At 33.5% G+C, this 109522-nt stretch overlaps 4 protein-coding genes and 1 long non-coding RNA gene across 5 annotated transcripts; 3 read left to right on the plus strand and 2 right to left on the minus strand.

Moving 5' to 3' along the window:
• The first annotated feature begins 15061 nt into the window (after positions 1-15061).
• On the plus strand, positions 15062-19956 carry LOC136270595 (uncharacterized). The gene is made up of 3 exons (XR_010708412.1): positions 15062-15234; positions 18897-18963; positions 19477-19956. It is a non-coding gene; the product is annotated as an uncharacterized lncRNA (long non-coding RNA).
• A 16682-nt stretch (positions 19957-36638) lies between these two features.
• Positions 36639-55662, plus strand: LOC105331783 (proline-, glutamic acid- and leucine-rich protein 1). Its single transcript, XM_066068686.1, has 18 exons — positions 36639-36897; positions 39583-39644; positions 40238-40343; positions 40874-41020; positions 41176-41247; positions 41781-41834; positions 42546-42702; positions 42967-43063; positions 43261-43348; positions 43625-43716; positions 43854-43961; positions 44443-44581; positions 44954-45092; positions 47033-47088; positions 53604-53810; positions 54192-54414; positions 54931-55379; positions 55547-55662. Exons 1-18 carry the CDS (start codon positions 36781-36783, stop codon positions 55598-55600), a joined length of 2367 nt encoding a protein of 788 aa, XP_065924758.1. The 5' UTR covers positions 36639-36780; the 3' UTR covers positions 55601-55662.
• Positions 55663-56029: 367 nt separating this feature from the next.
• LOC105331784 (importin subunit alpha-4) lies at positions 56030-70493 on the plus strand. The gene is made up of 14 exons (XM_011434117.4): positions 56030-56304; positions 58208-58252; positions 59028-59191; positions 59858-59953; positions 60107-60192; positions 62705-62791; positions 62872-63086; positions 63667-63798; positions 64125-64253; positions 64808-64912; positions 65349-65420; positions 66404-66566; positions 66956-67047; positions 68113-70493. Exons 1-14 carry the CDS (start codon positions 56239-56241, stop codon positions 68206-68208), a joined length of 1548 nt encoding a protein of 515 aa, XP_011432419.1. The 5' UTR covers positions 56030-56238; the 3' UTR covers positions 68209-70493.
• Positions 70494-75668: 5175 nt separating this feature from the next.
• Positions 75669-79622, minus strand: LOC117690213 (E3 ubiquitin-protein ligase TRIM71-like). Its single transcript, XM_066068185.1, has 2 exons — positions 79468-79622; positions 75669-77711 (listed from the first exon to the last, which is right to left on the minus strand). Exon 2 carries the CDS (start codon positions 77676-77678, stop codon positions 76053-76055), a length of 1626 nt encoding a protein of 541 aa, XP_065924257.1. The 5' UTR covers positions 77679-77711; positions 79468-79622; the 3' UTR covers positions 75669-76052.
• An 11891-nt stretch (positions 79623-91513) lies between these two features.
• On the minus strand, positions 91514-101418 carry LOC117690210 (B-box type zinc finger protein ncl-1-like). Its single transcript, XM_034473713.2, has 2 exons — positions 101308-101418; positions 91514-93361 (listed from the first exon to the last, which is right to left on the minus strand). The coding sequence occupies exon 2, from the start codon at positions 93326-93328 to the stop codon at positions 91685-91687; it is 1644 nt and encodes a 547-aa protein (XP_034329604.2). The 5' UTR covers positions 93329-93361; positions 101308-101418; the 3' UTR covers positions 91514-91684.
• Positions 101419-109522: the final 8104 nt, after the last annotated feature.

Below are 109522 nucleotides of genomic sequence, written 5' to 3' on the forward strand. Positions count from 1 at the left end.
AAACTCCTTGTCTAGTTATATATTTTTAACGTAATTATTAAATGTTAATGTATCTTCTTCGGAATACTGAGTAGGGCTCTTCAAAGAGCATTAACACGTATACAAAGAAAGAGTTTGTATTAAAAATAATTTAATGCGACTGAAAAACATTGAATGCCATCATAACTTGCTATATTGAAGTCGCATTATAACGTAACCTTGTTTATAAATCAAGCCGTCTTCCTAGCTACTATTATGCAACATCAATAGATCGAGGTCAGTTCATGGAGCATCTTCTTATGACTGAGGTCAGTTCATCGAGGTCAACTGCATTACTGAATGAATCTTTCGATCGAAAATTCTTACGCGTGAGACAAAATGTGCATTCTTGAATTAACAGGTCGAACTGTATTTTATGTATGTTTGCATATCTTAAGGTAAATGAATTGAAATAAAACTGAGTAAAATGTTATATAAATACTAAACCAAACTTCAAGTTTTCATAAGAACTACTTATGCAAGCGAAATGTGTGCGCACGTGGAAGCATTTGCCGGATGCCTCATATTGACACAACAGTGATCGGCCGAAGCCGATCACAAAAACACTTATAGGACAAGCATATTAAAATCACTTGCCTTAACAATAAAAGAAAAACCTGCCTAGAAGGTTCATTTGTGAAAGACGAATAGGGTCACCTAAAAATACTTTTATCTAGTAATGACGAGAAAATATCTCGTAATTACGAGAGAATATCTCGTAATTACAAGAGAGATGTTATCTCGTTATAACGAGTTTATTATCTCGTTATTAGGAGATAAGATCTTGTAATAACGAGAAAAGATATCCATAATACGAATTAACTATTTCGTAAGTACGAGAAAATATCTCGTTTTAAAGAGAAAATATCTCGTAACTACGAGAAAAGATATCGCTATTACGAGTTGATTATCTCGTTATTACGAGAAAAGATCTCGTAAAGACAAGAAAAAATATCGTTAACACGAATTAACTATCTCGTATATAATTTATAACGAGAAAAGGTGTCACTATAACAAGAAATATCTCGTAATTACGAGATGCGATATCGTTTTTTACGAGTTAATATCTCATTATTACGAGAAAAGATCTCGTAAGTACGAGTAAAGTTCTCGTAAGAATGAGAAAAAATCTTGTAAATACGAGAAAAGATATTGATGAAATAGTGCGTTTTATTGTTCTTACCTCTCATTGTGTAAAAATGGACAGACATAAGATATTCATTAAATTAGTGAAATTAAAAATTTTATAAGAAAGAGCAAAGCAAATTGATTAATAGATTAGTTAACCAATTACTAAATATGAAAGATATTTTGTTTTAAGACTCCAATATGTTAATATAAAAATGAAAATTCAATATAGGTTGTGCATGAAACTATAAAACACAATTCAGTGTAAATCTCGTGTATCCTTTATTTAAACTATATAGGCATCTTTAATAAGTAGAATTGTGTTTTTATGACTAGGTTTACCTGATATTTACTTTGAAATGGGATTGTAATAAACATTGAAAAGTAAAATTACATGAAGTTTCCAGTTATTCATAATTGAGTCTACAGTGAAAATTTTTTGTCATAACTATTGTTAGAAATTTTTTATGTTGAATGAAAAAAAATTGACTTTTTCTATAAAAATGAGTGATATTTCACTGATTTAGAATGAAATTTGATTACAATCACAAATATGGCCTAATATACACATTAAGGCTTAATTAACATGTTCCGAAAATCTCTCAATTAACACTTCTATTGTAACATTGGGGAACTATCCATTATATATTTTTTTTTATCTTTTTTATTCTGATTGCAATTTGCTTTTATTTTTTTCACAATTGCTCATGCAGTTGGTGATATTGCAATTGAGCTTTGCCGATGAAAAATTACAAAGAGATAAAACACACATAAAATGATGAATAACCGAGGAATGCTAAAACATTGTTTAATAAAAAAGCCAATGCAGGCGTTTTATGACTGTATGCAAAGGGAATTGGCAACTTTACCGAATACAGGCATTCGCTTGCACACTCAAGTGCCAGTGCATGAATTCATCGACTCTCAATAATCAATGCATGCATTGAGTGACTCCATCTAGAACCAATGCAGGCATTAAGTGACTCACCAAGCACGTAGCATGGGTGTGGCCTGCCCCCCCCCCCCCCGTTTTTTTTGCGCAGCAAAGATTTTTCTCTAAATTTTCATACCAAAAATTGAATTAACCTCGACTTGCCACCCCCCCCCCCCAAAAAAAAAAACAAAAAAAAACAAAAAACAAAAAAACACAGACGTTTATGGGACCATTATTAATGAATTGAATGCCTTATATAAAATCAATTGACCAATTGACCAAGTCAATAAAATAGATGTTTTGAACTATTTCTTTACAATACTGAGTAAACAGATTATGATTTGAGGACCTTTTGGAGATATGGCCTATTTAAGCCATTTTGTGGTAATGTCAAGGGCTACATAATATAAATGTAGTAAGGAAAATGATATTGAAAAAAACTCAGAGACAGGCTCACTTTAAGAAAAAAAAGTTATGATTTATAATTGGACAAATTTTGTGACAGAAAGTAGTATTTCTTTTCAAGGATCATTCCCCATCCCTCTCAATTCTCTCTTCAATCCAGGTTTCAATGGCTCTCCTGTAAACAAAATTAAGGTATATTGCAGCATTATTTGTGAACAGTGATACACATTTACTAGAATGAAATTCTGCATATTTTTTATCACTGATATACTAATTACATGCTCATAATTTGCAATTCTATAAACTAATTTATAATATTCGCCATTGACCATACCTTTCCCACTATGACTGACTAGTGCTAGATGGCTAGCTTGTGTACATTTGAAAAGCGTTTTGAATAATTATTCCTTCGATTAACATCGTAGTACTCTATGGTTCCTAGCGGCCAGAGCAACACAGGGATTGGAAGTACATGTAAATACCTAAAATGAATATGTTTAATATTTATCAGACTTTTTCTGATAACCTTAACATTTAAAGCATGATTCATTATTTCAATTTTCTACATTTTTTCCAAACTTTCTGACCAGTGCTTAGTTACTCATAATCAACTTACCCAGCTTTTTATTGTGGTCACCACTGACTGACTGGCATCAGCTCCACATCCACCGACTTTTATTGTCTTTAACAATCCCTCACCCCCCCCCCCCCCCCCCCACATGAGGTGATTTTGATGTTTCCCATGTTTTTCATGTTCCCCAATGTTTCTTAGGTAAAGAGGTCCATAGTGGCAGCAATTCAGACTAAAAGACAAAAATACAGTGTAGTCTGTTTACTCCATAACAGACAAATGTTGTACTGATCATGATTCATCATGGTCATGAAAAATCCCCCTTCATAAAATTAACACTGATATGTGCCAAATTTATATAGATTAAAAAAGATATGTTTAAAAAATAAGAGTATTTGTAAAAACTGACTACTTCGATCCTCATTGAAATCAGCAGTGGCTGGACACAACTACATTGCTTTTATTGCCAGACTTAAAAAAAAGCTGACAGGATCCCCAGGTCTGTGTTTCTTATTTTAACTTTACGAAGACAAATGAACAAAGGTATGAAAACATCATTAGAACAAATAAATATCATTGGTACAAATACCAAAATATGCAATCAAATGTTAACCAATAGCAGTCTTACATATCCTGCGATTGATTTTAATCGACTACGTTATAAGATTGTGATTAATTTTATTATCTATATATATTCCTTGGTCTTTGCCCATAAAAAAATTCATTTGAAAGTTATGCATTCATTGCTTTAAATTCTAAATTAACTTTAACAGAAATTTTTTGCGATTATTGTTATGAAAAAATGAGAATAACAAACTGTCAATCATCTCAAAAATCAATAAAACGAAATATAAATTCAAAGTAGAGCAACACGGATCTCTTAAAAAGATAGAGATGGGATCATGTGCCTAGGAGGATTTAGTATCCTCTGCTGACCGGTCTAATTTCTAATTTAGTATATCCATAGTGTGGCCGTCTATTCATGAAAACTTAGGGTTTTTTTTTTTATTAACTGCAGTGCGAAATCCAATCATTTCACCAAGACAAGTTTAGCTCTTTTAAAAAAGCTTACCGCCTTTAGAACAAACCCTCAACAGCAATTAAATATCAAAGACAGTTAAATTCTTTTTTTTTTATATAAATGTCACCTTCCTCTACAAAGCATAGCGAGTGGATTTATCCGAACATTTTTGTGTCATGTGTCGTTTAAGCCTGCGTGCCTAAAATGAGAACTGTGTACCAAAGCTTGTAAGTTGAGATCGACTATAGGGTGAAAGAGATCTTAGGTAGGGTCGTAGACTCGTATTATTTTGATAAAATCAAAGTTATACCACTGCATTTATCTATCTAAGTTGCAATTAGCTTTACCGATATTAGGCATACCGCATTTCTTTTTTTTAATTTTGGTATAAATATTTGAATAAACAATGCTAAAAAAAAAAACAAATAATTTCAATAGATATTGTAGAATATTACTTTCAACTAGCTAGACCTGAAAACCAAAGGTTGAATTTCATTCATAGCAATTTGTATGGCTTTTTCGTTTTCTCATCACTTTTTAAGATTTGAAATCTACGAAATTTGTTAAGTCGTACGTGAAAAAGATCATCAGAAAATTATCTCCCTTGCGCCGAACAGTCTTTCAACCAATGAAATAAATGTAAATTTTCACATCATGTATTTTCAACCAATCACAAAAGAGAGGAAGTCCACCACCCGGAGACTGTAAATTATTTCAACTCTTTATACCGTCTTCCATTCAAGGAAGACGGTAATAAACACGTCTGTCTCTTTCTATCTCTCTCTCTCTCTCTCTCTCTCTCTCTCTCTCTCTCTCTCTCTCTCTCTCTCTCTCTCTCTCTCTCTCTCTCTCTCTCTCTCTCTCTCTCTCTGATATTTGAGGAATTCTCACAAATGAATCATTAGAGGATTGCACTGAAGAAAGATCATAGTTTAAATATTCAATTCACTTTATAGTGTGTTACTCTATGATCATAGACCCCCTCCCCCAATAAAAAAAAATAAAAAAAAAATCGTTTTTATTTCAATTGTACAAGTGCTTTTTCTCTAATATGTCATTTTTTAATAAAAAAAAGTTTTGTCTTGTCAACAGGTCAACAGTAGTGTAATATTTATTTATCATGATAATCAAATACTTCGTTAAACCATGTTTTGTTACGTTATGTTAACCAATCGGCTTCTTAGTTCATTACTATAAAGTGAGTATTGAGTAAAGTTCTCTTCATAATTTTCAATAAATGTAAGTAAGATATAAGGTAATATTTTTGGATGTATATCGGGATATAAATACGGGTTTGACGTGATCAAATCCCATTAAGGCAACCCTTATGTATATCCCGGTTTACAACCAAAAATGATACCTTATTTGTTAAATAAATAAATAAGACGACCGGAGGAAATCTTGACTGGATTATGTCTGTTATCCCAGATATCTATGACCGGGAGGATTAATGAATCGGGGGAAGTGAATTAATCCTTATTAAATTTTGATTACACGACTTTAACTGAGTGATGTTCTTCCTCAGTAGGAAGGAAATGAAATAGAAAACACAGAATATACAACGCAAGACCGCAAAATTCCTTGACAACTTTTGTTTAATGTCGACTTTGCTTATTTTGTATATTCATAACAAAGAAGGGCAACACTAGTAAGCAATGGCTAACAGTCTGAATTTTTGCCTGACATGTCTGCATCCTGGAATTTAATATCATGTTGACCTTTTTTATACACGTCAAAAATATACGAAAAATATATTTTTTATCTATCTTATGAGAGAGAGAGAGAGAGAGAGAGAGAGAGAGAAAGAGAGAGAGAGAGAGAGAGAGAGAGAGAGAGAGAGAGAGAGAGAGAGAGAGTTTGTACAAACAGAAATATGGTTATTAAATATAAGATAGTGCTAATTGTATTCTTTTCACAAAACAACACTTCGAAGGTGAGAGATTTTGTTTTTGTTGGGTTTTTTTTTGGGGGGGGGGATTTCTTTCTTTCTTTTTTTTTCTTTCCTTTTTTTTTTGGGGGGGGGGGGGTGTTTGTTTGTTTTCTTTATGTGGGGATGGATTCAGTAAAAATGAGCAAATTTCCGATCACTTTTAATATAAATTAATGATTAAAGATAGCATAAAAATGGTACAATTTTGATAATTAATGTTGCGATGTAATAAAATTGAAATCTACACTGTCACAAAATGTGTGAAGGCTATATATGCCTTTGCCGCCGACGTCTATGTAATCCCTTACGTCACAAACAGGATTGGATCAATGTTTGCAGTATAGCAACTTTTCAAAATAGTAAAACATTTATCCGTTTACGTGTTATGTACGTGTAGTAGTGTAAGTACACAGAGATCTGAAGTGCACGTTAAAATCTTTAGAGAGTTACTTACATACGACGTACAGGTATGATTTAAAGGTGATTGTCAGTTGTGGCGGGAGTTTGAGATATTGGGAAAATACAGAAAGATTCAACTAAGGTATGATACAGATGCATGTCTATACATTCTTTTATTTTTTGCTGATAGGATAATAAATATAACAATTAAACTAAAACAATTAAGAAGATGGGGGAATAGAATAGTGCAAATGCCGATTTGGTTTAGTCGTAAAATACAATTTCAAATCTTTTTTTTTAATTAAATGTATTTGACAATCTAACTATACAAGTTTTAAAAGGACAATTTCTAAATATATTCAGTTTTGAATGTTTCAACAAACGATAGAAAAAAAATTCATTAAAGTCTTGGTGATATGGAACCAACAACCTAAACAAGTCAAATTTTCCAAGGTTACTAATGTCTGGTGCTCTAAGCACTGAGTCATTAAAATCACAACAAAGGACATCGTTTAAGTGCTATATACGACTTTGGTCACGAATATACAGACTTGTATTCTTTTTTCTACAACTAATTAATGGGATACAAAATGATATATTTAAAGTATAGTTGGTCATCTTTTTTTTTAATGAAATCTGGTCGATTTCCATCAGACATTATTTAGACTATGAAAATCAAAAGACTGAGAGTACTGAAAGACGGGGTCTTAAAAGTTTGAATTTGTAATTGTCCTGGATTTCCTCGAATATGCTTCCCAAATTTATGAGTTCGAATTAGTTGTTACAATCTATGTTAATTCGGCCTTTTTGCAATTGTCTAATACTTTGTCTAAATTTTACTCAATCCCGGACTTCATAATTGTAGAAAATGGACATAACGGTATATTATATAAAATAAAACCCCAAGGAAAAATTTTAAAAAATTACTACTAACCGGGAATATCAAACAACTATATCAAAGTAGATAATTTAAATCATTAGATTTATTTCATTTTGTGATTCAAGGGAAAATCCACAAGTCGGACGGTATCCGTAATTAAAGTTTTATGAAAACCCTGAAAACTCTAAAACTGCTTAATTAACAAACAAAGTGAACATTTGTATACCGATAACAAACACAAGCATCTGACGTTAGAAATATTTTTTTTACAATAAGATTCCAAGAACTTTAACAATAAAAAGATTTGTCACGGTCGCCATTTTGATTTTTAAGACCGACTTATCTAACACGTTTTTTTTTTCATTTGCGATTCGTGCAAAATTAATAGGTAAAAATAAATCCGCTCGCCACTTACTACTTTTTTGTGTAAACTCGTGCATCACCTACACGAATTACGATACAACCGTTCCTTTCATTAAAAATCATACTCCGAAAATCAGAGACATAAATAACAGACATTGTCAACTCCGCCATTAGCGTGTAAATGTTACGGGACCAACTTTACTTTGAGACCTACAAGTGCAACAGCAATCTTGTATAAGTCATTAAATTTATACCTGATAGTGAACATGAACCTGTAAATATTTTAAGCATATTTTTTTTATGAAATATTTACAAAAACTCTTTATTTACTTTTTAAATTACTTTTTTAAAACTTATTGACTTTTCCCAAAGTAATGGTAATGCATTACTTTACTCATGTAATGGTAATGTAATGTATTACTTCAAGAAAATTAAGTTAAGGTAATGGTAATTTAATGCCCTAATACATAAAGTAATGGTTATGTAATGCATTATTTTACAATGTAATTCATCCCAAGCCTGATTCCAACTAAGCCGGAAAACATGAGCATGAACATTGTTGGTTCTTCAATCGATAAGATTGTATATATTATATGATGTATAAGTCCTCCAAAATGTATAATCTATTATAGATTTTGCTTACAAGTTAATAATTGGTCTGTTAGCAAAACAAACGATATGTAGTGATTTTATTTATTGATGAAAACAAACTGATAATTTTAATTCAGGTTAAAACATTCTAAATAATAATCTCAATTGGCGGATCTACAGGTGGGAGGGGGGGGGGGGGGGGTGTCGGACTTCTGACCCCTCTCGTTCCCTCTACAGGAAAAAACTTTTGCCTTCTCCTTTGGAAAAAAAATTGGATTCGCGCGTGAATTTCTCGACAATAATTACGTTTTTTGCTACGTTTTTACACAACATGGGTGAATTAACCCCAGGTTTAAACGAACTGAGTATAAAGTAAACCGGGGAACCAAAACACTACCCGAAAATACTCACAGGGCGAGCAAATTAAAATCACTTACCTGATATAAAGAAGAACAAACATTCTAGATGTCTCCAGTTTTATTTAGCGGATGAATTTTTTTTTTAATTTAAATAGATCTGTAGATGATCATGAGCAAATATAAGGAACATATCTAAATGCACGTATCTTCAAGGAGATGCTTGGGGATGACCCCCCCCCCCCCCCACCCCCCCCCCCCCCCCCCCCCCACATACACACATGTAAAAACAACAGGAAATGAACAGTGAAATTAAAGTATGAGAAAAATATCATTTTTGTACACTTATTTTAATTACATATTAGAACTTTAAAAAAAAAGAACATAACAGAGTTTAAAAAGGTTTATGTTTTATTTATTATTGAATATTTTTTTTTTGGGGGGGGGGGTCCTGTTTTCTTTTGGCCTAGATTTTTTGGTTGAGTCTGTCACACTTCAAAAAGAATGTCGTATTGTTATTTTATGTTGTTTGTTTTCATTCAGGTTTTTCAAGCATGAGGCCTACCGACCTGGCGTTCCTTTTGTTTGGTGTTACGGTTGTGCTTCTTATTTTTATTCTGGGATATTTTTCATCGTCACAAGAAATATATTTCTCTGATGTTCATCCATATATAAAGAAGATAATAATGAGTGAAACGAAGACCACTTCATCAAAAGGTGAATCATATCCCATCAGTAACAAAACCGTGGTAATCTTGTGGTACAACCTTCCATTCTATTTATTGTCTGAGGCGCATTATTTCCGAGCGAATAAATGTAAAAATGTTGGATCTACCTGTATATTATCAACCGTTAACTCTGATCTGAATAAAAGTAGTGGTGTAATCTTCACACATTCGACTATGCCAAGAACTCCTCCTGTGAAGAATGAATCGCAGGTCTGGATTTTCAATACTCTGGAAAACAGAGCATTCACACATAGGCCAAATCCCGCCTGGGACAATACATTTGAATGGATAATGTCTTATCGTAGAGATGCTGACGTTTCAAGACCCTATGGTAAAATCACAAGACTGGACAAAAGTATAACAAGAAATTATTCTGAGGTATTTCATCAGAAAACAAAATTCGGTGTTTGGATGTCTGGCCACTGCCATGTTCCATCTCGTCGTAAAGAATACATCGAAAAATTGCAGAAGTACATTGAAATTGACACGTTTGGATCGTGTGGAAAAAAGAAGTGTGGGGTTCGAACTCCAGCTATGAATGAGTGTTTGAAGAATTTCTCTAGGGATTACAAGTTTTATTTCTCCTTCGAAAATAATATCTGTAGAGATTACTCCACAGAGAAAGTATTCAACTTATATGAATACAACTTGAGCATCATACCGGTTATAAATGGTCCACCCCAAGCAAGTGAATATTTACCAACGGGAACTTTCATAAACGCTCTAGATTATACGTCTCCGGAAACATTGGCAAAAAAACTTAAAGAAATTGGATCTAGTGAAAAATTATATACTCAATATCTGAAAGAAAAAGATAAATACCGTTCTTCAAATAAACATGAAATATTTCGCGATTCAATGTGTTCTGCTTGCAAAAAGCTTGCTCAACAAGAGGATAAGAAAATACTAACAAAACCAAGAGTGATTGACATGTTTAAAACCGAATGTTAACTGACTGTAAATAAATCGAAAGTTATGGAGGTTAGATGTCAGCAATGATCCATCATATTTGTCTTAAACTTCGACATATAATTTTTGCCAGAAACTACCATTAAGGAAAACAAAAAATCTAGTTATGTGAGCTTTGAAATCTGATCATTAACCCAATAATATCCTTTTACAGAGCTCTCAAGTTTGCTGCGATAATCGAATCTTCGTAAAGAATTTGGTAAACGTATGGAGAGTAAACTCTCACCAGCCCCAGAAACTAACTGTAACAGTTTCTGTATTATTTCCAAACAATTTAGGTAATCATTGATGCCCTGACTTTATCAATAAAACGATTTGAAGCTTGAAATTTATCATGTTTTTGTTTCAGTGTGCACTTGGTTATATCTAGTCTTTCAATACAATTCCAATTAATAATCAATAATCCTCTTTTTAAAAAATTAGCTTTTAATTTTACGAAGACAAGGAAACAAATGGTATAAAATCACCATTATAACAAGTAGTTATTATGGTTACAAACACCCAGAAATGCAATCAACTATTAATCATTAGTATGCCTCCTGTCAGTTTGTCACTATATATTCAATACTTATCTATTTTCGCATAGTATACAAAGGATTTATATAGCGTAGGCATACTATGCCGAAATGGAGCACGGCAAATGTTTTCAACGAAACTCTTTCAAAAGCCGACCTCACGACGCTAAAATCATTCCAGCTTGAAGCCCAACGCGTTACCGCTACGCTATATTAACCGATAATGTGACTGATGATATATATATATATATATATATATATATATATATATATATATATATATATATATATATATATATATATATATATATATACAACGTAGATTTATTCGAGTGACAACAAGCAATTAAAATTATTAATCTTTACCAAACCACTTCATTATTGACGGTAATTTTAAAATTACAGTTTCTGATAAACTTTTGAACAAATTGAGTGGAGACTTTTCAAAGAAATTCTACATGAGAATCACAAAACACAAAAACGCTTTTTTAGATGACGCTTGATAAAGAATGTACAAGAAAAATTAAAAATCCAATGAGATTTCGTCTGCTTAACATTTCCAGTTCTCACGGTAAGGTCAAACGTCTCTCATTTCTTAAAAAGAACATAAATCTTTGTTGACTTTTTATTGTACAACAACTTGTTGATTAAATAAACAATCAAATCAATTGATTAATTAAAAAAACCAAACGCTTGCTTTTCCAGTGAATTTTTTTAGGGACTAGTCAACACTCAAACGTCACAGCTACTAATAGCAAAGCACGCCAGTATATTCAACAGTCGGCATAATGATAACAATAGTGTTGTGTTGTGCATATACTATGCCTGAATAGTAGTCAGAGTTCGCCTCCGGCTCGTGCACTATGTATCAAACCCTGACTACTATTTAGGCATAGTTCATGCACAACACAACACTATTATATAATTATGTGCAGATACCCAATGGGTATGAGCATAATGACACTCGGGAGCTACGCTCCCTCATGTCATTATGACCACGCCCATCGGGTATCTGCACATAACCAACAATATTATATGGGTAACTACTACTTGTTGTTTACGATAAAGAAATCCAAATCAAGCACAACTACCCCATGTATTTTGATCATTTAATATTTATGAATAGTTTGATGAATGCTTGAATTTAAAATACTGCTAGAATAATGTATTGCTTTCACTAATTTGAAAATGCTTTTAAAGAGGATAAATGACTAATAAAGGAATAAAATATAGGATTATAGCATTTTCTTTTTATAACACTGAGGTGATTTGCCTTCTCTTGATATGTTTTCTGGATATCGTGTGGAAATTTGTTTTATCTCATTTATTTTTGTTAAGAAAAATTAAGGAATATACGTTTACAATATCACATTATAGCTATTAATAGCTATTTATAGCTGTAACATGATATGGTATAAAGAAAGTGAAAACATTCCTGATTTTATTGCAATTAATTTGATTTTTAAAATTATTCAAGGGAGAATAGACGTTTTGGTATGTTTAAATCAGTAATTTTTATTCTAACAGTTTTGATTATTACAGTCAAAAAGACGCTAAAATATCTCTTTCTTAAACTACCTGCCATATGTCTAGACAGGCATTTGCTCATCACGTTTTAGTCTCATTATATAAGCATAAAATATGCCTTAAAATCTTCACGTGAGATTTGTGTGAAGGGAGCAGTCACGTGAATGAAAAAATAACAATAACAAACCGTCAACCATCTCAAAACTCCATAAAACGAAATACAAATTCAAAGCAGAGCAACACGGACCTCCAAAAAGATAGAGGAAGGGTCAGGTTATTAGGAGGAGTGAGCATCCTCTGCTGACCGGTAACACCCGCTGTGTGCTCTTTGTCGTAATCGGGAAAAAACCGGGAAGGTTCGTAGACAGTTAGGTGATTATTTATGGTCTAACAATAAGTATGAAAAAACGTCAGTCAGCAAGCGACCCAGTAAAAGATTGTATTTGCTGACAAGGTCGTTGCATCGACCATAAAACTTACGAAAAGATGACTTCAAATGAGACTGTTCATAGTCCAGTTTTATCAACTTGTTTGTCAGTAGCTTGCCTCGCCTTAGGAACTGTTCATACGGAGAGCAAGCCCTTGCATATCGAATTAACTTAGAGACAAAAACACCATATGCAGGTGATGAGGGTATATTGCTACATAAGTAAGGAAAGTTGAATATAGAAATAGTGTAAGTCAACGCGTTTATAATAAAGTTTCGTTGTTAGTATACCATCAATGTCCATTTCCAGTAAAATTTCCAAATACGAAACAGATGACGCAGACTCTGTGGTATCTTTTATTTCAAGTTCACTAGCTGGGATATATCAAGTCGACGTAAAAATAGAAATAACAATTGTTAATTGATAATACGTCGTCGATATACCTGAATGTTGAGTTGAAGGCCACAGCTAGTGATTTATTGTTTTTATGTGCAAGTTTTTGAATAAATTCTGCTTCATAAGAATACAAAAATAGGTCTGCTAACAACGAGGCACAATTGGTATCCATGGGAATTCCAACAGATTGTTTGAAGACTTGATTTCCAAAAACTAAATAGATGTTGTCTATCAGAAACTAAAGCATATTTTTAATGCCAACTTCAGAGTACTTCTGTGTGCAATCAGAATGATTTTGAACAAAATAATGTTTTAGATTTCTAATGAAAAGGTAAGCTTTTTAACAATTTGATGTCATTTCAAATATCAAATGACTGTTTTTATTTATAAGTAATAGCAAAAAATTAAATAATGTGCAAAGAATTCAATATTTATTACTTTTATACGATAACATAAGCGTTAATTGTTCCAAACCATTTTTATATCGTATAAAACTGTGGTAGATCGGGATTTCTTTTATATTTATTATTATTAGCATTCCGATCCCGATGTGATTTATTCTATTAGTTTGGTAACGCCCACTTTATACGATAGCCAATAACGTTAATGACAGTTGTCTCTTTTCCGTATATAAACCCATGTAAGTCTTTATTTGACGAGGTAGACAGCTGGTTTCGCTAGCTACTTTTCTCCAAGCATAGAGGAGGAGGGAGACGGCTGGTTTCGCTAGCTACTTCTCTCCAAGCAGAGAGGGGGAAGGAGACGGCTGGTTTCGCTTGCTACTTTTCTCCAGACAGAGAGAGGGAGGGAGACAGCTGGTTTCGCTAGCTACTTTTCTCCTGAGTCCCCGTCTCGTCTGTCTATTTGAGGTCCCTGTTAAGGTTAGGTTTTAGGGATGGGGGATTTTAAGTACTTGCTATTGACTTGTGTTCTTATTTTGTTATAATAAATTCATAAAGGGTTGGTAATCTTGGTTTTCATTTACTTTGAGTTTGGTTTATTATATCTGGTTTTTCTATATTGAGAGTAAAGTCGTTTTCATACCTTATCTATAATTAAGTAAAGTTTAATTCTTAATGTAGAGGTCAAATTCAGTCTCAAAACAAAAAATAAACACAACGCGAAGTACTGATAAAAACCTATACGGCACTGACCTGCAACAAAACTAAAAAAATTAGAATTCATTCCTTAAATGAAGCATTGAACACGTTTATCATCCCCGAAATCATAACATAATGTAAAAGACGTCGTATAAAAAGAGGGGTCGAGGTTCACATTGAAATAACAAGGTGTATTTAACACAAAATAGCATAAGGAGGACATTGTTGCAACCACTATTAATTTTTTTTTTTAATTTGTGGGTTTTTTTCATGCAAGTAGTCCCAAATGTGTAATTGTGTTGTATTTTTTCATATTTTGTAAAAACATAGTATAAAATCAATTATTTTATGAATTATTCTTTACATATGAAATTTCTTAAAGTTGTCGTGTAATGTATCGTCTAGCTAAGTTTGATATACATGGTCATCATATATATTATTCGTTCTATTCATCACATTTTATGGATGTTTGTACTTTGTTGTAGTTAAAATTGGGACGTACATTCATTCAATTTCTTTACTACTTTTTTTAAAGACTTTTTATGTCGTTTAAAAAGAAGTTATCAATTCAAACATTATCCGACAAATGAGTTAAAGACGCAAACTCTAAACCGTCTAATTATTTGATTTTATTTGAAAGAGAAACAAAACAACAAAATAAGTAATACAACGCTGTCAATTTTGCAGGGAAAAACCGACAAGCAATTAATCAATTTTATTTTAACTGTATAATTTGTGACAATAAAAAAAACCTTGCATGTTACCTTTAGCGCTTTCGCTGATGTCACGATCGGCTGAACGCACCATGGAATGAACAAGTCATCTTACACGAAGAGGTCTGGTGATAGAAAATAAATGTTTTAGTTTCAACATCGCAACCATTTTTCTTGACTGCATAGCACTTATTAAGGGATATCAGATATCATATGAGCTTGTGTTTTATTGTACATCATGGACCTGCTGTTCACGCTGCAGGTATGACTTCTATTTAATTCCTATTCTGCCATGTTCCATTAACTATTTGTCCCAATGAGCTGTTTATACACTTAACGAGGCCGGGTCTAATTTGTTCTGCCCTAGATTTTTGGATGAAATTTTTTACATGAATTTCTACTGATATAATTATTATTTTAAGATTAAAAAATAAGACATTTACCACACCGTTTGTTTAGGGGGTCATCTCAAGGTTTGTTAATCTTTAACATAGGCCCCTATGGGATTTTGCATGAAATGTACATATTTTTTACATTTTTTACATTTTTTTAAAACTTCTGCCCTAGGGATTTCTTTTTCTGTTCTACATATTAAGGTTATTGCTAAAAGACATCAAATTGTCAAATAAAAAAAACCTTTTACCTCCTGGTTTGTTCCAGGGGTCATATCAAAATTGATTTTTGTATGCCCAATTTCCCAGATTCGTCAGATAATGGCTATTTTTTATTTGACAAAGGCGGTAAAGGTGATCTATATAGTATTATTAAAACGTTGAGACATATTTAAGTAATAAAAAGATATATACCATCACATATTAAGGGTCATTAATATAAAATACATGGTTACTGTCTTGAAATATATGAATTAAGCTATATTTACGCGGGTTAAGAACACGTGACAGAGGGCTAGGCTTGCTGAATCCTCTTCACGTTTTCGACCCGAGCCCAAATATACTTATACTTCGAGACATTTATGTTTATTCCACAATATAACATTAATTTTAAGCATCAAACGAGCTATTTTCAACAAACTTCGCTGAATATCTGCAGTTGAAACTATCACGCCATGGCGTCAACCAAGCAAAAAGATGACGTCACAATCCAAATGAAACGCTGCGCGAAAGCGTGCGTATTCGTTCTGTACTCGGCCTCGTTAAACAAAGAGTGCCTTTTGTTTTAAATTGTTAATGATTTAAGTTTTGTTAAAACAGCAGCAGTTGAGTGAAGTTGGGGGTTTAGATTTCAAGTTTTGGAGATTTGAAAATTGCATTTTTTGGTATGTCATTCGACCCCTATAACCCTAGATTTAATTTTGACTAGAAACACAATTTAGACGGGAAAATATCAGTATTATGTGTATTCATCATTACCGTCTTGCATAGTCCTTGACCTACAAGCATTACAATTTTTATACGTTATTTGCACAACCATTAAAAAAACAAAAACATGGATATATATATATATATATATATATATATATATATATATATATATATATATATATATATATATATATATATATATATATATATATATATTAAGTGTTGTTAAAATTGCAAGGCCAAATGGTATAAATTTTTGCATTCATTTTTAGCTCACCTGAACCAAAGGTTCAAGTGAGCTTTTCTGATCACCCGTTGTCCGTCGTCCGTCCGTCCGTCCGTCCGTCCGTCTGTCCGTCCGTCTGTAAACTTTTCACATTTTTGACTTCTTCTCAAAAACCTCTGGGCCAAATTTAACCAAACTTGGTACAAAGCATCCTTATGAAAAGGGGATTCTAAATTGTTAAAATAAAAGGTTCAACCCTTTTTAAAGGGGAGATAATTACGAAACAGTGAAAATAGGGTGCATGTCTTTAAAAATCTTCTTCTCAAGAACCACTGCACCAAAAATGCCAATTTTTACCAAAAAGCATGTATATATAGTTAAGATTCTAAATTGTAAAAATCGTAACCCCCGGACCAAAACTGGGGCCCCAGGCGGGGTTCAAAATTTAACATGGAAATACATTGGAAAAATGTTTTAAAATCTTCTTCTCAAGAACCACTGCACCAGAAATGCCAATATTTACACAAAAGCTTGAATATATAGTGAAGATTCTAAATTGTAAAAATCGTGACCCCTGGACCAAAACTGGGGCCCCAGGCGGGGTTCAAAATTTAACATGGAAATACATAGGAAAAATTCTAAAAATCTTCTTCTCAAGAACCACTTCACCAGAAATGCCAATATTTACAAAAAAGCTTGTATATATAGTGAAGATTCTAAATTGTAAAAATCATGACCCCCGGACCAAAACTGGGGCCCCAGGCGGGGTTCAAAATTTAACATGGAAATACATTGGAAAAATGTTTAAAAATCTTCTTCTCAAGAACCACTGCACCAGAAATGCCAATATTTACACAAAACCTTGTATATATAGTGAAGATTCTAAATTGTAAAAATCATGACCCCAGGACCAAAACTGGGGCCCCAGGCGGGGTTCAAAATTTAACATGGAAATACATTGGAAAAATGTTTTAAAATCTTCTTCTCAAGAACCACTGCACCAGAAATGCCAATATTTACACAAAAGCTTGTATATATAGTGAAGATTCTAAATTGTAAAAATCATGACCCCCGTACTAAATCTGGGGCTCCAAACGGGGTTCAAAGATTAACATAGAATTAAATATGATAAATGTTTTAAAATCTTCTTCTCAAGAACCACTGCACCAGAAATGCCAATATTTATACATAAGCTTGTATGTATAGTGAAGATTCTAAATTGTTAAAATTGTGACCCCCTGGCAAAAACTGGGCCCCCAGGCGGGGTTCAAAGTTTAACATATATAAGAAAAATGTTTAAAAATCTTCTTCTCAAGAAGTACATTGCAACAGTTTGGGATATTACTATGCATACATCCTTGGCAATTGTAGATTCTAAATTGTTAAAATCATGACCCCCGGACTAATACTGGGGCATCAAGAGGGGTTCAAAGTTTAACATAGAAATATATAAGAAACATGTTTTAAAAAAATCTTCTCGAGAACTACAATGTCATTTTTTGTGAGATTACTTTACTTGGATCCTCAAATAATGAAAAATTTAAATTATAGAAGCGATCTAATACTGGGGCTCCAGGAGAAGGGGTTCAATGTTTCACATAAAAAGATAGGAGGGAACATGTTTAAAAATCTAATGGAGGAGAACTACAATGCTTCAATTTGTGAGATTACTATGCAAGCATTCTCAAATTGTAAAGTTTCTAAAATTGTGGAAGCCGTGACCCCCAGACTAATATTGGGGCCCAAGAAGGGGTTCAAAATTAACATAGAAATATATAGGGAACATGTTTAAAAATCTTCTTCTCAAGAACTACATTGCAACAGTTTGTAAGATGCAAGCGTCATTGGCTATTGTAGATTCTAAATTGGTAAAACCGTGACCCCCGAACTAATACTGGGGCCCCAAGACCCCCAGACCAATACTGAGGCCTCAAGTGGGGTTCAAAGTTTAACATAGAAATATATATCGAAAATGTTTAAAAATTTTCTTCTTGAGAACTACAATGCTACAGTTTGTGTGATTACAATGCAAGGGTCCTCAACTAGTGTAGTTGTTAAAGCCAACCATAAACCCCGGACCAATACTGGGGCCCCAGAAAGGGGTTCAAAGTTTAAAATAAAAATAACATATCCTAGGAAATAGAATGTTACAAGGAACTGTTGTTCAGGTGAGCGATGTGGCCCATGGGCCTCTTGTTGAATGTTGTGTTGATATCGCCAGCTGCTGATCGCCACTTAATGGTGATAAATCAATAAATTGTATCATTATGCGTCACAAATGTACAGCAGTCCTAACGATAGGAAATTAACAACTGCATTCATTTCATAAAAATGCATAATATTTAATATGTATGCATGCATGTATTTATTCTTTAGATTGACGTGTGAACCCAAACATTATCAATTTTCTTCAGTCGATTATTTGAGTAACAGACAGGCACAAGTAAGCACTTTATTCAGAGCATTGTGTACATTGTATATATGAACCAAACCGGAATAGATGGTGTGAAGTCAAAATAATAAATTCTTTTTGCTTTTTAAAACAAAAGAGTTCTACATCATGTCAGCCTCCAGTAAATACGATTTCTCTAGCTACAAACGTGAATTATAGCTTTATTATTTAGTTTATTTTCAAAAAAGCATGACTACATCTGACGATATAAACTACTTTATTGAAATTAATAAAATATGAATTTGAGTTTCCTTTCCCTTTAAGTATCACGTCAGGCAGAACAGATTTTGATATGTTTTCGAATGATATATGCGACTCGTTTACCTGTAAAAATCAGCAATGGAGTTAGATCATTTTTAACAGAATTGTTTTATAGTTTATCTATTTATCTTTACAAATTATTTTCATTGTTCCCCTTAAAAATGTTTAGGGTAAATGGTTGGCAAAAAAAAAAAATCAGGAGAATGTCTGATGAAAAAATAAATCTGAATAACCTTGTTTTAGGTTCTTCTTCAATGAATGCTAAAATCAAAGGATTCCTTTTACTCATCATTACAGTTCTACTTGGTGTATTCATTCTGAGTTATGTTCTATCGTCAGACGAAAGACTCTCCAGTTAATATTATTCTGCTACAGAGAGGAGAACAACAAATAGAAAACAGGCCACATCATCCTTTAGTGGAAACTTATCTAGGAATGTTAACAATTTTGCAATCTTATGGTACAATCTTCCTTCCTATTTGAAGAAATTTGTGCAAAATTTCAAAAGACAAAAATGTCAAAATGAAGGAGTAAATTGTATATTATCAACAGATAATTCTGATCTCAACAGAAGTAGTGTTGTGATTTTTACGCATCGAACTCTTCCAAAAACTCCTCCTCTGAAGATTGCATCAGAGGTTTGTGTTTTTAATTCTATAGAAAACAAGCGTTTTACTGTCTGGCCAAATTCTGCCTGGCAAAATGCATTTGAATGGATCATGTCTTATCAGAGAACTGCTGATATCTCCAGACCGTACGGTAAAATTATCAGACTGGACAGAAGTATAGAAAGAAACTATTCTGAGGTTTTTCGTCAGAAGAAAAATTTCGGTGTTTGGATGGCTAGTCATTGTCCTACGCCATCTCGTCGGGAAAAATACATTAAAGAATTGCAGAAATACATTGAAATAGATACGTTTGGAAGATGTGGAACGAGAAAGTGTGGTGTTCATGATCCCAACATGAATGAGTGTCCGAGGAATTTCTCTAGGGATTATAAGTTTTATTTCGTCTTTGAGAACAGTATTTGTACAGATTACTCAACAGAAAAGGTGTTTAACTTGTATGCATATAATCTAAGCATCATACCGGTTATAAATGGTCCATCCGAAACAAGTGAATATTTACCCAAGGGAACCTTCTTAAGCACATTGGATAACACTTCTCCAGAGTCTTGGCAAAAAAGCTCAAGGAAATCGGATCCAGTGAACGTTTATATACTCAATATCTGAAAGAAAAGGATAAATATATTTCGCTAGAGCAAATTGAAATTTTTCGAGAAGCAATGTGTTCTACTTGCGATATTCTTGATCAACTTGGAGGGAAGAAAGTCTCCATCAAACCGAATTTGAAGTCTGTGTATGGAAAAGGATGCTAAGATGCCCGGGAAATGTTTGAAAAAAAAAACCTTGGTCAACTTGGAGGGAAGAAAATATCAAACACAAATCAAATTTTATGTCTGTGTATGGAAAATTTAAGATGCCTTAGGTAGCAAGAAACAGTTTCGGATAAATTACCCGTCAATATTTTTTTTAAATTGAGAGTTCCTGTACTTGAAGGTTTATGAGTGTTGCTAAAATTCATGAAATGATTTTTAATGATTATCATTAGTTATAACAAGAGGCCCATGGGCCACATCGCTCACATGAACAGCAGTTCCTTGTAACATTCTATTTCGTAGCATATGCTTTTTCTATTTAAACATTGAACCCCTCTCTGGGGCCCAGTATTGGTCCGAGGTGTATGGTTGGCTTTAACAACATAAATAGTAAGATAGGAATGAAAATGTGTAGCACTGCGGCGGGACTACACATACCCAGCCTGAAAAACTAAACGTAGAAGAGTTCCACATCGGGAGGAATAACTCTGTGTCTCAGACTGTACAGAACAACATCAAGAAAGATAACTCTTGGTTCCACTACATTAGAGTTTACACAGTTTGAGGATCCTTGCATGGTAATCTCACAAAGTGTAGCATTATAGTTCTCGAGAAAAACTTTTTAAAAACATTTTCAATATATCTTTCTATGTTAAACTTTGAACCCCTCTTGGGGCCCCAGTATTAGTCCAGTGCCAAAGCTTAATTTATTTGGAATCTACATTATTTAAGGATGCTTGCATAGTAATCTCACAAGCTGAAGCATTATAGTTCCCTAGAAAAAGATTTTAAAACATTTTCCCTCTATATTTCTATGCTAAACTTTGAACACCTCTTGGGGCCCCAGTATTAGATCAAGGGTCACGGCTTTTATAATTTTGAATTGAAGCATTGTAGTTCTCGACATTAAACATTTTCCATATATACTTCTACATTTAACTTTTAACCCATCTTGGGTCCTCAGTATTAGTCCAGGGGTCACTATTTTAAAACTATCGAACCTACATTATCCAAGGTTGTATGCATGATAGTAATCTCACAAATTGAAGCATTGTAGTTCTCGAGAAGATTTTTTTTGTTACCTTTATATTTCTATAATAAACTTTGATCCCCTCTTTGGGCCCCAGTAATGGTCTGGGGGTCACGATTTTACCAATTAAGAATCTACATAAGCCAGGGATGCATGCATAGTAATTCCACAAAACTATAACATTGTAGTTCCTGAGAAGAAAATTTTTAAACCTTTCCTTTATATTTTTTAAAATGTTTCAATTTTGAACCCCTCTTGGTGCCCCATTATTTGTCCGGGAGTCACGATTTTTACAAATTAGAATCTACAGTATTTTAGGATGTACATGTATCCATAGTAATATCCAAAACTGTTGCATTATGGTTCTTGAGAAGATTTTAAAACATTTTCCTATACATGTATATGTTAAAATTTAAACCCCTCCTGGGGCCCCACTTTTAGTCCGGGGGTCACGATTTTTACAATTTAGAATCTTCACTATATATACAACCTTTTGTGTAAATATTGGCATTTTTTGGTGTAGTAGTTGAGAAGAAAATTTTTAAACATTTTTTCTATGTAGTTATATGTTAAACTTTGAACACCGCCTGGGTTCCACTTTTGGTCCGAGGGTCACGATTTCTACAAATTAGAATCTTCACTATACATATCAATGGCCGGAACGCCCACAAAGGCCTCGAGCTGACATTTTCTTTAATATAGGTATCATTTATTTAAATTTCTGTACCAATAGTCGTATATCAAATAATATCAGAATAAAAATATTTTGTGTAACTCAATTCGTACATATTATAGTATTTATTGCCAAGCAGACAACATACAAATACACATAAAACATGGATTCATCAACAAGAGTTCACAATAGCCCTCGCCATGCACTTGGTCACATCCGTCCTCGACCAGGGAGCCCGCGAGATAGAGATCCGTGCACGCGCTGTCTGAGTTAGGTCGAATGTACAATCAGTCCATAAATACCACAATATATAACTATATCTTTAAATATGCAATTTTCACATCACCATGTGATTGTATACTCAGTATATTATTTTATAAAATACGTAGTGATGCATTTGTAATACAATGAATCATAACTCATCATGGTCACATAAATCGAAGAAATTTCAAATTAAGTTCAAAAATAAATTATCTTCTTTCTGCTTTGAACTCTCTGAGAACAAATTTCACGGGTTCATCATTTTTATACGACGGTAACACATCAACAGTGTTTTCCTAATTATAATAAAACATACTTTTTTAAATTTAATTCCCGTGAGAAACAAGATTATCTATGGTATGGTTTTTTACAAATAAATCCACACCACGAGCGTTGATTTGCCGTATCTATAATGCTCAACCAAATTAGCTGCAATATTGCAACAAAATCACAAGATAAACTTATCGCTTACATTTATTTAGGAGACTGTGCCCGATAACAAATAAATTTACATATTAATTTTTATTTTTATCGGGCACGGTATCCAAATAAAATGTAACCGATAAACTAAAATAATATTTAGTGAATTTTTAAACCTTATCGTATTCATCCGTCATTTCTTGATTAAACAACCTTATATACTTATGCAATGAGTTGTCAATAATCAGGGAGACACAGTTGGGTTTTTAGGTGCACAATTTAGTTGAATAAATGGAACAAAAGTCATGTAAACATTTGTCCTATGTATTTCTATGTTAAACTTTGAACCCCGCCTGGGGCCCCAGTTTTGGTCCGGGGGGGGGGGGAGGGGGCACGATTTTTACAATTTAGAATTTTCACCATATATACAAGCTATTATGTTAATATTGGCAATTCTGGAGCAGTGCTTCTTGAGAAGATTTTTTAAATATGTTTCCTATGTATTTCTATGTTAAACTTTAAACCCCGCCTAGGGGCCCTAGTTTTTGGTCTGAGGGTCACAATTTTTACAATTTAGAATCTTCACTATATATACAAACTTTTTTGTAAAAATTGGCGTTTCTGGTGCAGTGGTTCTTGAGAAGAAGATTTTTAAAGACACGCACCTTATACTCACTGCGTCGCAATTATCTCCCGTTTGAAAAGGGCTGTACCCTTAATTTTAACAATTTATAATCCCCTTTCCATAAGGGTGCTTGTACTAAATTTGGTTAAATTTGGCCCAGTGGTTCTTGAGAAGAAGTCAAAAATGTGAAAAGTTTACAGACGGACGGACGGACAACGGATGATCAGAAAAGCTCACTTGAACCTTCGGTTCAGGTGAGCTAAAAACCAGTATGTAGAGAAATTTACAGGTTTTGACTAGTAATTTTCTTCAGAAATTGGTGATTGGTCGTATAAAGAGTGAATTAAAGGTATTCGTGCTGAATGGGAACTGAGGAAATTCTAGTTACAGAGTTCCGAAGACACGTATCCCCTGGCTACAATGAATTGTATAAAAAAAACTGTCCCGTGCCACCTTATGAATTTTTGCAAAATTCTTGATCAGCTTAGAAAGAAAAAATTTCTTTAAAAAATCAAATTTTATGCTAGTTTACGTATAGAAAAGGTTGTTAAAAATACGCCGTAAATGTGAATGCAAATATTTTTCTTAAACTTACATATAAGAAAGTGAATAGACATTGAGTCCCTCCCCTCTTAAATTTTGGGGAGCATGTAAAAAAAACTGGAGTGAAATTGAAGTTATTATTTCATGATTTTGAGAAATTTTGGTTCTTTTTTTTCTTTTATTGCTTGTCAAGGTTTTTTGTATGAGTCTGCCTCATCCCCCTTCTACTTTTGATTAAGGCGAAAACTATGTATATTTCTTGTTTATATGTCAATGCCGGAAGGCGGTCCGTTATTTGATATACATTTAGATATTGTAACTGCGTTTCTGCGGGATAGCTTTTAGTAGAATTAATAGCATGCTTATTTTTATGACTTAAAAGTAAATTTGCATGTATAAATATGTTTTATGCCTTTAATAATTATTACATATTTTTTGTTTTACTCGTAAATGCACAGTAGGTATTAGATCGTTGGATTATGCGCGTTTTTACCGAAACTATAATCTATTCGGAAAATTTCGGAGTTTTTCATCCTTTTCAAAACAATGTATCGGGATCGGTATACGGGACGTACTCTGACATGAAAGTTTATATAAATGATATATTTGAATTTCTATGTTCTGCGTCAAATAAAATGCTTTTATGTGTGTATTTATTATATATCAATTTGAAATGTGGTAGAAAAATATCGTGAAACGACACCCATATCAATGCCGGATGATAACGTTGAAAAATTGCGCGAGGTGTCCCGAGTACTTCCGAATGGAGAAAAGATGTAAACATTTCCCATTATAAATCTCCGTAAGAAATTTGTTTTCCTCCCTGTAATCTTTTATAAGTGAAAAGGGATAATTTCTCACTGAAGATATCTTAGATATTTTCCATTTCATCGCTTTCAAGTGTACTTCTTTCACAGGTATGTGTATTTTTATTAAAAATCATCGAAATGTGATGGAAGCAATAACTTGGGACAGACTATAATCATATTTGTCGACATCGTATACGTAGGCTCAGATCGGCTTTTTTATACTTTTGGAAAGAAAAATCCCTGGATTTATGAAGAGTTGGAATTTGATATTTATTCCCCGGGAGACACTACTTGTTCCCCCTATCACATTACTTTCTAGACCAATCAGATGACGCGTTATGTAGAATAATTATATTAAGGTATAATAAAAAATAAAGTGCATCTTAAGTCATTGTGTCACAAACATTGAATTAGACGATGCATAAAATTTTCAGAATTTCCATTGTATATGTCATTAATAAGATAAAATGAAATGTTTTGCATATTAATCATTTATTGAAAGTGAAAAAATATATAGCATATGTATGCACTGATAAAAAAGTGTGTTCAAAATAAATGACCACGGTATCGATAAGAAAAGAAACATTATACATTCATTGCATGATTGTGAGGGAGGGAGATATGAAGATTTATTTTCCCGATGGCAACGCCCGAGGAAAATATGATTTTCTGGGGAATAAATCTTCATATTCATATACATGCATGTATCCCAAACGTTTATGCAATAAATTGTTTATTATACCGAACGACATGATAATTTATAATATATCGGGTTCTAATCGTTTTCTACTATTGTGAAGCAATAACGGGATATAATGACATGAAGTTTTATTGCCCCGTCACGTGACTGTCTAGAACCAATCAGATGACACGTTATACAGAAGTATTATAATGAGGTATAATAATAAGATACATTAGTAAGTCCCTGGTTTCACGTTCTTTGAGTTTTCATCTTTTCACGCAGCAAGAAATTTTTTAGAATTTACATATAAAAAAACGAATTATAATGGAGTTGCCCTCCCCTCCCCACTTTTTTGGAAGTAAGTAAAAAATTGATATGAAAATAAGGAAATGAGGAGTCAGATTGAAGTAACCTGTCCCCCCCCCCCCCCCCCAAAGGATTTTGAAGATTTTTGGAAACTTTAAATTTCCTGGGGTTTTTTTTTTTTTTTTTTTTGCTTGTCAAGATATTTTGGATGGGTCTGGCCCCCCACTTTCAAAAACGATGCTACGTGCCTGTTTCTTGTGGCAATAATCGTGCCGGTCTGTACCAAACTGTACAATTAAAATGAAAACATACCCCCCCCCCCCCCCCCCAAGCTAAAATCTTAACATATGATGGACACAGCATGATACCAGAGTATTTTATGCCTCGGGTAAGTAATTGTTTAAGACTCGGGTCCGTTATGGCTGATAAAACCACAATATTTAATGATTTCACATTTACTCTTTTTGCATTTGGATTTTACAGAACTTTTCAAATTTAGACTCCATTGCGGCATTTTCAACCCCCTTCATTTTGGGGTATATCGAATCACGTGTGTACACAAAAAGCCAAACCCGAAAAATTAAGGGCTAACCCCTATTTTGTTTAACATTTTTTGAAAAATTCGTTTTGTTTATGCAATGCAATAATATTACAATGCTAGAGCTATTACAGTAGAACTGTATACGGTGAAGGATTAGTAATGGTGTCTGCGTGTGTCCTCTGTGTGTGTACAGATTACGGGTACAGTCGATGAATTGGAGGGGGGTGTTAAAAGATTTATTTTTATCAAAAGCATGGATTAACATTACGATTTCTTTACTTTTTTTGCTGGTAAGATCGGTTTTGGCTAGTTTAGCTACTGATTCAAAATGTCCAGAAGTGTCCAACAATATAATAAAGAGGTGGTGTCTTAATTAGGGTACCTGTCGTGTTTTAATGAAAAATATATTTTGTAATACAGATCCGTTTTCTGAGACAATCTTCTTTCTGCTGATACCAAGCAAACAAACAATAAACATGTCATTTGTTACAACCAAGTAGTAATAAGTGATTCGGAACACCCCAAATTACTGTTTTGTGCAAATGTTTCGCGTTATGTATTCTATTTATTGTTATTTTTTTGGGTAAACTGTCGGTTAGGACATTAAGACGCATAAGAAAAAATATCCCTCTAACCAAGGAGGTAACAAGACTATCTGTCAAGGCCTCATTTAAGTTTAAGCTGTAACCCCCACCCACCCCCTTATCTCGTTCATTGTGTCTCAGACACTGATAAAGCCAGCCAAATAACACGGAATCAACTAAATATATTTACACTTTTTATTTGTGTACCCATAATCAGGTATGACTGCGTGCTTGATTACACGGGACATCCTGAAATAGCGCGCATTAGTCCCTTGCTCAAAGGGTGATTTTTTAAATAAAATTATTAAAATTCATTTTGTTGTATTTACACCTAAAATTCGGGTATAAAATGCACATAATAACACCTGCAGTATACGTTTTAAATTTTGAACATTACAATTCATCGGTGTCGTATTAAACGGTACCACTAATTTCCGCATGAATTAAAACATGACCCGAAATGAAGGAAGGTTGTACATGAGGCCTAGCCATTTTTTTTAAAATATATATAACTGTGTCGATCTCTGTTCTTGATTATTTATAATTATGCCACCTGCAATACGTTTTAACAGAGAGAGAGAGAGAGAGAGAGAGAGAGAGAGAGAGAGAGAGAGAGAGAGAGAGAGAGAGAGAGAGAGAGAGAGAAACTTTATGACTGATACAAGTGTATCAGCAGTTAATACTCTCTGCACATTTTTGTGAATGGTTTCCTATATTATGTTACATGTATATACTTTGTATATTTTCCTTTTATTTCAAACGTTATTTTCATAGCATAATGTTTCATTCTATCATTCTCTATTTCTTCTTCCCAGAGATTGTGAACACATGCATATCAAAACTACATTAGTAAAAGTGAAACATCATACAATATATTAGGGGGAAAAAAAGAAAAAAGTAAACTACATAAATTCGCTTGTTTCTCCACCTCGACTGGTGACTTACTTACATACTGGTGGGATCACCTTCGATGTTCACCTCTCTGCGGACCTGTGTGCCATGACTGATGATGATATATTCTTCTTCCTTCTAGGTGGGAAATATTTCACATGTTTGCCAGAAAATGACATACCTGCAGCAGTTAGCATATTTAACTGTTGATACATCCAAAACACTGCTGCACGCTACAATCGGACCCTCAAAGCTCAACCTAACCAAATGTTAGAAGCACAGTAGGACCCCCCGCCCCCTTTTGTGTATATATGTAAATACGGATGCTTTGTCTTATAATTATATGTGTTGCATGTATGTATATCTGTATGTTCTGAAATAATCCTCATATGAGGGAAATAAAGTATGAATGCACTGAGATATTTATTTAAAAAATTAGTAAATTTTACATAATATGCAAAAAAATTTTTATATATAAAAATATATACTCCTTTTTTCTAGTATGATATACCTTTCAAAATAAAGTCAATTGTCAAATAAGCTTCACAGAACAGCTTAGTATTTTATTGACATGATTCAACATGTTTTGACGTCCTACCTGACACCTGGGAGCGTTTTAATTACACAATTTGAACGGTGCTTATTGGGGCTACTTATACTTATTGTTATTTGTTCATTTCATTAAATCCCCGCCCATAAGTGATTAAATAACCAACTATAAACCAATTATAAACGCAATGTTTTTACCTTTGAAATTTTGATTATTATAATATTTTGGCTTATATCAATAGCCACAATTACTAGTATTTTGGCTAATGCTATGTCGTGTATTTGGTTTTATTTCGAAGGTAAATATATTTCTTTATTTTATTTCATTTTATTCTTTTTATTTTTATTTTTTTTGTCAATTTTTAAAGAACTGTTTTTATAATTCTATAGACCTTTGACATTTGCTATTTGATTTCATAAACTTTATATTTTGGTTTATTTGGTAATTATTTCGAAGTTCGATATACACTATAGATCCTTTTTTTTCCCGGTTCCACAGCAAGCGCATTTTAGCGCAAAATATGTTTTTGACTTTAGTGCAGCCAATCGATTGCAGAACTGTTATGCTACTAAAATTACTCATAGGTTAATCGTTATTCGTTCCGACCAATTACTAGTAACCGGTTACACAAAATGTCATGTTCCAAAAAAAAGGTTTACAACTAGATCAATGGATTCCTTTAAATTTCTGTGGAATAAGTTTACTTCCTGCGGTAGACAAATTTATACAAATATAGTTCTTTTTTAAACAGTAGGCTTCAAAAATGTCTGGAAGATAACTCCATTTTAGCTGATGATCTAATAAATCATGTTTGCATTTAAAAGTATAATACAGAATTGAAAGTCGAAATTCGCAACGTTTAAAGATGTTCAAAAAGCGTTTGATTTGGTGGACAGGCAACTGTTACAGTATAAGCTTAGGTTCAACATAACTGATGGTAATATGTATAATGCTATATCTCGCCTTTATATGAACAATGAATCATAAGTTTAGACACGTTGGTTTATTTGTAAAAACGGGGTTCGCCAGGGATGTACTATATCATCCCAACTGTTCTCAGTTTTCATTAACGTGTTATGTAGTAAATTTTGAATTTACTGGGTGGGTGTAAATACAAAATTTACAACATGACAACTTGTAAATTTTGTATTTACACCCACCCAGTAAATTCAAAATTTACAACATGGCAAACGGTTAACTGTGAATATTAAAGAAATAAATATTGGAACTAATTTCTAACCATATTTAGTTTTTAATATTTTAACAACGATAAAAAAATAAATGTCTTAAGTGTTGGTGGTATCGAACCCTCAACCTAAAACTCCTAGTAATGTAAGGTTACCTAATATATGGTGCTCTCTAGCCTCCATTTCAGTCACGACAGATTGTGTTGATTAATTGCAATATCCGACTTTGGCTACGAATCTACGGACTTACATTAATTTTCTAAACCGTTCATTTGTTGAGATACAAAATTATATTTTTAATGTACAGTGGATTATCTCTCCACGTTTTGTTGATTGTAATTAGTTTGTTTTACATTTGAACTTATTAAGATTTATGACAAAAATATGGAACACAGACCCACTATATAAACGAAAAGGCATGGGGGTTTTGATAAGCATATTCTAGTTTAAATCAACATATTCCAATTATTGAACATATATAATGGTTTCAAATTGATGTCATTTTAAATGTAAAATATACATTGTATTGAGTGATATTCTTATATTTTAATTTTACAGTAGTTTATCCATACTAACTTACATATGCATTTTACACTCAAGAACTATTTCATTGTTAACGACCTTTTACAGGAATGATTCTCTATACCGCTGTTTTTATCCTACGAGCTCTGTTTAAAAAGGATTGTTACTTCGTAGATCATTTTTTCTCCGACGAAAACTGACCATAATCTTTTAATCGCTCAACAACAAAACAGTTTTACACCAGGGAGCATCATAAGTAGCTTATTGCTGGAGAAAAACCCCTTACATATAAACGCCGTGATTTAAATTTCAGTCTATAGTCTGTCTCAAATTCTTGTTTACCTCACATTTGGACAATTTTTTTTTTTATAGAATAGACATTTTTAGCTGTGAATAAAGTACATTTGAAATCGATGGAAAGGAAAATATCAAAGAGGTCTTCATTAAAGCATAATGTGTCAAAGAAATTAACAGGAACGACGACAGATTTCTTACGGAGAAATATAATGTGAAATGTTGACATCTTTTCTCCATTCCGGGTACTTTTCATGCCTGATCCCTCTAGACTCCGTCATTTCTAACCGTGTATTGAAACCTGGCACACTAGAGGTATTTATGAATCAAAACGCAAATCAATTAATCAAAACGTAAATCAAATAAATCTTAGGACAGGGTTTAGTTTATATTGTAGAAGGAACCTTTTATTTAGCTGTATCTTATCAATATATTAAAGTTCTTGAAAAATATAATCAAAACAAACGTTGGAAATGTTTTTTTCTAATCATGCGTCGCCCACGTGTGTCTTCCAGCATTCCAGACATATAACTTATTTATGCTGAAATACTATTAACCTAACTGGTCACAGTATTTATCTAACTGGTTACAGTATTTATCTTATTTTTTTCAGTATTTATCTAACTGGTTACAGTATTTATCTTATTTTTTACAGTATTTATCTAACTGGTTACAGTATTTATCTTATTGGTTACAGTATTTATCTTATTGGTTACAGTATTTATCTAATTGATAACAGCATTCATATCAAGTAGGTTACAGTATTTATCTAATTGTTGACAGTATTTATCTAACTGGTTACAGTATTTATCTAACTGGTTACAGTATTTATCTTATTTTTTACAGTATTTATCTAACTGGTTACAGTATTTATCTTATTGGTTACAGTATTTATCGTATTGGTTACAGTATTTATCGAAATGATTACAACATTTATATTTAGTTGGTTAAAGTATTAATGTAGTTGGTTACAGTATTTATCTAGTTGTTGACAGTATTTATCTAACTGGTTACAGTATTTTTCTGACTGGTTACAGTATTTATTTCTAATTGATTACAGTATTCATATCTAATAGGTAACAGTATTTATCTAGTTGGTTACAGTATTTATCTAATTGGTGACAGTATTTATCTAGTTGGTGAAAGTATTTATCTAGTTGGTTACAGTATTTATCTAATTGGTGACAGTATTTATCTAGTTGGTGAAAGTATTTATCTAGTTGGTTATAGTATTTATCTAGTTGGTGACAGTATTTATCTAACTGGTTACAGTATTTATCTAATTGGTGCCAGTATTTGCTTTGCATGTGTAAAACAACAACTTCTGTACTTTACTAAGGTCTTAATATTAATTTGTACAATTGGGTGAGCTTCAAACCTTAAAAAAAAAAGTGACACATGCAAACAAAGCTGAAAACAATATCTGTTAATAATAAAAATAATTTCATTTAGATTCTTTGAAGATGGAACCTATAAAGAAAGTTTTCCTTGTCCTCGGCTTGTCTGTTCTGCTTGGCATATTCATTTTGGGATGTCTCGCAACCCTAGAAGACAGAAGATTTGTTTACATTGCTCCCACAATCAAGAGAAATACAGCGATTAATACACAGGTCACGTTATCCACCGTCAAAAACGGTTCCATGGATACTATAATTTTATGGTATAACATTCCCTCTTATTTAAGGTCGTACGTAAAGTATTCCAAAACGAAAAAATGTGAAAATGACAGATCAAACTGCGTTGTGTCAATGGATAACTCCGATCTCCATAAGAGTAGCGTTGTGATTTTCACCCATTCATCTCTACCAGGTTCTCCTCCCACGAAGTCTAAATCTCAGATTTGGATGTTTAATTCTCTGGAAAACAAAGCTTATACACAGAGGCCCAGTCCCGCATGGAAAAATAAATTCGATTGGATAATGTCTTATCGTAGAGATGCTGATGTTTCAAGACCCTATGGTAAAATCATAAGACTGGACAAGAGTATAGAAAAAAATTATTCTGAGGTTTTTCGTCAGAAAACAAAATTCGGTGTTTGGATGTCTGGTCACTGCCCTGTTCCATCTCGTCGTAAAGAATACATTGAAAAGTTGCAGAAGTACATTGAAATTGACACGTTTGGATCGTGTGGAAAGAAAAAGTGTGGGACTCGAACCGTCTTTAAAAATGATTGTTTAAAGAATCTGGCTCGGGAATATAAGTTTTATTTTTCTTTTGAGAATAACATTTGTAGGGATTATTCAACAGAAAAAGTATTTAGCATATATAAATATGATTTCAATCTAAGCATCATACCGGTTATAAATGGTCCACCCCAAGCAAGTGAATATTTACCCAAGGGAACCTTCTTAAGCACATTGGATTACACCTCTCCAGAATCTTTGGCAAAAAAGCTCAAGGAAATCGGATCCAGTGAAAGTTTATATACTCAATATCTGAAAGAAAAGGATAAATATTCTTCGCCAGATGAACCTGAGATTTTTCGACAAGCGATATGTAATGCTTGCCAAAAACTAGATCAGATGGGAGGGGAAACAGTTTCGCCTAAACCGGATGTGATGGACATCTATAAAACTGAATGTTAAGTTATACCCGGTTTATCCTGTTGTGACATGTTTTGAGTTGTGTTTAAACAAAATACATCTCACTTTTACATACGTGTTGATAATTATGATAAACTACATGTGATCTCGATTGTCTCTTATTTTTGTTCATTAAATACTCTTTTCATTGCTTAATTTGCTGCGGGTCTGTAGCTTCCGGTCTGAAAAAAAAATTGTGTGGAAACCAGATCGACAATATCCGATTTTTTTTTTTAGACCGGAAGCGACAAACCTGCAGCTATTTATTGCTACGGATATAATGTGCCACTTTCACTTGTTTTGTGGACATGCAGTGCCTTTTACCTACTGTGCGGCACTTGTTAAATACTTTCCATCTGTTTTTGGTGTTTTTTAAATTCTCAATGTTTTTAATTATATTTGTGTTTTGCACTTTTTTGCTCAACATTTCAGTAATGTTGAAAACAACAACTGTCGGCATTTATTCAGAATGAGTTTAAGCTAGCATAGTATGTATATGTACATGTTTATAAAGCATTTCCTTGTTGCAGCAACAAATTCATTAACAAACAAAAGACTTATATAATAGACAATGAGTAACAGTACTGATCGATCAATATCGAGCCGCAATAGGAACATTTTTACTCAGTGTGTAGGCACGTTATTTGTTCAGAAAATTTCATTATTTTTAAATTACAACCTATTTTGTCATTTAGATTCATTTTAATAAGACCTTGGACTTTCGGTATGACGTACATATAACTATCTTTTTTGCGTCAAAACAAGTTTTTAAAAAATGGCGTTTATTTCTTGGGAGTGAGATATTCACAGATTGCGTACATGTAGTGTTAGCTCAAAAATCAGACAAATCTTGTTGATTTCAAAGAGCAATGGCCGATTGGCAAGCAATAAAATAGAAACGCCTCTGTCACATTACTGTTTGACACAACTACACAAAGTCCAAGCACCTATGAAATGGTTCTGTTAATATGTAGATGTTTTAAAAAACTTTCCTACAGTGTATGGTAAGTTTCTTCACACATCGTAATTTTCATGCACTTTTTTGCTTTAGTTTCGGTATAATCAGGTACTATTGAAATCAACCCCTCTCCTATCTATGTAAGTGTAGTTGAAATTAATCATTTAAACTTTCTAATTGTTCTTTAATTATCAGAAACAAAATAGATTCCCTTTGACGCTATTATAGTGATTCCATCTGTTGACAAAAACGCGTCTTAACCATAAAATTTCAAATAATGACGTACGTGCATGTATTGCTTGACGGTTTTGATAGCGTTCCACGAAAAGATCGAAATTCTTTTGGGGGTGGGGTCATTATTTACTAGTATACTTTTAGCAATATTCGATCTCGAAGACGCAATGATTAAGAACCAAGTAATGCTGAATGTATTTGGGTATAGAAATTGATAATGATCTCACTTCGCCACTACCTGTTAGTTGCAGTCGCTGTAGGTTTCGATCAATCCATAAAGTGTGTTTTTGGTTTTTGGATGTAAAAAATATATACTAATGCACGAACTGAACTGTTTTCAAACTTTTGAAAGAACTATATATGATAAGAGTTAAATTTGGCCCCCATAATTCGCCATTTTTTAAGTGTTTCGGGTACACTAAAATGTTAACTAATTTTTTAGAAGAGTTGATATAAAATATATTTTTCATCTACTGATTTGATTTATTTGCACTCACTGGCAGTATATGACGTCAGAAGTGACGCCATTTCTATAATTCAATCAAAATCAGCCAAAAATTGACATTTTTCATATCTATTTACGAATGGGAAATACAGAGCGCATGCTTGAACAAGGAAAATTTTTTCGTCACTTATCAGTCTTGGCTAGATACATCTCTGATTAAAATATTTTATTTGTTCAAGAATGCGCTCTATGTTTTCGGAAGGAAAAACTGCTTGAAAATAAGCTGTTTTACGCTAAAAATGCAAAAATGGCGGGAAAAGGTTGTCTTTACAATGTCATATTTCTAAATTGTGGGCACTTGAACCAAAATAATTATTATGTAAACACATCACATACATATCTGTACTAAGCAAACAAAGAATGATAGTAAAATGATGATGTTCATTTTAGGGGGCCATTTTAGGCCCTTATCATATATAGCTCTTTAAACATATTCAGTTTATAAATTTTCATTTACTTTTGTGGGGAGAGGAATCCCTGGCTGTCGATTTAACCCAACATATATATTTTTACCTGTTCAGCGAATTATCGAATATATTGTGGTAGATTCTAAGTGTTTAATTAATACCAGGACCAAATTCAGATAGAACTGTTTAAATAATTTAAATACATGTACGTTTGTTCAATAATTTAGCCATCATAATGATATGCATTTTTATGTTCTATTAATCAGACAGTAAAACTGTTGTAAATTGTTATACATAGCAAGAACCCCGTTGTAAGAACTTAATTGTGTTCGAACCATTTGTGTAGCTAGGTTTACTGCCCGACGTCATGATCAAACCAAATTTCTACAGACAACAAGAGTCGAATCTATAACGACCACTGTATTCACAACCTGGCCTGGATCAAGACGAACAGTTCCTCCGCTACATTGACAACTGTGGTCTATGCACTCCCTGGGGTTTGTGTGTGGACACCAGAGAAAATCTCTTTTAACAGCTGATGCATGCGCAGATATTCAGAGAGGGGGTCCAGACGTCCCTCCCCCTACCCTTTAAAAATTAAAAAAATTTCTCCGACAACCCCCCCCCCCCCCGGGCGAACTCAAATAACCGTCGAACACCCCCCCCCCTTTTCCCTGAAAAAAATTCTGGACCCGCGCATGAAAGCTAGTATAAACATTCCTGTTGTAGCCAGGTTATGCTTATGCAGGTCACATAAATATATCAATCGCAACTTCTCGGGCCTTTCCGGCAGGCTCGGAAAACACCTCGAATGTATTAACATTACCGGATGTTAGAATTTTATACAAAATGGAGGCGCTTCCCATTAAAATAAGTATCGGCTAGACAGCCTTATAAGTCGCTTCTGTGTTATATTTTAGGATATATTATTTACTTTAATGAAGTCTAGCTTACATGTACATCTCAACAGATCGTAAAATGTGTTGTGTCTATATCAAGTTTTATAAAAAGGGGGGTTGTCATGGACGCCTAGGTAATACATTCGAGGTGTTTTTCCGAGCTTGCCGGAAAGGCCCGAGAAGTTGCGATTGATAAATATATATATTTAATTCGTCTCATAACGTTACACTCGCAATTTACAAAATGTATGTAGCAGCCGCGAAAGGGATCCGCATCGCGTCGACTTTGTCCGTTCAAAATTATTCGCAGGGGAAAGACGCATAATTATGCATTTACAAACTTCTTTGAATAAACGGGTCCGTTAAGACATCTGTCATTTTAACGATAAAACATCATATCTAGGACCAATTCACCCCCATCTGTCGGGGAGGGGGTTGATTGTGCACCTCTAAAGACGCAGAAGAAATTTTAATACACTGGAAAAATACAAAATGCTTACCTATAAAAATAAAGTTTTTCTTTCGTATGTATGGCTTTATTTAGTTTCTTTGTAGATAGAACAATCAGTTGCCTTTCTGAATTTACGATATTTTCTAGGGTGAAAAGTTTACTATGGAAGAAAACGTTCAGACACCGCCTAAGCGTCTGATTGATGAAGATCAATAATGGCAGCCACCATGAAAAACATGATTTCCAAACACTTGTTTGACAATAAGTTGTCGCTCGATGATTTGATTGCATATTTGAAGAGAATAGATGATACACAATCTTTGCAAATCACGGTTAGTTTCCTTGTGGATTGTTCAAACGTATCTAGATTGATCGGCCACCGGATTTTGGGCCGTTAGTGTTAACATGGTTAATCGAGATAAAATGTTCTCTCGTTAAAATCACAGATGTCATACGGTAGCCTGGTCACGGTAATATTATTCTTTCTAGTGTTGATCTACAATTTCTTTCATGCCACATTTGGAATTTATTTTTTGCGTTTACGTCCATGTCATTGTCTGGATATTTGTCTCCGCACGGTACCGGGGAGGTTCGTGTAATCAGAGACATAATTAATTATGTCTTTGGTGTAATCTCTTGTAGGAAACATGTAAACGCATGGCTATTTGATAGGAAATTAACCCACGCGTCACATTTCACACGTCATAAGAACATCTCAGTTATACCACAGAAATCGGCAATTTTATCAATTTGTTGTTAAACAAATGAGAAACAGGCCAACTTTACTGAGTAACCAAAAAATATGTTGACACCTGTGGTAATAACCCTGAGGTATCTACTCTTTCATACATAAAATTTTCTCTACCCCCTTAAGGTGGCTCTATACACCCACAGTTTATTCCAATTTTCAATAGAAGACCACAAAACATATAGTTATCAAATATTAAAATGATGAAAGGGATACTATAACTATTTTTAAAGAATTTTTTAATGTTTTTTCGTGTTTTGGTAAAATATTTTTTAAAAAGACAGCTATTAACAAATTGAGAGAAGTTTTTTTGTCATATGATGGATATTTCCTTCGGACACATAAAAAAATTTATAACACTTCTTAACATTCAAAAATGTTATTATTGCAATTTTTTTTAGTATTTCCCCAAAACATAATTTTTCATATTTTCTTACTCTGTTGACAAATCATTTGAAAAAGTTGATTAATGTTATAAGAAAATGTATTTTTATAAATGTAACATAAAAAATTGAATGAAAATCATTGCAAATAAACAAAAAAAATATTTTAAATTTTATTTGGTATGAAAGTTCCTCAGGTAAGGGTTATCGTTCCTAAGTCCCAAGGCCCAAACACCTTGGGGACTTTTCATTTCTGAGTTGAAGAAAATTTCCTAAATATCACGATGGAATGATAAATACATACATACTTCATTATAGGCCTGTATATGTGAATATATTCGCTTTAATGCAAAACTAAGTCAAATAAATAAAGGGGAAAATTGACTAGCCTAATAGGATTTATGTATCCCAACCTTAGAGAAATTCAAAGCAACCCTCCCATCCCCTTAAGGTGTCGATAATAATGTGCATTAAAGTATGTTATAATCGCAATATTTTCACCTGTTTAGAATTTTCTTTCACTGTATTCAAATAAAAAATATGTTTTAGAAAATTTTGGAAAGTTAAAAAAATTATTGTTCTCAACGGGATTCGAACTCATGACCTACAGGTTTGTAGGGTAGCCACGAAACCACTGCGCTATCGTACAACATGTACATGTACGAAATGGGAAAGAAACTATCTAAAAAATTACACTTGATTTTATTGTTTATTTCGATAAATAATACCACACAACGTGACGGTATCACATACCACATTACTTGTAAGTAATGACTTTTCCAATTATCAAATTAATTAAATCTATTCATTTAACAAATTTTTCAAAAGAGCGGTCCCCATACATTTCGCCTCATTTTAAATTAGCCAGTACCGGAATTACCTGCTTCCAGATTTACTTCTATGCGTACTGCGTCATCAAAAAGTGGTGTATAGAGCCACCTTAAATTCTGATAAACTAACTGACATCAGTCACAGGGTCACCATGAATATCTTACAATGTCTTGAAAATCAATGTCTGATGGTGGAACTGGTTAGCGAAGATGGATCCGCCTGCGTACTCAGATCATAAGCCAACGTTAAACTAAACTTCCCAGACTCAGTCTACATTTATGACATCATATTTCAAACGTATAAAAACAAGTCTTGTCTTTGTAAATATCTGATTTGAAAGAAATTGATTGCATAATTTTTCATTTCTTGATAATGGACATACACATAGAACAGCGCTTTTCAAACAAAATGGCGGCCAATATGGCAGGCCAGCGCCAATAAGCTGGAAGAAAATTTTTCAGCCCATAGTACCCCTGATTCAACTTTTATTTTTCACTTGTCTGATTTTCTTATATATATATGTGTTACCATTAAGCCTTGCTCTCGCTGCGTTGGGTATAAATCTATCTATAGTTTCTTTAATTTTTGGAAGAAATGACCATTGGAAAATTAACACATCCAACTGGGAAAAGAAGTACCCTTCTTAAATTGGGAGTGGGGCCCTTGAATAGTTTCAATAATAGACTGTCCAATTAAGACCCCTCATGAAGCAGCTTGGTACAGTATGATACTTGCAATTATGGTATCTTTGAGTGTACTCACATACTGGTACCTGGTAATTTCACGTCAATGTTAATTTTTAAACTAAAAACACTTTGAATCATTCAAGTAAATATTGGTGCATTGTTTGTTGAGTAAAAGTGAATAAATTTATTCACGAAAATCATATATTAATCTCTGATGTATATCCTCATGAATTAGTAAATTTAGGATAATCTATGTACTAAAATTAAGTGCTGAGGATTAGTGGTTATAGGATGAATAGATATCAATTACCATCTATATTCACTGCAGGACTTTCATTTATTCTAATGGTCTTTGTTGTACTGTTTTAGAAATTAAACCTATCGGAATTAACGGGACAAACGCATACATTTCTCCACACGTCCAGTAACAGGTGAGAGTAGTTTTATTGTGATGGTTACCTTGGTACGAGGGTCTAGAATTGGCACTCATAAGTCTGGATATCATTGCATCTAAGTAAAACATGCACAAGGCCACACCAATTTAATTTCTTGCTTGTCAGACTCGCAGGCTCGTATATAAACAAAACTATATGAATAATATTATTTTAAATTTCCTCCATCCAAAATTCTGTTCTATTTCTGCTCTTTTTCTCATATTTAAATCGTTTTAATTCACAAATCAGAAAAAAAGTAGAAAACATAATTGTCTGCTTATTTACTTATTTACTGCACAAAGTTTTGCCAACAAAAATATTAATTTCATTATTTAATTGCTCACCTGCTCGTACCTTTTTCATCAGATGTCCAACGTAAAAGAAACTAAATTGATGTGGCCAAAGTCTAAAACTTTCCTCATTAATGATATATACCGGTAGATATCCAGAATTTTATTTTAAGTTTACTTTTTCAAGTTTGCATACCAGTAATGAAGTGACAGGCTGTCTCAATATTTACAGAGGCTTTGTGTACCAGTAATGAAGTGGCATAAGTACATATATATAACTATATAACTATATAATTACAGACTTCGAGGTTTGTTCATATTGTCAAGCCTCTTAAGAAACTATGATGTGCAGGAGTTATCTCCCCATCTGGACACTTGGATGAAAATCATCATTCAGATTTTACAGGTAATCAATTTTTTTATCATTTATATGAAAAAAGGTTGGTCATTGTATACTATAAAAAATATTAAATTGCATAAAATGACGTATGCAAATATAAAACATTTATTTTAGGCAGTCTGTAGTTTTCCAGACAGAAAATTTTATTATGAAGTGCATTTATGTTCGGCATGTTTTTTCAATTTAGCTGTATAAGTTTATTGCAAGTCTTCAAAAAGAAGATACCATGTCTCAATTTGGATTTTTGTTTACTTAAAATTATGAAATTAATAGCAATGAAATTAACCATTGCTCCAACATTGGCCACAATTCAGCAGAGCCTGAGACATGAACAATTTCCAGTACCTCATTGTCACTTTTATTTAAACTTGTGAAGAAGAAAGAATAGAATGAAAGCTGCTAGAAAAGGTCCATTAACTTCTTTTGGTTGATTTGTGTGTACTTGCCGCCATTGTTTTAGACTCACAGACTTTTAGATTACGGAAGTTGTCCATACTGACACACTGGCATTATGATCCTGATTTTTTGTCACTCAGTCCAGAGACCCTGCTCCTGTCCACAAGCTGACCTGTCATGTCTGTTGTCAACTCATCAAAATGTCCAACGAGATCCAGACGGCCAGGAAAGCCATGCAGAGTTATCTCCCTCAGTTGATCCCTCTTGTCATAGCAGCATCACCAGAGGTATGTTACATGTATTACTATCATAAATTAGTCGGTACCTTTTTGTCATTACAATGAAATCATGTGTTGATACTTTGCCTGATTGTTGTCCGATGTTTTCTTTTCATGGAAAATGACTTTGTTTATGTCTGACTGTTGTCCAATGTTTTGTTTAGTGGAGACGACAATCCCTGGCTGTACTGAACGCCTGTATCACACACTATGGGGGAACCTGTGGACCATTCAAGGTGAGGTATCGCACAGGTAATACACAGGTAATACACAGGTATCACACTAGCTGCAATAATGTAGCGTTCTCCGATTTTTTTATATCATTTTGATGTTTACTCTCCCAAAAAAAAAAAAAAAAAAAAAAAATCGGGAGAGGGCTACATTATTGCAGCTAGTATCACACAGGTAATACACAGGTATCACACATGTTATACACAGGTATCACACAGGTACCACATAGGTTATACAAAGGCCAATGACGAATGACAAGTGTGTGTGGTAATTATTTTGGCATTAGTAGAAATTTGCACAGATATGAACGTTTTTGCTATTTTTAGCTTCATATACGGAAACATATTTGCAAATGTTAAATAACAGTTTTGATTCCGTACTTTATTTTTATTTTACAGGCTATATGTTTGTTTTGGGATAATGGTAGAAAGTCCCAAATATTATTAATGATGTACTAGTTCTCTTTGGTGATTTTACAAGCATTGTCTGATGTGAGATAATCTGAGTTAATCCTGTTGTACTTACTTTGCTTTCACAGAGTAAGATTGAGGAAGTGGTCACCCAAGAGCTGCAGTGTGTCCCAGTAACCAAGGTAACCTTGGCTGTTGATTTATGTGCCAGATCAGCAGTTTATATTAGCAAGTTTCAGTCTGAAAGTAACAAAGTATAATTGTGTAGATGAGTAAAAAGGAACTGTCCCATGTTGAATTGCAAGAAATGTTTGCATAGGAAACAATTAAAAGTACTGTCTCAACTTCTCTAAGACAGCTTTTGATGTCTAATAAACACCTGTTAAAAGGCCCTTTCCTAGGAAATATAAATATGATGTAGAATCTTAATACAAAAAATTATAGAAAATTAATGTAAGAGTAGTATATTCTGTGGTAGGAGGCAGTGCTGTGTGACTATCAACTGTTCTGATAATCATATTTTGTGGTAGGAGGCAGTGCTGTGTTACTATCAACTGTTCTGATAATCATATTTTGTGGTAGGAGGCAGTGCTGTGTGACTATCAACTGTTCTGATAATCATATTTTGTGGTAGGAGGCAGTGCTGTGTGACTATCAACTGTTATGATAATCATATTTGTGGTAGGAGGCAGTGCTGTGTGACTATCAACTGTTATGATAATCATATTTTGTGGTAGGAGGCAGTGCTGTGTGACTATCAATTGTTATGATAATCATATTTTGTGGTAGGAGGCAGCGCTGTGTGACTATCAACTGTTATGATAATCATATTTTGTGGTAGGAGGCAGTGCTGTGTTACTGTCTAAATATGGAGATGATTTTATTTATTGTAGGAGGCGGTGCTGTCATACTGTCTACTGTCGTGCTGTGGTACCAGTGGTAATCAGAAGTGTAAGTACACGGAGGGATGGGGCGCCAGACTCTCCCACCTCCTGTCTGACCTTCACGGCATCATTGACCTCATTACCACTGACGATGTTTCCAACACAGGTAAGACGTTCGTTCTCTGCCTTTCTCCTGAACACCTTTCTCATTTGTGCCCCATTTCAAAATAAGATTTTCAACTTTGAAATTATAAAAAAAAATTTATAGCTCCTTACTTGTTAACTTAATATTTGTAATGTTAAGTTTTTGCATAAACATTTGCTGACCTATGGAAAGCTGCAGTATTGCTGTATTTTAACAAGAAGTTAATTGACCAGCTGTATTAATGTGAGACTCCTTGAGCTGTATTCAGATGTGTTTTTTTTCTAGCTGTCTCGCTGTCAGACCTGGACGCTGAACCCCTACATGCCGACCACTCTGTGACCTACTTTAGGACACTCATGCAGTGTCTGCAGAAGATGCTCAGGTATCAATCTTTTTCGTGATAATATATATTTTTACAAAGAGATATTCTTCAAATATGACTTGGTAGTTTTAGATGTACAGATAAATTACACAAGTATCCCATTGAAGGTTTGTGGCTGATATTACATGTATCATTTAGTCACAGGATAACTCCACAGAACAATTATTTAATATGAGTTTTCTGGTTTTCATTTTCAGGAAGGCATTCAGTGCCCCGATAAAGCTCCCACTGGAAAAGATTCTAGATTTTGTGGACAAAGTTCTGTCTATGGATGTCAGTTCAGTGGTAGGTCAAGGTCAAGGATATTTATCTAGGTCACCAATATGTCATGAAGACTCACGCACATTTTGTATTAATATTAAATATCTGAGTTTGTTTTATTTTGTTATCAGAAAATGCATGTACATTTAAAAATTTAAATTAGTTTGTATGGTAATTATTATAATGTATTGAAATGGTTATTCATGTATTTGAACATTTTGGTGAACATTTTTGCATGCAACCTTTTGATGAGCATTTCAGTAAATTTTTTTGTAATCTATCTTATGATGAACATTTCAGAAGTCCTCAAGTTCCAAAGACTCTCTGTTATTGGGCTACCTCCCCATAATCCATACGGACGCTATAGGCATCATCAATGTCCTGTATGAGGGGTATGACTATTTAGTCCAAATGACCTGTTTTGTACTGTATTTACACCATTGTATCAATTTGGTACATGATCAATTGATTCTTATTATAATGGATGAAATTCCCTTAGCAATGAAAAATTTGTGTTTTTGTTTTTCAGCTGTAGGAAGTTGATGTTGCATTATAACAAGAAGATTGTGCGGGTTCTGAGTAGAGAACTGATGTGGAGTCACTCCAGCTCTTCAGTCACTCAAACCAGGCCTTACAGGTATTTAGCCCTATCTTCGTAATGGCCGAACAGCAGGGTGGATACTTTGGGGAGGCGATGTTGAAGAGATATATACACCCTTATATAACTTGTATTCTTTTAATATATCGTATTCTTACAACATCTAATTTTGAATACTGAATGAATGTAAAGTGGTTAAAAACTAGCATTGATTATTCACTTCCTTACATCATTCCAACTTGATAGTCTATGACTTTCATATTCATTGTGATATTTTGAACATCCTTCAAAAGTTAATTCTGGAAGTGCATATAGCTTCGTTCATTTTTTCCCTCATGATTGTACATGGTGCTATATTTATGAATATATATACAACTTCAAATTTAAGGTGAATATTATTAATATAGAACATTTTTTCCCCTTTAATTGGCAATTTTAAAACCATTAAAAAAACAGAAGGTAAAGGTTAACACAATATTATTAGGTATATGTAACTACCGTGGGATTTTTTGTGACACAGGGAGCTGAGGGTGGCGGTGTACCGGACCCTCAAGTCCATGATGATGACCACAGGGTGCTTCCTAGAAACTCTGAGGGAGGAGGACAGTGTGCTACAAGTACTAATGACCGACTGTCGACCAGGGGAACTCACTCTGAAGGTAAGTACTTATTATAATAATTACCATGTGCTACAAGTACTATTGACCAACTGTCACCGAGAAAAACTAACTCTGAAGGTAACTACTTAATTACCATGTGCTACAAGTACTATTGACTTACAGCCAAACAGGGGAACTCACTCTGAAGGTTACTGCCTAATTACTGTGTGCTACAAGTACTATTGATGACGAGGCTCTTGCAAACCTTGCAAAATTTCTCGCATGCAAATAAAAGTTGGTTTACAGTAATTTAAGAAAGCTAGTCAGTACGGTACTTTGATTATCTTTATTAAAACAGTTTTCCAATAAAAACAACAGATTCCTGTAACTCTGTAAAAACCTACTTGTTTTTATATGAAGGCATTTTTTCAGACTTCTCTCAAACCATCTCACACCATGGGGCCAACACCAGCCAAGAAAATGAAGACCCCAGACAGCAGCAGTGACCTGAGGCGACCCATCGGTCATCCCCCCGGGGGAGACAGCGTGGTCACTCAGGGGGCTCTGCAGGGTAGGTAACTCATCACGTTTGGCAAAGAAGACTTGATCTTTAACAATAGCAGGTTAAACATATAAATAAATGTCCTACTTTATAAACAATACAGCTAAAGTGATATATAGATGTAAAGATTCAAGCTTTATGTATAAGAAGTGAATAATTATAAACACGTTCTATTCTTCTATTCTATTGGCTCCTTTTGGATCGTCATTCCCGACTCAACAAGTTGTGTGAGAACTCGGTTATAGCGAGGTCCTAGGGACCAATGGAATTACTGCGTTATATCCGTAATTCATTATATCCATATAACGAATTCGTAATAATATCTGAAGCGAATTCATTTTACATGTATATGTTTTCTTTCACAAGACAATAATTTTTGGGAGTTGATTTAATCAGTTACTCAGACAAACCGAAAGTGAAACAGTGTTTGGACCTCAGCACAAATCATTGCTGCTGACAAGACTTAGTTCTTGAAAATAATTGATAAATTCAATGTAATGTATGCTAAAGCATTGTTTTTCAAGTAAACTTATTTATAAATACCTTGAAAATAGTCAGATTTTCAATGGTACGAACAATTTTAATATTTTTTATAGTCGTATGTATTTCTACGCCAGAGTTCAATACAGTCTCATTCAACTCGACGCTCGGCTGCCTCCGTAAATCCTTGTCGGAGATTTACGGTGTCAGCCGAGCGTTTGGTTGAACGAGACTAGAGTTCAATATTGCTTGGATCCACACAATTTTGCGAAATATTTCTATTACTATTACATAGTTTGATTGAATTAATTTTATCTTTAGATATTTTTTAACATGATTCATATGGGGGTTTTTGACATTCTTATCGAAAAACTTCATATTATAAAAATGTGCGTAATTCAAATTAGAAACTACTTATACTTGTCATGCAAAATAACATATCATTGATTTTAAAATAAATAAACATCGACAAAATCAACTCCTGTCAGTTCTTCAGTACTTTGATTTATAATTTGGGCTTAAAATAACAAAAACATTACTTTGATACCTTTAATAATCGGATTGCGAATTAAAAAAATTTTATGAAAATAAATTCATTCGACTATTTTTATAAATGGTATTGCAAACTTTTTTAAACTTTAAAGAAATTCGTTATTAAGCTGTTTAATTTCGTTTTTATTCACCTCTACGGGTCTCAAAATCAGTTTGCTATATCTGTAAATTTGTTATATCCGAGTTCATTATAACTGTAAAGTTTTGCAAAGATTTGTTAAGAATTTTACCAGGGACTCAAAAAAACTTTGCTATATACGAGAATTCGCTATATCCGTGTTCGTACTAAACGAGTTTTACTGTAGTCTGCTCAGAATAAGGTGTTACTTTGTACTAAGTATTTAGAACACAAATTTGCAGATGTACATATTACCAGGAAAATTCTGATACCTTTATCTTTTTTGAATTTTGGTCCTTTGTTGGCCTCATTTTGTGTAGCATTATCAAGAAGTGGGGGAGTGTGGAGTATGTGAGCTTGCTTGTTTCTCCTGTAATTCTGTAATATAATGAGCTTGTCATAAAACAACATTACCCCACTATTACTCGTGAAATGCTGTGCAATCTTGTTGTGTATTTGTAGGCTTCTATACACTGTAGCGCTGTATTGGTGGTTTGAAGGATTACCGTAGCTTGAACTAACAGTAAAACTACTGTATATAGGGAAATATTCATCCCTGTTTTATTTTTACCCCTTTCACCCTCGTTTTCAGTGGTCGAATTAAAGACTGGGTGAATTCCAATGTCTCAAATTATCTCTTAAAACATAACCTAATATAAGTGAATTCAAGACGGGGCGAAACTGTTTTCAAGTGTATAAGGGTGAAAATTACACAGGGTGAAAATTACACGGGGCTAAAATAATCCTGTATATAGTCTTTTGTTTGATTTACTGTAGCCCTGTATTTGATTTATTGTAGCCCTGTATTGGTGGATAGTGGCAGGTGGTGTCAAAATGAAAGGGAAAAACTATCAGGTAAGGGCGGACAGATTGTTGTTTACTCTCAAAGAGAGCAGGATAAGTATACATCAGCCAGTAAGTGTACATCAGTCAGTAAGTGTACATCAGCCAGTAAGTGTACATCAGCCAGTAAGTGTACATCAGCCAGTAAGTGTACATCAGCCAGTAAGTGTACATCAGCCAGTAAGTGTACATCAGCAAGTAAGTGTACATCAGCCAGTAAGTGTACATAAGTCGTGTACATCAGCCATTAAGTGTACATCAGCCATTAAGTGTACATCAGCCAGTAAGTGTACATCAGTCAGTAAGTGTACATCAGTCAGTAAGTGTACATCAGTCAGTAAGTGAACATCAGTCAGTAAGTGTACATCAGTCAATAAGTGTACATCAGCCAGTAAGTGTACATCAGCCAGTAAGTGAACATCAGTCAGTAAGTGTACATCAGTCAATAAGTGTACATCAGCCAGTAAGTGTACATCAGCCAGTAAGTACGATGGCCGATAGCGGCCGTCACTTTACACAAATGTTTTGTGTGTAACGTGTACAGTGTTTTCACTGAAACTTACTGACACATTACACCTAAAAGTAAAAGTGTACAAAGTGTACAGTGTCATTGTAGAAGTCAATGTACACTCTACACCAACGTTATGTGGGTAAGTGTCAGGAAAAGTTTCATGTACACTCTACATCTAAAGGTGGTATCAAGTAACAATGTGGAATTGAATCGAAAACAAAGAAGGAAGTTGTGAATTTTTGGTTTGTTTGTAGGTTTTCGTGCATTCCAAGACGTAATTCGGGGGAGGATGATGAAACAATTGTTTTGTTTCCTCTTTCGAAGGACCGTCCTTTGACTGTTAGCGACTTGCTCAAGTACTGCCTGACGTTTAAAAACATTTGCATTCCATTTTGTTTGCTATATTATTAATCACAGAATCACTAATATCAAACAAAAACTTTACAGTTCACTTTATCTTTTAAATAAAATAGAAATGTTAATTGCTAACGTAATGATAAGTGTTGTCATATTATTACATGTTTACAAAGACAATCAGTGAGAATTCTCATCACAATATATCAAAAACGACAAGCCAAACTGTGTAAACTAGATTTTGATGGTTTAATTTTGCAGAATATAAATATATATAATATATAGATATTTTATATAGTAATTTACAATTCATTGCTTATGTTTCCTGCATAATTTTAATACGTTTTGCTTCCCATATAATTTTTAAAATAAAAATGTTAATGTATATGCTTAATAATATCTACCCTATACTTGTCTACTTTATAAAAAAAAATTTGATTTTACATTTATATTAAGAATAATTGTCTTATCATTCCTCATTTAATTGGATAGAAATGCTTATAAATTGGACATATGGTTTGCTTTGTCAATGTATTTTTTGGATTCATCTTCAATGCATTTATAATTTAGTGAAAAAAAGATAATGAATCTCTATAGCCTATAAATACACATATAATATCTTAGAATTAAAATAGACTATAATTCTTTATTTCAATTCATTAACTTACATGTACCATGTGATCTTGTCGGCATTTTAATATTCCCAGGCTGTTGTAAAACGCCCAAAGAGGCACAAAAGAAACCACATGTTTTTATTTTATTGACTTGTTACTTGATACCACCTTTAGATGTAGAGTGTACATTAAACTTTTCCTGACACTTTACACATATAACGTTGGTGTAGAGTGTACATTGAATTTTACATTGACACTGTACACTTTGTACACTTTTACTTTTAGGTGTAATGTGTCAGTAAGTTTCAGTGAAACGTTGTACACGCTACACACAAAACATTTTGGTAGAGTGGCGGCCGCTATCGGCCATCGTAAGTAAGTGTACATCAGCCAGTAAGTGTACATCAGCCAGTAAGTGTACATCAGCCAGTAAGTGTACATCAGCCAGTAAGTGTACATCAGTCAGTAAGTGTACATCAGCCAGTAAGTGTACATCAGTCAATGCCTCAGAGGTCTACCTTAATCTCGGTACCATGATGCATTTTAGAAATAAAGTAAGAGATTGAAATTATGTAATTTCAAAATGCAGAGAATACTTTGAAGGGGTGTAATGTTCCGTTTACTATTTGAGTCAAATGTTTATGAGATACTGTACAATACACATTACATATCAAACAGCCCGTACAATACACATTACATATCAAACAGCCCTCATATGTAGACATGTTAGATGGAGAAGTCTTTATCACAATTCCTCATTCATGCTGTTTTATAGCCATTGTATGTAGGAGCGAGCTGCCTTGGTTTCTGATAGGTCCAGTGTATGATTTTAGGTCTAGTGTATGATTACAGGTCCAGTGTATGATTATAGGTCCTATGTATGTTTATAGGTTCATTTTATGATTCTAGATATAGTGTATGATTTTAGGTCCAGTGTATTATTATAGGGTTGAGTGTTTGAGTATAGGTCTAGTGTATGATTATAGGTCTAGAATAGTGTATGGTTATCAGAGTTGGGGTCAATTACTTTGAAAAGTAATTAATTACTTTCAAATACATTGACAATTTTATCAATTACTTGCAATTACAATTACACTGATTTTTTAAAATGTAATTAATTACTCTCAATTACTTTGATAAATGTAATTAATTACATTTCAAATACTTTATTAGTTTTATTTTTTTAAATCTTGAGAACATATACATATATTAACAGCATTAAGATATACAGAGCTTTATGTATGGTTATGTTTTTAAAGGTTGTATAGTTCAGTTCAGATCAGATTTCTTGAAAAATTCTAGAAATTTTTTTTTTAAATTAAATTCATTAAGTACCATTGAGTTCATTTTTGGTTCTGAATAAATATTTTTTCTAAAGTGAATTAATTTTTATTCACATATTAAAACTATGTTTATTCAGAAAGTACAACTTTTGGCAGTACAGCATACATGTATAAATAATAATTGCCACAAAAATGAGATATGTTGACTCCCTTAAGTCTAAAATCAATGGGGGTTCTTGGGTATTAGAGGAGTTCACACCTCCACAAAATTAGATCTTTACCTATTGCCCTGGGCAGTGTGTTATGCTGTAAAAACATATTAAACATTATTGGACATTTAATTATTGTATAAACAAAAGTCCATGCCAAACATGTATAAAATCTATTTATCATTATAAGACACCTTTTTAGCTCACCGAGACGAAGTCAAGGAGAGCTTATGCTATACCCTCGGCGTCGGCGGTGGCGTCGGCGTCGGCGTCGGCGTCCGGACTTGGTTAAAGTTTTTGTTGCAGGTCCTGTATCTAAGCTATTACTTGTCCTATCTTCACCAAACTTGCATGGGTGATGCATCTGGACCTACTTATGGACTTGAAAGACTTGGATGCTGAATCTGGGTCCTAAATTTCAGATGCTGGAGGAGGTTAATGTTGTTGGACCAGGTTAAAGTTTTTGTTGCAGGTGCCCTTTGATAGCAATATCTTAGTTACTGCTGGTCCGTACATCACCAAACTTGCATGGATGGTGTGCCTTATGATACTGATGCACCAGACAGGCTTGAGTGCTGAATCTGAGCTATAGGTTTCGGATGCTGGAGGAGGTTAAGGTTTTTGGAGCAGGTTAAAGTTTTTGTTGTGGGTGCCCATTGATAGCAATATCTAAGTTACTACTGGTCCTAACTTCACCAAACTTGTATGGATGATGCGTCTTATGATACTGATGCACCTGACAAGCTTGAATGCTGAATCTGAGCAATAGGTTTCGGATGCTGGAAGAGGTTAAGGTTTTTAGAGCTGGTTAAAGTTTTTGTTGCAGGTGCCCTCTGATGATTATATCTTAGTTACTGCTGGTCCTTACTTCACCAAACTTGTATGGATGGTGCGTCTTATGATACTGATGCACCTCACAAGCTTGAATGCTGAATCTGAGCAATAGGTTTTGGATGCTGGAGGAGGTTAAGGTTTTAAGAGCTGGTTAAATAAAGTTTTTGAAACAGGTGCCCTCTGATGATGATATCTTAGTTATTACTTGTCCTTACTTCACCAGACTTCCATGGATGGTGTGTCTTATGATACTGATGCACCTGACAGGCTTGAATGCTGAGTCTGGTTTCGGATGCTGGATAAAGTTAAGTTTTTAGGAACAGGTCACATGTTTAATAGATGATAGTACTATATCAAACTTGCATAGTTGATTTAACTGTAATATGAATGAATCGCAGAGGTAGCTTCAGATGCAGAGCTTGATCTCCATTATCAAGGATGCTAAAAAATAAATCTTAGTTATTACAGGTCCTAACTTCACCAAACTTGAATGGATGGTGTGTCTTATGATACAGATGCACCTGACAGGCATGGATGCTGAATCTGAGCCATAGGTTGCGGATGCTGGAGGAAGTTAAGGTTTTAATTGCTAGTGCCCTCTGATGATGATATCTTAGTTATTACTGGTCCAAACTTCACCAAACTTGCATGGATGATGCGTGTTATGATACCAATGCACCTGATGGGCTTGAATGCTGAATCTGAGCCATAGCTTTCGGATGCTGGATGAGGTTTAGTTTTTTGGAATAGGTCACATGTTTTATAGATGATAGCTTGCATAGTTGATTTAACTTTATTATAAATTAAATGCAGAAGTTGCTTTATATGCAGAGCCTGATCTCCATTATCAAGGATGCTAAAGAAATCTCCTACCTCACTCAAACCAGCTCAATAGATAGATGTGTTTGTTGATAAATGATATAACATGATTCCTATGATATAGTATAGTATGATATGAAACAATATTGTTTGATATGATACAATATGATATCATATGTTATATTATAAAAAGTTATACAATACGATATGATATTGTATCAATTTTTTGGATATTTTATGATATGATATTGTATCATGATACTGTTATGTATAGTATTGTATATTATGATACAATATTGTATAATATTATATTGTATTTTTAATTTATTATTTTATCACATGATACAATTACATAAGATATTGCAAAATATTATATTGTATCCTATGATACAATATTGTATAATATGATATTGGTTTCAGTAATATAGAATTATATCACATGAAATTGTATTATATGATATTGTAATATTATATAATATTGTATCATACAATATTTTATGATATGATATTGGTTTATATGATATATTATCTTATCACATGAAATTGTATTATATGATATTGTAATATATATTATTGTGTCATATGATACAATATGTATAATATAATAATGTATTTTATAATATTTTGCTTTATCACATAATATTGTATCATTTGATAAGATACAATGTTGGAATCAAATTATATTGTATTATATGATATAATATCATATAATGTATCAAATATGTTTCAGTGTCATTTAATACAATATCATACTTTATTATACAATATAATATGTTTCAATGTTATGATGTATTATGTAATATGATATTGTAATATAATACTATATTGTATTATATTTTATGATATTGTATTATGTGATCAAATACAATAAGGTATAACACAATGCAATGTCATATCATACATTACAATATCATATCTCATTATTGTTTATTACGGTATTTTATTGTTTTATATGATATATATTATAAATATGACATGATACAATATTTAATTTTATATCATTGTATTGATTAACATATGAACATATGATTATCATAAAAAATGTTTATCAAATGATATACGATATTTTGTCAAAACAGAATCCATGAATATCCAAGATCATAAAGTATGATTTTCATATAAAATGATAAAGGTTGTCTTATGAAGGTGATGTCTCATAATGGTGATGCTCCGTCTCGGTGAGCTTAGTAATCTATGATTACCTATGTTTATATTTTAAACTTGGAAAAAAAGTAATTGAGATGTAATTGAAAAGTAATTGAAAATACACAATATTTTTGGAATGTATTTAAATACATTCAATTACTTGTAATTGAAGACAGACTTAATTACAAATTACTTTCAATTACTTTGAAAAATGTAATTAATTACACTCAATTACAAATACTTTTTTCAATTACCCCATCCCTGATGGTTATAGGGTCCAGTGTATGATTAATGATCCAGTGTATGATTGTAGGTCCAGTGTATGATTGTAGGTCCAGTATACGAGTATAGGGTCCAGTGTATGAGTATAGGGTCTAGTGAATGAGTATAGGGTCCAGTGTATGAGTATAGGTCCAGGGTATGATTGTAGGTCCAGTGTATGATTGTAGGTCCAGTGTATGATTGTAGGTCCAGTGTATGATTATAGGTCCAGTGTATGATTGTAGGTCCAGTGTATGTGTATAGATCCAGTGTATGATTAATGATCCAGTGTATGAATATAGGTCCAGTGTATGGTTTTAGGTCCAGTGTAAGATAGTTGTCGCACTAGTTCAATGTTCACCATCCCAGACTTTAAAAAATCACAGCCGCTAGTTTCCTTGTAATTATATGATGTAGTTTAAATCAAGATTATTGATCTTTAACACAAAATAATTAAGTGCATAGTTTTAATCTGGGAGATTTGCTTTTATTGCAGAAAGTGTGTGACTTTGTTATCACCATGTTGCTAAGCGTGTACAGGAATCGGTACGACCCTTCGGTTCCATACAATGACTGGAGCTGTCGCCTCCATCTTCTGAGAGTCCTTCAGGCCTGTCTAATGACCCCACACACCGAAGGAACCTCACCCCTGCAGTGCGCTATTACAATATTTAAAATGGCTGAACAGGACAATAATTTGCAAGTAAGTACATGTACATTTGGTAGAGGTTTTTATGATACAAACCACTGAAAAGTTCAATGGCAACTCCAAGAAAACGTTATCAATTTATGAAACAGAAATCAATACCTGTTTGTCATTTTTATCACTGATAGTACTTTGACTATAGATTTTACACTTGGAAAATACCAAACAGTGCATAAATTCATGTATTTTTTATTCAAGACATATGAATAATTTTTAAGATTTCAATTGATAATTATTTAAAATTGGGGGAGAGGATATTGGTTACCAGATCATGCTAACAATTTAGCTGATCAACATTCTGTTTTGCATGAAGCAAAATTATATGTAAGCTGTGTCTATTACAAATTTGATGTTTATTGGTTTTGTTTTATCCTGTAGGTTTCATCATTTTGTATGGAAGCACAGAGACTCTGTGAAATACTGATTCACTCGCGAGCTGTTTGCTTAACGACTCCACGATATGTGACTCAAGAGAGAACTTCCTCTTCTCCAATGTTAACTACAGACTTTTCTAAAATATCCGAGGATGAACCAACGGAGCATCTTCCCAAGAGTCGGGAGCCTGAAGCTGAGACGCAATTACCAAGCAATGATGTTGAAGGTAAGGGTAACTAATGGGAAGGCAAAGCAATGTGTGGCCGATAATTGTAAAATGTTAGGCTGCAGACAGGCATTATTTTTTATTCCAACATATGTAGTAAAGGGGAATAACTTAGTTTTTATTTTTGAAATGATTGAAAAAAAATCAACAATTGAGTTATTCTCCTTTTGAAAATAATTAATATGGCAGCATTTGATTTCTGCCAATGAAATGTCAGTGATTGAGCAATACAGTACCGATCAGACCCAACCTAACAGAAAGTAAACTCCAACTAAACTCTGGGTTTAGATGGGGTCTATTTTGGTGTTAAGTTGGGTCTGATCGGTACTGTAAACATATACCGGTACTGCATGTTTACCAGATATTTTGTAGCAATTTACAAAAAAATAGTTTGAGCTTAATGGCATTTTCTCCTAGAGATGAAAAAGTAAGACATACTGTTCATAACAAAATAGATTTCTACAATTTGCTGTTTTAGCAGACCATTGATATCCTCTTTGTGTTCTTTTATGTTAGAGGTTGGAAATGAAGATGCAGTAGTTACAGGGGAGAATGAAGCAGACAGTGATGTGGAAATGGAACAGCGAAGGGAGGAGGAGGAGGATGGGGAAGGTGACCGCGTCACAGACCTGCCCACCTCTCTACAGGAGCCCCCCTGCCAGGAGGCAACTGACCCACAGACAGACTTACAGAAACAGGCCGAGTCCATCGTGGAGGACTTGCCTGAAACAAGATTGAGCGTGGCTGAAGGACCGGTAGCAGACTCGGAGGCCACTGACCATAACTTGGACCCCCAGACAGACAGTGACTGCCCGAATGTTAGAGGTGAAATCGAAGTAAATCGGAGCCCAGCCCCCAGTGGGAGTAGTGACATTGATAAAGCCATGGAGGACTCTAGTCAACCAAAGGACAATCTTGCACAAAGTTCCTCATCATCTTTTGTCAAAGAAATCAATGAGCCTCAGGTACTATATATATGATTGTTTGATGTGATTTTATTAAGCAGAGTCACTTTGTGGGGATTTTAAACCACATAATTAGTGAGAATAGTCCTGATTATGTGTTTTAAAATTTTTTTAATGAGATTTAGGAGCTGGAATTTTTTATCCTGATTTTCCTTTGCAATATACAGGATGATGATCTGAAGGACATGTTGATGACGTTTGTGGACGCAGATCCAGAGTGAAGACCAATAATTTACTGTGTCTGATGATGCCTTATGTTCAAATAAATATTGATATATACCAACATTTTTCTCTGTTTTCTCTTTGGACCATTGAATTTTTTAATTGGATTATGAATAGGTACAGGCAAAAGGGTCCAGAATTTCGAAATAAAATCATCTTATCTTAGATGCTGAAATCAAATATAAAAAATCTTATTTCAAATTTTCATTGCAAGTGTATTTATTTAAAGTGCTTGATATGCAGATGAATGGCGTTATAGTGCGACATATTTTAAGTACGATTTGTTTAGATCCCACGTGGCGAAGAGAATCCGAATGAAAGAGTTCCGAATGATTGAATAACTGTTAGAAGTCATTCGATTGGTTCAATTGATGCAGTTAAATTGCAGTATAAAAGCAATATCGCACTAATTCAAAGTAAATTAAAACATTGCAAAATAATTTGTAGAATATATTTTAACTGTAGACACAGTCATCTAACATCAAAACACTTGTTATACACGTGTACCATGAACGCCACATTGTCATATTGACCAATCGGAAAGCGTTTTAGTGAAGTCGCATGGCAGAGATTTAATTCTTGGCCAGGACATTGTGATTCTCGTTTTCGAAAGGACTGCCTGTTAAAAATTTGTGAAATGGCGACAGAATTGAACAGCAAAGGACGGACCCATTTGTTTAAAAACAAAGGGAAGGATGCAGATGTAAGATTATATCAAAGTTATCGTTCATAATTGATTCATAGACACGCCATTTCGCTACGAAATTGCGCATGTTCTTTTCTAAGAATCAAAATGAACAGTTTAAACGGAAAGATGATATGAAAGTTGTAGAGTTGTATTTTTGCTTCTTGATTTTAACCTTTGATATTGCTGAATCAGAGAAGAAGAACATTTCAGATCCTGTAGAACTTAAAGAATCTTCTTTTGAAGATTTTGTCTTTATGGTTTCTAAACCACATGAAGGACAAACATGGGTGTCATAAAAGTTTATAAAACCTTTATTTTTATTTTATTTTTATGTATGTTTTGCATTCAAAAACCATCGAACAAAGAAAGTGTCATAAACATTTGAGAGTTGCTGTATATCCCACTCATTTGTCAATTTGACATCTAGCTAATTACTAAATCAATACAAACCCAATGAACCCTGTATGGGGTTTTCAGAGGGGTATTATAAGGTTTGGCTTCAGGATTTTGTTTTCCCAACCATGTATATATTAATAATAATATGTAAACGGTGTGAACGATGGACCGAGCGCAGATTTAACACAGTGCAGTTTTGTAGAACAACATTTATTTGAAATGCACAAAGTATGATTCGCCTGGTTGCCTGCTCAAATCATTTTCCAAATTTTAATTTAACGTTGCGTGCTCAGTGTACATTATGACGTCATGTTTCAGACGTAAAACGTACACGTTTTGTCTTTGGAAATAGCCGAAGAGAGATTCGTTATTCCGAACTTTTTTTTTTTATTTCTTCTTTCATTGTTTATCAATTTAATTCATATATAAATGCTGCGGTAATAAAATTGAATACTTTATTCAGTATCTGTAAGATCAGTTCCTTGATGTAAATGTTTTTTATTTTGTGATAATTTGATAATTAAGACATACATAGACATACATAGAACTAGTCGTGTTTCTTGATTGAAGCACTATTGAGACTTATCTGGTGTCGTCTTTTATTTCTCTTAATTCAAAATACCTTCTATTGAAACACTGGAGTGTATGGGGAATAAACATCGATAAGTACCAGTCAATCAATGATCGAACTAACTTTTTAAAAACAAAATGTCTGCCAATATGGCGGCGCCCAGGGCTGGAAGAATTTTTTGGGGGTCTTAGTACCCCTGACTCAACTTTCATTTTTTCACTGATTTTCTTATATATACGCGTTACCATTAATCCTCACTTGGCGAGGCAGGTTTCGCCCGCCTCTAGCTGCGCTCGGTATTAAAATTAATTAATTAAAATAGTGAACATTGGTTTATTGATGACAATTTTTTATTTCTGTACCAAAAGATGTGTTTACAATAAAATGGAACTACATAATGATTAGCATGCATGATGATATAGAAATTTGGTTACTGATCAAGCTGATGCTCTAATTAGTTTTAATCAAAAGACTATTATATATATGATGATAAAGGATGCTTATTTTCATAGAGTTGTTCATCAATGATAAACACAATATTTATTTTCTACAATTTATTAAAAGATATGAAAGAAACAAGTAAGAAAAACTTGTCTTGATTAAGCCACCTTTTCAATACCTAAAATGAGATAATAAATCAAATGAATTAAAAAAAAATTAATGGCTGAGCAAATGAATCAGAACTTGCTTTGTTTCAAATAATTTAGCCAAGTTTTACATCAAACATAGGATCAAAAGGAATTTATTCAAATCATGTAATTTAAATCGGTATTTTGTCAAATAGAATAAATAATCTTGTGTATCAACATTGCTTAACTAGGAAAAAGATTAAATAACATTGTCATAATTGAGTGATTCAAATCTTTTACCAAAGAACATGTAACATTTAAAGTCCATATTCCATTTAAAGACGATATAACTTTATTTCACATTTGTAATTTTTTCCTTCAGGAAATGAGAAGGCGGCGTACTGAAGTAACAGTTGAGATCAGAAAGGTAAGACGGTGCTTATCTGTCTCCATGGTCTGGAAAGTTAGAAAATATTTCTCATAGATGACATATGATTTATTCGTCAAGTCTGCCTTGGGATCAGGAAACAGTGTGTGTAAAGTCAATGATATAAAAGTACAGTGAAGTCTCTTATTCATCTCCTTTTAACTCTTCACCCCATAATGCCACCTTTTGATGCATTAACCACCAGCTTTATCAAAAATTTTAAGACAATCACATGATTTGTCAACATATAAACTATCATTAATGAAAGAACAAATTCATAAATGCTAACTTTAAAATTTGGGTATTTTCTTATATTTTTATATAGAGCTTTTCTAAAGGAGATAAATACAGTCTAAAAATGGCCTCGACGACCATCAAGCCCTCTTAATCTCTCTGTTAATTTTGTATTGGGGTCTTGGTGTTACTGTACCAAGTTGAAGATAAACAAGTGAAGGTGGAATATATGTACCGGCATTTATAGTCAAACCTTGTTACCTCTGACTCAGTGACTTGTTAAGGAAGAGAGAAAAAAACTTTAAGGAATCATTAGGTTTGAGATATTTAAGAAATTAATTTATATTCACTTGGAGAAAATTAATGGTAGTTTCACTGGTGTATGCATGTTGAGATATCAATTTGAGGTACGGAATTTCAGCTATATGTGAAGCACTAGCCTTCAAATTCCTGATTTGAAGTGAAAAAAGAAAGACTATTTGAAAACTGTTGTATTTTTCTATCCCATTGAGGTTTTACATATTTTGCTTATGGGTTTCAGAACAAGAGAGACCAGCATGTGTTGAAGAGAAGAAATGTACCAATACAGGACAGTACTGACTCTGACGACACAGAGAAGCCGACCAGCCAGTCCCTACAGTCCATAGTGGAGAACGCAGCAAGTCAAAACTCCACAGTACAACTCAACGCTGTACAGGCCGCCAGGTAAAACTATATACAGGGTAGTACTAAATCAGCAAGCTCAGACCCCACAGTACAACCCACTGCTTGCTGTACAGGCCACAAAGTAAAGAGCAAATCATGCCAGGTGTAAAAGTCACACAGTTGACACTGGGGAGCTTGCCACCTAGTCCTGTATATCTCTCCCTCTTGTGATCAGGTTAAAGCATTCCAATTTCTATCTCGCATGTTGAGTGTTCAAGAATCAGACAGACTAAAATATTAATGTGAAAGGGAAAGGATCAAGTTCTAGCTTTTCTATCCGAATGTACTCTGTTGAAACAGTGATCAAGAATCTAACCTTAAATAATACATTATCATCACTGTGTAATGTAACATTGAGAAGTTCCAATTGATACGCTATAGCTAGCTGATATTTTCCCCTTCTTCACCTGCGAACGGTTTCGTCCCATCTTGATTAAGCCCGGACACAGTTAGAAATACAAACTCTTTCCAATACATACAGTTGTGTCAGAATTGTTTTGAATTTGCCCAGTCTTAAATTTACCCACTACTAAAGGGGCAAATATAAAACTGGCGAATATTTCTCGTTATACAGTATTGACATCAGTGTAGTATTGAGAGGGTCCACTTGTTACACTATTTGTTGAGAATGTACATATTTAATGCTGCTTCATGGTTCTATTACAGAAAGCTGCTGTCCAGTGACAGGAACCCCCCAATAGACGACCTGATCGCCTCGGGAATCCTCCCCATCCTAGTCGAGTGTCTTCTGAAGGACGACAAGTAAGTCACTCATATTGTAGTATTTTAAGTTTCTACCTAAATAACCTGACAAGTCTTAATCTCCCAGATGACACAGCTAAAAGTAATGTTTTTGACTGTATAGATTCATTGATACTTCAGTTTTTATACTGATTGATTTTGTTTTAATTTCAGCCACAATCTTCAGTTTGAAGCGGCCTGGGCACTGACAAACATTGCATCGGGAACCTCCCAACAGACACAAGCAGTAGTGAATGCTGGTAAGGCCTGAGATATATGTATAAAATAAAAAGTTAAACGCTGGTAGGCCTTGCAGATCATTATGTGGAGATTAGTAATGTGGGTCAAGTTCCCTGCAACATCCAAAAGAACAAGTGCACTTAAGCTATAGAGAATGGGCCCTTTTTCAGTGCCATTTATATGTAGAAAATATCATCAAATTGCTTTTTTCTCATAATAGTTAAGCACTCATGTATACTTCTGATTGATATGCACGCTTAAATTTACCAAAATTAGAATACAATTTAAAAAATTGAGAATTTTTAGATGCCTATAAATAATCTAAATCCGGAAAAATCGAACCGAACCTACTTGAATTGTGTCTATTTAAATCAGAGAGAGGAGACATTTAAATCAACATTGCTCTGTTGGTGGATCGATTGGCGCGTTTGCTGAATTATACTTTATGCATTATTTTACGTCTGAAAAAAAAATCGAATGAAGCTTTGAAGTTGCATATTACCATAGTGACAAACAAATATTCCTGACCATACAAAGATGAAGGAAAGCAGGGTTTGACATTAAGTTTTTTAATTACTAGACCAGTCGGGCTACCTCAGCAATTTTTCACTAGCCCTGACTCTTTTACTACTAGCCCTGACCAATTTTGACAAAATAAACTAAAAGTAATGACAAACATAAAATATTAAATACCTGTTTCTGTTTAATTGTATTGATTTATCTTTACCAATAATGAATCATTCAAACACTATTTAAGGTTTAATTTTATTCAAATTGTACTAATAATGATACAAGTATTCAATGGTTGACAAGGGACCAACAAAACGTTAGGGAGATCGACTTTATATTCTCCTTAACAGAGAAACATAGAGAAGTTTGAGAAATCTGGGAGACTTTTATTACTTGACAATGGCATAACAATAATGAAGATATACACAGATTTAAACTTTAATAATTTAAATAAGATTAGAAACAAGTCGATATGATTAAAAGATAAAACAAATTCTAAAAATTGAAAAAAAATTATCAAGTTTATTTAATTTAAATTATTTGATGTATTCATACATTCTATAGATCAAATGTTTTGTAACTGTGTTAACTAAAATGACAAATAAAATCAGTCTCTGTTTGTTAGTGTATTTTGGTGGCATTAGTCCAACCCAATAACCATTATCAATATGTTGAGGATTTAGATTTTTTAAAAAGATATTATAACTGTAAACAAAGGGTTTTGATTATTTAAGCATAAATTTGGCAGTGTTATTAGCTAATTACAAGTTACCAACAAATTCACTGTTATATCAACACTAGCCTTAAAGTAATAAACATCGTTTTGTACAGCATGTGGTTGCATCACCCGTATTTATAACCCCTAAAGATAAGACAGACTAAATTAATCACAAGAGGCATAAACTGAGTTTTGAAGACGTCTTTAGAATGAAATAGTTATCATTTTATTGCCCTTGGGGTTAATTTACACAATTATATGAACTCCGTGTACAGGGCGACTTGGACTTTTCGTTCGGAGGAAATTCCGGCGAAGTTACCGATCAAAAAGTATTTCCCCCATTTCATCCTCTAGGTTAGTCCTTGGGTTGTACCTAGATTACGGTTTGTAGAATTTAAGCCTGTTGGGAAAAGGTGCTTTTACTTCTATTGATATTAATATTACAGAAAAAGTATGTGCACACTTTTTTTTCACACGACCAGTCGGGCTAGTACACAGCATTTAACCCGACCGGACCTATCATTTACTAGACAATGTCGGTCGGACGTGCCTTAGTGTCGAACCCTGGAAAGCGATCTAAAACGTGTCAATGTTTTACAGTGAGCACATTTGACAAACGTTTACCTGGATAGAAACCATGTGATTGTTTGAAATAATTTATTCCATGCGTGAGTTCAAACATGGGTCACGCAGGTAATAGATTTCGCTTGCTATAGGAAAAACCTTGAAATTTTCATACGTTTTTCATTTTTTAGGTACCAGCCTAACCGAGTACAAACTTCTTACTTTCACAGGAGTTTACTAAATGTATAATGCGTATATCTTTTCCACAAGTTTGTACTCGGTTAGGCTGACAGTAAACAAAGGCTTTAAAATGATTGCCTGTCCTTGATTTACTATACAAAATCATGAATGTCTGCTGACCGCTACTATGTTTTAAAGCTTCGTGCTTTTCATAAACAATAATTTCAGTGCTAAAACTTGTTAATTCTTATGGAATAGATATCAATAGATAATGTTAAGGAAAAAATATGCTTAATTTGATTCTTCATTTTTTCACTTTTCACCGGGGCCCATAAGTGCACTCGTCCTTTACAATATTCCTGAGTGTGTAACTTAAGGAAAGACAATTTAATTGAGTTAGTCTCTCTTGAAGTTAACTTTCAAAATCTATGTTTTGTTTAATGGCAGTGGATACCCATTAAATCTTTCAAATTATAGTCCAGCACTTGAGACTTTGATTCTGTCTTTGTCCTTTTCCTGATGATCTATGACATGTTTGACCTGGGTTTCCTTTACGTCAGGGGCTGTGCCATTGTTCCTGAGACTGCTATCCTCCAATCACCAGAACGTCTGTGAGCAGGCTGTGTGGGCCCTGGGGAACATCATAGGTTTGTAATCACCTGTCCTTGTGAGATTATACACAAGTCTTTATTGGTGGATATACATTAACACATACCTGGATTTACAGGTGACGGTCCACAGTGCAGGGACTACGTCATTAACTTGGGCGCGGTGAAACCACTGCTGAACTTCATCAACCCCAACATTCCTCTGCCATTCTTAAGAAATGTCGCCTGGGTGATTGTGAATCTCTGCAGGAACAAGGAGCCCCCTCCCCCGCTGGAGACCATTCAGGAGATCCTGCCCGCCCTGTGTCAGCTGATCCATCACACAGACATTAACGTAAGCTCGCCACTATAGCTCACTCCCTCCTCCCAAAAAATTAATAATTTTATTGCATGATTTGCAGGAGGGAATAACTTAATTTTCATATTTTAACTAAAATTGAAATGTCAGCAATTCTCCTTTTTGAACTTTGCAATAAAATGAATAAGTTCGCCAGCATCTTTCCTGATGTGGCTGTGCATGGTGAACAAAACTTAGACTTTGTGAAGCTTAATCCACCACATTCTTTGGTGTTTACTAAATAACATTCTATGACAAAAAGATAAGGGCAGATCTGCTTCATTAATACAGAGTAGCATTCCTTGCCAGATATATAAATACAGATCTCTAATGCTACTTGTACTTCATGAATCACATCGTATCTTGGTTAATTACATCTCAAGATTTGTCATGCAGTGACTTTTACATTCCTGTGTCTATGTAGGAGGATGATTGTTCAAAGGGAGATCACTGGTTTTCTGTGCAAAAATTATTTACAAGTCTGGTAGAAAAAAAATGTTTACCTCAATAATGAAAGTTGATTAATGAATAGATAAATTGAAGTTTAATTTAAGACATGAGATGAATGATGTTACAGATCCTGGTGGACACTGTGTGGGCGTTGTCCTACTTAACGGACGGCGGCAATGAACAGATACAAATGGTGATCGACTCCGGGGTGGTGCCCTTCCTCGTCCCTCTTCTGAGCCACTTAGATGTCAAAGTGCAGGTACAGTTTATTTTGATCCTTGAAGTTCAGAAGAAATCCTAACACATATATAGGCTTTAGAAACTTTATCTTTAGCACATTTATAGGAGTTTTTTTTTTAATTAATATTTCTGTAAATGACTATGAATTGTATAAATTTTTTTCATGAAATACTGTGAATGAATTTTTATATGCAATAACTTTATGTGTAATTATGCAAGGTATGAAACTTGCCCCCCCCCCCCCCCCCCCCCAATTAATGTTTTCACTTGAGATTAAGGTATTGCAGAAGTATAAAGATGTACCTTTATGAATTTCCCCGAGTGATGTTTTTGTTTGTGTTACAGACGGCAGCCCTTCGAGCCGTCGGGAACATTGTGACAGGAACCGACGACCAGACGCAGATTGTCCTCAACTGTGACGCCCTCTCTCACTTCCCCTCATTGCTGACACACCCCAAAGAGAAAATTAATAAGGTAAGTGTAACGTGCCCAAGCGCAGTTTGTTGTAATGAGTTTCAATAAACGAGAAGAGATGACGAACACCAATAATTCTTATAGATGTATTTAATTTAACAAACCAGTAGACTAATTGTTCTCAAACAATTAGAGGTCTTTCCACCTTAGTATTTTTTATGTTTTGTTTCAATACAATTAATTAAACATTTTCACTGCGTTACTTTTCAAAAAATGTCAAAAACTTAAATATACAATTTTTTTATTTTTTTTGCTTGACCGGCCATCACATGGAAAGTTGATCTTGAACATGTTTTGTTAAATTAGATGGACATGTTTATAAAAGCTATGTAATCATTCAGTAGTGATGTCTGTCAACAATGATCAATCAATAGACATTTGTTGATCGTAGAATATCAATTAATCTCGTAATAATTTTTGTATAATGAGTGTTACTAATATTTGACAGCTGAGCTGTCACAGTAAGCCTGTCACCTGGGAATTTCTTGTGCTCAGAGATAAAGAGACAAATAGCAGACAGTGCTGTAACTGATTTATTTCTGTTTATGTTCCAGGAGGCAGTGTGGTTTTTATCCAATATAACGGCTGGAAATCAGTCCCAAGTGCAAGCTGTGATAGATGCCGGTCTAATCTCACTAATAATTCATCATCTGATGAGGGTAAGTCTTATCTCACTCATAATTCATCATCTGATGAGGGTAAGTCTTATCTCACTCATAATTCATCATCTGATGAGGGTAAGTCTTATCTCACTCATAATTCATCATCTGATGAGGGTAAGTCTTATTTCGCTCATAATTCATCATCCGATGAGGGTAAGTCTTGTCTTTCGCATCGCTCATCATGGGGTAAAGTCTTACCTTACTCATAACTCATCATGAGGGTAAGTCTTATCATATGTTATTGGGAGGTTAATCTTATTTCACTAATCATTTCATGACGGTAAGTCTTATTCTCAATTTATCACCTGGTGAGAAGAAGTTATAGTTTTGAAGAGATCACTGGCCAGAGGAAATTCACTAAATCTATTTTTGACAGCAGTGGCAGACAACAGCTAGTGTATTTATACAAGTTCCTTTCTTTTCTCTTTTTTAGGGTGACTTCCAGACAAAGAAAGAAGCAGCCTGGGCAATTAGCAATCTAACAATTAGTGGTAACAAGGAACAGGTAATTAAGAACCTTTTGATTTCACAATTTCTCATGTATTCCTTTATGGTTTTTCCTGATGATCTGATAGGGAAGAATGCAGTTTCGGTTATTTGATAGGATATCTGCCATTTGGTAAATTATAACTCCCTGTCTGATAACGATTTCCCACCTTTCTCACCTGTTCCTTTGTTTTATTTGATAATACCTGTCTTGTACACAACACCTGGGATACGAGACCAGAATTTATAACTCAGTGCACATGGTATGCTAAATTCTACAGTAAAGGAAAGAAAATGACATATATTTTTCTGGATGACTGTACACAAAACTCACCTTCCCTGTGCACACACATTAATGCTTGGGTTTTTTTATCTTTCACAATTGTTTAATTGAAGCATGGCTTGCATCCTTATCAGTAAATATAATACCTATTACAGACTAAGATAAGAGTTGGGTTTGTGTTAATTAAAATGATAGGAAGTTCTTTGCACTTACTTTCAATTTTGCATTAGGATTAAAAAATTAAGAAATATAAGTGTTAAGAATTTTTTTTTTATTTGGATTGAATATTATTTGTTGAGAAAGCAAACGAGAAATTCTAAATTTCCTAAATTCTAAAGGAATTCTAAATTGAAAAAAATAATTTGTATGTGAATTAAGTGTTAAGGGAACGAAGTTGAACTGCATGTTTATAAGCATTGCACTAATGAGAAACAATTTCTTTTGAGCATTGAAAAACAAAAGAAAGACAGGACAATGCAATTTGACTGATGTTTGAAAGTAAAAAAAAATTAATGCGTACTCAATCACTGTCAAAACAATTTCTGTATATAGATTTTCAAGGCTTACAACAAGTTAAATTTTATTGCAGTAAAATTTTAAGGTCCCAAAAAAGCCACTTAATTTGATGTTTAGTTATTCTGGTAATTTGCCTCAGACGAATCAACTCTTGGTTGAAGCAGAGTCCATTGTATGTTTATCCTTTTCTTTATCCATTACAGGTGGCAAAAGTGGTGGAGAACGGAGTGATTTCCCCTTTCTGTGATTTATTGGGAGTTAAGGACACTCAAGTAGTGAATGTTGTGTTGGATGGGATTAATAATATACTGAAGATGGCGGGGGAGGATGTAGAAAATATCTGTACAATGATAGAGGAATGTGGGGGTAGGTATCCTATAAATAATATACTGATGAAGGCATGAGACAATGTAGAGAATATCTGTACAATGATACAAAGCCAGAAAAGGTATAAATTGTCCCAACATAGTTAATGTAACATAAAGAATGAAATTCAAGCTATTGAATTCCGGATAACATATTTATATCATTATCATGATTAGGCCGAGAGAAAAAATTGAATCCTTTTGCAGATTGACACCTTTAGATGCATGACATAAGATGAAGTCACTGTCATAGTGTGTTGTCATGTTTCATCAAGAAAGCATATTTTGAGTTTTATGAAATTTTTAATTTATGCAATACAATGAGAACTTTAAGAATGTGTTAGAAATTAAAGAACTCCAGACTGAGCACAGATTGTTTTGTAATTTCAGGACTAGACAAAATAGAAGCTTTACAGAACCATGAAAATGAAGATATTTACAAGTTGGCGTATGAAATAATAGATCACTACTTCTCAGATGATGTAAGTACAGACTAATGTCACTAGATTTGATATTGTATTTGTGGGGGCTGATTTTCATTTATGGATTGGTCTACAAAGTATACAGGTTTACTAGGGTTTAATAAGCAGTATACGGTACTTGTTGATGAAATGGTAAAATTCATTATATACCCATCAATTTTCCTTCCTTATACTGTAAATTTTACAGTGTGATCTGTTTTCTGAATACCCCATACTGTGGAATTCCAAATCTATAGCACCACTCTCTAAACTGATGACATATTACACAATAAATTTAAAAGAGTACATTTAAAAATAGCATGGTTGAAGAAAGTCATACAATGGATTTTAAAAAGATTGTTTTGTAACTGGAACTTTTAAATGGACAAGGTTATAAAATCAATTTATCATTGTAACCAACTTGATCCAAAGATCCAGATCATATCTCAATGCCAGGATCAGATCATCAGATCTTTGTGTCTCATTTGATTTGATCCACACCTGGCAATGAGAGTGATCTTTGGATCAAGGTACTGTTATAATAATACATATATATGTTAACTGGGCTACCACACATTCTGAGGATTCCTGAGTTAACAGTACTTGGTAGTTTGTTCAAGGACATTATGTTATAAAAACTAATCTGTTTATGATTTGTTGAAAAAATCAAGGTCTGAATTTAAATTATGCAAATTATCTCCCTTGCAATAGAACTTACATTGTAGCATATATGTGTTCTTGTTCTTAAGAAATTAGCATATTAGTTAAAAGGAAAACATATTTTATTTGTGTAAAGTGGAAATGAATGCTTAGCCTGGATTAGATCTGAGGAAATGACTTTCGCTTTTACAATTTTATCGGGCATTTAGCGTTTAGACTATTATATTATCAACTTGTAAAGAACGGGTTCTCCATTAAAGATTATGTACAAGTTGAGAGGCAGAGGTAACTTTGGATGGATAGGAGGGTGATTTGAAAATTTTTATTATCACACCCCTATCCTGTGTGGATAGTAGAAGATAGTGAGTCCTGTGTTACTGCTGACACTGTTCTGCTTATGACATTGTTTCTCATTTCTGTTTGTAGACTGAAGAAGACCCTAACCTTGCCCCTGAGGTGTCCAGCCAGGGCTACCAGTTTGATCCGAGCGCCAGTGTTCCGCAAGAAGGCTTCAAGTTCTGACACAGTGTGGTGGTCCGTGAGAGGGTCCTGCCGTGGTGCGGACTTTTGGTGGCTCCATCGGCGGAGAGAGAGTGTGTGTGAGGTCAACCACTGACTCCCAGTGTATTCTCCAGTGAGTGAGAGAGGGGAGAGAGACACACAGACAACAGCGGGCGGTCACTGACCGACCCCCGGGAGACTTGGGTCAGCTGAGGTCCAGCTGCCTGCAGTCCCTGCTTGTTTTCACCGTGAAAACAAATTTTGTGATAGCTTTTTTATAAAAAGGGAAACACTCGTGTAAAGCTATTTTATAATCGTTTTAACCTTCTACGCGTAGGAGTGTGAGATTCCAGTCGTGGACACAACGAAGTGTCTGAATGTGAGGCTTGTACCGGTTTTAACGCTGAACGGAAACACATGTTGTGTCTTCCCTTGAGCTTCTCTTAAAGTGTGTATTGTGTTCCTAGATGATTACTGGTGTGATAGGCATTATCTCCTCTTTCTTCTTTTTGTTTTTTATCCTCGCCTGAATGCATTTAATGACATGAAATTGAGAGTATTGGTGTAAGAGAGTATGGGAATTGTGTTAGATACAATGTTACGACATTGTAGGTCCACTGAATTCTAGTATGCATTTTCTGATTAAAGAGTGTGTGTATGTTTGTTGTTTAAACCAATTTATGACTTTCTAAAAATCATCTTTTTTTGTTGATGCCAACTCAAGGTGGCAGAATACATCCATATTTAGTGGTGCTTTTTGTTTTTAGACATCAGTCAAGGGGGAATAAATTATGGGGATTGGGATGGGGTATTTTAAAAATTCTGTTTGTGTTCTACAAATATTTGTACTTGAGACAACTGTTGAATTCTTCCTTGTATGATGTGCATGTAAAATTAGAAACACTTGTGAATTATCTCTGGAAAGAAATACTGGATGTATATGTACACTTGTAAATTAACTTTTTAGTAAGAGAGAAAGCATATCTGATTAATGGCTTGCTCTATTTAATAAATAAGTATATATAAAATTGTGGTATATATATACAAAAGTCATGTAGTTTTCTTTACAAATGAGAGTTATGCCCCTTGATTTTCAAGTTTTTATCCACACTTTAAGCTTATTGCTTTGATTCCTACAGAGCAGATCGTTTCTTGCTACGATGCACTAAAGGTTTTTGTGAACAAGAAATGCCATTGTACATTTTAGTAGCAAGAGTTTATATGCAAAGATATTAACTTGTACCAAAATGTTTTTGGTATTTCTTTTAACTTAACTACAATGTGCATGTTATTGTGATAAGGCAGACGGCTTTTGTCATCTCTTGTTCATTTTCCTTTGAGCTATGGATAGTAAATCTTGTTGGACATTTTGTTTTAGTTTTTCAGTTTTTTTGGTTGTCTATTACTACATCTCACAGTTTAGTATTTTATTTAAATTTAGAACAAAAATTATTTTAGGTCAAGGTCATGGAATGCATTGTCAAGGTTATTTTAATGTCAGAACCTTCTGTGCGAGACTTGTCTGTCACAATGGTCATACTCGCACAGAACGGTCCATTGTATTATGTTTGAAATATTGTAAGAATATCAAACTTTATTTAAATAACAATCTTATTATTACATTAATAATATTAGATTAAAAGAGGTCAAATTGATTTCCTTGATGATACATTCGATGATTTTCATAATAAATTTGTATTGAAGAAATGATAAGTTTGTGAATAATGTCATTGTGTCTGAATTTCATACACACATTACAAATTGGTCCACTGAGTAGAAATCTATCCACTGAAATGCATTTTTACATTTTACAAGATGTATACTGAGCATCTTTGCTAGCCAAACGGGGGTGTTCCATGTTTCATTATTTTGAAAGGTACTAAATCTGACAAGGGGGGGCGCTTGGGATTGTCTCCCTTGGCGGATTGGAAATTAATGTTCATGAAGCTAAAACGTCCACTGAAATGAACTTGTTCATTATACATGCAAGCATTTATACAGCAAAAAGCACTTTTATGATGGTAGGAACATTTCCAATTTGAAGAAGTTTTGAAGATGGGGGGGGGGGGGGGGTTAAAGTCAAATATGCACGTTGGAAATTTTCCCTGGCCATTTCTAGATAAAACTTGATGCAACATAAAACAATTATTGCTAGTATTTAAGTGTTATTGCCTATCATTTGTTAATACAAAGTGATTCCATTATTGAAATTCAGATGAACCTTGTGCATATTTTAACTTTTGGTCCGATTGTGCTTTTCTTTTGTTAGTATTCAATTATTAATAAACAGTTGTGCACAGTCAAAAGAGTTGATGTTGATCATTTGATTCAGAGTTGGGGTCAATTACTTTGAAAAGTAATTAATTACATTGAAATACATTGACAATTTTATCAATTACTTGCAATTACAATTACATTGATTTTTTAAAATGTAATTAATTACTCTCAATTACTTTGATAAATGTAATTAATTACATTTTAATTACTTTAGTTTTATTTTTTTAAATCTTGAGAACATATACATATATTAACGACATTAAGATATACAGGGCTTTATGTACGGTTATTTTTTTAAAGGTTGTATAGTTCAGTTCAGATCAGATTTCTTGAAAATTTTCTTTAACATTAAATTCATTAAGTACCATTGAGTTCATTTCTGGTTCTGAATAATATTTTCTCTATAGTGAATTAGTTTTTATTCATATATTAAAACTATGTTTATTGAGAAAGTACAACTTTTGGCAGTACATCATATCAGTATATAAATAATAATTGCTATAATTCACAAGAATGAGGTATTTTGATTCCCTTGAGTCTAAAGTCAGTTTAATTCAGTCTAAAATCAATTGGGGTTCTTTGGTATTGGAGGAGTTCACACCTTCACAAAATTAGACCTTTACCTATATTGCTCTGGGCAGTGTGTCATACTGTATAAACATATGAAACATTTAATTATTGTATAAACAAAAGTCCATGCCAAACATGTATAAAATCTATTTATCATTATAAGTGATACACCTTTATTATATCTTAAACTTGGAGAAAAGTAATTGAGATGTAATTGAAAAGTAATTGAAAATACACAATTTTTTTGGAATGTATTTAAATACATTCAATTACTTGTAATTGAAGACAGACTCAATTACCAATTACTTTCAATTACTTTGAAAAATGTAATTAATTACACTAAATTACAAATACTTTTTTCAATTACCCCATCCCTGATTTGATTTGACCTGCAGTCATCCGTTTTCCTTCGTCGTCGTGTACAAATGGTTGGTTTTAAACTTTTTGCAAAGCATTTTCATAACAAAGCCAATCTTTGACAAATTTGGTGTGAAGTATTTTGGGAAAGGAGAACAAAGAGTGATATCAAAAATCTTGCGGGCGATTTTTAAAGGAATAAATCATTTTTTGAATATTATGAGGTGATAATTTTGGTTTGGGGGTGATCAAATCCAAAGAAGCCCTTATGATAGATTTGACCACGCCCCTACCAAAATTGTCACCTCATAATAATCAATAATTCATTATTACTGATATTTATAAAATTTTACAGTTATTTGATGCATATCTTTTAAAATTCCATACATGCTTTGTTATGCGATTTTAATGATGTGCTATGAGATTTCAATGCAATGCTATGTGATTTGTATGCTATGCTATGAGAAATTGAAATGAAGGGCCTAATGATATGGTATGCCATGCTATGAGATTTGAACAAAAGCACCTCTATACACAGAATGTTCTACATATTTTGAAGTAAAATGATAAGAATCCAAAGTTTACAACTAATCTGCAATGTGAACAATTATTCTTTCAAATAAAACATTTAAAACCGAGTTAAAATCATGTTGTATGTTATGCTATGGTATGCTATGGTTTGATATGACGAATGCCATTCTATTACGAATGAGATCATGGCATACTTTAGAAATAAAGTACGAGTTTTCGTGAATGTTGCAGAATAACTCCGAGGTCGAGAAATGTTGTTTTGAAATATAAAAGCCGAGGCGTTAGCCGAGGCTTTTATATTTCAAACAACATTTCGAGACCGAGGAGGTTATCCTGCAACATTCACAAAAACAAGAACTTTATTTCTATTCTACTAACAGCCAAGTATTTCTACAGATCGTTTCTCCTATACAGTAGAGAGACGATCTACATGTAGGTCATTTTGACGGCCGTTCCGTGTAACCCCAACGGTTTTGTTAGTAATGTTTACATGTGTATCGATCAAAGGAATCACATGCAGACGACATACTTTTTCTTAGGATTATAATACTCTTCACTTATTTATAAAATATCTTTGAATCACATTCCTTATATTTTAAGGGCAATTTAATACGATTATTACTACTACATTTTATGTAAAAACATGCAGTGAAAATGTGCTTGGGGGGTCCTAGGAACAGCTGCATTGATCTCTTAAAAATAAAGATTTGAGGCAATACACATTGTTTTGACTGGAACTAACACGTGAAATTGACATAGTTTTAAAACTTTTTACGGTTTGAATTTGTACTTCCATGATCAGTGCGAGACAAATAGGTATTTCTGATCTGATAATTTACTGATGACGTTCGTGGTATATTGGAGAATAATGTCCGCGGCATCTCTTTGATCTCGGCAATAACTGTAGTAGACTATGGTTTACGATTCCAATGATATTCTAATGATATGCAATGAGATTTCAATGCTATGCTATGCTAACATATATATGAAAATGCTTGAACTGACTGTAAGTACGAAAGACGAATAGGGCCACTTAAAAAAATATTTTTATCTCGTAATTACGAGAAAAGATCTCGTTATTACGAGTTCATTATCTCGTTATTACGAGAAAAGATCTCGTTATTACGAGTTAATTATCTCGTTATTACGAGAAAAGATCTCGTTATTACGAGTTAGTTATCTCGTTATTACGAGTTAATTATCTCGTTATTACGAGTTAATTATCTCGTAATTACGAGAAAAGATCTCGTAATTACGAGAAAAGATCTCGTTATTATGAGTTAATTATCTCGTAATTACGATAAAAGATCTCGTAATTACGAGAAAAGATCTCGTAATTACGAGAAAAGATCTCGTTATTACGAGAAAAGATCTCGTTATTACGAGTTAATTATCTCGTAATTACGAGAAAAGATCTAGTTTTGAAATGGCGCGTTTCATTATTCTATTCTTTTTATATAAAGTGTATGAACTACTGCAATGTCTATTAATATACACTTACTTAGCATGATCATCGTTTAAAACGCATAATTTGATATAAAATCGGACCAAGCAGTTTTAAAGAAATTTCAGAAGAATTAGCAAAGCAAATTGATTAAAAAATTCATTGAACTGTATGTCAATAATTAAGAAGGATACGTGTTATTTTTTTTCAGACTCCAAAATGTTTATATAAAATCAATTATTTTCAATATACATGTAGGTTGTGTATGAACATATAAAACACAAATTCGGGTAAATCCTGTGTATCCATATCCATGACTGAAACTATATAGTCATTAAAGTTATCTGTAACTAATAAAACTGTGTTTTTACGACTATAGGACTACCTGGTATTTACTTCGGAGTGGGATTATAATATATATAAGTTGAATAGAAAAATTACATAAAGTTCTTTCCTTTTATTAATACCAGATAAAATGTCGAAACCAATCATTTTGATATGTAGAAATTAATGAATAATGATCGTTGTTATTTTTAAATATTGATCAAAATTGAATCAACGTTTCAGGAATGAAAAAGATAGACTGAAAGTGTGATCCAGTCGAATTCTTTTTCAGAAACGCACCATTTTATATAGATCTTTTCTCGTAATAACGAGATCTTTTCTCGTAATTACGAGATCTTTTCTCGTTATAACGAGATAACTAACTCGTAATAACGAGATCTTTTCTCGTAATAACGAGATCTTTTCTCGTAATAACGAGATAATTAACTCGTAATAACGAGATCTTTTCTCGTAATTACGAGATAAAAATATTTTTTTTATGTGGCCCTATTCGGCTTTCGTACTGTAAGCCAATGTACATTTAAATATTTAAATAAAATAAGTAAACCCCGCTAGCGCCCCATCAATAGGTCATTTGAAGTTATGGGTTTATAGAACAAAATTGATACATAGTGTTATCACAAGTATAGGCACTGGAAAATGTTAATATGGTTTAAGATGCAAATTTTAAACAAAAAAGTTGATAGTGGTAGATGATTAAATAAGACCAGTATATTGATTGATAAACTTGTACACATGATCGACATGCTTGCTATTGTAACTTTCGAAGTCAATTCCAGTGAATATAGTTTCAACAAACTTGACGCATTAATGAAAATAGAAAAGTATACTACAATATGTTCATGTTTCAAAAATTTCAGCAAGTGATAAAAATATCGCAAAGATTATAGAACTATTACACTTCGAGGTAAATACACACCCAAATGCTTCCAATATATCAATAGTTATTAGAAGTCACACAGACACTGACCACTTCCGGTGACAGGACAAATATGAGGGGGGTCCTGGTTGTGGAGTACTCCACCACCTGTGGCATGTCAAGGACAGGTGCATGGTTCTGTGAACTTTGAATCCTTCTCCAAGCCTCAATGCACATAGGACTGGTGTTATCTCTTGTGGATAGGGACCGAGGTTATCTCCGGTTTTCATGATAATTAATTAGCAGACAAGAGTGCCCCCCCCCCCCCCGAACTATAAGACTCTTGGGTCTTTGGAGCCTTTTTCTCCCCCTGCATGTCAAGGATAGCTGGTTCCAGGAACTTTGTATCCTACTCCAAGACAAAGGGTCAGTTTTTATCTCCAATTACAGAAAAGCTAAGTGGTTAAGAGTCGTTGACTCCCCCTGGATGATCATATATCACCCCCCCCCCCCCCACACACACACACACACATACACACACAGAATCCACAATGAGTAGACTTATGTGAACATTCTTTAGATTCCTTTTTAAAAGCAAGGAATTATTATATATAATTAATATCTGCGTAGAATCGCAAGAAACACAACTTGCAAATTTTAAATCTCATTTTTATTTATACTACACGAAACTATGATAAAAATTCGGTATTCGCGAGAAAAGGATGGAAAACGGTTGGATCGGGAATTAAGTACTCGTGCACAATAAGAAATCTACAGTAGATTAAATGCCTTGTCTAAAGGCACAACACACAACATGTGACCATATTGGTTATTTAGATCAACATTTAAATCACATTGTGACATATCCCTTTGTCCTTTAACTATATGCCTTGTACAATGTAAACAACACATCCTTTAACACTTTTATAAATGTGTATTTTTGCTGTCTTCAGAATCAGTCGCTAGATATTCCACTTATCAATTTATGTTCTCTCCTATTGACCCCTGAATAATAAGGTCAACATGTAAAACCTTTCAATTTTGTATTTATTGTTCATTTTATCATTCAAATATATTGATTATCATATCAAAATCCCTCCTTAAAAATTATTTGGAAGGTAGTATACCGATCAGTAATCTCATGAGATTTATACATCCCCATTCTGTAATTTTATAAAACAGTTACTTTTGATTATTTAAGAAATGCTGCAGCATAATTTACCAGTAATATCTAAATAAACTTGCAATATCAAGATGTAGATACACATGACGTAAAACACAATTTTATTTATAAAATCAATACATGTACAAAAATAATCCCATTGTTCTGTACCAGTATACACAAACATTACAATTACATGACAAACATGATGTTTTTGTTTTAAAAAAATAAATGTATGTACATACAGTCTATTATAATGTTGTACACATGCGGTACAGTCGTACATAATGTATGTGTATATCTAAACACATACAGTTTATTTACACATAATATTGTATTTTCTTCACTTTACCTGTGTACTCAGCCACAAAGAGCTTGTCTCTGGAGTCCACACATAAACCCCATGGACCATACAAATCACAGTTGTCAATGTAGCGGAGAAACTGTCCGTCCTCATCCAGGATGTGGATACGGTCATTGTTAAAGTCTGCGGTCAGGATCCGACCCTGGCTGTCTGTTGTGATGCCGGCTGGATTAAATGATCCCTTGGAAGTAGAGGGACCAGTGTAGTTAAACCGGAGTTTCCCGGCCTGATTGACCACCACTACTGCACCTGCGACATTGTCTGACACACAGATATCTAGGTTCCTGTTCTCACTGATGTATTTAATGAATCCACCAGATAAATAGAGAGGTTGTCCTTTGTCATTGTACTGAATACTTTGTTTCTCTGTGGAGCCAGAGTAACACACAACTTTTGTTTGTTTATGATCATCACTGTCCATGACAACCAGGAGGTCACCAGAGGAGGTACTACAGACACCGTGAGGTTTCCATCCTTGTAGTCTGATCACTGTCTGTATCTGTGTATTCTTCACTATGTTCACAGTTCTATCATAGTAATCAGTATAAACTAGATCCCCACTCCTTGTCACAGCTATGTCCCGTGGATTGTTCACTGACTTGGTTAGGACTGACATCACTAGTTCCCCCTGCAGGTTGTACAGTCTCATTTTCTTATTAAAACCACACGCCCACATATCTTCATCACTCACACAGGACACATTGTGTAATTCTTCATACTCAGTGTTTATCTGTGTGATGATCTGTGGGACATCAATGAGCAGTCTGTCCCAGTATGAATCTATTGTATAGCCATGTTCTTCTGTTTTTATAGATGACGCTGACAGAGAACCAAACTGTTGATAAAGCTGTTCTTTGTTGATCTTCTGAGGGGTAAAACTTGGTAAAGAAACAGTGAGTTTAGGAGGCAATCTTCTGAATTCATCATTCCTGGATTTGTAGGCAGAGACACGGCTGACATCATTGGAGTCCAGTAACTTATTCAGATCAGCAATGCTCTGTGTGATTTCAGAAATGGTGTGTGTGATTTCATCTTCCTGTTTGTTTAAGACAGCCAGGTGTTTGGAGTCCATTTCATCAAGATCAGATTTCAGTTTCTGTATAATGGCGTCTATTTCTCTGTGCATGTCTTCTCCATGTTTGTCGATTGCTGCTGTCAATTTCTTGCAGTTTTCATTCAGATCTGCTTTTTGCTCTGAAATGCTAGATAAAATCTCTTGATATTTTGGATAAATGAATATCCTGAAATCTTGTAAATCTTTTTGTAAGAATTCTAAACTTTCCAAAATGTCCCCTACATCATGAGTTTGGTGTTCCTGAGAGGAAACACAGAGTTCACAAATAGGAATGTTGCATTGTTCACAGTATTGATCACATGTTTTGGTGGAATGTTTTTGACATTTAGGAAAAGATACCCGATAATTGAATAGCACCACTTTGTGTTGTTTGGATTTATCAGAGAGATGTTTCACCTCACAGTCTTTACACAGATGTATGTTACAAATGACACAGCGTAGAGGGGGAACCGGGGTCTCACAAAGATGACACCGTACCACATCCTGGAGGCTGTACTCAGGGTCCATGGTCAAACAATTTCTTCACAACTGTGGACAATTCTGAAATTAAGAGAACAGCAATTCTTAGATCTTTTTTGCCAAAAAATTATACAACATGATTTAACTATAATTTGAAGATAAGTTCAAAACATTTAATTAAGTTATGAAAATACTCACTGGTTAAAAATACTGGAAAAGATAAGATTGAAAATAAGGGTTTGTTTTATTTTTTAAAACAATGATTTCATTTACCTAATATATGCATATGTTACGTTATTTAAATAAAGAATAAACATTAGGCAGCCCAATAAACATTTTGATGATATAAGGCTCACAAATTCCACTATATGAGGTTTTTTTAGCCATATCCATTTAGTTTCATTTTAAAAATGTTACTGTTATGTACATTAATCGATTTCTGCTCCCATATGACCTAAGTAATAATCTACTTTTACAACATTTTCTAAAACATTTTTCTCGGTGGAGTATGTGTGGATCCAGGAATTTTTGCTGCAAGGGGGCAGCGACAATGGATAAATTGATTACTAAGGGAAGGGGGAGGGGTCCAAGGTCTATTATTTTCACAACTTTTAACCACCCTGTGTAATTTTAGGAAGTTGAAAATTTCAAGAAGGGCCCAGACACTCCCCCAAAGACTCCCCTTCTAGAACCGTCCATGAAGCCAATAGGAACCTGTTTCTGCATTAAGAGAGCTTCTTTTCATATTTTCAAATTTTCAATTAAAGTCTGGAGCCGTGAAGTTTGAAGTAATTAAAAACGCATTGTTCGGCACTCGAGTGTACATTTGGCATCCAAAACCCTTATCTTTATAATATATTCATCTGAGGAGAGTTTTTGTACATGTTTTCATACTAGAAATATTTTTTTTTTAAAATATGTCCGATATTCTCAGGGCTTCATTCTGTTTCTATAATAAATCTTCAACAATGTTAAAAATTACTTTTTCAACTATCAACAAATGTACATCATACAGAAACAGAACACTTGCTTTTTTGTCAGAACCATTCTCCTCTAATTGGAATTTGAAATTAAATGATATATATATAACAAGCATTCTGGGAGTATTGCATAATTTAAGCAATACACGTCCCCTACCGGGTTGTGGAAATTGTGACGAACCCAAACATTAAAAAATAGAAATATAACAAATTCATTTTCTCGAAAATATGTCAACCAGACGCTACAAATTTGTAAACTTGATCAGTAGTTTGACATTTTGAAGCTGTTCAGCAAATTTCATATTATTCCTCAAACGCATAAAGAAAAAAAGTGTGGAAAACTGAAGTGGGGCAGACAGACGGACGGACTGACAGATGCAGAGGAAGGCTATAGTCCCCTCCGGTTAAAAACCGGTAGGGGACTAAAAAATACAATACCATTTTATGCATATATTGGACCTTTGCTAATTATTGTTATTGATCTTGTGCCAATAAGATATTTTTGTATTTATTGGGGGATTTCTTATCTTTTAACAGCAGCTTGAACAGTTTTTAGAATAAACAAGTCAGTTCAAGAAATATTTCCATTTTTGGACCTCATATGTACATGTACAACAGCTGTACAAGATCCCTCAAGTTTTCTCTTATATATATATATATATATATATATATATATATATATATATATATATATATATATATATATATATATATTGATCGCAGAAACAGGTGCTTGTGATTAAAGCCTTAGGTAACATAACTAAGGTTATTACATGTATATAAATGTAATCCGATATTATCATATTCATTTCTTATTGACTTGTGCTTTGTAAGTAGAATGTGCCAAAACTACAAACCCCTCTAACATGGCGATCACAGGTATGATATTACTTCCTGGTCTGCAGGTTACCGTCCATTGGTAAACACCAATCGGAACATCGGTCGGCCTTTTCCGTCAAGTCGAGAAAAAAGTCGCTTTTTCTCGACTTGAAAAGACCGAGCGATGTTCCGATTGCGGTAAACACGTGTAGTGGGGTAAATTCGGCACTTGGTAAATTCGGCACCTAACAAACTCGGCCCTTGTAGTTAGGAAACAAATATTTTTAATGTTATTGTTGACTTTCATCAGTGTATCTCATTGTCGCTTGATGCAATTACTTTTTAAAGTAATTTAATGCAATGATATGACATAAAGTCTAGATAATTAAATGCACGACCTCTGGTGAAAGAATTGTGTAAGAGTAAAATTACGTTATCATATCGCATCACATTTTTAATTATTGTGCTATTTTTAAAGATATGACGTTTTGTTTTATAAAAATAAACAATATGAGATTATTTTGAATTTCCAAAAATAAGTAGTTAATAACACAAACTTTACATGCTCAAAGATTCATGCAAGTGCAATATGCAGTCTATACTTCTTTATTAACAATGAAGAAAGCCCCCATGGGTGATTTAATCAAAATCATACGCTGGTAAATCCTGATTAATGGAAACACACTTTTTTTATATATATTCATGTGTATTATGTTTGTGTCTATGCCAATGTACATGTCATACATGCATGTATTTAAGTCTGTACAAGAATACAAGAGCAAGATTAATTTATAGTAAGTCAGTGAATTTCCTTTTCAAACTTATAGATAAATCACCCAATTTCTACCCCCCCCCCCCTCATCCCCTCACCCCCATTATATACCCCCCAAAAATAACAACTTTCATGACAATACTAAAATCATATTGCTGATAATGTACATTTGTGTATATACATCTGTATAATCATATTATATTAGAGAAATGTATTAACAAAATGTATTATACCAGTAAGTGTTATATGTACTATTGCACTTGTATCAGCTCTTTCTTTTGTGAAAGTTGTATTTAAATAAAAAAAAAAACAATGAGGAAAGCTATGCGTACATGATTATGTAAACTATTTAGTATGTAAAATAATTAATTAATTGTAGTTGACACTTGAAATAATTCTGCAGTCAATACAAGGCGCATGGTAATTCAAGCAGGAAAACTCTTGGTTTAGACAATATCTCTAACTACATGCTTATATGCGGTTGAACTCTTTTATTACTAACTTTTCATAAGTTATTAAAAGGTTGTCTTACTTTTGAACATTATCCCAAACTTTGGTCTGCAGGATACATTACTGTAACACCTTTCCACAAAAGTAATGATATTCCTGACCCAAATGAATATATATATAGAGGCTTTACTGTTACAAATGCAACTGGGAATTATTACATTACTGATGATTGACTGATGGGATTTACTCAAAAAGCGGTAACGTCGAACCATATATATATTCTTAACACAATTATTGATAAGTATTGTACTACTAAGGATGGTAAAGTGTATGCCTGTTTTGTTGATTTTCAAAAGGCTTTAATCACAGTCATTCATACGCAGTTGATATAAAACTCCTCAGAATTGGTGTTGGAACAAATTTTCGTAAAACTATCTAAAGTATGTATTCATCAAGCAAATCTTACGTCAGGCTAGAACATAAGACGACTTTTTTTTCAATAAAAATGGGTGTAAACAAGGAGACAATTATAAAAGTACCAATTTATTTAGATATTTTTGTTATCTATGATCTCCCCAAGTATCTACACTCATCTGCTGATCATGTGATTCCGAACTGAAACCAAATCAATATCTTTATGTATGCGGACTTCATTTTCGTCATTAACAAATGGTTTGCAACAAAAGCTCAATATCATGCAAAACTACTGCAATGAATGGTGTCTCAATAATAATACATCCAAAAAACTAAGATAATATATAGTTTTCAACAGAGCAAGCATACTCTCAATTTCTTAAATCTCAATTTAACTTTGCTGATGTTGGACTTGAATGTGTCTCTGAATACATATACGTAGGTGTGTCATTTTGTTCCTCAGGCATTTTCTCCTTTGCTCAAAAACAGCTTTATGAAAAAGTCTAATAATCTTTTTCTTTTCAAACGCAAACTCTGAATCCTGACATCAAAACCGAAATTCACATTTCGATTCTACTATTAAACCTATTTCATTGTACGGAGCGGTAATTTGAGGGTATTTTAACCCGTGTGCAAGAAAAATTCACATCCTTGGGTGTGCAGTTGACGAAATGTATTCCAATACCACGGTGTATTACCTTTTGGTATTGGTATTGTTATTGGTAAAAATAACGTGGCCAATGTTTCTATTAAAAATTTTTAAGGCTACTAGCTGAAAAAAACGGCCGAAATAGTCAGTATTTTTCTTCGCACATTAAACAAAATGCCCATACAATCAAACAATTTAGTAGAGTACATGTAGTTGACAACCCTTACGGAACAAAACAAACATTTTTAGACTAAATATCAGTCTATTTTGCTACAAAATAAGGAATTTACATATAAGACCTGCATATGTTACCAACTGCAGTTATCCTATATTATCATACATATTTTTATGCAATTTTATCTTAGATGTATGAAGGCCAGTGCATTGTTTTCTCTAACAATTAAATACCTGTTTAAGCATTGAATCATTATTTTTTGAAAGATGTGGTCTCATAACTGCAACGGTGTGTGCATTCAAATTGAATACCGCGCTATCCGCAAATATGATTTATTTTTAAAAAATTCGGCCTTATTCAACGAGTAATGCACAATTTTCGGAAGAGCCATTGGAACAGCCGAATTAAGCTGACAAATATAGTGCACAGCGTTTTTAATTCTAATAACACAATTTTATTTATCTGGTATTTAGTATACCAAATTTATTTTTGGTACGCTAAGGAATTAATCAATTGAATTCATTTAAAACTTTAAAAAATATTTACATCCATGAAATATTAATCAGCCCAAGTATAATATTAGGTCGTGATCCGGTTTGAAGTCGGGAGGAGAGTCAGTCATGCTCTGAAGGAAGACTGAATGTATCCATACGCACCAGATTTGGTGATTGGGTCTTCTGTGTTATGCGTAAATATCACTCAAATCTATCAATGCAATTTAATAGGAGGAAAGAAAGTGAATGTAAATATATTAAGGACGTTGGATCCTGCGATCAAAAGTCTTAAAGTTTTCTCCTAAAGTATTTTTTAAAATTGACACACATAGCTTAACCAAAATTCAAAACAAAATTTTGGGGTCTATATGCTTCATTTCGCCATACGGTGTATTTAATATGACCTTTCTGCACTGAAAGTGCAAATTGCATATAAATCGCTCTTCCCTCTATATTTTATAATCGGAATGAACAATGGCACCAAACACAAATTTATACTATTTAAAATAAATTTAAGTCAAATTATCATAAAGAAAAATGTTACAATTTCTGCACCTAATAGATATTTTGACCTTTTTGCACTGATAAAACACTATTTTTATCCATTACCAATACAACATGTAATGAAATTATTTAATAACAGTCTCAAACTTTTTCTCAAATTATGATAAACTTGTCAGAAAAATCTTAAAATTTCAGAAAATAAAACAAAAAGTATGGGTCTATTATGTAAAATTTGAGATATGGCATAAATTGGGATTCATTTTTCCTTGAATTTTATGAAATATAAGTTAATTTTGCAAATATGTGTCGATAAATATATTGAAAAATTGTAAAATAATGTTTTTGGTAACAAAATGAAGATATCCTAATGCACACACTATCTGGAAATTTTGTTTGGACTGAAAATAAGGAAGTTAAAGTGACAGTACTCTAAAACAATTGAGTTATGAAAAATGTTCATTTTTTTCGTAAAAACCTTCCGCCACAAAATATAGTCCCATACTAAACTCTGTAAATATGTAATTTTTCCATTACTTTTTTATTTAAGATAGTGTAATTGGCATTATAAAATTTGAATTTTTGGGTAGAATCAATATATGATGCATTATCACTAAAATAAAGGTGACCCGAAATGGCTGCCCAAAAAACAGAGGAACGAACCTCTTTAAAATGAATCATGCCAATATTAAAATCTCTAAAATTTATGGGTGCCAATTTTATGGATTGCAAGATTTTATCCAGTTTTTCAGGTTTATGAATTCACTTTTATTGATAATTAATGAATCATAATGATTAAGTTTCGTAATTTGTAATCCGTATCCTTCAGAGTAAGTATCCTTGGGAAGAATTCACTTTTATTGATAATTAATGAATTATAATGATTAAGTTTCGTAATTTGTAATCCGTAGCCTTCAGAGAAAGTATCCTTGGGAAGGATGATATCCGTTGTATATATTTAGAATGCTCTGAATGACACTGGTATCGCTCCAAAGGAATTCAAGTTACTTTAACTGTTTAAATTAAACGCCAATATACCACACCAATTTACAATACATATTCTTTTTTTGTAAAGCCTCCCCTAGAATTGTGAACCGTTGTTCATGGGGGACCAATGTTCGTGGCTTTCGTGGGTAACCCTTACCCACGAGTTTTCATCCCCATGGACATTTTTACAAGCATTTGTTTAAATAAATATTTATTTACAAAAATAAACTTGCCACCAACGAAATTATGTCCCCACGAGATAGGATATTTTTGGCTACCCAATAAGACTCCCACGAATAAAAATGATTCCACAATAAGATTAAGCTACTATATTGATATTGCAACCATTTTTTTAGTTTTCATTGCGAATGTTTTTGTCTGTTTGTTTGTGTGTAAAATACACCGTGTTTATACATGTTATGATTTTTTTAAAATATCATTTATTAAATCGAACACATTAAACAAAATACAGGTAAAAGTATTTAGATTGTTTAAAGAAAATTGTATATTTTTAACTTTTTAACCATTCTCGAAATATATAGCATGGTTTGGTGCATTTTAATATTTTGAGATTACCCCTACAAAATACTAGACAGTAAAGTTTAGTATTTTTTTCACATTAAAGGTAGAAAATGATAATACTAATCACATAATACAATTTGAGGAAAACTGCTATAGTGTAGTATTTTTCATACTTGCTTCAAAGTGCGGAAAATGAAAATTTCCTAAATATTCCTATTAATAGTAAATGTACCTGTATTTTGAGATGGCCCCTAAATAGAACCAGATGGCAGATTTTCTTAAAGCTTTGCTAATATACTAGAGATTCTGTAAAGTACATATGGTTAAAAAATAATGAGTTTTGCTATTGTAGTTCTTACTTCAAAAAAAACAAATCGGCCTCCTTAAATATTAATTAATTACATGACAAAAAGACACTTTAAGAAACCACCAACAAATGACTATGGTGTACCGAATTGGCCACTTCGACCTTCGCACTTTCGTTTTTAGGTCAAAGATGTGAGAGTGCGAAGTTGCGAAGGCGAAAGTGCGAGAATGCGACGGCGAAGGAGCGAAAGTGCGAAGATGCGACGATGCGAAGATGCGATGGCGAAAGTGCGAAGGCGAAGGAGCGATACTACTATCGCTCCTTCGCCTTCGCTACTTCGCACTCTCGCCTTTGCAACTTCGCCTTCGCCTTTTTTGATGGCATCAAGAAAGTCTCGATTGATTACATATAAATTGACGAAGGCCCCGTACTCGCCAAAGTTTTCCGATTAATCCATAATGTTATTAGTACGCATGCGCTAGGTCATTGTGCTTTCTCTGAATGTTTATAAATACTTTAATGTGTATATGTGATATATATGTTAAACAGTACTGGCTATGCCTAATCATTATATACTCCACATAAAATGTAATGTCCGCCATAATGTATACATATATGCACTTCCAGACTTCTGTCACTTACCAGGGAGCTGCCTGTTTACCGTGGATAAAACACAGTAACATTCTAATTTCATTATGCGAAACTCCTTGCTCATGTATGGATCTAGAGGGGGAGAGGGGTCTGTCCCCGGAAAATTCAATATTAATAACTTCACACATGCAGTAAAGGGGGAAGAGAGGGTCCGGAAATTTTAATTTTATTAATTATTTATAATGAAATCTCCAAAATTGTCTCGGACCCCCCCCCCGATAATAATAAATATCCATCGCCCCCCCCCCCCCTTTTTTAGAAAAAGTTATGGATCTGCGCATGCTGTTGAACATAAATTCTAAAAAGTTCATCGTCTGCCTCAGATGTCCTTTTATACAGCTAAAATTGTCTTCAAACGATAAAGAGCTCCACAATTATAAAAAAGGCGATGGCGAAAGCGCAAAGATGCGAAGGCGAGAGTGCGAAGTTGCGATGACGAAGGAGCGATAGTAGTATCGCTTCTTCGCCTTCGCAACTTCTCACTTTCGCCTTCGCATCTTCGCGATTCGCCGTCGCATCTTCGCACTTTCGCTCCTTCGCCGTTGCACCTTCGCACTTTTGCCTTAATCGCAACTTCACACTCTCGCACCTCGACCTAAAAGCGAAAGTGCAAAGGTCGAAGTGGCCCCAATGGAACACCATAAATAACATTTTTTTTAATGTTCGTGTGATAGATCCGTGCACAAAATCTTACACAATTTTCAAGGATTCATAGCAACACATTTCAAAAAAGGGAGTAAAAATGTATGTGAAATTAAGATAAAAAAGGATGTGTATCGATGAGCGTCGGTTTCAGCCCTTGATGATGACACAGTCCCCTTCCACATCTATCCTCACCACATTCCCCTCCTCGTCCAGCTTGAGATCCGCCTGGTTAACACTTTTGAGCGGGTTTGAATTGACTCTTGTGTTTTTGATCACCACGGTTTTGGGAGTTGATTTAATCAACTCTCCTATGCAGTTACTCAGGCAAGCCAAAAGTGAAACAGTGTTTGGACCTAAGCACAAATCAACACTGCTGACAACATTTAGTTCTAATCAATAAATTCGATGTAATGAGCTCTTAAGCATTGTTTTTCAAGGAAACTAATTTATAGATACCTTGTAAATAGTCGGATTTTCAATGGTACGAACAAATTAAATATTTTTTGAAGTCGTACATTTTATGTATTCCTACGCCAGAGTTCAATATAGTCTCGTGCAACCAGACGCTCGGCTATCTCCGTAAATCTCCGTAAAATCTGCGTAATTCAAATACTTATAGGAATGTACTTGCCATGCATGCAAAATTACATATCGTTGATTTTAAAATAAATAATAATCGATAAAATCAACTCTCGTCAGTACTTCAGTACTTTGATTGAAGTTGCCGGCGCTGTCTGCCACACTGATCTTGAGGGTGTGTGCGTCCAGGGGCGTGGTCGTCCTATTGATGGCGAACTCCACGAAACCTGGTAAAACATTGTTATATAGCCAATGTATTAGGTTTAAGTTTCAATCATTTTTTATGAAATTCTTATACTTAGATATGAACCTACGTAAGAGTAAAACAAAAACGTTCATTTCTGTGTGAACTTATATTACGAGTATTTTCAATCATTTACATGCAAATCACAGGCACCTGAGTTAATTTTTGTTTATCATAATAAATATATATACCAATATATCCTATAATACAGAGGGTATTTATTTTTTATTAGGGGAAAAATTTAAAACGTCAGGTGCCTGTGTTGCAAAGATAATTTCTTATATGAACAAACATAAGACTAAAACTAAAACGTTCATATCTGTGTAAACTTTTTAACGGGTCAAGAGGTCATATAATTAACGTCACAATGATAAGTAATATGAGCAATTTCTGAAAATCCCTTTACACTGCAGATGATTCGATCCGTCTCTTCTTGAATCAATGTGTTGTAATTTTCTAAACTATCGTTCCACGTTTTCACTCAAACCACCAATATACCTTATTTTCAACGTTTTATCAATGTTTTTTGTCCCATTGGAATTATCTATTTTGTTAAACAGCAATCGCAAAGGGATATGGTGACTCAAAAATATATTTAACGTTTTGGTTTAAAGATTTCTCATTTCCGTTCTCTTACACATTCCTTTTTGGAGTCTATCCTTTTCATCGTAACGTGGCATAAAAAACATGACATTGCGCTCCACATCCAAATAAACAGCGCGTTACAACCAGATATAAACCTTGTCCATATTTTTTCTTGGATTGTATTGTCCTACCTTTTCCCCTGTTAGAACAATTTACTTCCACCTATTTCATGACGTCCAGATTGTGAATAAAGCTGAAAGTTATTGTATTAACCGCACTGAAATGCCTAGAAAGAGAGAGGAAATGTTAGTTGGTATATCATATCATAAAATACACCACATTAACTGCATTCTGTACCTCGGTACAATATGGGGTCCGTGAATTTGACATTAAATAAAAAGGCCAATGCATTATTTACACACAGAATATGCACCTAAAAAAGGAAATAAATTCATAAAATTCAAGACCACAAGAAGAATACTACACGTTAGCCGCGCGTTACAGATGTGCAATCGACCGAATGAAATCATAGGGTTTATATACCGGTACCTGGCCAGGGTGACAATGCCTTTTTACGAACGGTGTTTACCTTTACTGATCATCACTAACTGAAAAGTACATATCATTACAATTGAAACTGAACGCATTAACAAATCAAAGTACTGAAGAACTGACGGGACAAAAGTATTCGTCGGTGACGTCAAAATGGCGGCGATTTGTTTACATTAACTACTCAATAAAAACTACTCTCCTGATTTTAATATTCGTTGTCTTACCTTAATATTTTTTGAGATTGCCCTTCATTTTAATAACTTCTAGAAGACGGGTTGGAATTGTGGCATAAAGCTGACGAACATATTCTACCGATAGGTTTTGCCAGAATCGTGTCACTTCCGCGATCAGCTGATCTTTAGACTCGATGGTGTTTCTTGTAGATTGCAGGTGTCTTTTAAGTTTCAACCAAATATTCTCAATGATATTGATATCGGGAGACTGAGCTGGCCATGATGTAGTGTTTATATTATTTTCTTCCATATATGCACTGAGTAATCGGGATCTATGAACGGGGGCATTGTCATTTTGAAACACATAATTTCCATGAGGAAAATGTCGAACAATAACGGGCCACAAATTGTTTTCTAATATATCAATATATTTTTCGGAGTTGATATTACCATTTACACTGGTCAATGTTCCAACACCATCGTAACAAATACAACCCCATATCATAACAGACAGTTTGCTCTTCGATGGCGCGCACACGAGATGGGGGTTGTCAACTTCATCGGTCTTTCGCCAGATATATACACGGTTGTTATCACCTATTACTACCTGACATTCATCTCTTCCAGTGATCATCAACAGTCCAGTTTTTTCTTTCTCTGCACCACGAGACACGTTTTTTCCTGTTACATACTCTGACGATCATCTTCTTTTTCTGCACTCGTCTATTGTATCCCATTTTAAATAATTTTCTCCTGACAGTCTTTGAACAAAAAGTAGAATCTTTTGCATTATTTATTTCACTCGTTATGTCATCCAGTGTCCCTCTCCTGTTACTTTTCATGATTCTTGAAAGTTGGACTTCATCGCGCACGGAGAACTTCGGTTTCCGCCCAGATCGATGCCTGTTTTCCACACTTCCATGAACTTCAAATTTTCTAATAATACTAACAATAGTAGTCCTAGGTATTCCCAACAACTTCCCAATTTCTGCCTTATTCTTCTCTGTCTTGTAAGCTTCTATAACTTTCATTCTTACTGCCACCGGAATTTCCTCTAACTTACGAGGGGGCATTTTCCCAAGCTTTGTTTATAGAATATTTTGACAGCCGACAAAAATTGTAAACTCTGACGTAATCTAAAAACTATGACGTATTTATAGGAAGAAATTCCGAACCCGACGTGCTTTCTATAAATAGCACGATACAAAAATAGCCGCGACGAATTTACAACATCAAAGGCATTTTGACGCCAGCGACGAATACTTTTGTCCAATGACAATGTACATGTATTTTCTAATTTGAATAACGCACATTTTTATAATATGAATTTTTTTTACTTTTTTCGACAAGAATGTCGAGAAACCCCCATATGAATCATGTTAAACAATATTTAAAGATAAAATGAATTCAATCAAACTATATATCAGTAATAGAAATATTTCTCGAAAATTGTATGGATCCAAGCAATATTGAACTCTAGTCTCGTTCAACCAAACGCTTGGCTGACACCGTAAATCTCTGACAAGGATTTACGGAGACAGCCGAGCGTCGAGTTGAACGAGACTATATTGAACTCTGGCGTAGGAATACGTACGACTACAAAAATATTTAAATTGTGTGAACCATTAAACATCTGACTATTTTCAAGGTATTTACTATTTATGAATAGGTTTCCCTGAAAAACAATGCTTTAGCATATATTACATCGAATTCATCAATTATTTTTAAGAACTACGTCTTGTCAGCAGCAATGATTTGTGCTGAGGTCCAAACACTGTTTCACTTTCGGTTTGTCTGGGTAACTGCATAGGAGAGTTGATTAAAATCAACTCCCAAAAACAGAAAAGTATGCTACAATGTGTTGATGTTGCAAATTTTTCAGCAATTGATATCAATATCATAATAATTATAAAACCATTAAAATTCTAAGTAATTAAACACCAAAATTATCATAATGAAAGAGTTTGCAATTTCTTCACCTTATTGATATTTTGACCTTTTTGCACTGAAAAAATACTATTTTTATTCATAAACGATTCAACATGCAATTAAATAATTTAAAAGTCTCAAACTTTTTTCTCAAATTATGACAGACTTGTCACAAGACACTTAAATATTCAGAAAATAAAACCAAGAGTATGGGTATATAATGTAAATTTTGAGATATGGCATGAAATAAGCTAATTTTAGGTGAAAATTGGAGTTGATTTTTTCTTCACTTTTATGAAATATCACTTAAACATACCAATATATGTCGATAGAAATATTGAAATATTGTTGAAATATGTTTTTTGAAACAATACAAAGATATCCCAATGCAATGAGTTCTGAAAAATATTCATTTTCTTCTTAAAAACCTTCCGCCACAAAATATAGCCCCTTTCTACACTCTCTAAATATGGAATTTTGTCTTCACTATTTTATTCAATAGAGTTTATTTGGCATTGTAAAAAAGGAATTTACAAGTAGAATTCATATATGAGACAGAATTTCCAGACTAGAGGTGACATAAAATGGCTACCCAAAATCAGAGGATCGAACCTCTTTAAGAAAACATAGATAAAATGACAATAAAGGTACAACACACAACATGTGACTGTATTGGTTATTGAGATCAACATTTAAGTGACCTTGTGACATCTCCCTTTGTCCTTTCACTATATGCCTTGTACAGTGTCAACACCACTTCCCTTAACACTTTATGTGTATGTTTGCTGATAATCAACCTATTAGTACACTGTACTGGAAGATGTTCTGCAACCGCTACTATTGTTCATATTATATTCATAAGTAGTTTACCTTGATAAAGGGCAACACATATCTATTTTTAAAATAGATGAAAGTCCTTCGGCTAAGAATACACTCTTGAAATAGGTTTAAAATAAGGAACACATTTCAAAAAGTAAATGCAGAACACACAACTGGCCACTAATATCTATACGCATTAGCTCTTTGATCCTTTAATTCAGAAGTGTTAATATAAAATATTAGTTAGGTCTGTCTATAGAATCAGTCGCTAGATATTCCGCTTATTAATTTATTTTTTTCTCTTACAGACATTGAATAATAATGCCAACATGTAAAAACTTGTTAATTTTGTATTCATTGTTCATTTTATCATTCAAATATATTGAATATCATATCATCAAATCCCTCATCCCCCTAGAAATGATTTGGCAGGAAAGAATAAGATTGATAATTCACTATTCTGTACTTTTAAAAAACTATTGATTAAGAAATGCTACGACATAATTTACCAGTAATTTCTAAATAAACCTGAATATCAAGATGGAGATACATATGATGTAGAACACAATTTTATTTTTATAAAATCATTGCATATACAAATATAATCCAATTGTTATGATCAGGTTTACACAAAGATTACAATTCATGAATAAACTATTTTTTTATATATAAAAAAATATAAAGACAAACATGATGTTTTTATATAAAAATAAGTGTATACATATAGTCTATTATGATGTTGTATACATGCAGTACAGTCGCACAAAATGTTTGTGTTTGCCTAAACTAAACAGTTTATTACGCAGGTTACATGTTATATTGGATTTTTTTAACTTTACCTGTGAGGTACTCAGCCACAAATAGGTTGTCTCTGGTGTCGACACATAAACCCCATGGACTCTGTAAATCACAGTTGTCAATGAATTTAAGAAGCTGTCCGTCCAGATCCAGGATGTGGATACTCTGATTGTTAGTATCTACTGTCAGGATTCGACCGTGGCTGTCTGTTGTGATGCCATGTGGATAGAATGATCCTTTGGTAGTAGAAGGAGGACCAGTGTAGGTAAACCGGAGTTTCCCGGCTTGATTGACCACCACTACTGCGTGGGCTCCAAGGTCTGCCACACAGATATCTAGGTTCCTGTTCTCACTGATGTATTTATTGTCGCCAGATGAATAGAGAGGTTGTTCTTTGTCATCGTACTGAATACTTTGTATCTCTGTGGAGCCAGAGAAACACACAACTTTTGATTGTTTTCTATCATCACTGACCATGACAACCAGGAGGTCACCAGAGGAGGTACTACAGATACCAAGAGGTTTCCACCCCTGTAGTCTGATCACTGTCTGTATCTGTGTATTATTCACTATGTTCACAGTTCTATCTATGCCATCAGTATACACTAGATTACCACTCATTGTCATTGCTGTGTCCCATGGACCGTTCCCTGACTTGGTTTCGACTGACTTCACTAGTTCTCCATTAAGATTATAGAGTCGCATCTTGTTTTCATTATAACCACACGTCCAGATATCGTCATCTCTCACACAGGACACACTGCTTAATCCTAAATACTCCGTGTTTATATCTGTGATGATCTGTGGTACATCAATGAGCAGTCTGTCCAGGGGAAAATCCATTTTGTAGCCATGTTCTTCTGTTTTGATAGATGACTCTGACAGAGAACCAAACTGTTGATAAAGCTGTTCTTTGTTGATCCTCTGAGTGGTAAAACTTGGGTAGGAAAATGTGATTTTTGGTGGCAATCTTCTGAATTCATCATTCTTGGGTTTGTAGGCAGAGACACGGCTGACATCATTGGAGTCCAGTAACTTCTTCAGATCAGCAATGCTCTGTGTGATTTCAGAAATGGTGTGTGTGATTTCATCTTCCTGTTTGTTTAAGACAGCCAGGTGTTTGGAGTCTATTTCATCAAGATCAAATTTCAGTTTCTGGATCTTGGTGTCTATTTCTCTGTGCAAGTCTTCTCCTTGTCTGTCGATTGCTGCTGTCAATTTCTGGGAGTTTTCTTTCAGATCAGCCTTTTGCTCTGAAATGCTATATAAAATCTCTTGATATTTAGGATAAATGAATTTCTTAAAATCTTGTAAATCTTTATGTAAGAATTGTTTTTTGCTTTCTAAACTTTCCAAAATGTCCACAACATAATGAATATGGTGGTTATCATAGTAAAAACAGAGTTCACAAAAAGGAATGTTGCATTGTTCACAGTAATTGTCACATATTTTTGTGGAATGTTTTTGACAATAAGGAAAAGATCCCCGATATTTGAATGGCACCACTTTGTGTTGTTTGGAAGTTTCAGAGAGATGTTTCCCCTCACAGTCTCCACACAGATGTATGTTACAAATGACACAGTGTAGAGGGGGGACCGGGGTCTCACAGAGATGACATCGTACCACATCCTGGAGGTTGTACTCGGGGTCCATGGTCAAACAACTTCTTCACAACTCTGGACAATTCTGAAATGAAGAAAACAACCCAAACAATTCTAAGATCTTTCTTTTTTCCAATAAATCATACAATCATGCAAAACTTAGCTTCCTGACTTAACTTTAATTTGAAGATAAGTTAAGGATGACGTTTACTCAGAATGAAAAAAAAATCCACTGATGATAATGAAAAACCATCTATTGTGTGTTATAGACCTTTGCTTGTATTGTTATTTTTCACTTTCAGAAAAGTAGGTCAATGACCTACTTTTTGAGTTAATGGCCATTGAATATTTATTGAAAAATCAAGAAAAATCCCATAAAATTTTACAATACCATTGAGATTTTCTTAATTATAAGAATATTACAAATAATTAAACACTTTAAAAAATAAGATATAGTTTATGAATGGTAGTGGCACTAAATAAGTACACAACATTAAGATTTCAGCATCAATTTTTAAAAATAATTCAGTTCGAATTTCCTCTATCAATTTTCAAATCCCTACCCATTTTTGATTTAATTTTACAAAAAATTGAATGATGATAATACAAAAACATTTATGATATTGAACTACTTATATTGACCTTATTCTGTTGGCATAAAATTTATATGAGGTCAATGATCAACATTTTGAGATATGATGTCTTTTATCGTTTTTAAGTATTTTTCAATACTTTTATTATTTGTGCCATAAGATTATTTTAATGAATAAGTTAGGTAAACCCAACGGAAAATATGAAAAATTACGTAGACTTAAATATAAAATCCTAACTTTTGATATTAGACTACTGCCATAAAACTTTTAGCAGAAAACAAAATCTGCAAAATTTAGTCCGAATTTCCTCTGTTTGTCTAAAAGTCAATTTTTGTTTGAGCATAATTCCATAATAAAGTAAAACTATTGAATTTTTTGTCAATAATAATTCATTTCATAAACACTTTTCGTGTTTAGAACAAATTTTACTCATTACATTGAATTTTTAACAATCGGAATTTGAGAACTCAAACCCTGAGTAAATAACACCCTTAAGTAAAACATTTATATATGTTATGACAATCTTTAGTGGTTAAAAATACTGGAAAAGATAAGATTAAAAAAAGGGTGTTTTGTTTTTTAAAACATTGATTTCATATGCCTAATATATTCACGGGTAACGTTAAATGAAGAATGAATATTATACAGCCAAATAAACATTTTGATAATATAAGGCTCACAATTTCCACTATAGGAGGTTTTGTTTTAGCCATATCCTTTTTATTTCTATTTTAAAAAGGTTACTGTTATGTACATTTATCGATTTCTGTTCCCATAAGACCTAATTAGTAACGTTCTTTTACAACCTTTTCTGAAACATTTAACTGGATGGAGTATGCAGGAATATTTCCTGCAATCGACAGGGACAATGGATAATAAAAGGGGGGGGGGGCAATGTCTATTTTCAATTTTTTTTTACCTCTGTGTGTAAATTTAAGAAGTAAAAACTTTCAAGAAGGGCCCAGACTCCCCTTCTAGGTCCATGAAGCCCACAGGAACCTGTTTCTACATTAGGAGGGCTAATAGACACCAATGAATTCCTTTCTACGACAGCCGAGAAGGCTCATTCGAGATTCGAGATACGATGTTCGACATACGAGATTCAAGATTCGAAATTCGAGATTCAATATATAAATTAACCAATCAAATCATGAATCTGAAACCTGTATCCTAGCAACACCAAACTGTTCTAAATAAAGATCATTCGTTTATGCTCTTTCCTACAAATAAATGTTTAAATAGCTCTTATATAGTAGTTATAAAATGATTAAATTAACTTTGAATAATTAACCCCACACAGTATAAACAGTTAAATTAGTGATAACACTGTGGACTTTGCGAATCTAAGTGATTTTGTTTGCCCTGTGTGTATTTTTCCCCGAACCATTTTAACCCGTACTGTTTTAGCACAACTGTTTAAAAATTGGCTCGCAAAGAAAGATCTGTTAAATCTAAATAATTAAAATTGAGTGTGATTTTAGTTATGAAACAAATTTCAATAAAAAAATCGATATGTCAATATATAGGTTATGATGAAGTTCAAAAAGTTTTAAACCATAGAAGATATAATGATTTACAATCTCAACGACAACAATCCAGATAGAAATAGTGTATTGTAGGGTATCAATGACAATTTCGAGAATACAGAGAGAGGGAGAGAGAGAGAGAGAGAGAGAGAGAGAGAGAGAGAGAGAGAGAGAGAGAGAGAGAGAGAGAGAGAGTTTTGTTGTGTCAAATTCAATTTTGATTTAGAATTTGAAATTGATTTGATTTGATACAAGCATATGTAGATGTAACGTGTATACCTTAACACCGACTGTTGTGACATCCCATCTCAATTACTAAACTGAGTTTGAAATATATAAATGAACTTAATTACACGCTACTAAGAAAAATTTCACTACGCAAAAATGATAACGCCGCCTGAATATGAACAAGATCGTCGTAATTGATCAAATTCTTTCCTGATTCGTTTCAGAAACAAAAATCGCTTTAAAAAATCGCTTACAATACTAAAACTATAAAAACTACAAAACTAATTCCTAACTCTATCTATGAACTGTTAAAATAAATAAAACAAACTATACTTATCTAATGAGTTTCAATCAGTATTCAACAAATGAATATCAACCAACACCAATGAATGCGTACTCAACTAATGAGAAAACCAAATTCAACGAGTACTTAACAAATGCGTTCTCGACCAAACGATGTGAGTGCTTAACAAATGAGTACACAGTTACTCAATAACTGTGTAGCTAAGAAAGTGTAGTATGCTCGGCACACCCCGCGAGAGTAAGGAAACTTCCACGTTCTCTTATTGGAAATCACCAGGATACCAACCTTTTGCGACACGTCTGTATTCTTCTGAAGTCAGAACTACTCTCTGATCTTGTGTTGGTGATGCGACGCTTATATACCCTTTTAACACGGACGTCTGAGAAAACATCTCTTTATCAGAAGCGGGAAAATCAAATGATTAATTCTATTTACATTGCATATACAATAATTAAGCCTCTTTAAGGAGAAAAGAGAGGAGGTAGCTAGGGTAGGGCAGACCAACTGGCAATCTTTAATTTCAACGGTGTTAGCGCACAAGTGATTTACATCGACTTTTGATTTAGTGTTCAAATAAATATAGGGTAGGAAAGAGAAGACGATACTTTTTTGCGCATATCCTATTGTACCATTTATTCAACACGGCTATTAGCACTCATCGACTTCGATTTGCGTTCCTTTTTTTATCCACTGGTTTTAAAGCTATTAATTTTTGAAAATATCGAATTGATGGTCTGTTTATATATAAATTAGAGCTGCGCTGGTGCATCTATTTACCCAAATGGACCACAATATACCCAAATAAACCTAAAAATATGACGAAACTAGTTTTAAACGACTCATTCTTCATTACTTATCGGGTATGTCCTTTAGAAAAATCTTGAACCAGTTTTTCTCCACACATGTTTAACAAATAATTAAACAATTGTTTTATTTTTTTTTAAGGGGAAGGGGGTGGTGCCGGTAAAGGACTTTATGTATTTTTGTGCTATATTCTCAATTGTTATAATAAATAATACATATTGATATTAAATGAAAGTTTACAATTACACTGTACATAATTATCTTATCATGTATTTTGACCCGTGCGATAGTTTCAAACAATTTTCAAAGCATTTATTGTAATTCAACCGATCATTTTTGGAATTTATTTTTCTGAAACCCCGCCTGATACGTCCGCCTCCTTGTATATAAGAATTACATGTACTTTGACCATATGTACACACTAACTTAATCGGCTATGTTATGTGACGATAACATTCTTTATCAATGTATTTGCAGGATAGGTGCATGACAGATAACAGCCTATTTGCTGGTTTTTGCACTGATTACTTGCCGCCATCTTCTATGCATTCCCCACACCACACACAGTCTCTTTATTCGGTGTTTTGTGTGTATGGCGACAAATTGGTAATTTTTACCACTCGCTCCTTGTAGCTTCACCCTGATTACATTTCATCTGGCTAAGTGTAATGTAGTAGTATATTAAGTACACACATCTTTGCAGTGCTTATTCACATCTTTAGAGAGTTACTTCCATACAAAGTAAACATTTGTATAATTTATATGCAATTATTTTCAATTTTGGTGGTGGTGGGGGGGGGGGGGGGGGGGTAGGAAACTACAGAGAAACTCAACTTGGGTGTGATACATTTGCCTGTCTATACCTTCTATTCTTACTTGTTGATATATTATTGAAAGAATCATAACAAACTACAACAATAGATTTTGAAAAATTCATGCATAATCAATTTTGTTTAAGTTTAACTGTTCTCTGCACAAGAAATCGGCAATGTGAACAAATTGGCACTCTATTATCCCTACCTTTGATTGTACAGAATTTGTATCCTTCTATATTGAAAATAATGCCAAAAGTAAGACTCATTATACATGTAAGTTGTTTACTCAAGAATTGGAAAAAAATGTTTGTATTAATTAATAATTCCGTATGATGTGATAATATCTCAATGATTTGTTTATAATCAAAGTACTATTGTATGCCTGTATACATAAAAAACGATAAGTAATGCTTATCATTTATTTGTGAAACCGAACTGATTAATTATATTTAGATTAAAACATAATTATTTTAGATACTAGGGGGGTCTGACCCCCTCCTCGGGAAAATTGAAGCTTATTAAATTTACATAGCACAATTATTGAAAATTGGCCTAGGACCTTCCTACCAAAAAAAATTGGCTCCAATTATGAAGCTTTCTACAATAACTGCAATTTTACACAAACGGGGTGAATAACCCGGGGTTTAAACTATTGGTGGTGAAATTCCCCAGGGTTCAAACGCACCAGAAGGAAATGCACCAGGGCAAACAAAATCACTTAGATCCGCGAGCAATAACACACGGCTAGTCTACCTTAATATTCTGTGTAAAAATAAATACAAATAATTATTTAGATAGCTAGGGAGAACTGAACATGCATTAACCTCGTATTTCGAATCTCGTATTTTGAATCTCCAATCTCGAATGAGCCTTCTCGGCTTTCGTATCTTTCATGATTAAATTCTGGAGCCGTGCAGTTCGAAGAAATTAAAAACGCATTGTTCAGCACTTGTGTGTACAATTTGCATCCAAAACCCTTATCTTTATAATATATTCATCTGAGGACAGTTTTTTAAAGCTGCTTGGTCCGATTTTTTTGTTAATACACTATCATATTTTTTTCCATACAAACCATTTATCTTAGAAAGTTATGGACTTTCTCCTATTTACACCAGCAGAATCAGTCTCCTTTCAAAGTAAGAAATATTCAAAGTAAATAAAAATAATTTCTCTTTGGGCAAACGAAAAAACAAATCAAAATGCATCACGGGAATGTTTAGAAAAGGAAACCGTTTGGTTTCGTCCCCCGAATGATTGGGGTTATCCAACCTGCATGCTATGCATTGATTGTAAATAAAGCAAACTTCAGAAATATTGGCGAACAAAACGTACACATGTTTATTTGTAATTTGTCTGATCAGTTCGACCTTTATTTAAAGCGATGTCAAAGTCGTAATACAACCATACCCGGCTCGTCGTCAGGGGTGAAATTTAACATGAGGCGAAATAACGCCGTACCCTTTTATCTCGTTTGTTTTGTTAGCAAATTTTGTACGTATTTTTCTTCATTGAAATTTGGCTTGATTGACTGGAAAACTACTGCAATGTCTATTATTATACGTATACTAAGCATAACCATCGTTTAAAAGCGTGCATAAAATTTGAAATAAAATCGGACCAAGCAGCTTTAAAGAAATGTATGTACATGTTTTCATACTAGAAATATTTTTTTTAATTAAGGAATGAATTCAATATTTATTTGTTTTATACGATATAAAATGGTTTGGGGCAGTTTACGCTTTATAAACCGCGAAGCGGTTTATAAAAAAGCGTAAACTGTTTCAAACCATTTTATATCGTATAAAACTAATAAATATTGAATTCATTGCTTATAATTTAATTTTTTTACTCTTCATTGTAGATAAAAACGGTCATTTGACCTTTAAAATGACGTACATTTGTACAAAATTCAAACGTAACGTCAGGCGTATTTATACGTTTTTGACGTTAGTCTTACTATGACGTAGGCAACATTCTTTATACGATATAAAATAATTTTTTAGCCAATCAGAAAGCGCGTTACAACCAGAATTAAATTATAATGTCCTATATTCTTAAGGCTACGTTCTGTTTCAATAATAAATCTTCAACAGTGTTGAAAATAACTCTTTCAATTATCAAAAAATGTACACCATACAGAAACAGAGCACTTGCTTAACTATCAGAACCACTCTCCTCTCATAGGAATTTGAAATTTAATGATATATTAATCTTGTATACTGATATGTAATAAATACAATACCTGTTTTTGCATGTATTGGACCTTTGCCAATTATTGTTATTGTGCCAAAAAGATATTTGTATCAGGCTTGGAGTAATGCTTTATGTAATGGTAATGCATTGCAATGCATTACATGTTTTCCAAGTAATGCTAGTAATGTGTAATGCCACAATTTTAGCATTACAAGTAATGGTAATGTAATGCATTACATCCAAAAATCTAGTCAAATGCTGGCATTACATGACATTATTTTGTATTGCTATGTTTTTCTTTGCATGTTCATAAGTAAAATTATGATGAATTGAATCACTGAAATTGTATTTGAATAAAAAATATTTTAAAGAAAAACATAATTCTTGAAATAAAAATATTTATAAAAGATTAAAAATCCATTCTTAAACTGTCAATATAACTAGCTATATCAGAACAATTTCATAACATTTTAAGAGTGTTGTTATTAAGAATTTTAAATCATTTAAAAAATTTACTTCAATTAGTTGTACATTAAATGAATTCTTTACTGTGAAGAATGTGTCAACAACACACAGTGCCCCAAGGATAATCTAAGTATCAAAACAATCTATTGTTTTAAGAGGTGCTAAACACCCAAATCCCAACCTTCCTCTTGGCTGTGAAAAAATAGAAAAAGCAAAAATGAATGCACTAAAAAGAATGCACTGTCCAACCATGATCTCTTGAAACTTAAACATTACTTCCAGTTTTATAACCCATTTGAAAATAAATTTACACACATACACGCTCTCTCTCTCTCTCTCTCTCTCTCTCTCTCTCTCTCTGTTGTATAAATGTATTAAGTACAATAGTTTGAATTGATAGAAAATAATAGATTCATGTATTTTTTTCTTTTATTGCCTGAACACTTATATATCTTATTTTCACACCCGGGGGGATGCAGTTAAAAGATGAAACCTTTGATCTTTGATGATCATAAAGTGCAACAGCAATCTTGTATAAGTCTTATAGTGAACATGAACCTGTAAATATGTTTAAGTATGTTTTAATTATTAACGAATCATTTACAAAAACTCTTTATTCAGCTTTTACCGGTAAATTACTTTTTTAAAACTTATTGACTTTTCAAAAAGTAATGGCAATGGTAATACATTACTTTACTCATGTAATAGTAATGTAATTACTTAATGAAAATTAAGCAATGGTAATGGTAATTTAATACTCTAATTTATGAAGTAATGTAAAGTAATTTAATGCATTACTTTACAATGTAATTTGCCGAAAGCCTGATTTGTATTTATTGGGAGAATTCTTCTCTTTTAACAGCAGCTTGAACAGTTTTTGGAATAAACAAGTCAATTCAAGAAATATTTACATTTTTGGACCTCGTATGTACATGTACAAGATCCCTCAAGTTTTCTCTTATAAAAACTGATCGCAGAAACAGGTGCTTGTGATTAAAGCCTTATGTAACATAACTATAAGGTGATGAAATGCATTCCAATATTACCATATTCATTTCTTATTTACTTGTGCTTTGTAAATAGAATGTTTTATAACTACATACCCCTCTTACATGGCGATCACAGGTATGATATTACTTTCTGGTCTAAAGGTTGCTTCGATAATCACGTGAAGTGGGGTAAATTCGGCACTGGGTTGATTCAGCACCTAACAAACTCGGCCCTTGTAGTAAGGAAACATATACATAATGTTATTGTTAACTTTCATCAGTGTATCTGGTCGCTTGATGCGATTATTTTTTAAAGTAATTTGATGCGACAATGATATGACATAAAGCCTAGATAATTAATTTTTCTCTAACCAATTTAAAGCACGACCTCTGGTGAGAAAATTGTGTCAGAGTAAAATTACGTTATAATATCACATCATATTTTTAATTATTGTGCTATTTTTAAAGATATAACGTTGTGTTTTCTAAAAAAAATACAATATGAAGTTATTTTGAATTTCCAAAAATAAGTAGTTAATCACACAAATTTCACATGCTCAAAGAGTCCTGCATAGAATATGCAGTCTATACTTCTTTACTAACAATGAGGAACATGTTATTGTTACAAATGTAATTGAGAAGTATCACATTACTGATGATTGTCAGATGGGATTAACTCGGAAAGCGGGAACGTCAGACCATATGTATATTCTTAAGATAACTATTGAAAAGTATTGTACTACTAAGGATGGTAGAGTGTATGCCTGTTTTGTTGATTTTCAAAAGGCTTTAATCACAATCATTCATACGCAATTAAAATAAAACTCTTCAGAATTGGTGTAGGAACAAATGTTCGTAAAACTATCTAAAGTATGTATTCATCAAGCAAATCTTACGTCAGACTAGAACATAAGATCACAGACTTTTTTTTCTAATAAAAGTGAGTGTGAACAAGGCGACAATTATTGTCCCAATTTATTTAGATATTTTTATCAACGATCTCCCCAAATATCTATACTCATCTGCTGATCACGTGTTTTTAAACTCAAACCCAATAAATTATGTATGCGGACGAGATAACTTCATTTTCAACATCAGCAAATGGTTTGCAGCAAAAGCTCAATATCTTGCAAAAATACTGCAATGATTGGTGTCTCAATAATAATACATCCAAAACTAAGATAATATATAGTTTTCACAGGGCAAGCGGACTCTCAATTTCTAAAATCTTAAATCTCATTTTAACATTGCTGATGTTGAACTTGAAAGTGTCTCTGAATACAAATACTTGAATGTATCATTCTGTTCCTCAGGCTCATTCTCCTTTGCTCAAAAGCAGCTTCATGAAAAAGTCTTATAATCTCTTTTTGGCACTCCAATTCTGCATCGAGACATCAAAGTCACAATTTACTTTTTGATAAAACTATTAAACCTATTTTATTGTAGGGAGCAAAAATTTAGTGGTATTTTAATCCACTTGCAAGAAAATTCATATCCCTTGTTGTGCAGTATTCCAATACCACGGTGTAGTACCTATTCGTACTGGTACTGTTATATATATATGTAAAAACAAAAACAAAAACCGCGGTCAATGTTTCTATTTGAAAACTATAAGGCTACTAGCTGAAAAAATGGCCGAAATAGTAAAATGTATTTTTCTTCGCACATTAAACAAAATGCCCATATAATCAAACATTTTAGCTTAGTAGAGTAGTTGACAACCTTTGTGGAACAAAACAAACATTTTTAGACTAAAATATCAGTCTATTTTTCTACAAAATAAGGAATTTACATATAAGACCAGCATATGTTATCAACGGAAGTTATATCATATCATCATACATATCTTTATGCAATTTTTATCTTAAATGTTTGAAGGCTAGTATATCGTTTTCTTTTACAATTAAATGCATGTATTAAAATGAATCATGCCAATATTAAAATCTCTAACAAGAGGCCCAATGGGCCACATCGCTCACCTGAGCAACACTGGCTTTATATGGGCGTTCAAAGGATATTGTGCCATGTGGCCCCTCGGTAGATTCACCAAAAATGAAAATCCGAATTTTCACTTATTTTTGCATATACTTAATCTTTGACATATTTACCTTTATGGAATACCATTTCTACCGAAAATAAGATTATATACAATATAAATAACTAAATTTTCAGTTGGTGTTCACGGTTCACTTCCGGTTCCCTTTATTTTAGCCCCCCCCCCATCTCTTTATAAAAAGATTTAAATACATGAGAACATAAAGGTACATTTTCTCCCTCCACTATTTACTAGTTATTGCATTTTATTTTAAAAAATCCTATGTGAAAGAAGAAAAGTGTACCTCAATGCACCAGAATAAATGCGCTTAATTCCTCAAATTAAAAATTGGCCTTCTCCATTATAAACAATTGTCATTTACCAGGCATGAATTTATTTCGTATGACGTTTCATATCCTTGCTCATTTGATTGAAGAATAAACTTCACTGAAAAATGTTGTCACATATCTTAAAGAGCTATAATTCAAATCAATGTATTGGCAGGCATGTCGCTCTATTGTACCAAGGCCCACCCATCATTTTTATCTTTATTAAAAACAACAAATGTCTACAAAGATGATTTTCCGTTGCAATAGTTTTTTTAGAACAGCAATAATGCTTTTATTCTCATAATAATAATGTGTCAGGACTATGGAAGCTGTTTAAATAGCGTCGTTTTCATATACTCGTGTTCGAAAAACTATCAAAAAGAAGATGGGGGAATAAGATGGTACAACTGCCCATTTGGTTTAGTCGTAAAATACAACTTCAAATTTAACACTTTTTTCAATTAAATATATTTGATATGTTATAATACAAGTTTACAAAAGGGTAATTTCAAACTATATTCAGTTTGAAATTTTTCAAAAAATGATAAGAAAAAAATAATAAATCCTATAGTTTTGGTGGTATCGAACCTACCTAAAAACCTAGTCTATAAAGTTACCTAATGTTTGGTGCTCTAACCTCTGAGCCATTTTATTCACAACAATGTGTGTTGTTTAAATACTTTATGAGACGTTGGCCACGAATTTACGGACTTCTATTATTTTTGCTAAAACTTTCAATTGTTGGGCTACAAAATGACATTTTTAAAGTATAGTGGGTCATCTCTCCACGTTTTTGTTGATTAAAATCGGTTTAAATTCCATTTAACCGCATTCAGACTATACCAAAAATATGGAGCTCAGACCCACTCTATAAAAGTAAAGGCATTGAAGTTTTAAATGACATTATTTGGAGGTTTTGAGACAAATACGCCAATTTGAATCAACCTATCACAAGTATTTAAAATAATTAAGGGTTACAATCCGATGTTACGTTAAATATACATTGTTTTTAATTATTTTGAAGACAATTATTAGATTTTAATGATATTTTAATTTTGCAGTATCTAATCATTCCTCATATGGGCATTTTGCACGCCTTATTTACCTATCTTCTTTGTGTAGATTTTATGCAATTCATCGTTGAAGAAGGTGCACCAGAAAGTAGTTACAGCATATCATTCTATTGGCAAGACATTTCTATTGATCAATCAAAATTTCAGCATCAATTGTAGAATGATAAGCAAAATACATAACTTTGTATTTCCTCTTTAGAATGAACAAAAGCATGGCCTCAGTTCTGTGAGCAAAGCTCTGTATGTTGCTTATAATTCGAAACTTGACACAGCTGAATATGGTTAGTAAAGAGAAAATTGTAAACAATTAAAACAAAAGAAACATGCACTAAATTAAAAACAAAGAAAGAGCACAATTTATTTTTCATGATATATTTATACCTAGATATTTCTAGCAGCAAAAACAATCTCCGTTAAGACTGAAAATGCAGATTATCTTAACAAAACATGTTTCATTATAATCAACCATAACGTAGAGATCGTACCGAATTACCAATACAATGTATAGTATTCATAATAAAATATGTTGTTAGTGCATCAGATTTTGCTCATTTTGCGCAGGTAACAATTAACTGTCTGATTTACAGAAGTCTATATTTGGTTCGATACGTAATAATTCCAAATTACAGGCGATATATCCATAAAGCATAAAAGAAATTCAAAACAACGTAAAAACACGGTCACGAGTCAAAATTGTCCACGCATTGAAAGATTTAATTAAGGTACTTCACTACACCGAGACTTATACTTTTTAAGACACTACGTCACAAGATGGCGATTTAAATGTTTTGTTAATCTGTTTGTATCAATCGATTCACATGTATATCGTCATAGCTCAGTGGTTAAAGTATCAGGCTTGTGAACTGCAGGTAATGAGTTCGAATCCACCTGGGGCTTTTGTTCATGTTTACTGAATGATATTTTTGAAAATATCATTTTCATCTAAAATTGTACATTTTTTCGCCTCTTTGATATATATAATTCTTATCCATCATTCTATCTATCATAATCAAGTAAATTTCTGCTGATTTGAGAAACTATTTCAAGGTGTAGTGAGGTACCTTAACCTCATTTCACTTCACGAAATCGGCACAAATATATTTAGCATGTTTCAAGTATCCCTTCGCATGTAAACTCTTGCACAACAAGCAAATTCATCTTTGTCAGTTTGACCTGTTTGTCATGCGTCAACATTCAAACATAGCTGCCTTAAACAATGAACTTTCGTTTTCGATATGGAATACTGAACCCGAATTTATAAACTGATTGACATCGATTATCTCTTTATTTTTATTTTCGTAAATTACTCAAATTTGAAACAGAATTCGCCGATAATTTTTGGAATTTATATTTTCCTTCCCGTAAGGATTATTTTTGCAAATTTCGTTGAATTTGACTCAGTAGTTATTGAGAAGAAGATTTATTAAAATGCACCCCCCTTTTTCTGCAGTTTCGAGGTTTTCTCCGCTTTGAAAAAAGATCGGTCTTTCATTTCTTCAATTTATATTTGCCTTCTCATAAGGCTGCTTTGAGCCAAATTTGGTTTAAATCGGCGAAGCGGTTTTAGAGAAGAAGTTCAAAATGTAAAAAAGTTTACAGACGGACGGACAGACGGACGACGGACAAAATGTTACCAGAATAGCTCACTTGAGCTTTCAGCTCAGAAGAGCTAAAAACTCATGGACCCTGCCAATGTATGGATTGCAAGATTTTATCCAGGTTTTCAGGTTAATCTTTATGAATTCACTTTTATCGATAATTAATGAATACTGATTAAGTTTCATAATTTGTTATCCGTACCTTTCAGAGAAAGTATCCTGGGGAAGAATGATTTCCGTTGTATATATTTAGAATGCTCTGAATGACACTGGTATCGCTCCAGAGGAATTCAAGTTACTGCAACTATTTAAATAAAACCCCATTATACTACACGAATTTACAATACATCTTCCTTTTTTTGGTAAACGCTTATCCTAGAACTGTAAACTGTGGAATCACCGTTGTTCATGGAGGGACCAATGTTCGTTGCGTTCGTGGGTAACGCTTACCCACGAATTTTCCTCCTCATGAACATTTTTACAAGCATTTGTTTAATATTTTAATATTAACAAAAATGAACTTGCCACCAACGATATTATGTCCCCCCGAGCTAGGATATTTCTGGCTACCCAATATGATCCCCACGAATAAGAATGATTCCACAATAAGATTATGCTAGAATATTGATATTGCAACCATTTTTTAGTTTTCATTGCGAATGTTTTTGTGTGTTTGTTTGTGTGTAAAATACAGCGTGTTTATACATGTTATGTTTTTTTTTTAAATATCATAAATTATATTAAATCGAACACATTTAACAAAATACAGGTAAACGTAGGCCTATTTAGATTATTTAAAGAAAATTTAATATTTTTAACCATTCTAGAAATATAGCATAATTTGGTGCATTTTAATATTTTGAGATGACCCCTACAAAAAACTAGACGGTAAAACAGTATTTTTTTCGCACTTAAGGTAGAAAATGATAATACTAATCACATTATACAATAGAGGAGGAAAATCGCTATAATAATTTTTTCATATCTGCTTCGAAGTGCGGGAAATGACAATTTCTTTATATTCCTATTAATAGTAAATGTACCTGTATTTTGAGATGGTCCCTAAATAGAATCAGATGGTAGATTGTTTTTAAACCTTCGCAAATATACTAGAGATTGTGTTAGATACATATGGTTAAAACATAAAGAGGTTTTTTTTTGCTACTGTAGTTTTTACGCAGAAAAAAATTAACAAAATTAAAAAAAAAGCAACAAAAAACAAAACAAATCGGCCTCCTTAAATACATGTAAGTATTACCTGACAAAAACAGTATTAAAACAACCAACAAATAACCTTTATTTTTATTTATATACGTGTGATAGATCCGTGCACAAAAACTCACACAATTTTCAAGAATTCATTACAAAACATTTCAAAAAAAGGAAAGTAAAAATGTACGTGGAATTAAAATAAAAAAAGAATGTGTTTCGATGAGCGTCGCTTTCAGCCCTTGGTGATGACGCAGTCACCCTCCACGTCTATCCCCACCACATTCCCCTCCTCGTCCAGCTTGAGATCCGCCTGATTGACATTTTTGAGCGGGTTTGAATTGTCTCTCGTGTTATTGATCACCACATTTTTGAAGTTGCCGGCGTTGTCCGCCACACTGATCTTGAGGGTGTGTGCGTCCAGGGGCGTGGTCGTCCTATTAATGGCGAACTCCACGAAACCTGGTAACACATTGTTATATAGCCAATGTATTAGGTTTAAGTTTCAATCATTAATTATATAAATTTACGCTATAAATTGTTCTCATAATAAAAATATATACCCATATCTAATAATACATAAGCTATTTATCTTTTATTAGGAGAAAAAATTAAAACGTCAGGCGCCTGTGTTGCAAATATAATTTTTTATATGAACACACATAAGAGCAAAACTAAACCGTTCCTTTTAATGGGTCAAGAGGTCATATTTTTGACGTCACAATGATAAGTGTAACAGATAAAAATAGGAGCAATCTTCTGTAAAGCCCTTTGCTATGCAGATGATTTGATCCGTCTCGTCTTGAATCAATTTGTTGTAAATTTTTAAAACTATCATTCCATGTTTTCACATAAACCATTAACATACATAATTTTTAAACATGTTATCAATGTTTTGTCCCATTGCAACTATCCATTTTTTATTGTTAAACAGTAATCTCAAATAAATGCCAAAGCACCTTGTTAAGGTGACATAGTGATCCCAAAAGATATTTTACTTTTTGGTTAAAAAGCTTCTCATTTTTATTCCTTTTCAGAGGCAGCCTATCATTTTCATCGTAACGTGACATAAAACATGACTTGGCACTCCACAGTCAATTAAACAGCACGTTTCAATAAAATATTTAAACCTTATCTATTATGATATTTTTCCGTGAATGTATTGTCTTACCTTCTCCGCGGTCAGAAGAATTCACTTCCACCCATTTCGTGTCGTCCAGATTGTGAATAAGGCTGACCATTATTGTTTTCACCTCACTAAAAGCCTAGAAAGAAAAAGGAAATCAATGTTATTTGGTATATCATAATCAGAACTACGATCACAAACTGTACTAGTATCCTGGTACCTCGGCACTACACAGGGTCCGTGAATACCCTAATCCCCCTCCCCCCCCCCCCCCCCAAAAAAAAAAAAAACCCACACACAAACACACTTCCTATCCCCCTTGCACTTGCAAACATTTCTAAAGTGAATTCTAAATGTGCAAATCATACATAAACTTTAGACAGTACTTAGATCTATGTATCATTAGTGGTACATGTATATTAAGCAAAAATAAAAAAGATAGCTAGACTTGCAAATATATAAATGTAAGATACATGTACAAACATGCAATCACCGTCTGAGACAGAATGGTTTTGTGTACTAATACATGCCTGTACTGATAGACTGGCAGTCTTAGACTTGTTTGCCTATAGTCGTAATTTCAAACGCTTTCGCCAAGAAATTCGGGATATTTGCATTGAACAGACTGACGGCGAACCAGTCCATGGTATTTTTGGCGTATACTAACGATTCCACTCTATATTCAGAAGTGTATTTGTTGTATTGTGTGAGTTTGGGGAAAACAATTCCAAGCAAGACACGTGATTAGCACTGACAGTTTTATGTGCGTCTGTCTGTTTGCCGGTTTCTGCAATTCTTACATAATTACAAAAAGTAACGGTCTTGATTACCCACACGTGTGTTCGATAAATCAAGCCCTTACGATGATGAGTTTAAATTAGATCCCCGGCAAAACTTTGTAATGCCGAGGCGCTGATAAAGTGCAACCTGGTACAATTCACACAAAAAACCTGAAGAAT

The sequence above is a fragment of the Magallana gigas genome, chromosome 8 (genome assembly GCF_963853765.1).
Source record: "Magallana gigas chromosome 8, xbMagGiga1.1, whole genome shotgun sequence".
Lineage (NCBI taxonomy): Eukaryota > Metazoa > Mollusca > Bivalvia > Ostreida > Ostreidae > Magallana > Magallana gigas.

What these genes read in the sequence shown, in the direction of transcription:
- LOC105331783 (XM_066068686.1), top strand. Translation starts at nt 36,781, where the DNA reads ATGGCAGCCACCATGAAAAACATGATTTCCAAACACTTGTTTGACAAT. An exon ending in TGTCTGCAGAAGATGCTCAG is followed by an intron (nt 43,064 to 43,260) that starts GTATCAATCTTT and finishes TTTCATTTTCAG; the next exon opens with GAAGGCATTCAGTGCCCCGA. An exon ending in ACTCAAACCAGGCCTTACAG is followed by an intron (nt 43,962 to 44,442) that starts GTATTTAGCCCT and finishes TTTGTGACACAG; the next exon opens with GGAGCTGAGGGTGGCGGTGT.
- LOC105331784 (XM_011434117.4), top strand. Translation starts at nt 56,239, where the DNA reads ATGGCGACAGAATTGAACAGCAAAGGACGGACCCATTTGTTTAAAAAC. An exon ending in ACAAGCAGTAGTGAATGCTG is followed by an intron (nt 60,193 to 62,704) that starts GTAAGGCCTGAG and finishes CCTTTACGTCAG; the next exon opens with GGGCTGTGCCATTGTTCCTG. An exon ending in TTAGTGGTAACAAGGAACAG is followed by an intron (nt 65,421 to 66,403) that starts GTAATTAAGAAC and finishes TATCCATTACAG; the next exon opens with GTGGCAAAAGTGGTGGAGAA.
- LOC117690213 (XM_066068185.1), bottom strand. Translation starts at nt 77,678, where the DNA reads ATGGACCCTGAGTACAGCCTCCAGGATGTGGTACGGTGTCATCTTTGT.
- LOC117690210 (XM_034473713.2), bottom strand. Translation starts at nt 93,328, where the DNA reads ATGGACCCCGAGTACAACCTCCAGGATGTGGTACGATGTCATCTCTGT.